The sequence below is a fragment of the Dipodomys spectabilis genome, unplaced genomic scaffold, assembly GCF_019054845.1.
Source record: "Dipodomys spectabilis isolate Male_0828 unplaced genomic scaffold, ASM1905484v1 ptg000370l, whole genome shotgun sequence".
NCBI classification, from domain to species: Eukaryota; Metazoa; Chordata; class Mammalia; order Rodentia; family Heteromyidae; genus Dipodomys; species Dipodomys spectabilis.
Genome location: NW_024871047.1, coordinates 627 through 144,805, shown reverse-complemented (window position 1 = coordinate 144,805; position 144,179 = coordinate 627). Strand labels below are relative to the sequence as shown.

The window sequence follows — 144,179 nt, the reverse complement described above, 5'->3', positions numbered from 1 at the left end:
GATAAGAGTCTCATGGACATTCCTGTCCTGGCTGGCTTTGAACTGCAATCCTCAGATCTCAGCATCCTGACTAGGTAGGATTGCAAATGTGAGCTACTGGCACTGGGCTAGAATTTGTGTTTTTGACCAAGGGCTGGAAAACATTTTTTCTGAAAAGAGCTAGGTTAGGCCTAGGTTTGTAAGCCTCCGCAATACTCGTATTGGAAGCTTGCTTGTGTGTTGTAAAGTGTATTGAAACATCCTTGACTCTGAAAAAATTTTCCTCTGTAATTGCTCTTCTGGAGGAAAGTTACCCCTGGTGGAGAATGACTAGTTACAGGCTTTGCAGTCCAGCAGTGCTGAGGGTGTGTGTGTGTGTAGGTTTTGTTGGTCATGGCTCTTGAACCAGCAGTGCTGTTTTAACAGAAAAACAGCCAGAGACTACATATACACTAATGACTAGTGTTCTTTCCTGATAAGTTTTGTTTGTGGAAATTTAAATTTGTAAAATACAAATTTTTATTCTTTCTAACAATGTTGGCGAAGAATTTAGAAATAAAAAAGCCAGAAGTAGAGCTGTAGCTCAATTGGTAGAGCATCAGTCTTGAACAAAAAAAACCTAAGCTCAGAGCTTTAGACCCTGAGTTCAAACCCTAGTACTCATACACGCACACATACACACACACACACACACACACACACACACACACACACACACACAAATTGCTGAGGGCATTCTGTTATGGTTGGAGGTGATAAAGATGAAGGTAGCATATATCCACACATACATACACGTATACAGATATGTATATGTATATAGTAGATATATGTGTATGGGTATATGTTTGTGCATATATGCCTATCTGGGCAACTATATTTTAACCACAAGTAGATTTTTTATTTTGCAGGTTTTTTTAGCAAGTCACTAAAAAATGAAAAAAAGTTAATAAATGTTACCTTACGAAAAAAAAGAATTTAGAAATAGATAAACGATTGTTAGCTTGTGGAGTATATAAAAATAGTCCAAGAGCCTGTTTTCCAACTACTGTTTGTTTTTTTCTAATGTTTTAATGATATATATTAAATCACTATAACCAAATAATATTATATGACAATTAATTTTCATAAATTCAGTATCTCTATTATACTTACAAAGTGCATCTCAATTTCAACTTTAACCCACATTTTTTTTTTTTTAATCCGGTCATGGGGCCTGAACTCTGGGCCTTAGCGCTGTCCCTCAGCTCTTTAGCTCAAGGTTAGCACTCTACCACTTGAGCCACAGCACCACTTCCGGCTTTTTTTTTTTTTCTGCTTATGTGGTGCTGAGGAATTGAGCCCAGGGCCTCATGCATGCAAGGCAAGCACTCTGCCACTGAGCCATCTTCCCAGCCCCTTAAACCCACATTTTAAGGGCACAATAAGCATATGGTTAGTGGCCACTGTATTGGACCATGACACTATGGAATGTTTGTAGGGAGTTTTTGTTCTGTTTCTTTTTTTCTTTTTTTTTGTCATGAGGCTTGATCTCTGGGCTCTTCAGCTCAAGGTGAATACTCTACCACTTGAGGCACAGAGCCATTTCTGGTCCTCTGGTTGTTAAATGGAGATTAAATTCTCAAGGACTTACCTGTCTGGGCTGGCTTTGAACTGCTATCCTCAAATCTCAACCTCCTGAATAGATAGGATTACAGGCTATGCCACAGACACCTGGCTGGGATGTTTGATTTTAAGTATTAGGCAGATTGAGCCGGGCACTGGTGGCTCATGCCTGTAATCCTAGCTACTCAGGAGACTGAGATCTGAAGACCATGGTTTGAAGCCAAAGGAAAGTCTCTGAGACTCTTATCTCCAATTAATCACCAGAAAACTGGAAGTGGTGCTGTGGCTCAAAGTGGTAGAGCATTAGCCTTGAGTAAAATAGGGCTCAGGGACACCATCTAGATCCTGAGTTCAAGCCCCATGACTGACAAAAATAAATAAATAAGGGTTGGGAAGGTGGCTCAGTGGTAGAGTGCTTGCTTGCCTCACATGCATGAGGCCCTGGGTTTGATTCTTCAGCACCACATAAGCAGAAAAAGCAAGAAGTGGGCACTGTGGCTCAAGTGGTAGAGCGTTAGCCTTGAGCTGAACAGTTGAGGGACAGTGCCCAGGCCCAGAGTTCAGGCCCCACAAACAACAAAATGAATGAATGAAAAAAATATCTTAGGCAGGTTGAGGATGTAGCTCCATGGTTAAAGCATTAGACCTATCCTGAGTGAAGCCCTGTTTGTTTGTTTTTTTTTTTTTTTGGGTCTGGTCGTGGGGCCTGAACTCTGGGCCTGAGCGCTGTCCCTCAGCTCTTCAGCTCAAGGCTAGCGCTCTACCACTTGAGCCACAGCACCACTTCCGGCTTTTTTCTTTTTGCTTATGTGGTGCTGGGAATCGAACCCAGGGCCTCAGGCATGCAAGGCAAGCACTCTTACCACTGAGCTACCTTCCCAGCCCAACTAATTTTTTTGGGGGGGTGGGTCCGGTCATGGGGCCTGAACTCTTGGCCTGGGCGCTGTCCCTCAGCTCTTCAGCTCAAGGTTAGTGCTCTACCACTTTGAGCCACAGCGCCACTTCCGGCTTTTTTCTTTTTGCTTATGTGGTGCTGGGGAATCGAACGCAGGGCCTCAGGCATGCAAGGCAAGCGCTGTACCACTGAGCCACCTTCCCAGCCCCTCAGCACTAATTTTTTAAAAAATAATAAAACTAGGCACTGCCTTTTAGGAGATGTTAGTCAATGAGAACTTGAAGGTCACTTTCTCTTTCTGTGTTAGTCTAAATGGGGCTTGAACTCAGGGCTTGGGCACTGTCTCTGAGCACTTTTGCTCAAAGATAGCACTCTACACCACTTTGAGTTACAGCACCACCTCCAGTTCTCTGGCGATTAGAGATAAGAGTCTCATGGAATATCCTACCTGGGCTGGCTTTGAACCACGAACCTCAAATCTCAGACCCCTGAGTAACTAGAATTGCAGGAGTGAGCTACCAGTGCCTGACCAGTTTCTCTTAGAAGGTAGAGACCTTTAACTATTATTTGGTGGCCCAAGTCTACCAAATAATAATCAACAGAAAGAATGGTTGAAGTTTCTGTGTGGGAAAGAATGTAATGACCATGACCATTTTCATCGGATTTGCAGTGCAAATTTTTCATTTGGCTTTGCAACTTCTTTCTTACTATCTTGATGAGTTCTGGGTTTAATAAAATAATGAGCTCTTTTGTTTAACTAAGTTTCTGAAAATACAAATCAATAGACTTGTTTCCATATCCTGTTCTTGGCATGCCTGAAGGGGAAGGGTTTTTTTTTTTTTCCTTAATATATATTTTGTTGTAAAGATTCTTTACAGAGGGGTTACAGTTATATGAGCAAGGTAATGAGTCCATTTTCATTTGTTTTTTGTTTGTTTGTTTGTTTTTTGGGGGGGGACTGGTCGTGGGGCCTGAACTCTGGGCCTGGGTACTGTCCCTCAGCTCTTCAGCTCAAGGCTAGTGCTCTACCACTTGAGCCACAGTGCCACTTCCGGCTTTTTTCTTTCTTTTTTTTTCTTTTTTATGTGTCCGGTCGTGGGGCCTGAACTCTGGGTCTGGGCGCTGTCCCTCAGCTCTTCAGCTCAAGGCTAGCACTCTACCACTTGAGCCACAGTGCCATTTCCGGCTTTTTTCTTTTTGCTTATGCAGTGCTGAAGAATCGAACCCAGGGCCTCAGGCATGCAAGGCAAGCGCTCTACCACTGAGCCACCTTCCCAGCCCCCCCCCCCCCCCCCCCGGCTTTTTTCTTTTTGCTTATGTGGTGCTGAGGAATCGAACCCAGGGCCTCATGCATGCAAAGCAAGCGCTCTACCACTGAACCACCTTCCTAGCCCAATGAGTCCATTTTCTATTGAGCATTGTTACCCCCTCCCTTATTTTTCCCCTACCATCCCTTTTCTCCCCACCTCCCCAGCTCATCCCTCCCCCCCTGCAAAGTTGTAAAGTTCATTTTGAACATTGTGTCTTGTACATCTTATTGTTACAATGGGCCATCCTGTATCCTTATTTCAGCATTTTGTTATTTCCTTTCCCTGCCCCAAATTAGAAAAATGTATATACAAGATGCAGGACACCAGAATCAAATACAGTGACAACAGGGGTTGTACCATGTGGGAAGAACATACAAAGAAACAAACAAAAAAAAAACATATTACATTATAAGTACATTAAAAAGAACAAAAAAAAGATAAAATCTCTTGTGTTCCTATCTTGGGGTTCATTTCACTTAGCATCAGGTTAAGGGGTTGTTGTTATTTGGGATTTTTTTGTTGTTGTGGGGTTTTTTTTGTTTTGTTTTGTTGTTGTTTTTGGTGGTGGTGGTGGTGGTGTATGTGTACTGGGGCTTAAATTCGGCCTGCTTAGCTTTTTCTACTCAAGGCTAGGGCTCTACCACTTGAACCACACCTCTGCTTCTGGCTTTTTTGTGGTTAATTGGAGATGAAGCTCAAATTTTCCTGCTTTCTGGCTTTGAGCCACAAGCCTCAGATCTCAGTCTGATAATAGGCATGAGCCACCAATGCCCAGGAAGGATCTATTTTTTTTTTTTCTGTTCAAACAACAGCTATGTATTGTGTGTCAGTATAGTCCATCTATTGAAGTCTGCATGGAATTAATAAATGTCTAAAAAATTTCCTTTAAAGTAGTAAATATTTGAAAAAATCCTTTTTTTGGGGGGGGGCTCTGGTTGTGGGGCCTGAACTCTGGGCGTGGGTGCTGTCCCTCAGCTCTTCAGCTCAAGGCTAGCACTCTACCACTTGAGCCACAGCGCCACTTCCGGCTTTTTTTTCTTTTTTGCTTATGTGGTGCTGAGGAATCGAACCAAGGGCCTCTGGCATGCAAGGCAAGCGCTCTACCACTGAGCTACCTTCCCAGCCCAGTAGTAAATATTTGAGAACATACATTTAATATCTTACAGTATTACATGTAAATCCACATAGTAATAAATTATTTCATAGTAAAGTGGTCAGTGTTCATAGCAATTAATAAAAACTCAGTCTTTGCTTTGCAGTTTGAGAATGCATGAAATTTCAGTTACCGTGGTTTAGTTAATACAAAGCTCCTAACACCATGGCTCAAATTTTAGTTATCATGGTTAGATTGTGATTTGTTGTTGTTGTTGAGTGTGGGGCTTGAACTCAGTGCTTGGCGCTGTACCTGAGCTCTTTTGCTCCAGGCTAGTGCTCCACCACTTTGAGCCACAGTGCCATTTTCAGGGTTTTTTTGTTTGTTTGTTTTTGTTTTTGTCGGTAGTGGGGCTTCTACTGTAGGCTTGGGCGCTGTCCCTGAGCTCTTCAGCTCAAGGTGAGGCTCTACCACTTGAGCCACAGCACCACTTCCCATTTTCTGGTGTTTAATTGGTTATGAGAGTTTCACGGGTGTTCCTGCCTGAGCTGGTTTTGAACCATGATCCTTAGATCTCAGCCTCCAGAGTAGCTAGGATTACAGGCGTGAGCCACTGACACTCTACTAACTTCCAGTTTTTTAGTGATTAATTGGAGATAAAAGCCTCAAGGACTCACACCTGTAATCCTAACTATTCAGGAGTCTGAGATCTAAGGATCTCAGTTCAAAGCCAGCCTAGGCAGGAAAGTCCATGAGACTTATATCTCCAATAAACCACTCAGAAAACGAGAAGTGGCGCTGTGGCTCTAGTGGTAGACTGCTAGCCTTGAGCTGAAGAGCTCAGGGACAGCGCCCAGACCCAGAGTTCAAGCCCCACGACCCATCAAGGAAAAAAAAAAAAAAAAGAGCCTCATGGACTTTTCTGCCTGGGCTGGTTTTGAAACGCTATCCTCAGATCTCAGCCTCCTTAGTAGCTAGGGTTGTGAGTGTGAGTCACTGGGTCTTCCCCCCCATTGTGAGATTAAAGTATACATTTTACTGTGAAGTCTTCAGGACATACATTTTTATGTAAATGATTTGCATAATGATCCTGACTGCTTGCATCACTCTTTTCTGTTGCTGATAGGTCATTATTTCTACATTAGGCACCTGTGTAGATAGCATGTCCTGTGTTTGTGTTACTTTGTTGTCCAGTGACAAAAATGCATAATGAAGATTACAATTGACCACTTATTACAAGTAATAAATACTGTAAATGAAAATCGAAGCTAAATGGAGTTAAGAGAAGGAAAAACTGATGGTGGGAATGTTGACACTGACCCTGGCTGTACAAGTTGTAGATAGGAAATCCTAAGAACTTAGTTAAGGCAGACATTGAAATAAATGATGGCTTGTTTATGATGACCAACCAGTTTTGGACTGTAACTGGCACTGTCATTCAGGTGTTAAATCCAGAAAAACTACAATAGGTCCGTATGTTGACTTTTAATTCTCCAAGTTAACTATGACTATAATTGCTGATTTTAATATTTGCTATCACTGCAAATGGTAAAATGGGCTGCAAGTGGGAAGTCTTAACTTCATATTCCTCAACCAAATTTTCCACTGAAGACACTGGCTCTAACAATGTTTACCATTTCCTACTTCCTGTTTTTCACAGATATGCAGTTCATGGTGATATGCCTTTAACCTATGCATGGTTCCCATTTAATTCTGCCACCAGTTTGGCATTCAAATTATTCTCAGCCTGCATAACATACATTCTGAAGCACAGTGACAGCACAATGGAAAGAGATGAAATAAAATAATCTAACGTGTGTGTGTGTGTGTGTGTGTGTGTGTGTGTGTGTTTGAGGTTTTTGTTTTTTGTTTTTCGTTTTTTTATTTTGTTTTTTTTTTTTTTTTTTTGTAGGCTGTGGGGCTTGAACTCAGGGTCTGGGCGCTCTCCCTGAGTTCTTTAGCTCAAGGCTAGCACTCTACCACTTGAGCCATGCACTATTTCTGGGTTTTGAGTGGTAAATTGGAGATAAGAGTCTCACTGAGACTTTTCTGCCTGGTCTGGCTTCGAATTGCGATCCTCAGATCTCAGCCTCCTGAGTAGCTAGGATTATAGGTGTGAGCCACCAGCAACTGGCTTCTAGCCTCTGTTTCAGATCCATTATGTTCATTATGAAGTCTTGTTAGTGGTATGTAGATTTGCTATGAGAAGTACATGAAGTATCGCTAGTTCTTTTTTTCCAAAAATGTTAAATGATAACTAAAGTGAACACTTATTTACTTAGCTATCCCTTCTTGCTAACCTGGTACTAGGCTTTTCCTTTTTCATCAGCTCCTTTCTCTTCCCCCAGTGTTGGCACTGAAGGAATTGAGTCCTTTTTTTTTAAATGTCGGTCTCTGAGTTTGATCTCTTGAGCCGTAACTCCATTTCCAGTATTTTGGTGGTTAATTGGAAATGAGTCTTTAGGACTTTCTTATCTGGCCTGGCTTTGAACTGCAATTCTCAGATCTCAACCCGCTGAGTAGCTAGGATTACAGGCATGATCCACCAGCACTAGGCTGGCACATTCTTTTCTCTCTGGTCTGTTGGTAAGAACACACCTTATTTTATTTGAGCAGTTACTCCACCACAGGTTTATTCAGTAGGTAGAGATTTGTAACTAGAAACTACTTGCAATCCAAACTTTCTTACATGAACTTACCTCTTCTTTATAAAAGAAACTATAAGGACAGATGCTGAGGAAAGTACTGGTATAGAAATCAGGCTCATGAATTGTTCAGGGACAGCTCCCAGGCCTAGAGCTCAAGCCCCACGACTGACAAAAAAAAAAAAAAGAGAGAGAGAGAGAGAGAGAGATCTTTCAAGCGATTGTTTCTAACGTATTTATAAGATTATGTCTTTGTTGCCTTGTATGTCCCTCCCCCATGGTATAACCCCTGCTTTCACTATATATGATGTTGGTATATGTGGAAGGTAAAGGAAAAAACAAATTGTTAAAACAGGGATACAGGAGGACCCATTACAACAATGAGATGTACAAGTCGTTATGTCGAAAAACGAACTTTACAACTTTGGTGGGGGAGGGGGAGGATGGGAAGGGATGGAAAGGGGAAACAAAGCAGGAGGCTACAATGCTTGATAAGAAATGTACTCACTATCTTGCCCATGTAATTGTGACCCCTCTGTAGAGTATTTTCACAATAAAAAAAAAGGAAAAAGAAAAAAAAAATCAGGCTCAGCTACTTTTAGCCTGGGCCATTGAGCAAGTCATTTCCTGTGGGCTTCCCAGGCATCTCAGCTTTACTATGTGCATTTTTATGCACTTTTCTAATGGAAATTATGCAGCTGACACTGTGCTACACCAACAGTCAGAGGAATTTAACTGGAGTGACAAAAACCACATAATGCTGACAGATTTATCTATGTAGCAACAGTAGCTTTTCATTCTTTCTTTAGAATCTTTCTTTTCTTGATCTCTCTCTCTTTCCTTATTTCATCTTTCTTTAGAATCTTTTTTTCTTGCTCTCTCTCTCTCTCTCTCTCTCTCTCTCTCTCTCTCTCTCTCTCTATTTCATTTTGTCAGTCATGGGGCTTGAACTCTGGGCCTGGGTGCTGTCCTGAGATTTTTCACTCAAGACTAGCACTCCACTACTTTGAGCCACAGCACCACTTTGGGTTTCTGGTAGTTAAAGAGGAGTTTCATGGTCTTTTCTACCCAGGCTGGCTTCAAACTGTGATTCTCAGATCTCAACCTCCTGAGTAGCTAGGATTTCAGGTGTGAGCCACCAGCACCCAGCAAATAGTATCCCTTTTTAACCTCCAGCAGCTATATTGTCAAAGATCTCTTGGAATTGGGGTGAAGGAGGACCACATAGTTCATTGCTACCTCAGCCCATTTTGAGTCTTCCATTTTTATAATGTGGTTGGGCTTCCTGGATAATTTTTTTTTATTGGTAATCATTTATTAGTAATAATACCTGCAGGGAAGAGGCACGGGGTGGGGAGCATGTTTCTTTGAAAAATATTAGAGTCCACTCAAAAGAACATCCTTAACAACCTACTCTATCTACCCTTTGGTGTTGAACACGTACGTTTCTTTTAAAGAGAGCGAGGGGGGGGGGCTGGTTCTTTTTCCATTTTACCTACAAAGTCTATTTTAAGACCTTTCTGCCTTAACTACTAAGCTCCCAAAGTGACAAGTCCTCTCTAAGTAGTTAACCACTAGCAATGCTGCTCAAATCGAACTGTTTTTCCCTTCACTTTTTTTTTTTCTTGTTTGTTGTGGGGCTTGAACTCAGGGCCTGGACACTGTCTCAGAGCTTTTGTGCTAAAGGATAATGCTCTGCCGCTTCCTCCTCACCCCCCCCCCCCCCAACTGTCCTGGGGTTTGAACTCAGGCTCTGGGCACTATCCCTGAACCTCTTTGTGGTCAAGGCTAGCTCTCTACGATTTGAGCCACAGTGCCACGTCTTGCTTTTTCTGAGAAGTTAATAGGAGATAATAGTGTCACAGACTTTCTTGCCTGGGCTAGCTTCGAACCACAATTCTCAGATCTCAGCATCCTTAGTAGTTAAGATTACAGGCATGAGCCCTAGCGCCTGGCTTGCTCTACCACTTTGATCCACAGTGACACTTCCAGTTTTTCTGGTGGTTAATTGGAGATAAGAGTCTCATGGCTTTTCCTACCTAGGCTGACTTTGAACGACAATCTTCAGATCTCAGCCTCCTGAGTAGCTAAGATTACAGGCGTGAGCTACAATGCCGGCTTCCCCCTCTACTTTGTATTGCCCTCTCTTTTCCTTCTTATCAGTTCAATATGGTGGTTTGCTATACTTTGAATGCATCTCTATTTGAACTTGCGACATTCTAAGTGCTCAACAAGCATACATACCTAGGCAATCAAAACCTCCAGTCAGACCCTTTATGACACAGGAAGAATAACTTTAGGAAGGATTCTCTTCACTTATGCCCATTGCTCTACATGGATTTTGGGTCTCACATACTCAAGACTTGCAGGGGAGTGGAAGTAAACAGTAAAGGCTACCTATCTAGGAGCACCCTAGCTCAGAGGCAAAGCCTCTGGATATTGTCAATTTTATCACCTCAGACATTTCTCACTTATGATGAGATTTCCCTGGAACATGTATGCCAGGAGTTCTTCAGGTATCAGTTTTAAAAGTATGTGTATTTGATCATTACCTGGCCCATCGCTGCTTCAGGCATTTCTCTGGGAGCAAGTTTTCCTTCAAAGCAGTGGGAACTCATTTTCTGTAAAACACTGCTGGTTTGTAGGTCTATAATGTCAGCAATCTAATCTTTGGGTATGTAATCATTCAGAATTCTAGAAACACCAAAGATTCCTGCTCAAGGACTGGGGTTGTTAACTTCTTTATTTGCTTACTCTGTTTGTCCCTCAGGCAAGCTTCCCCATTCCCACAGCCTTCTTGTTTACTAAGGTTTATTCTTAACTTTTACATAGTTCCTGATCCAAAGTAATATGCTGCTTTATCACATTGTTTTGGTTGGACTGTGTTTTTAGGATCTTTACCATAGCAACTAAAACTAGAAGAAATCAAACCTCACTCCCAGATCATCTCTCCAAGCAGACAATCAGGGTGACTTAAGTATTTAATGGAGAAAGAGAGGGAGGGAGGCAGGGAAGGGAAGGGAAGGGAGAAAGAGAAGGAAGGAGGAAGGGAGGGAAGAAAAAAGGAAGGAAGGAAGGAAGGGAGAAAAAGGGTAGGGGAAGGGGGAGGGGGAAAGGAAGGGAGAAAAAAAAGAAGGGGAAAAAATCCTAAGGTAGATAGTGCCAAGGAATACACCGGATTAGAACTCACCACATAGAAATGCAAACTTTCCAAAACAGAACATTTTATTTAACAAAGTCCCCAATTTGCCTCACTAGTGACATGCAAATGCCTCTTTCTGTGCGGTGATCATCATGGCAGAATAAGGCTTTTCAGTTTTTAAGGCACCCAAAATCCAACCGAGTCTGCATTCCACAGGTGGTCCTATCAATTCTGTCAGTTCACACTGGTCTTCCAGTCCTTTTAGCATTTTGGCAGATTCCTTTTTGTGGTAGATGAGGAAAGATGAAGTTATTTCCTTTAAAAGCAGATTTTGTTTTCTTGGGAGCAAAGCAAATGCTGATAGAATGTTCTGGAATTCTTGTTTAAACAGTAGTGGCAGCCATGGCAGAAACTGCGAAAGGAAGGCTTTTAGTAACTTTCTCCTTTCCACTTTCCAGTACAACATCTCCCACCCCTACCTGATTAAAGGAGTGTTACTGAGTCCAGCCAAACATTATTAATACTTCAGCTGGAGCCTACTTAAAAATACATGTCACTCCAAATCCTCTTCAACCTCATACCTTCCACCAGTTACATTTTTCCATTAAAAAAAAAAACATTTCCTCCATTTATGGAGATCATTAGTGGCTTACCAAACAAACTTGTTCAGATACGTGAATTATAATAAATGAGATCTTCTATTGTCACGAATTGACTCAGCTTTATCATAGAGAGGTCACACTGGTTCAGTTAAATTCCATTCCTGCCTAACCCAAGGTTTAGTGGATAGCCATTCAGATAAATACTTTTTCCTCGAAAACTAACGAATCATTACCACATCTCGACCATGATTGATTATTGGAACTGCATTAAATTTAAAAAAGCAATTCCAAATTAGGCCTGCAGCCATTAATTTTGTTAAAACCAGGGGAGCCAAGGGAATCCCAGCCTTAGAGAGGTTTAACCTTTTCCTTCACTCTCCTCCTGGCCCACCCTCTGTGAGTGAATAAAAATGGAAAAGGTCAAAGCCCTCACCCCTGTATTTAGAAGGCATTTTGCTCGGGGGTTTTATTTTGGTGTTTCAATTTTGGTGCGTTTTTTTCCTCTAGTTTTTGCCAATTATTTCCAATTTTATTAGGCTTAAATTTAAGCAAGCATGGTAAAGAAAAATGTGGTGTTATGTCCTCTACTACCATTTCTTGAGTAGATTTTAATAGACCATTTCTAAGGTATAAATTGAGCTGCTATTCCAAGCGAAATCATGTCTCCCTCTCTGCCTTACGCTGTACTGCCTGCGGATTGTTTCTACAAGAGATCTCATCACTGTATACACGTGAGTCTGTAAAGGGTAAAGTTTTGTCAATGTATTTCAGAAAACAGTTGTGGCTCAAGTATAGGTGGTTTTCCACAACTCAGGCTGATGAGACTGGGGTTTGGGAATTCATTGGCTGTCATCCTTCCTGCCCATGGATAAATTAAGGCAAGGGCTAGGAAAAATGAAGCGTCAATTATTCAGTTCCAATAACTTAAGGAATAAGTTTGCTTTAAAGCCAGCTCTGCTCATTGTAGTGGCCAGAATGGTAGAAGATGAGTTAGGATTTAAACTGTATAATGTTATTTGGGACTAAGTTATGCTCTAACCACAAAAGAGATATAAAGGAAGGTTTCAGAAGCTTTCTGGGAATGTATGCATTTTTTCCCCTGCCACTGGGGTCCACTGAAGACCTAAGGATCTTCTATCCAATAGGTTCCTAAATATACTTATAAAATGGATGAGGAAATTAATGAATAGTAAACCTTCCTGTATTGTAGTGTCTGAGCCAATTAATAAGCAAATGTCTTTCAAGCAAATGGTTTGACCTAAGATACTTATGTTTATTGCTTTTTCATTTTACCTCCAAATTTGATTGTCTTTTGGAACAGATCCATTTAACATTTAGATCACCAGCAATATTTACATAAATGAATAATGAGAAAGTTCTCTCTTATTCTTACTCTACCAAGCATGTCAAAGAGAAGGTGCTGTTTAATTGCTCCTTCTTGGTGTCTGTCATATGACAGCTGTTGTTAAGTGTTTTCAACTAAAGAGAGAACTGTAGACTCAATATATTCTTGTGTTTCTGCCATAATCTAAGATAAAGTGCTTTTGGGATTAGGTCTTTTAAATTTATTCCTTTTCATCAGTACTTAAGAAAAATACTTTATTCAGATTTAATACATTTTTACAAAATACAGCACATATGTAAAATGGTTTCTTAATGTTCAAATGCCTTCTGGTCTAAGTAGGTAATCAGTTTTTTCTTGATTCTCCTCTGAAACCATTTAACTATTAGAAAATCATTATGTTTCATGAGTGAATCAAAGGACAAACTTTTGAGTCCTTCAAGATTTCCAGTGGCTCTCATTGTAGGCCAATGAACAACTGAACTCTGGCGCATTGTGAATAATGAAAATGTCTCCATTTTTGGTTGAATGAATCTTGCCTTTTTCCTCAGCTTTATAAATGTCCAAGGCAAGCCAATAGGTCCTCTGAGCCAGACCTACTTAAATAATTCATCAAGCACTAATATCTCATAATGAAAGTCAAGTATATTTACTCCAATAATTAAATCAAAGATGTTTTACAAGCCTACAGTAGTGGTGCATGTTGAAATCCTAGCACTCAGGAAGCTGAGGCAGAGGATTATGAATTCAAGGCCAGCCTGGGATTCCTAACATACTCTAAAAAATGAAATAGATCTAAAAGATGTGGTCAATAATATTGTCTTCTACACTAGGTCCATATAATGGCTCTTACCTTTAGTACCTAGTATGGCACTCTTCACATAAAAGATGCCTTGTTAAGAGTTGAATATTAAGTGTCCTCCACAGGCTCCTGTGTAGAGGGCTTAGACGCCAGCTATTTTGAGAGGTGCTGGAAACTTTAGTTGCTGGGGCCCAACTGGAGGAATTAAGTAATCTGGAGTATATCCTTGGGTGCCTCTTGGGCTCTTCCTATCTCTGCTTCTTAGCCACCATGAGGTGAGTACTTTTGCTCTAGTATGTTAGTATGCTCTGACAAGGCTGCCTCCTAGTGGCCTAGAAACTTTAGAGCCACTGCAAGTTTTTATTTGGTGATAATGGGGATTGAATTTAGGGCCTCTCGAAATAACAAACCTGGGCCCATTGTTTTTACTCCTTTACTGACTCTTAAACCAGGCTTAAGATGGTTCTCAATCACCCCCATCATCTGGATTCAACAGTTAAGCTCGATGGAAAAAACACACCTTGCTTTTCTATCTTCACATCTTGCTTTTCTTTATTCTTTTGAACTTCTATGTCTTTAATTAAGCAAGGGTTCTTCTACACAGGAGGCTCTAGTTAGCCAGCCTTTAGCACATTGTCTTAGACAAATCTATTTTCTCCTTGTCTTAGAAGTGGCAAAGTGGGCTGGATCTTACACTTCTTACTTCGTTTTCTCCTATAAGCACTTTGTAATAAGAAGTAATTTTTCTCTCCCATAGTATATATTACTAGCCTTCATTGCCGGTATTCACTGCTCAAGCCAACAGACAGTTCCCATGTGGGTAGAACTGTAGGCTTTAACCAATCCATACTCAGGTCTCTGTTGAAGGTACAATAGTAATGATAATAGTAATAATGATAATGCATTTTTATATCCCCAGGTAGTTATCTCTGGGGTAAAGAGTAAATAAACATCATTCATTCCACAGTTACTTATGTATGTAGGACAGTTTAAATTATAAATTCATTTTTATATAATATGTTCTGCTACAAATGACATTTTGTATCGCAGTGCCTAGCAAAGACACCGGCACCTGACAAATGGCTACCACCCACTCTGATGCTTATCAGACATTGAATGCCTCACATATTAAGAGTTTCAACAGTTAACGATCTTTAATGGTTTTTATTTTATTTTCATAGTGTACTAAGTGTGAAAAGACTTCATAAACCTTACACTTAGTATCAAATGAGAAAATCAGTAGTTACTTTTAGAGTGCTTTAGAATTCACAAAAGGCTAATTTGTCTTTTCTAAGCTGGGGCCACACAAAGCGGTGTGCTTTTAATGTGCCCAGATGAGTGGGTTCACGTGTAAGGCAATCAGAATTGAATCATTCATCAATAAGTATTTAGTTTCTCAGTTGGTATAACTTTTCAAAAAGATGAGGTCTCATTATGTTGCCCAGGTTGGTATCAAAATTTTGAGGCTCAAGTGTTGGTCCTGCTTTAGCCTCCCAAGTGCTGGGACAGCAGGCATTTACTTCAACACTCAGCTTGTATGCTCTCCTTCTCATTGTGGGTCAAGGAGCCAATGAGAAGTTCGAGACAATGACTACTGGCAGCTTTACTTATTACAGCTAGTAATTTACGGTTTGGAGAACATACTCTCCTTTATTTCTCTTGCTCAGTTACCTGGGCAAGTGTTTTACTGAGATTACTTGAACTTGAACTTCGCCAGTAATGCTTTAACTTTAGTAAGTAAGCATTATCTCATTCCTTATATCTAAATATAGAGCATAAACTTTCTCATTATATGGCAGCATTTTTCTTGGATTTCTATGTACCAAAATGATACCTGGTATGTAAGAGGTGGTTAATATTCATCCATCAACAGATCCTTAATGTCTGCATGGTGCTTTCTTTAGTTTACAAAGCACTTTACTATGTGCTATTTTCTGAGTTTTTGGTTCTTTGAGAAACTTTTTTTGGGGGGATGGGGGCAGGCAGACTGGGTTTGAATTCAGGGTCTTGTACTTTCTAGGTATGTGTGTGTTCTACCATTTATTTGAGCCATGCTCCCAGATCTTTTTTGAGTTATCAGATTAGATCTCATGGTTTTTGCTCAGGGCTGGCCTCAGACCACAATCCTAACTCTGCTTTTACATACAGGCATGACCATCATATCTCTGGCTTGTTAGTTGAGATGAGGTCTCATTAACTTTTTGAAGGCTCACAACTGAAGCCTTCTCAATCTCCATTTCCCCTAGACAGTAAGACGATAGGCATAGGCCATGAAAAAAAATTTTATTTAAATCCTTTTGGTATCTCTTAATATCTAGCATATTACCTGGCACATTATCAGTAATCATAATAGCTTAATATCTTGTATTTGTGTTTTTTTGTACTTTAAAAGCAGCTTTGATGTTTCTTTTCTGCAACCTGGAATACTGTATTTTTATTCTAAACCATCAGAGCAGTAGAAATATACAAATTTCTCTTATGGAGCCCTCATTATAGTATTATATATTTTGTGACAAAGCACTTTGTTATTTGTGCTTCTTTTTTAAAAGTTTTCATAGCAAAGGGTTGGAGGTGTGTCTCAATGCATGTTTTATTGAATTTATCCACTATTATTACTTCATTAATGTAATCAATACATTAATGCTTTTTAAATCTGCAGTGTATCACAAAACCATATGTAATGGGTAATAAGTACTGATCATCAGCATGTAAGTTCACAAGGTTTCTTGTGCTTTATGGTTTACAAAGCACATTCATTTGTTTCTCTTCATGTCACTTGAGTAGGATCACAAAATTACTTTTCTTCATAGCACTTGAATAAGATCACAAAGAAACAGTATATGCTTAGTGCTCAGCTCAGGGACAAACCCAGAGAACAGAATTCATATTATTCAAACATGTTCTCTGGCATTTTATATCAGAGTTTGGTAACTATGGGCATCAGGACAGATCCACAAGTTAAAAATATTTTCACCTTTTTAAAAGGTTAAAAAATGCGCAACAGAGACCATATGGCCTACAAAGTGTACAGTATTTTGGATCTGATTCCATACTTACACAGTGCTTCCCAAAGTACATTGCACAAGGTACTCTGCATGGCTAATTATAATGCAACTGAGCATACTTTATTTTCATCTCTTGTGATTTCATCCATACTACCTACCAATCATTTAAATCAACTTCCCTCATAAAGAGGGGGAAATGAAGGAAAAGATTACATCTCTTTATTAATGAGTCCCAAGTTCTCTCATCTTTAAGCCGAGAGGTGGGTGTTAAACCCAGCAGTAAGTGGTGCAATCCACCAGATTATTTGACCACTACTATGAGCAGGGAGATCAGAGATGACTCTTGTCATCAAATCCAATCACTCTTTTGGTAACCATTACCAGAAATTCCCAACCCCAGAAATCCTGCTCACCTAGGCTCAAAGAAGGAAGGCCATGCTGCCTAGTGCTTCTCAGAGGCTGCCACATCAGTCTATGTCTCATCTAATTTTTCTCATTGGCCAGGTGCATCTCTTCACATTCTCTCCAGAGCCTGGCACTTTTTTTTTGTCCCAACAGCCAAATGCCTTTGTCTTCTCATCAGCCTAGGGCCTCTGAGGTAGGGAATCTAGGGAATACAGATTTGTATGGAGGCTTGCTCCTGGGGGAATAACAAAAGCATTGGTTTTTGGTTGGTTTTTGGTGACTCACTCAAGTGGAGCAGATGTCAGGAAAAATGGAAATTTACAGACACTGAAACTTTAATGAATGGCTAAAAACTGTGATTCAAAATGGGTTCAAGATCAGCCTGTGCATAGTTATTGTCAGTCTAAAGATAATATGCACTTACATAAGGTAAACAGCAACATAAAAAAGTATGTATCAAATGAGAATAAGAGAACTAGAAGGGGAGAACTGATAACGTCCTAGAGTGGGAAGAGTTGGAGTTTAGGGTTCTCATCTTGAGATTGCCCTGTCTTGGCGTTTATATCCTTTGAGTTCAGGTCTCTAGCTTCTAGCCTTTAGGCTTGAGATGTTTCTTTGAGGTCATCTGTCCAGGTAGGGAAGCTTGAGACCTGGGTCATATTTGTGTCTCTTTCCTTCTATCATTGGGGTCTTCTATGTTCAAGCTACAACCTTGGGTTTTTCTCAAGTCTTGGGCCTGTGTCATAAGTCTCAGTCCTTACACTTTCCATGTCAGTCCCACATAGAAACAGCCTCTATCCTGAGCCTTCTGGCTTCTGTCAAACTTAAGTGTTTCATTCAACTCAGGCAGGCCTTCTTTATATCTTGGCTCTTTGAGGCCTCTGTTGGCCTCAGGTCTCAAGCCTCCCTCTATTTTGAGATAGGGGTATTTCATCCTAATACACTCAAGTCTCAAGTCTTCTGTCTTCTTTTAAGCCTTCAACCTTCTGCCCATCAAAGGTCATCAGTTGATTTCTAGTCGCGAGGTGTTGTGGTCCTGGAGCATCTCACAGGGCGGCCTGGCATGATGAACAACTCTCCAGTGCTTACTTTGGCTGCTGATAGTCTGGACCTATTGGGAAGGGGTTAGGAAACCCCATGTATGTCACACATGACATGCACACACATACACAGAGACGGCCACTTAGTCAAAGAAATATCCAAGAGAGGATTACATGAAATAGAAAGGGAGACACACATTCACCAAGAGACTGAAATACTCAAAGGTAAGCAGAAAAGAAAAACAAGAAAGAAAGAAACATAAGCAAACAAAGAGTAATACTGAAACGAAGTCACAAATAGCAGACAATAAGATAGACAAAGGAGGAATAAAGAGAATGGACTGAGAAGCAGAAAGGGTATGTATAGATAAGAAATGTGAGCTGAGGAGCAGAAAAGCTTGAAGGAAGCCAGAGTTAGAAGGTGAAATGTTAACCAACAAGAAGGAAAAGGGGAGTGAGCAATCAAACATCTTTAGAGAGGAAGGAAAAGAGGGACAATGAGACATCACAAAGAAGAAAAAGAGAGACACACAGACTTTACAAAGAGGAACAAGGAAGAGACAAGCAGGCTGTATCACAATGAAGGAAAAGGAGGGACAAACAATCAGACTTTACAAAGACAAAGAGGAAAAGACACAATCAGACTGTATCACAAAGAAGGAAAAGGAGGGACGATTAGACTTCAGAAAGAGAAAGAGGAAAAGAAACAATCAGACTATTACAAAGAAGGAAAAGGAGGGATAAACAATCAGATTTTACAAATAGGAAAAGGAAAAGAGACTGACATTACAAAGAGAAAAAGAAATGAGGGCAGGCACAATAAGCAAAGAGAAAGCAAGCACACAGGAGATACGAAAGAGAAGCCAGAAAGAGAAGAACCAAGAGGAGTGGTAACAAATGACAAAAGTAACATACATGTAAGACAAAGTACATCACACTTAGGAACAAAAGCAGAAAAGGCACAGGTCAGAAAGAGGCACATATAGACATAAAGACATTAGCAAGAGAATATGGAAATGGGTATGACATTCTTTAAAGATTAAAAGACCACTCAAGCAAGAAACAGACAGAGAATTACATGGGGGGGGGGGGCAGGAAGCAACAGGATTGACTATCGCAGGAGGAAAATCGCAAGGAACAAAATACAGTGAGAGACCTGAGACAGAGGCACAAAAAGACCAAAAAGAAAAGTGCCATTAGTAACTGCAATGAGTGACTATGTACCAATACTACTTCTTACACAACTATCAATAGTATAATAGCAATAATTAGGACCAGCAGTACAGTTGCTCCTCTGCTTATATATATATGTTTAGCTAAGAAATGTTCTTTTTATGCAGAACCAGAGCTTACGCACTCTGCCAACCACCAGAAATGGCGAGTGGCTTGGTTTACCTTTTACTGAGCATGTGCCAGACACTACACTAAGCACTTTCCATTCATTTCATTTATGCCTCATCGATAAACAAGTCTAATTAGAGGCTCTAGATTGCCAGAGGTCCAATAGCTAATGAGTAGCAGAAAGGATTTAAACCTTGTGCTACAAATATTTAGGAGGAACTCCATGACTAGGTTGTCCCAGTGGGATGAATATTTTAACAAAGGGCCTTTCGAAAGCCCTGATTTTTTTTTTTTCTCTTTAGAAAACTGGATTTTCACACCCTTCACAATTTTGATGGCTATTTTAGGGTCTGGGTTTCTTCTTATACTTTGTTGTTCTTTTTTGATAGTACTAGAGCTTAAATTCCAAACCTTGAACTACTACTACCTAAGCCCTCAACCCAGGCACTTTTGCTTTTATTTTTTATTTATTTATATATTTTTGCCAGTCCTGGGGATTGAACTCAGGGCCGGAGTATTGTCCCTGAGCTTCTTTTGCTCAAGGCTAGCACTCTATCACTTGAGCCACAGTGCCACTTGCAGCTTTTTCTGTTTGGATGATACTGAGGAATCAAATCCAGGGCTTTTATTTTTTTCAGGCAGTCTCAAATTTTTGCTTGGCCTAACCTGGACTTTGGTGCTTCTAGTAAAACATTCCATGTAAGTGGAATGTCATGATAGGTTATAGTGGCATGGCAGATATATGTTCTACCATATTCAGCTTTTTTGCTGAGATGAGGTCTAACTTTTTGCTTGAACTCGCCCAGATCCTTACTCTTCCTGATCTCTTCCTTTGGAGTTACTGGGTTTACAGGTGCGAGCTACTGCACTAATACATTTTAGCCACACATATATTCTTTCACAATGGGAAATGAGGAAGGCTCACTCCTTCAGCAGAAAGCCAAAACTATCATTTAGGCTTCTCAGTATTTAAGCTTCTACAGAATAAGATAAGTAGAGGCTCAGCCCCTGTGTAATACAACTGGTAAACAGACTGCCATGTCTTTTATTTGGTAATATGAGCACCTGGTCATTTTCCCATCTTACATTTAGACCACTACACTCCATCTAACACCAATTCCAACAAACAAAGCCTCACAGGATTGAAACCTAAACAACTTACTCCATTCTGTTATTTTAAAATGGTAGTATGCCAGGCATGTTGACGTTCAGATAGGCAAGCCAGTGTCCTGTCGTGTTCACAGTTTTTGATCATGCTGAAGATTCCACTTTCTGTACTGCCTTTGAGAAGAATAATGATTCAGCAGCAGATGGAGCTAAGAAAAATGAAAGAAACCACGTAAAATGCCATCAAAGAAGTATGAAATACTGTGTTATCATGGAAGATTTAAATAAGGTGTAAAAACTTTGCACAGGGCATGAAGTTTTTAGGCTCAGAGATCAAATAAATACAGTTTCCTTGCTTAGCAGCACAGGAAAATAGCATTAATGAGTCACTGAAGGGGCTTTCACCTGTCCTAGCCTTAGACTTGCAGCTAAAGACTGGAATTGTTTTTAAAATGCCAGTCCACTAGGGGGCGTTCTAAATGAATAACTGACATCATAAAAACAAACCTACAGATAAAAGAGTTTAAAGACCACAACAACCAAGTTAGTGTTCCTTAAGTATCTTGGCTCAGGACTGCCAAAATACAGGCAGAGTTAATATTTCCAAATCCCTAATGTTGCTCTTCGAGATAAAGAAGGGGACCTTTTGGGAGGTAGTCGTTTACCAATAGAAAAATCTACAAGGGATACTGGCTCTAGGTGAGTCTTAACAAGTTGTTAGTCATTTTATCCCAAAACCCATGGGTCTTTCTAATCAGTGAAAACATTTTAAGGATTCCTATCATGAAAGCATCTCATGGTGAATACCAAACTCTTCATGAAGAATACAGGACAAGGCCTATACAATTAGGATTTGGTGTACTGAATGCTGTTGGTTTCCCAGCCCTCACTTACCCATCTTTTATTGGGGGTGGGGGGGATGGGGGGGTGGCCAGTCATGGGGCTTGAACTCAGGGCCTGGATGCTGTCTCTGAGCTCTTTTGCTCAAGCCTAACATTTGACCACTTTGAGCCACAGTGCCACTTCTGGTTGTTTGAGTGGTTCATTGGAGATGAGTCTTATGGGGACTTTTCTGCCTGGGCTGGCTTTGAACCTCGATCCTCAGATCTCAGCCTCCTAAATAGGTAGGACTATAGGCGTGAGCCACAGGTGCCCAGCTTGACTTACCCATCTTGATGTGTGTATCTGTGAATCTTCATCTTCCTATTTGGACCCAGGAACGTACATTAGTAAAACCTGTTGACCTAGTATTGTTGCTGAGTGATAATGAGCTTTTCCCTTGGAGGATCCTCATGCCCCATCTCCACCTAGCGATCCTCAAAGGGAAGAGGTCACTAACACTGCAAAGCAACGAAGTTTTTCTAGGGAACATCTGGAAAGGAGACAGAAAAAAAAAAAAGATTAAAAAAAATCAGTATACTGATGAAGTCTGTCACAATGAGTAACTAATGTTTGAGTTCAATCAAATATTCTCTTTTCTTTGTGTGAATAGAGGGATGGACACTTAAGAGACACTATAGAGAGATGTATATTCTGGCTGTCAGCATAGCCCTGTGAGAATTCTATGTATTTCAGCTCTATTTCTTCTCATCCCCAAAAACAATGTAGAACTGAATAATTACTAGAATTCCCAGACTATGCTTGTAGTCTTTCTTTTTTTCTTTTTCTTTTTGAAGTGATTCTGTATTCACATTTAAGACAATTCTTAACTTTTGAAGAAACAGACGTCTATAATTGCTACATGGAGGAATGTTAAGGGAACATATAACCTGAGCTTTTGCAGTGTTTATGTTTTATAGACTAACAGATGGAGAATCTGAAGATTCAAGGGTCCACTTTAGAATAGGAATTTTGGCTACAAGTTCAAGCAGAAAATCTGTAGAGAATAAAAAGTCTCAATCTGATCCTTCCTTCCTTCCTTCCTTCCTTCCTTCCTTCCTTCTTTCCTTTTCCTTCTTTCTTTCTTTCTCTCCTTTCTTTCTTGTCACGGGGCTTGAACTAAGAGCCTGGGTACTGTCCCTGAGCTTAGGGCTTAAGGCTACCTCAATCTCAGCCTCCTGAGTAGCTAGGATTGACTACAGGAGTGAGCCACCAGCACCCAGTTGATGTTTCTGGCTTTCTTTTTAAAAAAATAATTAACTTTATTGTTATTATAGAGGTGATGTACAGAGGGATTGCAATTACCTGAGTCAGGTAATGAGTACATTTCCTTTCATACAGTGTCTTCCCTTCCCTCACTCTTCTAGTCCCTCCCTCCTGTCTGCACCCATGAGTTGTATAGTTCACTTTCATCTAGTGAACTCCACTGCCACACTTTTTCACCCTTTCCCCTCAAGTTCTGTATTGTAGCTTTTTTTTTTAAATCAGTTTTTAGAACTGAGAAATCTACATTAATCACACTACCTGTCTGGCTCCTAGGTTTGCCGCATTCCCTCTTTTAATTTGTATTGCCACAGTACGTAGAACAGTTTTGGCTGTATGCACATGGTGTACTTTTTGGACAACTTGTGGAATAGAACCACCACCCAAACTAGAATATCTAGAGAAAGCCTAAAATGTTTACTAGTTCAAGACAGTAACAACTGTAGAGCGGGGGGCGTGGGGGGGGAGAAAAAACAAGTTGGAAAAGACCCCAGAATCCTGGAAATAGCTTACTTAGATCTGGGCATTTCCTCTTTTGTCTTTACAAGAACTTTTATTGTTTTTCAAATTTAGGAGGGCCAGAGTCTGGAATGAATTTGGCTGTACATGAACATGCTGCATCCTGCGGCTCAAATGGTCCTATTCATAAGCAAATCCTGAGAACTTAAAGCCAGTTGGCTCTTGGAAGGCGGGAACCATCTCAAGGCCTGTAAAGCAGAAAGCAACTATCTCACTAGCTAACTGGCTGTAGATGAGGAAGGAAGTAAATTTGTTATTTTCCTTTATGAAATGAGGACCCAGTATGCTTGGCCTTAGACCTTACTGGAAACTAGTGTTGAGGGATAAAAATGAAATAGGCCAAATGCATTGTAGAAGGTTAAAGATTGATGAGTATATGCAAGAGGAAAATTGTGGAGCAGTTGATAAAAGCTGGCTCATATTCTGCTTTTAGTTAAAAACAACAGCAATAAAAAGGTGGGCACACTTAAAAATAACCAATGCCTCATTGAGTAGGAAGTGTGGCTGAAAAGAAATGACCTGCAGAAAACGAAAGCCCTTGAAGACAAAGATGGAAGTCTCACAAAGGTAAGTTCTCCAAACTACTTTTTTTTTTTCCAGGCAAACTCTGCACTGAGACAGGTTGGAGCTAGGCGGAGTTGCTGTGGAACCTGTAAACAGGTGCTGGAATTTCTCAAATCTGTGTCCTGGAAATGTCTTTGAGAAGAAATACAGGACTCAGTATGTTACTAAAAACCTAGGAAGTATAACTGAAGCAGTAGACATAGGTATTCCTTTTCTATTTTCTAGCCTGCTTGGTTTTACCAGATGACAAAGCACTGAAGTAGGCAAGGGAAGAAAAAAGAACTCCATTAACCAATGGGTCTGACTAGATTTGTAGCTAAAAGGTCATGTTGTTGCTAAAAATATTTGGATACAAAATAGCAGAGCTATTACTAGTACCTAAAGGTGCCATTGTATTGATTGTTTTTAAGAATGGGCTCTGCTTTGACTACAGGGTTAGAGTTCAGTGAAGTAGATCTAAGCCAAATGTGCAGTTTTTTAAAGCATATGTTAGGGACCAGGTCTAGTAAATCGAGGCTCTTAAAAGAGCACGTTTCCAGATTCCTCATTATGGATATTATAAGGATCTTTATGTTAATATCTTAAATTCTCAGGGGTAAACAGAAGATGAATTACTCAACTCTAATCCTTAGATAAGATGCTTAGTAAAGCCAAACTATTTTATGGCATTTCACTAAGAAAAATCTCTGTATTTATACTAGGTATTTATTTCTTTATTTATAAGCTTCAAAATCTCTTGGCAACATTCTTTCCCCTAACTTAGTTAACCTAAGAGCAGGTACTTTACAACCAAAGACAGGATTCCAGTTAGAACAAGGCAGTTCTTACACAAGTATAGTATTTCCTCTGCTCTTTCCTGATGGCCATGAGAGTAAACAAATGTATCTAATTTGCAAATTAAGAGATCCAAGCTCAAAGTTATTTATATGCCATCTACAGTATCTAAAAAGAAATAGTCTGTTCACATTAACTGTAAACCCTTGAGAGTGGGTTGAAACTGTTATTGCTTTTTAAAATAGTAACACCATGACTTGTAATTCACAAGGCAACACTTGCTCATTTTCTACAATTAACTCAAGTGTGCTTGTATTAGCTCTCAATAACCAACTATCTCAGAGATGAAATCATATCATTTCTACCTATCATTTCTATCTCATTTCAGTGTATCCTAGCATAGGGCTCAGTACACATACTAATTCTGAAATTCGGCTGCTTAACAGACATATGTCCATAAATTGCAGGTGTATTGTGAAGAGTCAGAGATTAAGCCATTTGACTTTTCTATGGGTGACATGTAAAATCAAGTTGAATAAGACAAAGGTGACTTAATAGCAACAAAGTAGTACTTACGGTATTCTAAAAAGCCAGAGAGTCTTAGAACTTTCTGAGGATTCTTCTTATAGCTTCTTACAGCTGGACCTGGAGCTGGGTGGATGTTTTTATATCCTTCTCAGAAGAGGAGTATTATTGTTCAGTGGTGACAAACTGCAGTTGTGATGGCTGAATCATTTGTTTCAGCAGTTTCCTATTAAATTCTCAGTGGCCATGAAACACCCTGAACACTTCAGGCTGATGGTTCTTTAGTTACTTCCAATTATGAACAAAAAGCACCTTAGCATTATGGACTCTCATTTTATAATAATGGACTAGTACTCCAAGTAAAGCATAACTAGTTTTCCTAGAAGTAAATCACAACAATGCCCAAACAAACACTAGTTTTCCAATACTAGTACAGCCAAAGAGACTGAGCTTATTAGTCCACTTGAGCACCTTTGGAAATACTGAAGTAAGCAAGAGTCACAGTGTTCTATCCACAGATCTACCACCTCAGTAAAATGAGACACTGGTCATCAGATATATGATCAGATAATTGCACCAGATAAATGCATCTGATACCTAGTATAAATACATTGTTTGGCATCAATAAATTAATGACCAGATGATCAGCCCATTTTGTAATCCAAATGCCAAGTGAACAGCAGCTTTTCTGGTTGCATCCTGGCAATTGGCACTGTATGATAGCAATATACAAAAGAGAAGAGTTGAGGTTTTTAACCAGGCAAATCAGCTCCGGAAGGAAGCAAATAAACCAAGTACGAACCTTCCTCCCCTGGGAGACGATTTTCAGTTGATACTGTGTAAAGGAAGCCCTAAATAAAGGGGCTCCCTGAGCTTGACTTGCCTTAAATATTTTGCTCACTAAAGCAGTATTAAAGTTGGGCAGGTGCAGCAGCATCTGCAGTAATGTGGCAGTAATTGAAACTGGGATAATTAATAGATGTAGGAAGGACGAAGGCTTATCTACCTAGTTCCAGCCTGCTGCTTTGATGGTCAGCACTGCACAAACTCAACGTGGCAGGGAGATTTGGGGCTGGGGCTGAAATGTCGGACAGTATTGTGTCCATTAAGGACACTGTGGAGCTTGGGGTACTTGGCATTAGTCAGAAGTAATGCAAAGGGAAGTGGAGGGGTTGTGTCTACCAGATGGGACCAAGGAAAGGACAACTGAAGCATTCCAGCTGTACAAAGCAATGAAGCTTAGGATTGTTAAGTTTTTAAGGCCATGGGAAAGGGCCTTGCCCAGCAAAGGGGCAGGGCAAAGGAAATGAGAGCACAATCCTGGATTGTGAGCCTTCATAGTTGGTCAGAAGGGTTCAGGGGTCAGAGGGGCAGGAAGAGGACTTTGTGGAAAGCATGAGAGCATGACAACTCAGGGATTTTAGGCACCAAAGCAATGCAGAAAGACTAGAAATACAGGGCATTGTTTGATGCAGAAGTCCATGGAACACTGTAGTGTTATATTTTATATGGGAAGCTTGCTTAACAAGATCTAGGAGGATAAAAGACCATTGATGATTGTCATTGTGCTTATTAGCAGTCAGTCCCAAGGTAAGTTTTAAGGGACAAATAAAAGCCATTTATAATTACCACTGAACAGTCTCAGGAGAGGCTGTAGGGAGGTCAGCAGCACCTGCAGTAGTGCAGAGAAGTGCGTGGACGACACATTATCTCTGGCATGCCTTCATTGCAAATATTCACATTACAATCCAGGGGGCTTTAGTTAGACAAAGAGAGTACAGGGGTCCTGTTGAATGTCCAGTAGTCTTGATAACTGGCATTGCTTTGCATTAATTGTCCAAGAGCTGAGGTTATACATAGAGCTCCTCAGCAGCAATCACTAAGTACTGGTAGGAACATAAGGTCTTTTTCTACCAGATGGATCCAAAGATAAGCATAATTATGTATATTAATATTCATTTACAAGAGAGGCTCATATATAGTTAACATGCCTTCAATGTGCAGGGAGTGTGAGGAGATGAACTCCTCTAACTAAAGTGGGAATGGGCAGTTGCATTGGTGCATATTGAAATCTGAAAGGAGCACTGGGGTTTTGATTTAAGATGTACTTAGAGAATTGTATTTGGGCAGGTGAACTTTCCAAGTGAAAGCAGCAAGTACTTTCTGCTACTTCTAAGATCCTTTTCTAGTGCACAAAGTAGGAGCAAATGCAATTGTACACATGAACAGTCTAAAAGAAGAAGGCCTTTGTTGATCGAAAGGGAAGGTGATGGGGTATGACCAAGAAAATTTCAATTATATATATATTAATGGTCTACTAACAGGAGTCTTGGGAGAAAACAGTTCCCCTGCCATAGCACAAAAGAGCTACAAGGCTCTTTAAGTTAATAGGGCAGTGGACCACTGAAGTTACACATATTACTTGTCCACATGTAAAGATTTTAAGCACTGGGTACCACTTATGGAAAGGCAGAGGAAGTCAAAGGTGGGATGTCCTTGACTGGGACACAACAACCCACACAAATACAATTGTGCATATTGACAGGCCAAGAAAAGGGGACTTACAGGTCAGCAACCTTAATTAAACAGGATGACCTATGTCCCAGTCATGTCTATTAACATCCAAGGAATACAGTTGTGGTCAATTAAACCACATACTTGACACTTAAAGTAGTGAACACTCCCTCCTGTAAATTATTATTTTGTCCAGGAATAAGAAGCCAATGAAGACTTTAGCTGTCCTTGTACTGTAATGGGGTCTGAGAGTAAGATCTTATTCAAATGAAATGAACCATGTAGCTATGTACATTAATACTCAAGGTGCATGATTTTGCTTATTACAATTGTGCATCTTCACTGTTCAAATATAAAGGCCTTCTGGACAGTGCATTCCCTGCTGAAAGGGAAAGGCAGGAGGGTGGGAGATGACTTCCTCTTCCAGTGCATAGAAACATAGACCAATACAATCAGATATATCAGCTGGCCTCAAAATGGAGCCTTTAAGGCATGAAGTATAATTATTGTTATACTTCAAAGGCAGTGTGAAATGGATCTCCATGTAGTTGATATTATGTATCAACACTTTGAGTAAAGGCCCGTAAGTGAACAGCACCTCTTTCAGTAAAAGCAAAAAGGGTATAAACAGAGACAACTCAACCTTGAAAGAATCATTAATAATTGCCATTATGGTTATGTACAGTTCAGTCTCAAGAAAAGGCCTTCATGATAGTCTTCTCTGTTTTAATATAGAGAAGAGTCTTGATCTAACAGGCACAGCTGTGGATTCTGACAATGTGTACAACACTTACAAGTTTAAGGATCTTCAGTAGTGGGCGCCTCCGACTGCAATATATTGTGACTCGAGTCTTTACTGGCGCCTACTAGTGGCGTAAAAATTAAGTATGCACATGAACAGAGACAGTGCAGGCCACAGTGATGCATACAAGTAATCCCGAAACTGAGAGGCTGAGACAAAAGAATCATAAGTTTGAGGCCAGCCTGGGCCACACAGTAAAACTATGCCTCCAAAAACCCCAGAGAGTGAATCTCAGGTTGGTAAGAGCCTCAGCAGTAGTGCAAATGGTGAAAGGAAACAAGACCTTACTTTAACATGTGGAGGCATAGACTGCTATTAATTATATTCAGTGAAGTGGTATGAAACCACGCCTTTGCTGTTATACAAGGGTATTTATGATTCAGCAGAAAGATTTCATGTGGGTAGTGCACCTTCACATTCAGAAGTCAAGATCTTAGCTTATTGGAAGGGACCATTAGCAACTGGAAATATACATATTTAAGAGTTCCAGTTTGGGCCAGGCCTGGTGACACGCATGCCTGTAATCTCAGGAAGGGCGATCATGAATTTCAGGCCAGGCTGAGTTATCCTGTCTTCAAAAACTAAGAGGATATCACTCAGTAGTATAGGGCTTGCCTGGCCTGTCCAAGGCCCTGAGTTCAAGCAACTGCAGAACCCATTTGAGGTTGTTTTCATGTAAAAAGGTAAATATTACTTTAGGGGAGAACTATGAACTTTGGAATTTTCCATATATAATGTTCCAATATATAAAATGTAGGTAATTAATATAAAATCTTGCACAAGAGACTTGATTAGTCAATTACTATCATTCACAATTAACTAGGTGGAGGTTATCCACTGTAGACTACAAGAGAAATGACAAAGGTCAGGGTTTGATTTTTTTTTTAACCCAGTGCTCAGTTACAGTAAGAAATACAGCCAATGCACATTAATAGGACATGACAACCAGGAGTGCTAGCATGTCTCTCCTCCGAAGAGCAAGGCAGGAGGGAGTTGGGAGGCAAGAGGGTTGTGAGTTCCAGGCCAGCCTTAGTTGCTTAATAGAGACTGTGTCTCAAAATACCAAGAGCTAGAGATATAGCTCAGTGATGGTACTTAGCATGCATATACTAGGCTCTAGGTTGGATCCCCAGCACGGCAAATAAATCAGAATAAGATCTGGTTTTCTGCTCATCAGATATAATTATGGACACCATTAATTCAAGAGAAGCAGTCCCCAGCACAGTAATGAAAATAGGGTATCTTCCCCCTTAGCAGGCAAGGCTAGGACAACTGGGACTGAGCATATAAACTGTATGTTAAGACTTTGAAGTCCCCCTACTGAGTGCAAATAGGGTTTGGACTGAGGTCTAATCCAAAGGGTAGATTATGGATAATTAGAATATAACTCGGCAAAGAGTTTCAGGTGGTCAACCACTGTATGTAAAAAAGACCACCGACACCAGAATATTGGAGCTGGGACTACTGCAACAATGACAGAATAATGGCTTTTCCTTCTTTAGGGTAGTAACATTTAATATAAGGTGCAAGAATTCTTTGTTTTAACCTGGGAAAATCGTGACTTAGGCAGTCATCTTGGTGGGCATAGACTCAGTCTAACCAGATGAGCAATGGGCATCTTATTTTGAGCACCAAATCAATGAAGATTGGTGCAACTCTAGGGACAAGCTGTGCTTGGGCTGGGGCAGGGGCAGGGGCTGGGGCCAGCTGTTCTGGGGCAGGGGCGTGGGGCTGGGGCTGGGGCTGGGGCTGGGGCTGGGGCTGGGGCTGGGGCCGGGGCCGGGGCCGGGGCTGGGGCCGGGGCCGGGGCCGGGGCCGGGGCCGGGGCTGGGGCCCGGGATGGGGCCTAGGCCGGGGCCGGGGCCGGGGCCGGGGATGGGGCCTAGGCCGGGGCCGGGGCCGGGGCCGGGGCTGGGGCTGGGGTCGGGGTCGGGGTCGGGGTCGGGGCTGGGGCTGGGGCTGGGGCTGGGGCTGCGGCCGGGGCTGGGGCTGCGGCCGGGGCCGGGGCCGGGGCTGGGGCCGGGGCCGGGGCTGGGGCTGGGGCTGGGGCCGGGGCCGGGGCCGGGGCCGGGGCTGGGGCCGGGGCTGGGGTCTGGATCAAGGACTGAGAGATCGCTGTGAGCCAGACTTAGAGCTGGGTGTTAAGAAGGCAGGAAACCATAGAAAAGTGAAATATGGTCATTAATACTCTTATAAAGCACATTAGAACACAGCAGTTAAAAGGTTTCCTGCATGATAAATAGCTCTTTAGTCAAGTAGTATAGTGCAGCATCAAGAATAAGAACCACATAAGGCCTGGAGACTAGTGAAGACCTTCAAACATTCTATTTTTCCCCATTTGGTCATAAGGTGAAATTTTATTTAAATAATCCTTTCTGTGCTATAAGCCAATTAAGCCAGGTTCAAAGAAAATAATCAGAATGGGCCGAGAGGTGGGTCTCAGTGGTAGAGCACCTACCTAAACAAGCACAAGGCCCTGAGTTCAATCAAGCCCAGAACCACAAAATAAAACACTCAGAAAAAAAGATTAAATCACAAGTAATTAGCATATATTGTCCACATAAAGCTCTTAAGTACATTTCTGTAACAGTCATTTAAGTCTGAAATTCAAATAGCAAAACTACATCATCAGACTTAAGACTGATAACGAAAAAGGACAATATATAAATCTCAATCCAACCCCAGGCTTGGCCATAGGGTACATGTTCCTGTAGGGAACCGTAGAGGTTACTTTTCTGCACCTCTTAGCCAGCGATTATCTGCTAGCTATTATGGTTCTGATCACACTCACCAGCAAGTACACACCAGGCCTGCAATAATGCTAGAAGTAACAAACTGCAGGTTAGACCAAAGACCAGGAAATAAAAGACTATCCTTGGGCCACAGCACCAGTACAGAGGAATGGGGTGAGGTTCAGCGTCCACAAGCAGATAGCCAGCATGCCAAGATCATGCTGGACAAATATGAAGGGAGGTAGAGGGAAAATAAATGTCTTTCAGATGACTTTGACCTTGGATACCATCCACAGGGAGAGACTATAATGTGGCCTCTCTCCTTTTTTCGTTTTTGAGATAGGATCTCGTTGTGAGGCCAAGTTGGCCTCAAACTTAACGATCCTTCAGCCTCAGCCTCCCAGGTATTAGGATTGCAGGCGTGCCTCACAGCTTCTGACTGGCTGAGTAAGGTGGAATTACCTCAGAGGTGATAGGCTGGCTCACCCAAGTCCTCAATGGATACTGTGTCATCAGTCTTAATTCTACCATCTGATCCAACTCTTAAGTGCCCACTTCTGACAGAAGTCAAGTGGCAAGCAAAAAATATCAACTCTCTTTCCCTCAGATTCGAGGGGCACAAAACGGAAGTGCCCGCCATCTTTAACAATGCAGCGTTCGCAAAGCCCGCCAAGGTTGGACCAGGCACCAGGCCTCAAGTCCTTCACGTGACTAGCCGCCATATTAGCCCCTGACCAAGGGGCTACATTGTCTCCTCAAGAAATGAGACAAACATATGGAAAAAAAGAAACAATTTCTATTTATAAGATAGCAAGAACTTCTACTGCCATATTGTAGTGTCAGTAAGACCTTCTCACAGCTAGATTACATGTTAGATACATGTTAGAACAAAACTGTAACTTTCCCGCCTTCTGGACACTGCAGTGACGGGATCCGCCATCTTATGAAGCTAAACTGCACAGGCAGCTAAGTTGAGCCACGCTGCAAAATGCATTTCCATGTGCTTCCCAGACGGTCAGACTGTGCCTGCCATACTTTTCACACCCCCACCTCCAGATCCTGAACATTCTTGTCTCTGCTTACCCTGATCCACACCCAGATTTGCAGAAAAGTCAAAACCAGCTCAGTCAGAAGCTTTGGCTCCTCAGGCCCTGTACTCTGATGGCCTTGTCCTGTCTCACTGTCCATTTGGGGGCCGTAATTTCCACTTAGCAACACTTGCCCTCGGCCAAGTTAGACAGCAAAGATAAGATGGCGCTCGCTTTTTCTCCACACCCTGTAACGCCCACCGAGCTAAACTGTGAAGTCATTTTTCTGTTAACAGCCCGGAGGTTAACTCACACTCCACCAAAACGATCAGCAGCAAGAAAGGTGCAGGGACTCCAGCGAACCGAGGAACTCACAAAACCTACATGTCCAGCCAGCCATACAAACTCCTGATGGTCAGTGGCAAAACACCAAAGCAGGTATCCGCGGCCCCGATGGGCTATGAAAAGCGGGGGGGAAAGGAAGACGGGGGGGGGGGGGGGGTGTGAAGCAAGCAGGTATCCGCGGCCCCGATGGACCAGAAAAAGAAAAGAAAAAGGAGGAGAAAAAAAAAATGAAAAAGCAGGTATCCGATGCCCCGATGGGCCAAAAACTAATTTAAAAACGAAAACAAAACAAAACAAAAAACCCCAGGTATCCGTTGCCCCGATGGGCTTAATTGGGAAAGAAAAAAAAAAATAAAAGCAGGTATCCGCAGCCCGGATGGGCAAACTAAGCCCTCCAAAATGCAAAAACCATGTTACCCACAGGCCCGTCAGATAGAAGAGGGGAGGGGGGGCAAGAAAAATGAACAAAGAAAAAAACCACCCAAACACGTATCCACAGCCCCGATGGGCACAATAGAGAAATAAAGGAAAGAAAACTAAAGCATATTAAAGAGTTGTCAAGCCCAAAAAACCGATTCCAAAGACAAAGTTTCTTTGGGAAAAAAATGACAAATTGCCATGTCCCATGACCTAGGGGGAAAAAAAGTATGGAGGACGATTCGAGAGCATCACCAGAAAAAATGCGCAAATTATAAAATATCTTTATGGAATTTGGACGGCGTTTGGTAAAAGACACCATAACGAGTGGCGTGGAATTGCAAAAAATGGCCCCGAAGGAACCATGTCGTGACGAGAAACCTCACGATCACGCGAACCCAGCCAATATGGCTGCAGAAAACCGTGGCTGCGCTTTTAAAGTGAGAAGGAGCTGAAGGCGGAGAGAACAGAAGAGGAGTGGCCAGAAAGATTGACTGTGTAACCTCTTATTGGAGGTTTTTCTGTACATGCGTGTGCCCAGTCACGAGAAAAAAAAAATGGACATTGAAAAACCGGTAGCAAACATGAAACCAAACCAAAACACGAAAAGATACTTCCATTGTTTGTTATGCTAATGATTATTCTGTGGGTTTAAAGTGTAACCCACAAAGTTGAGAAAGAGCTAGAGTCTCTTTTCTACACCAACATGCTATCTCGCATGTTCATAAACACTGACAAGTGTCTATGAGTGAATTGACAAGCAAGACAAGATGGATGGAGAGGGAGACATTTTATAAAATGGCTATCTGGTCTATAAATAATGACAGAAGGACCGATGGTGATCTGTTTGGATTGCTTAATCTCAGTCCTTGATCTTTTCTATTTTCATACAACGTTTTCATTTTGCGACTTCCAAAATTGGACCAGTCATCATAACAGTATGCTAGGGAGCTGGAAACTGAAAAAACTTATATAAAAATCCAAAGCTTAGTTAAGCAGCAATGCTCACTTGTTTTGACAGCTTGCCCCAGGAGCCTGACAGGTCGTTGGAAAGCAATTAACTGGACAAAGTATTTTAGATTGTTTACCTTAGAAACAAAGACAAGTTCCTCCTAAGGGTAAGAAACATTAAGTATTGAAAAGACATACATATTTTATCCACCTGCTGTCTAAACTTCAAAGGGTGAGTAATTAACATTTCAAACACTGTTTGAACTGATTCTTTCAGAACTCAGATGAATAACAAAAGCACGTAGATTGTCTCCCTCCTTTTTGTGTGAAACTTCTGAGTACTCATTTGTTCAACATTGTGATTCTGTTCCCATGATTAGGGGATTGCAAGTTAGAGACCTACTTGAGCTACTTTGAGAAACTGTCTAAAACTAAAATGAAACAAAAAAAAAACCCTATAGATAGCAGCTAGATGTAACCGCCAGAGGGCAGTGTGAAACTGCCAAAGGCTTGTAGAGGAGACCACGCAAGGAAAGGAGTCAAACTAGGAGATTGCAAGGCAAAAAGTATTCATTCTGAAAGTATCAGAGGAAAATTCCTTATTTTCCTTTCATTTAAAAACGCTTGCCTCAAGACTGTGTGATTAAAAAAATATATTATTCCAGACTAAATCAGTAGATTTTTAATGGGAACACTTCAAATGAGTACAAGCAGATGAACAGACCAGGAATATTAGGAGAAAATAAAGGATGTCCCAAAGAACATCTTGTTACAAATAAGGTCTGTCTGCAGTACAACAAAGAGATGATTAGTCTTCTCTATGACCCTATAAAAACAAATATTTCTCTGAGCACTGGTGGCTCATGCTTGTAATCCTAGCTGAGATATGAGCCCAGACAGGAAAGATCCAGCTTACTCAGGAAAGTCTGGTAAGACTCTTATCTCCAATTCATCATCAAAAAATTGGAAGTGGAGCTGTGACTCAAAGTGGTAAAGCCCTAGCCTTGAGCAAAAGAGCTCAGGGACAGTGCCCAGGGCCCAGAGTTCAAGCTCTATGACTGACTGACTGGCATAAATCAACAAATAAACAAACACAAATATTTCTCAATATTCTGTGCCGACTAAAGACTACTTCCAGAACAACTGACAATCACTTAAGGTACGTAAAACAATAGTAGATTTTGTGGGTATGATACAGAAAGAATCATCAAGTAGAAAAGTTGAGCCACACATTCTCTCTTCTAAGTCTCAATTTCTGTTGAAATGTATTAGAATATTTGGGGAATTTACATACTCACCATTTATGGCGTCCTTCAATGTAAATCCGTCCTTCAATGTAAAACGATGTTGGAGGAAGTTTTCGAGTTTATCAGAACAGAACATGAGCTTTATATGCTTCAAAGCTCAATAAGTGTACAATTAACAGGTTGACAGTTCATTGTATATATACTGTACCTCAAATTTTAAATACTGTCAAAAAGCACTTTGGGGAAAATGGTGGATTAAAAATTGCCTCCGTGTTTGCATGATTCCATGAATAAGAAGAGTTAGAGTAACAAAAAATGTTTTCTGGACTCCCCCCACTCAACCACTCCCAAAAATCTTGGAAATAAAATAATGGAGTTTCTGGGGCAAGATATCAGAATACAAATTTCTTCCTTGTGACTATATGAATAAGAAGGCAATAAGACAATCAGAAGATACAGACGCAGAGCATCAGAAATCAGATGACCGGACAGCAAAAAAGCAGCATACAGTTGCCAAAGAGAAAAGAAGGCAAAGGTCTTCTGCTACAACCTTGTGTCACCAGGTAGAAGGGAGAATGAAGCCGCAACCACTAGGTAAGTCACACAACCCTGGTGACAGCAAACCAGCAATCCTAGCTGCAGCAGAAAAGTCACAGTTCTCAAAATCACTAAATACACCCTGAAGGTGTACTGTAACACTGACTCTGGCTCATTGGGGGAAAAACAGCACCAAATTGTTCCGTGTGTCTTGGCGAGCTACAGCTACACGCCGCCGTACGCTTATTGTTCCGGATTGAGCTACATGGAGGAATTGTTATCTGGGTAGCATACTGATCCCAGAAGCAGTTGGGGTGAAAGGGAAGTCCTGATTCAGACCCATTGAGAAGTTTCAGCAACAGGAAATAACAGCTGTGAAAGGTGCCATGGCCAGTAGTCACCACCTTCTATGGTGAAGGATTAGCCCCCATAGCCTGTGCATTCCTGTAGAGTTAAGAGATGAAAGCCTGGGGCCAACAAATTGCTCAGTCTGTGGAGCTGCCCCTTCTGCCCCATGTGGTACGCTGCAGGACAGATCTGAAAGCTTTCAGCCCAGGTGTGGGGCATCACCGGAACTCTGCACCCTCCTCCCTCTTCAAAAGTTGTTTACTGCTAGGCCAGGTTTGAAAGGGCTAAGAGGCCCCCCCATTCCTCCATTGCAACCCCCTCTAGTGCATATCTCAGTATTTTGTTGCTTTCCCCAATTACCCTTCACAGCATTCAGCTTAGATGTTTACTATTCCTGGATGTACGAACAAGAGACTTCTGCAGCAAGGCCCAGGCTGCAAAGCCTACTAAGGCTAGTAACAGCTCTCTATGTGCAACAAAGGAAGCCTTTGAAGAAAATGTAGCCTGGTCACTGACTGCAACCATAGAATTAACTAGCCTGCCCTTCTCAGCACACGTACAGAAACTACCAAAGTGCTCTTATACTGGTTTGTTTCTGAGTAAAAAAGAGTTGCACACTCAAGAGAAGGCCTCAAAAGCATATGAAAAAGAAGGCAATATCAACTCCCCCCAGAGTTCTTAATTCTTTAATAACTGATTCAAAAGATGTTGAAATGTTTGAAATAACAAATGATTTAAATGTCTGGCTTTAAAATGATCGCTGACCCCAAAGAAGAGTCAAGTAAATGGGTAAAATGTACCTCTGTAATCAATTCATGTTGTGAATGAGAAATTCATCAACCTGAAAAAGACATTCAGCAATGCGGTAAGAAATAATGAAAAAGAACCAAACAAAAGCTTGGGAAATGAAAAATTCAATAAGTTGGGTACTGGTGGCTCATGCCCATAATCATAGCTACTCAGAAGGCTGACATCTCAGGATTGCTGTTCGAAGCCAGCTGGGGCAGGAAAGTCCATGAGATTCTTATCTCCAATTAACCATCAGGAAACCAGAGGTTGCGCTGTGGCTCAAGTGGTAGAGCACTCGCCTTGAGCTGAAGATCTGAGGGACAGCACCCAGGCCCAGAATTCAAGCCCCACAACTGACCCAAAAAAAAAAAAAATTCAATAAAATCTTTCAAAAAGCCAGTGGGCTGCTGCGCACTGGTGACTAACAGCTGTAATCTTAGCTACTAAGGAGTCTGAGTGTGAGGATCCTTGTTAAAAGCCCCAAAAGACAGTAAAGTCTTTGAGACTCTTATCTCCAATTAACAACTAAAAAGCCAGAAGTGGAGCTGTGGCTTAAGTGGTATAGCACCAGCCTTGAATGAAGAAACTAAGGGACAGTACCCAGGCCCCAACTTCAGTTCCAATACCGATGTTCACTCATATACACACATTCTCTAATGGATAAAGGCAGTTTACTGAGACAGCATCATGAAGGAGCTAAAATATGCAGAAGAATGCAGTAGATCATGCAGAAGAACATTAGGAGTTGAATCCAAGCTTGCGAAATTTTAACTGTTAAACAGCAATAAAGGGGCTGGGAAGGTGGCTCAGTGGTAGAGCGCTTGCCTTGCATGCCTGAGACCCTGGGTTCAATTCCTCAGCACCACATAAACAAAAAGAAAAAAGCCAGAAGTGGCGCTGTGGCTCAACTGGTAGAGCGCTAGCCTTTAGCTGAAGAGCTGAGGGACAGCACCCAGGCCCAGAGTTCAGGCCCCACGACTGGACCCAAAAAAACAAAAAACAAAAAAAACAGCAATAAAGAAAATGATAAAACAACAAGCAAAAACTCATGACCATGCACTTCAAGCAATGGGAAACAAACCAATTTCCAATGGTTCATGCTTGTAATCCTATTCAAGAAGCTAGTATCTGAAGATGGTTCTAAGCCAACCCTGGCCGAAAAGTCCCAGACATTTATCTTCAACAAACCATCAAAAGTCAGAGGTGGAGCTGTAGGTCAAGTGGTAAAAGTGCTAATATTGAACAGAAAAGCTCAGGCACAGTACACAGGCCAGGATTTCAATCCCTAGGACTGGCACAAAAGTAAAAGAAAAACGAACAAAATTGACACCAAACTTATGAATTCTTGGTGTAGATGAAGAAGCAAAGGTATAAACTTGAAGCATAAAAAAATTGTTCAGGGTTGGGGAGGTGATAGAGTGCTTGCCTTGCATCATGAGGCCCTGGGTTCAATTCCTGAGCACCACACAAGCAGAAAAAACCGGAAGTGGCACTGGCTCAAGTGGTAGAGTGTTACCCTGAGGGATAAGCCGGGCGCCTGTGGCTCAAGCTTGTAATCCCAGCTACTCAGGAGGCTGAGATCTGAGGATCACGGTTCAAAGCCAGCCCAGGCAGGAAAGTCCATGAGACTCATCTCCAATAAACCACTAAAAAACGAGAAGTGGCACTGTGGCTCAAGTGGTAGAACGTTTGCCTTGAGCTGAAGAGTGCAGGGACAGTGCCCAAGCCCAGAGTTCAAGCCCCATGACCGACCAAAAAAAGAGGTGAGGGATAGTGCCCAGACCCAGAGGTCAAGCCCCAAAACTGACCAAAAAAAAAAAAATCTATTCAACCAACCAAGTATGGTGACACATTCCTGTAGTAACAACAGTCAGGAGACTAGTTCAGGAGAATGATTACTTCAAGACACTACCTCAATAAGGAAAGGAAATATGCTCAGGAAATTCATACACTTTCCAAATTCTACCAGAAGCGTTTAAACACCAAAAACACATGAATAGAATAAAAACCTCTCCTATGTCATGAAAAAGTGCCAAAAGTATAAGATGGAATACTGATGGTCAAAAGAGATAAGCACAAAGTCAAACATACTGAGTACTAGAGCCTCTTGTTTGTAGTCCTAACTACTCAAGAAGCTTAGATCTGAGTATGGAAGTCCGTCTGGACAGGCAAATCCAAGAAGATTAAATGCAATTAACCAGCAAAAACCAGAAGTGGATTTCAAATGGTAGAGCCAAAAAGCAATGCAAAAGTCCAAGGTCTTGAATGCATGCATTAAAAGAAGAAATAAAAAGTCAAAGTCAGCTCACACCTGTAATCCTAGCTACAAGTCCATGAGACTCTTGTTTCCAGTTTACCACCATAAAACTGGAAGTAGCACTGTGGCTCAAAGTAGTAAAGAACTAGCCTTGAGCTGAAGTGCTCAGGGACAGTGCTCAGGCCAAGTTCAAGCCCCATGATGGAAGGAAGGAATGAAGGAACGAAGGAAACAAAGAAGAAAGTCATCAGAATAACAACAGAAATCCTAAGGTCGAGAACACGGATGTTGGTTCACTAAATTTCATAAAATGCAAGTACTACTGGACACAAAAAGTGCTAGATATGGGCTGGGAAGGTGGCTTAGTGGTAGAGCGCTTGCCTTGCATGCATGAGGCCCTTCGTTCGATTCCTCAGCACCACATGAGCAGAAAAAGCCGGAAGTGGGGCTGAGGCTCAAGTGGTAGAGTTCTAGTCTACAGCTGAAGAGCTGAGGGACATTGCCCAGGCCCGAGTTTAGGCCTCATGACCGACAAAAAAACAAAACAACAACAACAAAAAAAAACCTGCTAGATAAAATAATAAAGAATGACCTCAGTATCAAACAGTAACTAATAGATCATTAATTAAAATTCAATGAAGAAACTTGCTGAACTATTCCACAGATCATATAAACTCACAGACATGTACAGAAAAATTTCATCCAACAGTTTCACAACAGACATTCTCTCTTCACCCATGAAATCCAAAATCGATCTCATTTTAGACCATAAAACAAATCTTAACAAATAAAAAATACTGAAGCAATCACTGGCATCTTAGTAGATCCTGATGGAATATAACTAGAAGTCAACAACAAAAGAATTATACTTCTGAATGATCAAGTGATTGAAGAAATCATACAGGGGATAATTTTTTTTTCAATTAACCAGCAAAAATTTGCAATTTGAACTCTTGTTCAAGTGGTAGAGTGCCAGCCTTGAGCAGAAAAGCCAAGGGACAGTGCCCAGTCACTAAGTTCAAGCCCTAGTTTCAGTCATGACATGCTCATGCAAGCACGCATGCACAAACACACGCAGATTTTCAAAGCAGGGTACCAGTGGCTTACAGTTGTCTTAGCTATTCAGAAAGCTGAGAACTGAGGATTGCTGTTAGAAGCCAGCTCTGGAAGAAATGCCTGAGACTTTGGTCTCCAGATAACCAGCAAAAAACTGGAAGTGTGGCCCAAGAGGTAGAACTCCACTGAGTGATAATGCTAAAGGATATTGCTCCTGAATTAAAGCCCTAGTACCAACACCCACTCTCTCTCTCTCTCTCTGTGTCTCTCTCTCACACACACACACCCCTCACTTGAGACTGAGTGAAGGCAATTCTAAGAGAAATTTATACCCATCTACATTAAACTCCAAAGAAGCTAGACATGATGGGACGTGCCTGTAATCCTAGCTACTCAAGAGGCTGGAGCAAGAGGTTTGTAAGTTGAGATCTAATCTTGACAAAAATGAGACACCTTGTCTCAAATCAATCAATCAATCCCAGAAGGCTGATGATACTGACAGTCTTCAGTTTGAGGGAGGAAATGGCAGGATGGGGGCATGAAGGCAGTTATCAATGGCTTAAACCTGTAATCCCAACTACTAAGCAGCCTAAAATCTGGAAGATGTCAGTTCTAGGCCAGCTAGCCTGAGTAGAAAAGTCCACTATATTCTATTTCTAAAGTAAACAGTAAAAAGCAGGCCTGGAGACATGGCTCAAGTTTAGAGGCCCTGAGTCCACATAACAATGTCAAGGTCTTAAAAATACAAGAACAAGCCAAATGCAAACTCAATAGAAGGAAAGAATGATAAACGGGCAAAAATTTGTGAACTGGAGAGGAAAAAATATCTCCAGTAAGCCACTCAGGAAAATGTAAGTGGTGCTGTGGCTCAAGAAGTAGAGCGCTAGCCTTGAGCTGAAGAGCTGAGGGACCGTGCCCAAGCCCAGAGTTCAGGCACCGGTGGCTCATGCCTGTAATCTTAGCTAGGAGACAGATGTGCGGATTGAGGTTCAAAGCCAGCCCGGGAAGGAAAATCCATGAGACTTATGTCCAATTTACCACCAGAAAACGGGAAGTGGCGGTGTGGCTCAAAGTGGTAGAGCACTAATTAAACGCAGATAAATAATCCAAACCAAATAGGCTATTCATGTTACCGAAAACAATCTACAGATTCAACATATCAATGACATTTTACACAGAAATATGAAAATCAATCCCAAAATTCATGTAGATGCATAGAAGATCCTGAATACTCAAAGCAATCTTGAGCCAAAAGAGGTTTCACAAAACTTCAGATGATACAGCAGAGCCATCGTAACTAAAAGAACAGGTTACTTGTGTATGCCCTAGCGTGTGTGCGTGCATGTGCGTGCGCGCGTACACACACACACACAAGGGCTGGGAAGGTGGCTCAGTGGTTAGAGCGCTTGCCTTGCATGCGTGAGGCCCTGGGTTCGATTCCTCAGCACCACATAAGCAAAAAGAAAAAAGCCAGAAGTGGAGCTATGGCTCAAGTGGTAGAGCACTAGCCTTGAGCTGAAGAGCTGAGGGACAGCGCCCAGGCCCAGAGTTCAGGACCCACTACCGGACCCCAAAACACACACACACACACACACCAACATATTGAAATGTGAAATAGAACACAGACTCAAGGAATGAACTCATGCTTCATGCCAGTGACTCACACCTATAATCATAGCTACTCAGAATCAGATTTGAGGGTCACAGTTCAAAGCTATATCAGGCAGTAAAGTCTAAGACTGTTATCTCCAATAAATTACAGAAAAAGCTTCAAGTGCAGCTGTGGCTGGCGTACAGTGCTACCCTTGAGCAAAAGAAGCTCACTACACAGAAGCCCTTTGAATTGCAGTTGTACAAAATGATTTTCCTGAGCAGGCAAGAATATCAATTGACATGTGTTTTCATCAAATTAAAAACCTCCCCGGCAAAGGAAACTTACCAGAATGAAGTAATTGTGTATAGACAGTGGGAGTTTTGTCCAACTACTCTTCTGAGACTGTATTCATATCCAGAATATATAAAGAACTCAAAATTCCAGTAGAAATTATAAAATCAGTGAGTCAATAGACTAAACAGTTCTCAAACTAAGAAATACAAGTAACCAATAAACACATGAAAAGCTTTACCATCAAATGAATGGAAATCAAAATTATATTAAGATTCCATTCTGCTGGACGCCTGTGGCTCATGCTTGTAATCCCAGCTATTCAGGAAACAAATCTGGGGATGGCAATTCAAAGCCAGCCTGGACAGGAAAGTCTTTGAGACTCTTACTTCCAATTAACAACAAAGAAGCCAGAAGTGGAGTAGCCTTAAGCACTAGCCATAAGCACAAACGCTCAGGGACAATGCCCAGGCCCTGAGTCCAAGCCCAGGAATGGTGCGTGCGCACACGCTCACACACGCACTGAAAATGGCAAGTAAAAGAAGTTATGTGAATTTTCAGAAATGACAAGCCTATAAGTCTTATCTATTCATCTTAGTTTGTGAACATAAAGATCATTGTCCTAGCCTGTGCCCATTTTGAGTTTTCAATGGAATGCTTTTGTAATGTATGCTAAATGTGACTATGACAGTGAAGTCCTAAGTGTTCTACTTATTGGAATTTCTTATCCTTTTTTTTCTTTTTCTTTTTGCCACTCGCAGAGCTTGAACCCCTAGGCCTGAGTGCTGTCCCTGATCTTTTGTGCTTAAGGTTAGTTCTCTACCACTTGAAGCTCCACTTCAGGTTTTTTGTGATTAATTGGTGATAAGCCGCTCATGGACTTTCCTGGCTTTGAATCGAAGTACTCAGATTTCAGCCTCCTGAGTAGGTAGTATTACAGGTGTTAGCCACATGTGCCCAGCTGCTTATGTGTGTTTTATAGCCAAGTAGGAAAAACAGCCTGCATGCCTGCCTGCCTGCCTTCCAAATTTAATCCCTTCACGGCTCTTCCCTTCCCCCCTCTCCTCCCTGCCTTCCCTTGTCCCCTCCCTCCTTTCCTCCCTCTCTCTTCATTCTCTTTCTTTCTCTCTCTTCTTTCCTCCTTTCCTTCCTTCCTCCCTCCCTCCCCCCTCCCTTTCTCTCTCTCTCTTTCTTTCTTTCTCTCTTTCTTTTTTTCTTTCTTTCTTTCTCCTGTTCTGGGGCTTGAACTCAGGCCATGGGCCCTGTGCCTGAGCATTGCCCCAAGACTAGTGAGCTACAGCTCCACTTATGGGTTTTTCTGTCGTTCATCGGAGATAAGAATCTCTCAGACTTTCCTGCCCAGGTTGGTTTCAAACCACAATCCTCAGATTTCACCCTCCTGAGTAGCTAAGGTTAAGGACATGAGCCACTGGTGTCTGGCTTGGAACAATTACTTATGAAAAAAGAAAAATGCAATGGAGCTAGTACATCTTGAACACATATTTTCGGCATTCAATGAAACTCTACCTCTGGTTCCCTCTCTCTCCTCTTTCTTCTCCCTGCCTTCCTGTGGTTCCCCTCCCCCCTCCCTTTCTTTTGTCTCTGGCTGGCTGGCCTGTCTGTTTTTCTTTTCTTTCCTCCTTTTTTCCTTTTTGGAAGTACTAGGAATTGAATGGTTTCAAAGCCTTGTGCTTGGTAGTGCTAGGCTACCATTTGAGCCAGTCCTCCCAGAACCTTTTTGCACTAGTTATTCTCTAGATCATGTTGGTTATATTTGTCTGGCCATAGCCGTATTCCCCCAATCTCCCAAGAAACTAGGAATACAGAACTGAACCATCAGGTCTGGTTGTCTTTGGTCTTTTCTGGGGACAGTTTTCTCAGTTTGAAATTGAGGCAAGTAGTTCATCATTATGTAATTGATATATTCTATTGCCATTCAAAACTCAGGTATATACTCAATAGAAATTGAGACATGAATAGTTGGAAGTGAGGGTACAAAGTTTGCACCATTTTTGTGAATTAATAAGAGCTTTTGAAACTGAACATATGACCATATAAGATGAGCTGGGAAGGTGGCTCAGTGGTAGAGCACTTGCCTTCATGAAGCCCTGGGTTCGATTCCTCAGCACCACATAAGCAGAAAAACCTAGAAGTGGCCCTGTGGCTCAAATTGAGCTGAAGAGCTGAGGGACAGCAAGCACTGTACAGTAAATCATGTTCCAAGAGCCCTTTGTTTTTTGAGACAGTCTTACTGTTTTTAAAGTGGACTTGATCTTCTAATCCTCCTGTCTCCAACTGCTTGCAGTACTGACTTGTACCACCATGCCTGGCCAAGCAGCTTGTTCTAAGCCCCGTTTTGCTGTTGAGTCATTCAGTGACTCACTAGACCCAAATACTCCCTCTCTCTGGGTTGTTCTCCCATCTTTTCAATTAGTAACATACATCCTCACAGAACATCACAAGCCAGGATACCATAAAGACACTTGCACATCCATGTTCATTGCTGCCCTATTGTAGATATAGCTCAGATGCCCCACAGTAGATGTGTGGATTAAAAAAAAAAAATGTGGTGCTGGGCTATGAAGTTGGCTCAGTGGTAGAGTGCTTGCCTTGCATGCACGAGGCCCTCGGTTCGATTCCTCAGCACCACATAAACTGAAATGGCCAGAAGTTCTTTTTTTTTTTTTTTGCCGGTCATGGGTCCTAAACTCTGGGCCTGGGCACTGTCTTCAGCTCAAGGCCAGTGCTCTACCACTTGAGCCACAGTACCACTTCCAGCCTTTTCTGCTTATGTGGTGTTGAGAAATCAAACCCAGGGCCTCATGCATGCAAGGCAAGCACTCTACCACTGACCTACCTTCCCATCCCCTGGCCAGAAGTTCCTGACCGTGTGTGTGTGTGTGTGTGTGTGTGTGTGTGTGTGTGTGTGTGTGTGTGTGTGTGTGCGTGTGCGTGTGTGCGTGTGTGCGCGCGCGTGCAGGGAAGCTAGGAGGAGGGAAACGAGAAGACATACAACAGAGGGGTCCACCAACTGTACTGGACATTGATGAAAATGAACTAAGCAACTCAAGCCAGGGATGGGAAGGAGAGAATGAGAGGGAAAGAGGGAACAGCTTCTCTAAACAAAAGAAATGTACATATAACCCGATGTGGAAGAAATAGTTGTATTGTCAAAGCTCATAGAATTCACAAACTTTATAGACCATGATAATGACAATTTGCCTTGTGAAGGTTAAAATGCGTTTGTGACTTTAAGTATCACTATCTCACAATACTGTGAAATTTATGTAATCACTTAATCTCAATTAACGTATTTTAAAAATGTGGTGCCATGGGGCTGGGAACGTGGCTTAGGGGTAGAGTGCTTGCCTAGCATTCATGAAACGCTGTGTATGATTCCTTAGTACCATATAAACAAAAAAATCTGGAAGTGGCATTGAGCCTCTAGTGGTAGAATGCTATCCTTGAGCAAAAGAAGCTCAGGGACAGTGCCCAGGCTCTGAGTTAAAGCCCAAGGACTGGCAAAAGAAAAAGAAAAAAAAAAATGCCTATACAGTGGAATTTTGCACAGTCATTAGGAAGAATATAATATTATGTCATTTGCAGGAAGATGAATGGACCTAAAACAACTCGTGAAATGAGGTAAGCAGAGCTCAGAACAATGGCACATATTCTCATGTGAAAGCTAGGTCTAAAATACAGAGACATAATAAATTATGCTCTTAGGAGAGGAACACAAAATCATAAAACCTATGTGTAGTTGATCATACAGAATAATATTTCTGGAAATGAAAACCAGGTTTTTTTCCTTAAAAAAAAAAAAGAAAAAGAAGAACATCCTAACCACAGAAATACAGCTTACTCAAATACGGCTTTACTCAAAAAGAATTTGGTTCTAGTCTTTTAACACCTACCTAGCTGCTGGAACTTTGGGCAAATTGGGTTACTTATTTGGGCCTGGGCTTTTTTTTTTTTCCTTAAGGGACAATCAGCCCTTAGCTGATCATCTAATGTGATAACACAAGCACAAGCTAGCCTTTTTTTACACATAGATTATGGTTTTATTTTGTTATATATTTTGCTATTCATTTTTTTTTTACAAATTATTGTGATTAAGTGATTACATAATTTCACAAATTTCACAGTATTGTGGGATAGTGATGTTTAGTTAAAGTCACAAACACATTCTAACTTTCATGGGGCAAATTGTCTATCGTCTATAGAGTTTATGAGTTCTATGAGCTTTGACAATACAGTTATTTCTTCCAAATAGAGTGATATGTACATTTCTTTCCTTTTGTTTAGAGTAAGTTGTTCCCTCTTTCCCTCTCATTCCCTCCCTCCCATCGCTGCCATTGAGTTGCCTAGTTCATTTTGATCACTGTCCAGTGCAGCTGATGGGTCCTACTGTTGTATATTTTTCCCTGATTCTCTCTAGTTCTGTGTCCTCCTACTTTCCCTCCGGTGTGCACATATATACCATATATGTGATCAGCAGCATGGGGTTATTTAGTAGTGATTCAGCCAGATTCACGTTTTGGATTTAACATCCACTTATCAGGGAGACCATGTGCCATTTGTCTCTTTGCTCTTGGCTTACCTCACTCAACATGATTTCTTCTAGTTCCATCTATTTCCCTGAAAATGCCATTATTTTGTCCTTTCTAATGGCTGCATAATATTCCATTGTGTATAGATACCACAATTTTTGGATCCATTCATCTGTGGGGGTGCATCTGGGTTGTTTCCATATGCTGGTTATTGTGAACAGTGCTGCAGTAAACACGGAGGTCTATGTGTCCTTGTATCCTGGTCATAGGGGAGGTCAATATTTAGCTTTCTGAGGATCCTCCAGACTGCTTTCCAAAGGGGCTGTATAAGTGTACATTCCCACCAGGAGTGTAATAGGGTTCTTCTTTCTCTGCATCCCCTCCAGCATTTGTCACTGGTTGACTTTAGGATGTGGGCCGTTCTGACTGGGGTAAGGAGGTATCTCAGGGTTGCATTTCCTTTACAACCAGTGATGATGAACATTTCCTCATGTGTTTCTTTGCCATTTTTGCTTTTTTTTGGGGGGGGGGGGTGTCCAGTCGTGGGCCCTGAACTCTAGACCTGGGCGCTGTCTCTCAGCTCATCAGCTCAAGGCTAGCGCCCTACCACTTGAGCCACAGTGCCACTTCCAGCTTTTTTCTTTTTTGCTTATGTGGTGCTGAGGAATCAAACCCAGGGCCTCAGGCATGCAAGGTAAGCGCTCTACCACTGAGCCACCTTCCCAGCGCCTTCTTTGCCATCTTTATCTCTTCTTCTGAGAAGTCTCTCTTTATAGTCCCTTGCCCATTTAGTAATTGGTTTGTTAGGTTTGGGAGGGATTAATTTCTTGAGTTCCCTGTATATACAGGATATTAACCCCATTGTCTGATATATTGCTGGTAAATATTTTTTCCCAGTTAGTTGGTTGTCTTTCTAGCTTGGTTGCTATGACTTTAACAAGCTAGCTTTGTTAAATACTTTTGAGGTGAAGTTGAAGAAGCTAGAAATCTGAAATCGGGAAGAATCAAGAGGCTGGAAGGCAAAAAGAAATTTGAGAGAGAAAAATAAAACCAAGATAAGCAAGGAAAAGAGGAAGACCGCTGGTTCATCCAAGTGGATATAGGCTGCAAGAGCAATTGCCATCAGTTAGGAAATCGCTTCAGGAGGGGTCGCTGGACCTGTGGGTCTAGTTGCTGGTGGAGCTATTTGGTTACAGCTTGCTGCTGGGCCCAGATCTATTTGGATGTGACACAGACTCCAGTCTTTTACAATCCTAGCCTGTGTTAGTGTAGCATCTGAGATGGCGGTGACGTTCCACAGCCGTCTGTTTACCAGCAATGGCAAGGCTAAAGAAAGTCCAGAAACTTGCTAGTTGTGAGTTGCTAGTTGCTAGTTTGTGAGTTGTGGTTAGCGCTGAACCCCATGTCAGGTGGAAAAGTAGCCAACAGACAAGGCCACCCACGTCAGGATGCTGTTTCTGTCTGTGGGAAGAAAAACCTGAAAACCTGCCTGCCTTCCCAACCAATGTGTTCAGAATATGAAATTATTATATTCTCTCTCCTTTGGTCATGTGATCACCACCGGTGAAGGCTAGAAGGCTGCTAACAAACTAGGTCCTTTAGAGAAATTCTGGCTGGATGATTCTCATGATTTTTTTCTTGTCTAGTGCTTTTTTTTTTTTTTTAAATAAAAAGTGTCCTGCTCCAAAATGCAACCTATCATTTCCCCAGAGCTCTCAGGAAAAGACTAAAAGATTCCTTGTTTCCTTGTCTCTGCCTTTTTTAGTATACTGTTTCATTCAAAATGCTTCCTTAATGACTTGGTATTCCCCATTAATGCATGGGTTATTGAAGACTGATATGTTCATTATGGTCTAGATTAAACTCCCCCACACACCATGCCTCTTATACATACACTAAATGAAGACTCTGGAGCTATGTAATATCATTTGGATTTGGCCTTGAAGCATGTCAGACTGGGTATGTGCATATAGAGAACATTTAGGAGAGCTGTCATATTTTGTGGATTGCTAAATTGATTATTCCCTAATAACCAACAAAGCTGGGTTTTGTTGCCTTTCTAATTTCTGTTAGTTTCTCTTTTTCCTTTGAATAATTCTAAGTATTTCCTTTTAATGTTATTTTAAGTTTTTATTACCTCTCTTTTCTGTAGCCACAGAGATTACAATATCTATATTTAACAGTCAGCTTATACGTTTTACCACTTAAAGCATTTATGTAAATTCTTCATGCTCCCCAACTACTCTATCTGACTGGGGTGTGTGGGGGGAGGGAGGGCTTGAGGGCCTCCCACATTCACTTGGCTTTTTTATTCACAATGAAAAGGAACTTCCATTTTGTCCCCACAGTGACTTTAAAAAATAAGAAAAAGGGAGGGGGGGGGTTGCCTATCCAGGTACCAGCATCTCAAACCTGTAACCATAGCTACTCAGGAGAGTGCGGTTCAAAGCCCAGCCTAGGCAGAAAAGCCCAAGAGACTATATCTCCAAAATAACCAACAAAAGGCTGGGTGGAGGGATGTTCAATGGTAGAGCGTAAGCTAAGTAAACAAGCTGATATGCAAGAGTGTGAAACCCTGAGTTCAAATCCCCCTTCCCCAATATCTATACCTGTCTGTCTTGCTATTGCCATCTATAGATAGATAGCTATATAGCTGTAGATATGGATAGATACCTAAGTGTTTTATGTTTGTGTTTTAATTTTTAGTTTCAGGAATCATATTTTAAGAGAAGAAAAACAGCTTTTTATATTTGCTCAGCCAAAAAATGTGATTAATGCACCCAAATACCAATTTTGTTCTTCCTTCATCACCCAACCCCCAACCTCCCTCGCAGTACAGGAATTTGAATTCTAGACCTTTTGTTTGCAAAATGAGTGTTCAGCCTCCTGAACATTCCTTTAACCCCTTTCGTTTTGAGATAGGATCTCAGTTTCTGTCTGGACTGTAATCTAATTATTTATGCTTCCATGAACCTGCAGTGACAGGCACATAGCACTGCATGCAGCTATTGGGCATCTAAGAAAGTATCTCTCAAATGTTTTTGCCCTAAACTGCTTGTCCCCTTCTCAGTCTTCCTATTAGCATGGATTTCAGGTGTGAGCCATCAGCACCCAGCTTGTATTTTGAGATGAGGTGTTACCAAGTTTTATTTTTCCTAGGTTGTCCTTGAACATTAATCTTGCCATTTCTGCCTCCCATCATTACAGGTGTCAATCCTCATGCCTGCCCTCTTTCTTTGTTTCTTAATGATCCCAGCTCCCCTTGGATACAATATTCCTTCAAAGTAAGTAATTCCATTATGTCAGAAATTTAGATTTTTACTGGTCTATATTTAGGCATTGAGCTTACTTACTGTTATTTCCTAAACTTTGTTATAGTTCTTTGTTAAATCGTAAGCCTAGGTATTAAGGATTCCATTGTAGGTCTATAAAGTAAGATTTCATATGTAAATGAAGAGGCTTTTACTTATTCCTTTCCATTATCATTATCCTTTATTTTCCTCTTACTTACTTATTAGAATTCCCTTTTAATACCCTGTTGAATAGAAGTGGTAAGGACAGATAGTCTGGCCTTAGGGTGGTTTTTCAGGAGAAAATATTTAGTCTTTCACTAGTATGTATGAATTTAGCTATAGGGTTTTATGGTTGTTTTATAGAATTCCTTTGTTAGATTAAGATATTTTTCATTCTCAGTTACACTGGACTTTTAAAGTCTTGAGTGAGATTTAAACTTAGTCAAATGTTATTTCTAGTCCTTTTGAATGATATTGTTACTTTTGCTGCTGATCACATAGATGGTATTATATGTGCACACCAGAGGGAAACCAGAAGGACGACACAGAACTAGAGGGAATCAGGGGAAAACATACAACAGAAGAACCCATCAGCTGCACTGGACATTGATCAAAATGAACTAAGTGATGGGAGGGAGTGAACGAGTGGGAAAGAGGAAACAGCTGACACGATGCAAAACAAAAGGAATGTACATATCACCCTATGTGGAAGAAATAACTGTATTGCAAAGCTCATATAACTCATAAATGTTATAGACCACGATAGACAATTTGCCCCATGAAAGTTAGAATGTTTGTGACTTTAACTAAGCATCACTATCCCACAATACTGTAAAAATTGGGAAATTATGTAATCACTTAATCACAATAAAGTATTTGAAAGATGATATTGTTTCTTTAATGTATTGACTACATTGAATTAATTTCAGTTATGAAACAGGTCTAGCTTTCTGGAATAAACCCTTACTTGGTTATAATATATATGCCCATACTTATATATTTTTGGAGTACATTTATAAAACATTTCTTAAGAATTTGTTGTCCTGGGTCTGAACACTGTCCCTGAGTTCTTCAGCTCAAGGGTAGCACTCTACCATTTGAGCCACAACACCACTTCCAGTTTTCTGGTGGTTAATTGGAGATAAAGAGTCTCACTGACTTTCTTGCCCAGGCTGGCTTTGAACCGTGATCCTCAGATCTCAACCTCCTGAGTAGCTGGAATTACAGGTGTGAGCCACCAGCGTCTGCCAAGGATTGTTTTTATGAAGAAAATGACTTTATAGTTTTCTTAGTGAAATTTCTTTCTGAGGCTCAGTGTGGCTTCACTAAAGTGAATTTTTCATAATAATTGTTACAGAATCCATCTTATTTAAACCACAGATGTTGCATTACCAATTTTTTAAAGTTTGTTTATTAAGTAGTTGTTTAATGCAGTTACAATTATAAAAGTCAGGTTATGAATACAATGCATCTTGGTCAATGTTACCCTTTCCTTTGTTCTTTCCCATCTTTCTCCGTCCCATCCTTACCCTCAAGTTTACACAGTTCAATTTTTACCTGATTCATATTGACTACAATGACTGTATTTGCTCACCTTCCCATTCATGTGCCTAAAAAAGCATGTTTTTGCTTTCTGCTATTCATTTTGATAGACAATTCATTAGTTGTTCAGAGTAGTTACATTGGGTTTCTCCCTTAACTGTGGCATCCTTTAGTTGTCTCTGAGCTTGGCTTACTTCACTTAATGTCATTTTTTTCGTAGGTCTATTCTTTTCCCTGCAAATGACATTGTTTCTGATGAATGAGTCGAATTCCATTGTGCAAATGTAGCATTTTCTGCATGCACTCTATTATCTATTATCCACTCTATTGTAGAATGTCTGCGCTGGTCCCTTAACTTGGCTACAGCGAGTAGTGTAGCAGTGGACATGGATGTACAAGTGTCTACACTGTGTTATGACTTGTAATATTCTGGATAGATGCCTGAAAGCGGTATGGCTAGATCATAGGGGAGGTTCTTTAGGTTTTTTGAAGTATCTTCAAACTGCTGTACTAGTTTATCTTCCCACCCACCTTGCCAACACCAGCATGTTATTGCTCTTTTCTATTTGCTGGCCAATTTTTACTAGGTTATTTTGGCAGTGAGTGGTTTTTTGAGTTACTTGTATAGTCTGGATATTAAGTCCTTGTCAGATGCATACTTGGTAAAGGTCTAATCTAAATCTATAGGCTGTATTTTTAGTTTAGAAATTGTGTTTGATGTGCAGAAACTTTTGAGTTTGATGCAATCCCATTGTCAGGATTCTGCTCACTGAGCCACTGGAATGAAGATCCAGTGATTCTTTCACATACAGATGTACAACTTTTGCAACATCAGTACCCTAACCAGTAACATATATTTGGGGTTCCTTTGTCAATACCAGATGGCTCTATGTATCTGGGTTTATTTTGGGGCTTTCCAGTCTATCCTATTAGTCTTTTTCTTTTTTCCCCTGTCATGGGCCTGAATTCTGGCCCTGTCCCTCAGCTCTTCAGCTCAAGGTTAGTGCCCTACTACTTGAGCCACAGCACCACTTCAGGCTTTTTCTGCTTATGTGGGGCTGAGGAATCGAACCCAGGGCCTCATGCATGTGTGGCAAGCACTCTACCACTGAGCCACCTTCCCAGCCCCTATCCTATTAGTCTTTGGACCTATTTTCATTCTTGTGCCACTGTTTTTGTTATTAAACTTGTGGAGTAAACTTTGAGATCAGGAAAGCTCAGATTTGCTTGGATTTTAAGAGTCATTTGTAGATCCATTTGAATTTTTTGATTTCTTTTTTCTATTTTTGTGAAGAGTGACATTGCATTGATTTGTATATGGCTTTTAACAATATGATCATCTTCACATTATTAATCCTGTCATTCTAGGAACATGTGAAATCTTTTCCACATCCTGCTATCTTCTTCAGTTTCATTCTTCATTGAATGGTGTTAATACTTTCAACCACATCAATGTCCTTTGCAAAAATTATACCTATTACCAATTACTGCAAAATTACTGTTACTACCTAGTTAAACATCATATGTTCAACCTAGAGCTTGTTAGGGGAACAAGAAAGAGTCTTGATAAATTTTAATTTGCTGAAATATACATTCTCTGACCACAGCGAATTGAGGTTTACAACAGAAATCAGTATAATAAAGTCATCTAGGAAAGTCAGCAAGCATTTGGCAATTGAATAACAATCCTAAATAATCCATGCATTATGGGGAATTCCAACAGTAATTAAGGAAGCATTTTGAATGAAAGAGTATACTGGAAAAGTGTAAATTATAGTTTAAACTGTGTGTTGGGGGTAAGAGTTAAATACCACTAAACAAAGGCCCTTCCTTAGGAAGCTAAAGAAAAGCACACTGGAAGTAGAAATAGCAATCAGTGATATACAAGTCAGATCCACAGGAAAAGCCCTAGTTTATTTAATAAAGAAAATGATACTGTGATGTGTTACAATAGTAAGGGAATAAAGTAAATGCTGTCAGCATTATATGCAGAAGCTGTCTGATCTTGAATTCGCTTTTTAAAAGTGCCTTCAAATGACCTATTTGTGTTTGGCTTTCAAGAATCAGTAACATTTTCTCAATGAATATTTTAAGCAAGAGAAATAGTAAGAAAAAAACATGTTTGTAGGAAATGCAAATTACACCAGAAACAATGGCTTATTTTCTGGAAAACAACAAATGCTAGAAAATAGAGGAGCCCAGGAACCTTATTCACTGCAAAATGAGAATGTAAATTAGTTATGCCACTAGAAGTGAAGATTGGGTATCTCTCAACAAAGTAAAACTTAAAGTACCTATTATACCTACTGCTTAGGCACATAGTTGAGAAAATGTAAATAAAAATGTATCACAACTGTGCTTATAGCAGCAACATTTATAATAAAATGAACCTGAGTGTTCAAACTGATGATTAAGTAAAGAAAAAGATGCATAATCACAATGGAATATTATTAACCAGTAGACAGGAAAATACATGGAACTGGAAAAGGCAAACAATGTGAGTTTTCAGTCATATATGAAATCCAGACATAATTAAAAGATATGTTATGTCAATGTGGAATGATTGGGGGAAGAAGTGAAAATAGCAGTGAGTACATATTTCATTACTTCACAATGGGCAAATTTTGGGTTGATCAAGCCTCCAGCTTTATCAGTTAAACCAGAACTATACTTCTGAAATGAGATTCATGAACTTTCCTACTGAGGTGCCTTAGAACACCATACTTAGGTAACTAGTATTACAGGTGTTACACTCCAGCGTCAGGTTATAAATGAAGATGCTATGGAATTTTCAGCACTATTACCGTCTTCCAAGTCCATGTTTTGTTCTTTATGGCCCATTGTGAGTGTGTGTATAGAGGTCTGACTTCATTCAAAGATTTTTCACTCAAGGCTAGTGCTGTAGCATGCACCACAGCTCCATTTCTGAGCTTTTGGTGATTAATGGTGATGAGTCTCTTGTGCGTTTCTACTCAGGATGTATTCAACCAGTGACCTTCTGATGTCAGCCTCCTGTGTACCTAAGATTTCAGGTATGATCAACCAGCTCTAGGTTCTTTGGTATTTTTATGCTATCAAGTTCTAGATATGGTTCAAAAGATATTGCATGAAGTTTAATTTGTCTTAGGAATTGCAGTTGTGAGCTTTTATTTTGAATTTTTTTGTATATGCTATAAATTTGTTTGCATGCAGGTTCCCCAATATTTACTGGAATATCCTTTCTAGATTGTGTATTAACGTCAACCTTTCAGGATTAATTGAAAGTATGCACTTGTTTCTGGGTTCCCTATTGTATCCCATTATTCTCCATAGCTGCTTTTATCACAGTTCTGTACTATTTCTATCTGTATAGAATACAGATAAAATACAATTTGCAATCAGGTTTTTCGGTTTTTGGTTGTTTTTTTTTTTTTAATTGTCAATTGTGGGGGCTGAACTCTGGGCCTGGGCATTGTCCCTCAGCTCTTCAACTCAAGGCTCGGACTCTACCAGTTGAGCCACAGCACCACTTCCCGCTTTTTTTTCCCCCTGTTTGTGTGGTATTGGCAGATTGAACCCAGAGCTTCTCATATATATATATCTCCAAATGGGATTTTTTAATATATTAATGTACATAGATATGTACATTATATGTATACATTATATGTATACTGAAATCAGACGATAAAACACACCCACTGGAAGCTGTTGAATAAGAGGGGCTTCCAGAACCATAATCTGACTTAGGTATTGTGCATGCATGTGTAAAACATGATGAAACTGAAAGACGCATTAGAATACCCCAAAAGACTAACAGTGCCCTGGTGCTGGTGGCTCATGACTATAAGCTAGCTACTCAGGAAGCTAAAATCTGAGGATCCCCGTTTGAAGCCAGTCTAAGCAGAAAAGTTTGTGAGATTCATCTCCAGTTAATTATCAAAAGAAGCTAAAAGTGGCACTGTGGCTTAATTGGTAGAGCAATAACCTTGATTTAAAAAGCCTAGGAACAACTCCCAGGCACTGAACTCAAGCTCCAGGAACAGTTTACAAAAAAAAAAAAGACAGGAATTCTTAACAGTTCCTATCCAGGGTGGGTTTTTAGTAAGATACAGTAGGTATCGTCAAACAAAATTGTAACAATGATACTTGCTGAGATTTGTCTGTAGACAAGGAAAGGGGAATGTGAATTCTTGTAGATATGTGGGATCTCTGAGGGCAGCTGGGCCAGAAATTTGCATGAGACTGTCTCTTACAGGGGAAAATCTGGGGTTCAGGTATGGCTCCTCTGGTAGAGCAACAGTCTTGACAAGGCAAGCCCTGAGTTCAAGCCTTGATAGGGGCAGCTTGTGCGCACATTCTGTGCACAAATGCATGAATGCATGCATGCTTACACACACACACACACACACACACACACACACACACAGATGGTTATACAAGTCAGGTCACTCAGAGAAATCAGAAAGAGACACCTTGCCACATCACCTGTGGCAATCTTTTATTTTATTTTATTTTATTGTAGTGGTCCTGGATCTGAAACTCTAGGCCTGCATGTTGTCTGCTGGCACTCTCTCACTTGAGTTACACAATTCCACTTTCGGCTTTTTTTCTGGTTGAGGAAGAGAGGAAACTTGGGGACTTTCCTGTTTTGGCTGGCTTTGAACCTTGCTCCTCAGCCTCTTGAGTAGCTAGGAACGCAGGTGTGAGCTACTGGCAACTGGCAGTAGAATCAATCCTGTACTCCTTACCTTGACATTTAAAAGTAAAGTTTATGTTAATCTGCCTTGAGATTTCTCTTGTAGGTTCCATTTGAAGTTTTGCCAATCCTGGTACTAAATTCTTTGTGTAGTTGTCTTCAAGGAGTATGTTAAACTGAAACAACCTGATGGGACTCTCCATGAGGCTTGTTTTGGAAACAAAACTACTTTGGAGGGGGAAAAAGATAAATTTCCTTAGGTGTGTTGTAAAGTTGTCCCAAAGTAAAGCAGCAAAGCTTGTGTATGGAAACATAGGACCCAAGTTATATTTCATATAGTTTCACCAAGAATCTGTAGTTTTGTTAGCCTTTAAGTTTTGCTAGTCTCATGAGAAATGTAAAGGACTGGATTATTTTTTCCTATCTGAAGACAATTTTATTTTTCAGCTAGGTTGCTTTTTTTGTTTTGTTTTTTGTCAGTCCTGGGACTTCAACTTGGGCACCTGGGTGCTGTCTCAGAGCTTTTTTACTCAACTCTAACACTTTATAGCTTTGAGACACAGCACCACTTCTGGTTTTCTGGTGGTTAATTAGACGTATGAGTCTCATGGATGTTCATGCCTAGGATGGCTTTGAACCATGATCCTCAGATCTCAGCCTCCTGAATAGCTAGGCGTGAGCAACCCATGCCCGGCAGCTCAGTTACTTTTATTGAGATTTTGATGTTTTTGCTAGCCCTGGGGCTTGAACTCAGGGCCTGGGCACTGCCCTGAGCCTGTCTGTGCTCAAAGCTTATGCTCTACCACTTGAGCCACAATGCACTTCTGGTTTTTTCTGTTTAAGTGGTACTGAGGAATTGAACCCAGGGCTTCATGCCCCGATGATGTTATTTTCAATAATACCAACTTAACTTTTTTTTTCTTCTTTTTGTGTTATTACTGAGGCTTCAACTGACCTTTCCAAACACTCAGGGCTCTACCACTTGAGCCACACCTCTACTTCCACTCCTGACTGGTTAATTGGAGATAAGAATTCTTCAGCCGGGCACCTGATTCACACCTGTAATCCTAGCTACTCAGGAGGCTGAGATCCTAGGATCACGGTTCAAAGCTAGCCGGGGCAGGAAACTCCATGAGAATCTTATCTCCAATAAACCACTACAAAACCGGAAGTGGCGCTGTGGCTCAAGTGGTAGAGCGCTTGCCGACCAAAAAAAAAAAAAGAGAAAGAATTCTGAGTTCAGCCAGGCACTGTAATCCTAGCTATTTAGGAGGCTGAAATTTGAGGATCACAGTTCAAAGCCAGCCTGGGCAGGAAAGTCCTTGAGACTCTTATCTCCAATAAACCACTAGAATACCGGTGGCTCAAGTGGTAGATAGCTCGCTGTGAGCTGAAGAGCTGAGGGATAGCGCCCAAGCCCAGAGTTCAAGCCCCAGAACTGGCACCAAAATAAAATAAAATAAGAGTTTAGACCATGTCCTTTTTGTTTCCATGCCTTCTTTGGATTACTTAAGTGACTCCGGTTCCTATCCACCATTTCTAAAGGCGGCATTTTGTTCTTTGTTGTGGATAAATACTATTTTTTTTTTTTTTTTTGGTCGGTTGTGGGGCTTGAACTCTTGGCTTGGGCGCTGTCCCTGTGCTCTTCAGCCCAAGGCGAACACTCTACTGCTTGAGCCACTTCTGGTTTTCTAGTGCTTTATTGGAGATAAGAGTCTCATGGACTTTCCTGCCCGGGCTGGCTTTGAACCACAATCCTCAGATCTCAGCCTGCTGAGTAGCTAGGATTACAGGTGTGTGCCACCAGTGCCTGGCCAATAAATACTATTTCACTGTGCCTTTCCTTATATCATCAATTGAAGGATGCTCCAGTTGTTTCCTGATTTTTTGCTCTCACCATTGGGAACAGTGTTGCAATAAACAACAAAATACAGATACTGACTTTGATTGCAGGATAATGTGGTAGGTGATTTATATTTTAAGGCTCCTCATGTTTCCAATATACTAATCCATTCAATATCCTTATTCCATTTCCATATCCTTATATGTTCCACAATAGTAGTTACATTCCCAGCAGCATGTACAAGGATGTTCTCTTCCCAACACTCTTGCTAGCACTTCCTTATGTTCTGTGTTGTTAGGACAGCCAATCTTTTTGCAGTGAGGTGATACCTCTTAGTGGCTTTGATTTATATTTCCATGATGTGTTAGTGACGTTGAAATTTTTTTTTTTTTTTGGTCCAGTCGTGGGGCCTGAACTCTGGGCCTGGGTGCTGTCCCTCAGCTCTTCAGCTCAAGGCTAGCGCTCTACCACTTGAGCCACAGTGCCACTTCCGGCTTTTTTCTTTTTGCTTATGTGGTGCTGAGGAATCGAACCCAGGGCCTCGAGCATGCAAGGCAAGCGCTCTACCACTGAGCCACCTTCCCAGCCCTGTTGAACATTTTTTATTGTGCTCCTTGGCCATTTGTGTAACTCTTTCTGAGAACATCTATTTATGTCTGTTATCTTTCCTTTTTTGTTGCTTCCTTTTTCTTTTTCTTTCTTTCTTTTTTTCCTTTTTTTGATTTTGCTGGAGGTCCTGGAGCTTGACTCGGGGGACTAACCTCTTTTGCTCAAGGCTAGCATTCTACCACTTTGATCCACAGCTCCATCCTGACACAATTGGAGATAAGAGGCTCATGGGTTTTCCTGCCTTGGCTGGCTTTGAACCACAGTCTTCAGATTGCTGCCTCCTGAGTAGCTAGAATTACAGGAATGAACCACCACTGCCCAGCTTTCCTCTTTCCCTATCTTTTTTTTGATACTGGTCCTGGGGCTTGAACTCAAAGCCTGGGCACTGCTCCTTAGTTCTTTTTGCTCAAGGCTACTACTCATCCACTTGAGTCACAGCTCCACTTCCGGCTTTTTGTTTGTTAATTGAAGATGAGAGTCTTATGGACTTTATTGGCCATATAGCCCAGGGTAGTTTCAAACGGTGATCCTCAGATATTAACCTTCTGAGTACGTAGGCATGAGCCATCGTTGCCTGGCTCATGCCAGTCTTCTTGGTGGGGATATGGTCTTTCCAATATGCAGTTACAGGCATGAGCCATTATATATACTGTACATTTCAGTGAATTATTTGTTTTGTCTATACCTTACTTGTTATCTTGACTTTTTAGGGTAGTGTGTTTACTAGATATCATAAATGTACATTGTACATGCATGAAGTTATATTATTACTATAGTCAATTTTTTATTTATTTTTATTTTTTGTCAGTCGTGGGTCTTGAACTCTGGGCCTGGGTGCTGTCCCTGAGCTCTTCAGCTCAAGGCAAGCACACTACCAGTGGAGCCACAGAGCCACTTCCAGTTTTCTGGTGGTTAATGGAGATAAGAATCTCACAAACGTTCTGCCTGAGCGAGATCCTCAGATCTCAGCCTCCTGAGTAGCTAGGATTACAGGTGTGAGACACCGGTGCCTGGCTAGTTTTATTTTTCTTCATGTAGCTGTCCAAGTTCCCTATGATCAATAGAGTTGTGATCTGTTTAGAAATGGTTCCTTTTTTTAATTCGTATTTTTTTGTGCTGGTTCTGGGGCTTGAACTCAGGGCCTGGGTACTAGGCTTAGCGTTTTCACTCAAGGTGAACAAATGCTCTGCTGCTTAAGCCACAGATCAGCTTCTGGCAATATCTACCTCTCTTATTTATCCATCTATCTATTTACTTATTTTTGGGTGAGCCCTGGGAGTTGAACTCAGGGCCTGGGTACTATCCCTGAGATTTTATTCTCAAGGTTACGCTCTACCACTTAGGCCACATTCCATTTCTGGCTTTTTGGTGCTTAACTGGAGATGAGTCTCATGGACTTTCCTACCCTAGTTGTCTTTGAACCCTGATCCTCAGATCTCAACCTCCTGAGTAGCTGGGATTACAGGCGTGAGCCCCAGCATCTGGTATAATTGGTATTTATTGTTGTTAGTACAGTACAGTCTGAATTCAGGGTCCTCACTTTGCTAGGCTTGCTTGTTACACTGGTGTTCTAATATTTGAGCCATACCTTCAGCCTGGCTTTTTGCTGATTATTTTGGAGACTTGTGCTGAGCTGGCTTTGAATCTCAATCCATGGAAACTCAGCCTCCCGAGTTGCCAGGATTATAAGCTTGAGCCACCAGTTGTTCTTAGTGGATTTGTACCATACTACAGTTTTGTAGTAGAATCTGAGGTCGTGTATAATGCCTATCTCATTGTTCTTTTTTTTCTTTTTTGGTCGGTCGTGGGGCTTGAACTCTGGGCTTGGGCGCTGTCCCTGCGCTCTTCAGCTCAAGGCAAGTGCTCTACCTCTTGAGCCACAGCGCCACTTCCGGTTTTCTGGTGGTTTATTGGAGATAAGAGTCTCATGGACTTTCCTGCCCAGGCTGGCTTTGAACCTCGATCCTCAGATCTCAGTCTCCTGAGTATCTAGGATTGCAGGCATGAGCCACCGGTGCCCGGCTTCATTGTTCTTTTTGATCAACTTTTCTTTGTTTGGGGGGGAAAGGGTGTTGTTCTTTATTCTTCCTATTTTGAAGTGGCTCCATATCCTTGATTTATGTTCAAACACATGATCAACTTAGGCAGTATTTCAGAATTAGTTATTCCTATTCCTGAAAAATGTTTAGAACAAAACAGTAGGGGGCTGGGAAGGTGGCTCAGTGGTAGAGAGCTTGCCTTGCATGCCCGAGGCCCTGGGTTTGATTCCTCAGCACCACATAAGCAAAAAGAAAAAAGCCGGAAGTGGCACTGTGGCTCAAGTGGTAGAGCACTAGCCTTGAGCTGAAGAGCTGAGGGACAGGGCCCAGGCCCAGAGTTCAGGCCCCACAACCGGACCCCCCCCCCCCCAAAAAAAAGAACAAAGCAGTAAATAAGCCAGGGGCTGGTGGCTCACGCCTGTAATCCTAGCTACTCAGGAGGCTGAGATCTGAGGATTGCTGTTCAAAGCCAGCTCGGGCTAACAAGTCAGTGAGATTCTAATTAACCACCAGAAAACTAGAAGTGGCACTGTGGCTCAAAGTGGTAGAGCACTAGACTTGAGCAAAAAGGCTCAGGGACAATGCTCAGGCCAAGTTCAAGCAACTGACAAAAAAAAACAAAAACAAAAAATAAAGGGTCTGGGAATGTTGCTTAGTGCTAGAGTGCTTGCCTAGCATGCCTGAAGCCCTAGGTTCAATTCCTCACTACCACGTATACAGAAAAAGCCAGAAGGGGCACTGTGGCTCAAGTGATAAAGTGCTAGCCTTGAACAAAAGAAGCTCAGGGACAGTGCCCAGGCCCTGAGTTCAAGCTCTAGGACTGGCAAAAATAATAAATAAATAAATGCATACATACATAAATAAGTAAATACATAAAGTGAATGAAAGTGATTACAATGGAAACATGGGTTTTTCTCTTCATCTGAGAATTTAAAAGGAAATATCTAAAGGATGTCTACCATTTGCTTTCGTAGTTTAGTAGGGTTCAAATTTCTTAGAAATAAGAAGTCAAGCCGGGCACCAATGGCTCACACCTATAATCCTAGCTATTAAGGAGGCTGAGACCTGAGGATCACTGTTCAAAGCCAGCCCGGGCAGGAAAGTCCCTGAGACTATTATTTTCAACTAACCACCAGAAAACCGGAAGTGGAACTGTGGTTCAAGTGCTAGAGCGCTAACCTTGAGCTGAAAAGCGGAGAAACAGTGTCCAGGCCCAGAGTTCAAGCCCCACAACTGACAAAAATAAATAAACAAACAAACAAGTAAAATAAAACTAATGGTGGCTAGGAAGGTGGCTTAGTCGTAGAGTGCTTGCCTAGCATGCATGAAGCTTCGGTTTCAATTCCTCAGCACCACATAAACAGAAAAAGCCAGAAATTGTGCTGTGGCTCAAATGGTAGAGTGCTAGCCTTGAACAAAAGAAGCTCAAGGACAGTGCCCTGAGTTCAAGCCTCAGGATTGGCCAAAAATAAATAAATAAAACTAAGATCAATAAATAATTTATCATCTTTATCATCAAGAATCACAGCCATGGGGCTGTGGGAAGGTGGCTCAGTGGGGAAGGTGGCTCAGCGATAGAGTGCATGCCTTGCAAGCATGAGGCCCTGGGTTCGATTCCTCAGCACCACATAAGCAGAAAAAGCTGGAAGTGGTGCTGTGGCTGAGGGACAGTTCCCAGGTCCAGACTTTAGGCCCCATGACCACCAACGAAAAAAGAATCACAGCCACACATCAGTGTCTCAGGCCTATAACCCTAGCTACTTAGGAAGAAGCTGAGATCTGAGGATAACTGTCTGAAGCCAGTCGTGGAAGAAAATCCTGGGAGAATCTGCAATTAACTTACAAAAAACCAGAAGTGGAGTTATGGTTCAAGTGTTAGAATGCTAGCCATGGGCAAAGAAGCTCAGGGTTAACACCTAGGCTTTTTTTTTTTTTTTTGCCTGTCATGGGGCCTGCACTCTGGGTCTGGGCACTGTCCCTCAGCTCTTCAGCTCAAGGCTAGTGCTCTACCACTGGAGCCACAGTGCCACTTCCGGCTTTTTCTGTTTATGTGGTGCTGAGGAATCGAACCCAGGGCCTCATGCTTGCAAGGCATGCACTCTACCGCTGAGCTACCTTCCCAGCCCAACACCTAGGCTTTGAGTTCAGCCCTAGGACTAGTCCCCTCCCCCAAAGGACAACCTGTGTGGTCATTGATATTACTTTTACTATGTGGACAATGGAATTCTTTTTTTCTTTTCTTTTCTTTTTTTTTTTTTTTGAGCTGGTTATGGGGCTTGAACTCTGGGCCTGGGCACTGTCCCTCCACTCTGCAGCTCAAGACTAGTGCTCTACCACGTTAGCCACAGCGCCACTTCCAGTTTTCTTGTTTATTGGAGATGAGTCTCATGGACTTTTCCTGTCAGAGCTGGTGTTAAATCATGATCCTCAGATCTCAGCCTCCTTAAGTAACTAGGATTATATGTGAACCACCAGTGCCCAGCTATTCCTTTCTTTTTATTAAAAAAAAAAAAAAAAGCCAGGTGCTGTGGCTCACATTTGTAATCCTAGCCACTCAGGAGGCTGAGATCTGAGGATCGTGGTTCAAAGCCAGCCAGGGCAGGAAAGTCCATGAGATTCTTATCTCTAATTAGCCACTCAGAAACCAGAAATGGAGCTATGACTCAAAGGGGTAGAGTGCTAGCCTTGAGTTCAAGCCCCATGACTGACCACACACACACACACACACACACACAAGAAAAAGTGTTTATGCCTCAAACTTCTAATCTTAGCTAGTGAGGAGGATGGCAGTTCTAAACTAGCATGGACAGGAAAGGCAGTAAGATTCTTACCTCCAGTTAACCTCTAAAAAAGACAGAAATAGGCTGGGTATGTGACTTAGTGGTAGAGTGTTTACTTAGCATGCATGAAGCCCTGAGTTCGATTCCTCATCATCACATAAACAGAAAAAGACACAAATGGCACTGTGGCTCTAGTGGTAGATTGCTTGAGCAAAAGAAGCTCAGAGACATGGTTGGGAATGTGGTTTAGTGGTAGAGTGCTTGACTAACATGCATGAAGCCTCGGGTTCGATTCCTTAGTACCACAAAAACAGAAAAAGCTGGAAATGGCACTGTAGCTCAAGTGGTAGAGTGCTGGCCTTGAGCTGAAGGGACAGTGCCCAGGCCCAGAGTTCAAGCCCCAGAACTGGAAAATTAAAAAAAAAATTAATAAGGGCACTAGCCTTGAGAGAAAAAGCTCAGGCACAGACTGAGTTCAAGCCACAGAACTAGCTCAGAAAAAAACTTCATCTGTGTGGTCAGTTGATATTACTTTTACTGTAAGTCCAATCACCATCTTTTTTTTTTTTGGTCAGTCATGAGGCCTGAACTCTGGGCCTGGGTGCTGTCCCTCACCTCTTCAGCTCAAGGCTAATACTCTACCACTTGAGCCACAGTGCCACTTCCAGTTTTTTCAGCTTATGTGGTACTGAGGAATCGAACCCAGGGCATCATGCATGCAAGGCAAGCACTCTACCACTGAGCCACCTTCCCAGCCCTTGTTTAGTTATATAAGCCAGGGCCAGTGGCTCACTCTCCTAGCTTACTCAGGAGGCTGAGATCTGAGGATAGTAGTTTGAAGCCAGCTTGGGCAGGTAACTAACTCCATGAGACTCTTATCTCCAATAAACTCCAAAAACCTGTAAGTGGATCTGTGGCTCAAATGGTAGAGTGCTATGTTTTGTTTTGTTTGGGGTCCGGTCGTGGGGCCTGAACTCTGGGCCTGGGCGCTGTCCCTCAGCTCTTCAGCTCAAGGCTAGCGCTCTACCACTTGGCTAGCGCTCTACCACTTGAGCCACAGCGCCACTTCCAGCTTTTTTTTTTTCTTATGTGGTGCTGAGGAATAGAACCCAGGGCCTCATGCATGCAAGGCAAGCGCTCTACCACTGAGCCACCTTCCCAGCCCCGTAGAGTGCTATGTTTAAGCAAAAAGAAGCTTGGAGATAGCACCAAGGCCAGCACAAAAATAAAAAGGCATATAGCTTTCCTAGTCACCACTGCAAACTTGTGATGAAATCATTGTTTAGGATGGTGGACTGGGGTATGAACTCAGGGCCATTACCACTACTAAGCCAAATTTTATTATGTCACACCCTCTCTTGTGACAATAGAATTGTAAAAGGCCTAACATACAAATGTAAAGTTGAAATCGTAGTTCTGTATATCCTCAAATAACACTACTGTTAACAGCACATAATTTAATCACCAAGAATTATAGCCTAGTCCAGCACCAGTTCAAGCTTGTTAGCCTAGCTACTTAAGAGGCTGATATCTGAGAATCGCAGTTTCAAGCCAACAGGCAGAAAGTCCCTAAGGCTCAATCTCTGAGAAGTACAGGTTGGAAACATGGCTCAGGTGGTAGAGCATCAGCCAATGAGTGAAAACAAGCATTGGGTATCGAGTTTTGAGTCCCCCTGTCAGCCCAAGACAAAAGACTGAGTCCTGATGGCTAAAGCTTATAATCCTAATTGCTCAGGAGGCTGAGATCGGAGGACTGAAGTTTGAAATCAGCATGGGCAAGAAAGTCTGTGGGACTCTAAGCTGGAAACGAAGCTATGGCTCAAGTGGTAGAGTGCTAACCTTGAACAAAAAAGCTCAGGGACAGCACCTAGACTCTCAGTTCAAGCCCCAGGACAGGCACACAAACAAACAAAAGCCAGGTGTTTCTGGTTTGTGCCTATAATTCTAGCTACTCGGAAGGCTGAGATCTGAGGCCCATAGTTTGAAGTCAGCCTGGGCAGAATAGCCAATAAAACTATTTTTTTGGGGGGAGGGTGTTGTGAGGTTTGAACTCAGGTCCTGGGTGCTGTCTCTGAGATTTTTTGCTCAAGGCTAGTACTTTACCACATTGAGCCACAGCACCACTGTTGGTTTTCTGGTAGTTAATTGGAGATAAGAGTCTCAGACTATTACCCAGGTTGGCTTCAAACTGTGATCCTCAGATCTCAGACTCCCGAGTAGCTAGGATTACAGGCGTGAGCCACCAGCAAAATTACTTTTACATGTTTTTTGTTTTCATGTTACCAAAGAATCAAACCTAGCACCTTGTGCATTCTAAGCATGCACTTTACCACTAAGCTACATTTCCAGCCCAATGAGACTTTTTAATATCTCCAATTAACAACAACATTAACAGCCAGTAATGGAACTGTGGCTCAAGTGGTAGCTTTGAGCAAAAAATCTCAGGCACAGCTACCTAGGCGCTCAGTTCAGCACCTGGTATGCATTAATCAGTAAGTCCAGTAATACCAATGCTGAGAAAGTAGGACCTTGCTAGGCAGGTGCTCTACTGTTTTACCACAACTCTAGCCCCTTGTGTGCTAGTTAATTTTAAGTTTAGGCTTTGCTCCCTTTGTCCAGAGCCAGAACCTTAGCTTTTGGTCTCAGCTGGGATGACTGTTGTGCTCTTCCACACTCAGCTTCGCTCCCTGGCAAGAGGTCTCTCTGACTTCACTGGTTGGTTCTATCAGCCATCTTGCCAATCTAAGCTTCCCAAGTAGCTAGGATGATAGGTGTAAGCCAGCAGTGCCCGAAACAATCGTTTTAATTAAACCTTTCATTACTTCACATGTGAAAAATGTCAAGATGGCCAGGTACCAGTGCTGAGGATGGCCATTGAAAGCCAGTCCCAGCAAGAAAGTCTGTGAGACTTATCTCCAATTAACTATTAAAAATAGCTGTAATTAACTATCAAAAAAAGCTTAAGTGGTAGAATGCTAGCCTTGAACAAAAAAACTCAGGGACAACACTCTGGTCCTCAGTTCAAGCCCCAGGACCTTCACCAAAAAAAATAAGTAAAAAGCCAGGGGCTGGTGGCTCATGCTTGTAATCCTAGCTACTCAGGAGACAGAGCTGAAGATCATGGTTCAAAGCCAGCCCATGCAGGAAAGCCTATGAGATTCTTTTTATTTTTTTGCCTATGAGATTCTTATATCTTCAATTAACCAAGAAAAGCTGGTAGTAGATCTGTGGCTCAAGTGGTAGAGCCCTAGCCTTGAGCCCCAAAATTCAGGAACAGCACTCACCTCAGGTCCTGAGTCCTCCTCCCTGCAAAACACAAACACAAAAGCGTGAAGTGGAGCTGTGGCTTGAGCACACAGAAGTTTAAGGACAAGGCCCAGGCTTGAGGGCTGGCACAAACATTAAAATAAATAAATAAATAAACAAACAAATAAAATATGTCACCATTTATGTCTTCTTGAAAGGGAAAGAGGTTAGAAGTTTGGCAGGCAGTTTGCAAAGTACAAGAAAACATGGATGGAACTGGGTGCCGGTGACTCATGAGGCTGAAATCTGAGGATTGCAGTTCTGAGCCAGCCTGAGCAGGAAAGTCTGTGAGATTCATCTCTAATTGACCACCATAAAGCCAGAAGTGTAACTGAGGGTCAAAGGTTAGAGCAATAGCCTTTAACAAAAATGCTCAGTCAGGTGCTGGTAGCTCTTAGCTACTCAGATCTCAGTTTGAAATTAGCCCAGGCAGGAAATCCATGAGATTCTTACCTCCACTTAACAAGCAGAAAACCAGAAATGGTACTGTGGCTCAAAGTGGAGGGTGCTAGCCTTGAGCAAAAGAGCTCAAGGACAGACCCAGGCCCTGAGTTCAAGCCCCACAACCAAAACAACTCCCCCTCCCCAAATCCCAGGGAGGATATCACCTTGGCCCCTGAGTTCAGGCCCCAGGAGCAGCATACACACACACACAAAATCACAGCCTAGCAATTGTATGTACCCGTATGTCCAGTAATACCAGGATGCCTTAGGGAAGTAAAGGAAGGCTGATCAACCACACAGGATACTCACCTTTCATGCTGCTGAGGACAGGCCTTGTAGCCAGAGCACAGGCCAGACAAATGTGATCTTTGGGCAGGAGGAGAGGCAGAAGGGCAAAGAACAGAAATGTGAAGAGCACAGACAGACAAGTCTTTGCAAGTCCTGGCCGGGACTGACACAAGACTGCTTTTCTGTCCCGTTGTGTTTTTCACTCCCTTGGCCTGTCTAAAACTGCTAGAGGAGAGATCTAGTATCAGGAAGGGAACCTAGCTGCAGTCTTCTGGTGCTTAAAATTACCTTAGTCAATTGTGTGTGGGGTGTGTGTGTGTGTGTGTGTGTGTGTGTGTGTGTGTGTGTGTACCCCTAACAGAAAGCATGGGGGTGGAAAAAGTATGGAGTGCAGAAGGAACCCCTGCACTTCTTTCCCTCATTCTCCATCAACCAAGTCCACATTTGGAAGAACACAACCCAGGCTGCAGAAAGTGGAGGATGGATTTTCATGTAGTGCTGCATGGCAGCCCTCGTGGTTTAATTTGCAAAGACCCCAAGGAAAACAGGGTACTCAGGGCCTAGGCCCTGTCCCAGAGCTTTTTCCGCACAAGGCTAGTGCTCTACCACTCTGCAGCCACGGTGTCATTTGAGAATCCACTTGCCTCTCTGCCTACAGGTGCTGGGCGTTGCAGGCCATGCATCTTTCGCTGTGATGAACACACTAGTCATCCATTTGGTTCCATGACTTCTAACCCGGAGTCTTCGGGGGATGGCCTGAAGCATCAGGCCTTCACTTATCCCTCAGGAGTAGGGCAGGTAGGCCAAGTTCCCAAGGCTTCAGTGGGTGCTGGGCTGTCATGATCCTCTCCTGGTTTCATCTTGCCTTCTCCCTCTTACCTGCTCTCCATGGCTGGGCCATTCCTCACCCTCAACCCTCTCAAGTGCTCTGCTCAGCTCATACTCACCATATTTGCCCTGCCTACTGCTCTGCTTTAGTAAAAGCAACTCTCTCATGACAGCCTGCCATCACCTCTTTGGTTCCCAGAAAAGAACCACAATTGCTGCCCCCCAAACCTATCCCATTCCAGAAGCTGCCACTTTGCTGGAATGTCCATTTCAAGCAACAGGTGTGGCAAAGGCAGTCACATGGAAGTGACAGGCTGGATAGGTGACTAGGGAGTGGTGACATACCCTGTACCCTGCAGGAAACCCTTTTACTGTCCTGGTATTGATATGATAATATGAGTGGCATGGAATTCATAGCTCCCTTTAATATCTCTTTTAACCTGCACCACTTTCCCTGTGTATGTGCTCCAATTCATTTCATGAAAGATGTAACAGTTGCGTTAAAAGCTGTAGGGTTGGTGTTGTAGACAGCTTGCACTTCTGGTTAAAATGTATTCTTAAGTACATTGAGATTGCTTTCGTGATTTCCATTTCAGAGTTTGAGGCTAATATGAGGGCTTGATTTTAACATGCCTTTGGCTGGTCTAGGTTGACTTAACTGTCACCATTCACCTTTTACTTCTGGGATACGTTCATCTTTCTTGAAGTTTAGATGTTAACTCTGCTATCTATTGCAATACATTTTCTAGACCTCCCTCTGGGCCCAATCTGAATATTTGCTCTATTTAAAGCTGTAAGCTGTGTATACATTCATCTCCATTCCATTTTCCTTTTTTTTCCCACTAACTTTTATTTGAAAATGGCCTGACGGGTGGTAACAGTAGGAAAAAACTGGAGAGAGCCAGGGAAGGGGTGACATTGTCCAGAAAGAAACGTGTTCTTTATCTGACTTATACAACTGTAGCCCCGCTGTACATCACTTTTTTTGTTGTTGGTGGTGGTCGTGGGGCTTGAATTCTGGGCCTGAGTACTGTCCCTCACCTCTTCAGCTCAAGGCAAGCGCTCTACCACTTGAGCTACAGCGCCACTTCCGGTTTTTCTGAGTGTTTATTGGAGATAAGAGTTTCACAGACTTTCCTGCCCGGGCTGGCTTTGAACCTCGAACCTCAGATCTCAGCCTCCTGAGTAGCTAGGATTACAGGCATGAGCCACCGGTGCCCGCCTGTACATCACCTTCATACTAACAATTTAAAAAGAAAATTTTAAAAGAAAATGGCCTATCTTTGGTCTCAGCAATTCTTTTCTTCTGATTCCTTTGATCACATTTTACTGTTTTGCTTAGTTTTCAAGGATTGCTGCATAATTTTAAATTGCTTCTTTCTCTCATTGGCAGTACTGAATCATTTCTCTAGGTGTTCTCATTGTTCATTCAGTTTCCTTAAAACATCTGTTTTACCTTCGCCCTCTGAGAGTTCTGCAGTATTGATTGTTACTACCAGGTCTGTCTGGTGGCCTATTGTGGTCTCCCACTGATGGCAGGCTTCCCCAAAGGTTCCTCATGCTTGATAGACACTGAACATGGCTGTTTTTTTTGTGTATTCATTGGTCAGCATTTATTCCAGCCTTCTTAATGTGGCTTTGATTATTAACAGTTTTCTCAGAAATTCTGAGTAGGGTGCTTACTTTCTCCGGGCCTATAATCAGTTATTCGATTTCACCACAAAATGATGGTCTAATTACAGACTTTGCTGTGGGTTGCTTTTACTCTCTTGTCACTGTGGTAACACTAAGAGTGTGATCCAAAGGGGGTAGGTTTGTACCACATGTTCATGTGTTATACAGTATGAACAGAACAGGAGCTGAAAATGGACACGCATCTCATCAAGAATGTCTGGACTGGCTTTGAACCGTGATCCTTGAATCTTAGCCTCCTGAGTGGCTCGTGGCTCCTGAGTGCCCAGCTCATCAAACTCTTATCTCCAATAAGCCACCAGAAAAACCAGAAGTGGTGCTGTGGCTCAAGTGGTAGAGCACTAGCCTTGAACTGAAGAGCTCAGGGACAGTGCCCACGCCCAGAGTTCAAGCCCCAAGACCGAGAAAAGAAAGAAAGAGAGAGAGAAAGAAAGGAAGGAAGGAAGGAAGGAAGGAAGGAAGGGAAAGAAAGAAAGAAAGGTAAACTGGGCACGAGTGGCTCATGCCTGTAATCCTAGCTACTCAGGAGGCTGAGATCTGAGGATCATTCAAAGCCAGACTGGGCAGGAAAATTCGGGAAACTCATCTCCAATTAACCACCAGAAAACTGGAAGTGGCGTTGTGGCTCAAGTGGTAGAGCGCTTGCCTTGAGCTGAAGAGCTGAGGGACATTGCTCAGGCCGAGTTCAAGCCCCACGAACCACACACACACACAAACCTAAAGTAACCAGGCTTCCAGGCTTGGTTGGTATACTCCTATGGTCCCAGCTCTTTGGTGGAGGAAGAGAAAGTAGAGGAGTTCAAGGCCAGGTTGGGCAAAGTCAAGTGAGACAAAGTAAATTAGACCTTGCCAGAAAATCATGCAGATATCCAGGTACAAAGAACAAAGAAAAGGTTTATTGCCAATAAAGGGACTGGAAAGACCCCTTCCCACAGGAGAGGAGTGAGAAGCGCCGGCTATTGTCTAAGGTGACCTATATAACCTACTGAGGTTTAGGAGGGGCTAGAAGGGGTTAGGAGGCAGAGACCCTGGTGTGGATGTGAGGGCCAGGGGTTTCATCATGGTAGACTAGGCTCTGGCTGCTGCCTTAGTAGATAAGGGGCCCTGCAGCTGCCCAGACCTGAAGGGCACTCTAAAGGGCTCGTGCTGCCTTATATGATGGTAGCTGCCCCAGAGGAGTGCCATCTCAAGGCAAAGGGGGGTTGGAGGCTAATTGTTTACTGCCTTTACTAAATGGGCCTAGTGATGCCTAGGAAGGGAGCATGCCAAGCTGTGGAAGGGGGAAGGAGCATGCTAAGCTATCGGAAAGGAGCTCATTGGACTAACCTTTTCTCAAAAGCAAAGTCAAAATAAAGGTACAAAGGAGTCAGTCAAATTACATAGTATAAGCACCAGGACATCAATCATTGGTACCACAAATTAAAATAAGCCAAGTAAGTCTAAATAATAGGTTAAAAGAGGGGTAGGAAGAAAAAAAAAATCCTCCTGTCCAAGATGCTTCTACTGGGTCCTGTAATAACTGGAATCCATCAGTATGGGGGAGGGGAAGCACTCCCTGATCCTAGCAAACAGAATGGTGCTTTCAGCAGGACTATATCATTGACTTAAGAAATTTCTCTTCTTAGCCGGTTGGGGTGCTGGTGGCTCATGTAGCTACTCAGGAGGCTGAGATCTGAGGACTGCAATTAGAAGCCAGCAGGAAAATCCCTTTGAGACTCTTACCTCCAATTAACCGCTCCAAAAAAGCCAGAAGTGGCATTATGACTCAAGTGGTAGAGCACTAGCCTTGAGCAGAAGAAGCTCAGGGACAGTGCCAAGGCCCAGAGTTCAAGCCCTAGGATGTGGGGATGAGAAATTCCACTAGACCTAGGTCTTGTGGGTCTTGCCTGTAATCCTAGCTACTCTGGAGGCTGAGATCTGAGGACTCTGTTCAAAGCCAGCCATGAGACTCTTTATCTCCAGTACTCAGAAAAAGCCAGAAGTGGTGGTGCTGTGGCTCAAGTGGTGGAGCATTAGCCTTGAGCAAATAGAGACTCAGGGACAGGGAGGGCCTGAGTTCAAGCCTCAGGACTGGCAAAACAAGAAAGAAAAAGACAATAAATTTCTCTTCTTTTCGAACCAGGAACTTCTGTTGGACTCATTGAGTGTCCATGCTTGGAGACACGACAGATTTGCAGCCAGAGTAGAGACCCTGTCTGTGCAGTTCTAGGAGCAGTAAATGGCCAAGCCAAGCCCAGTCCCCCAGAGCATCAGAGTGAGGTACGGAAACAGGGCAGTGAGTTTCAGTGTTCCTTGGGCCTCAGGCTTTGATCTCTCTTGTGTGCTCCCACCCACTGCCTCCAAAGAGAGGCCTCTCTTCTAGCTCACAAGCCCCTAAACCCCTTTGCCTTCCTCAACTCAGGCTCCCCACCGCCTTCTCTGCCTGCCTGAATCACATCCTCCCTCTCACACTTTGTGATTGTTGCTTGCTTTCAGGTCCCCAGAGCACCTCATCCTCAAATAATAAACCCTGTCTGAAGATAGCACCTGGCTACAGCACTCTGAGAAATGGGGGTCTGGGAGGGGAGGAGAATGACTGCCAGGATCGAGAACTTGGTGTCACACTAGTCACCTCTCTACATGTAAGGTTTGCAGGAACCTTGGGGTCCCTCAGAGCCAGCACTGCCATCAAGATGGTATGGTATATAAAATGTATACTACGTTTCTATAATGGTAGATTTCATGCACGTGGCAAAAATGTCAAAATGACCAATCTTTAGACATTTTTCATTTTCTAATTTTTTATTCTTTCCTATCTTCTGCAGTGTTGAAACAAATCAGCATATACACATTTTTCTGCTGAGGCTAGCAGGCAGATGCTCTCCAGAGGAATAAAGATTGATGAAACTTCACCAGTAGTTCACTGAGCTTCACTTTCTTCAAACTTGATCTCAAATGTCTAAATTCTGTGCTGCAATTTAATAGAAGAGATAGTCATCTTAAGATCAGTGATTAAAAAAGAACTTTACAATCAGTGACAAGAGGATATTGAAAGAATAAATCAGACTTCCTGAAACATTTGATGCTATATATCTGTCTACTTTGTGATCCTCAGATGTATGTGCCCTGTACACCCTCTCTCAGGACTTGGAAATTCCAAGTGGAGCCATCGACAGCTACTAAAACCTTGTATTATTATTATTGTTGTTGTTGTTGTTAGCTAGGTACCAGTGGCTCACAGCTGTCATCCTAGCAACTCAGGAGGCTGAGATCTAAGGACTACAGTTTGAAGCCAGCCTGGGTAGAAAAGTTCATGAGACTCATCTCCAATTAGCCATCCAAAAAGCCAGAAGTGGAACTGTGGTTTAAATGGTAGAGTGCAAAAAAAGCAAAAAAGCTCAGGCACAGTGTTAAAATGTGAAATCAGAGATAGAACACACCCTGAGTTCAAGCCCCAGGACTGGCACAAAAATAAACCTCACTGTTTGTGCTCGTCCTTTTCCAAGATTTCATTCTTCACACTACAGCACTTCTAAGTTCACATTTTCTGTCATCCTCTACTTTCTGCCTGCTTTCTTTCCCCTCATAGTCCAATTAGGCTCGGAGCATCTCTTTGAACCTTGATCTTGTAAGCATTATGCACACCTTTGGTCCCCAGATCTTACATAGATTGGATGTAAACTCAAGCTTAAGTGTACATATATGATATTTTTTCTAATTCTGTTGACAGGTCTGTCTCTTTTTACTGATAGTAGTGTTTCAACTCAAGTTTTCCCCTTTCTGGGCTTGTTGCTCCAGCTAGAGCCCTACTGTTCTGCCCCCAGGCCTGCTTTGTGATATTTTTGTCCCTTAGCTTTTTGCTCAAGGTTGGCACCCAACCTATTTAGCTCCATTTCATTTTTGTGTTTTTGTTTTTCTGCTTAATTGTAGGTAATAGTCTCACAGATTTCTTTGCCCAGGTTGGCTGTGAACCTTGATCTCAGCCTCCTCAGAAGCTAGGATTGTTGGTGCCTTGTACTTTTCATTGTAATATGGCCAGTTTGCCACTTAATTGTTGTCAAGGTCTCTATTTATAGTGAAACTTTGTTCTCCTTAACAGCTACATTTTGTGGTTAACTAAAAATACCCGATCATTAAGCTAGTGGCTTTAGTAGCTGCCAAAATGAAGTAATTATGCAAAGGGACCTAACACTTCGGAACCTCTCTCTTTGCAATTCCTGAAGCAGTTCAACTCAAATGTATATTTAGGTAATCCTCTTACTACCTTCTACTCCTTTAACCCTTTTCAAATTGGATTCCTGGGGCTGCCTTTCAGGAGACCAAAAAAAGTGAAAATCCCTCTCTTGTAGGAGTATTTACACATAAATGGCATTCAGACAAAAGCACTTAATCCCTAAGTAGCTATTGTTTGAGTTACTAGCTCCTAGTGAAGCTGGAGTTGCTGCTAGAATGTGAGGTTATCCCTCATTTTATAGCAGAAACAATTCTACGAAAATTACTTGTGTAATTATTTAATTGCTATTGTTTATATACCAAGTAGTTGATATAATGCATGTATGAATTCTATGCATGTCATTAATTCTAGGCATGCAGGCAAGAAGAGAAGGGATGCATACATAGAACTTGTCCAGAACTGTCTAGTGCAGGGTTTTTTTTTTTTTTTGTTGCTTTTTTGTTTTGTATTTTTGTTGGTCATGGGGCCTGAACTCTGCTGGGCACTGTCCCTCAGCTCTTCAGCTGAAGGCTAATGCTCTACCACTTTAGCCATAGCACTTTTTTTTTTGGGGGGGGGGGGGGGTCCAGTCGTGGGACCTGAACTCTGGGCCTGGGCGCTGTCTCTCAGCTCTTCAGCTCAAGGCTAGCGCTCTACCACTTGAGCCACTGTTCAACTTCTGGCTTTTTGGTAGTTAACTGTAGCTAAGAGTCTTTTAGACTTTTTTTGCCTCGGCTGGCCTGGAATGGCAACCCTCAGATCTCAGCCTTCTGAGTAGCTAGGATTACAGGTATGAACCACCAAGTCCAGCTGGACTCTTAATGAATGTTCAGCTCCATGTTCCTAAACTTGGTGTATCTTTTAAAGTCATTGTTTGCCATAATACTGTACTGAACAGGCCCCAACCAGTTCCCTACAAGAGGAGTGACTTGGAAGTTGGCACTCTTCCAGTGGGACTACTAGTCACACTGAGAATATAGTCCACCCCCACCCTGTGTCTCCCTTCCTGCCACTTCCAAGAGGCTGTCTGGAGAAGCTGTGGCTTTCTAAGGGTTAACAGATTACTAAAAGGAGAAGCTCACAATGACTACCCATTAACTTGGTATGGTATAGCAATAGCTGTACTTTTCAGACTTTTCAGTCTGACAAGATGACTGGCCCAATCACTGGGGAGATAAGGGCCCTTTGTTGGTACTGCCATCGTCTATTCCTGTTACTGCCTTCTCTAGAGTCTGTAGCTACTCATCTGCCACTCAATCCCACCCCTCTTCCATTAATCATTACCCCCAAAAAAGGCAAAGCTGGGCTCCAGTGTGGCTCACCCTGTAATCCCAGCTGTTAAAGAGGCTGAGATCTGAGGAATTGCAGTTCAAACACAGCCCTGGGTTTGAAGAAAGACCATGAGACTCTTTTTTTTTTTTTTTTTTGGGGGGGGGGGGGGGGAAGAGGAGGTCCAGTGGTGGGGCCTAAACCCTGGGCCTGGGCGCTGTCCCTCAGTTCTTCAGCTCAAGGCTAGTGCTCTACCACTTGAGCCACAGCGCCACTTCCGGCTTTTTTCTTTTTGCTTATGTGGTGCTGAGGAATCGAACCCAGGGCCTCATGCATGCAAGGCAAGCGCTCTGCCACTGAGCCACCTTCCCAGCCCCAGATTTTTTTTTGGGGGGGGGGGGGTCCGGTCGTGGGGCCTGAACTCTGGGCCTGGGTGCTGCCCCTCAGCTCTTCAGCTCAAGGTTAGCGCTCTACCACATGAGCCATAAGTGCCACTTCCGGCCTTTTCTGCTTATGTGGTGCTGAGGAATCGAACCCAGGGCCTCATGCATGCAAGACAAGCACTCTACCACTGAGCCAACTGAAGAGCTGAGGGACAGCACCCAGGCCAAGAGTTCAAGCCCCAGGACCAACCAAAAAAAATAGGCTTAACTACACTTAAATAAGGCTCAAATTCTAGTTATAGTTGGGTATTCTTCAACATTTAAACCTAATGCTGGCTTACTCTAATAATAGAGAAGTTACTAAATATACTATAGAGATAATGGGCTTGCTTTTCTGTAATTGTAGGAAGGAACCACAAATAAGATAGATGCCATGCCTTACAACTGAGGCCATGGGCACCCCCAGAAATATGGTTAGGCGCCCATCCTGAGATGGAAAAGTGAAACATTTTTGCTGTCTAGCAATACAAGGCATTCTAGACAGTTTGTTTTTTTCAAAGGGTGGGCAGAGGAATTGGAAACATAGCTCAGTTGGTAGAGCACCAGCCACTCAGCATAGTGAAAGGTAGGGAGTTCAGCATTAGGTAGGGAGTTCAAGTCCTAGTCCCCTGTCCCCGTCCTCCTCAAAAAAGAAGAAATGAAAAGTATGTGAGGTTAGGAATGTGGCATAGTGATAGAGTGCTTGGCCTAGCATACATGAAGTCCTGGGATCGATTCCTCAGTACCACATAAACAGAAAAGACCAGAAGTGGCGTTGTGGCACAAGTGGTAGGGCGCTAGCCTTAAGCAAAAGAAGCTTAGGGACAGTGCCCAGGTTCTGAGTTCAAGCCCCAGGACTGGCAAAAAAAAAAAAGCAGGGACTGACATCCAAACTGTAAGGACAGGGGGGATGGGAAGGGGGCATCCCTGTAGGAGGCTACTACAGGTGGCTCCCAGGGCAAATAGCAGGAGAGCCAGGACTTTGAACTTTTAAGTACTAAGCAAACATGAGGCCTAAGAAGCACCTGTGGAGTCCTAGATTGTATAGTAATTTATTAACAAGACAGTAAATTAAAAACAGACTGAAGGCTGAGGGTGTAACTCAGTATGAGAGCACCAGATTACCAAGGGTGAGATGCCTTGGTTTGATTCCCGGTACCACCACCCACAGAACAAAAAACTGAAAGACACAGGGCTGGAAATGTGACCCACTTGGTGATGTGCCTGCCCAGCATGCCCTGGGATCCATCTCCAGCACCCATGGGGGAATAGAAAAAAATGTAGTTGTGCTTATGTGTAAGTAATATATAGAATTGTGATCAATTTCTGTTGCTTAGCAACATGCCTGGTAGTCTTGCCAATCTACAAACCCAGACTCCTTCCCCCTTCCCACACTACACTGGTTTAGATCCAATTATCACAATTCCACAGGCTAGCACGATCCACAGGAGGTATCCATGGTGATTCTCACTATCCCCCTGTAGTCTTGTATCAGAAAGGTTGGCGGATTTTTTTTGTGCTCCCTGCATCATTTCCCAATTCATTACTGTGCCTTCCAACTGCCTTCTTTGTACTTCAGAACTCTCCAAGCCTGCCCCCATTATCTAATCTCAAAGTTTCTTCTGTATGTTAATAGTAGCTTTCCAATTCCCAACACCAGATCTCTCCTAAAGGTTATTGAAGTACTATCAGGGAAGCCAGACAAGATTCACCCTGTGGCAAAATCTCTCCAGCTAAGAAGAAAACAAGTTATCTGCTTTGAAAATACAATGAAGGATAAGTATAGGGTAGATATTCAAAAGATTACAGGAGTTAGGCCTGCCTTGCAACCCCAACCTTAGCAAGGAAATTTTCAAGAATCTCATTTGGTCTGGCTCAGGTAACTCATAACTATAACCCTAACTCCTCAAAAGGTGGAGATCTGAGAATTGTGGTTTGAAGCCATCCTGGGCAGGAAGGTTTGTGAGACTTTTATCTCTAATTAACCAGCAAAACCATAAGTGGAGCTGTGGCTCAAGTGGTAGAGTACCAGCCTTGAGCAAAAAAGCTGAGCATGAATTCATGGCCCCGAGTTCAAACCCCAGTATAGGCACCAACAAGGAGGAAGGGAAAGGAGCTAGGCACCTGTGGCTCACTCCTGTAATTCTAGCTACTCAGGAGGCTTAGATCTAAGGATCACAGTTCCAAGCCAACCCAGGCAGAAAAGTCCTCGAGACTCTTAGCTACAATAAACTACTCAGAAAAAGTGGAAAGTGGAGCTGTGGCTTAAGTGGTAGAGTGCTATCCTTGAGCACAAACAGGCTCAGGGACAGTGCCCAAACCCTGAGTTCAAGCCCCACGACTGTGCCTCCCCACCCCCCACCAAAAAAAAAAAAAAAAGGGAGAGAAGGGGAAAGAAAAAAGAATCTTGTCTGACTCAGTGTTCTTTCTTTTTTTTTTCTTTGTCAATGGAGGGCTTGGGCCTGGGCGAGTCCCTCAGCTCTTCAGCTCAATGCTAGCAATCTACCACTTGAGCCACAGTACCCCTTCCAACTTATTCTGCTTATATGGTGCTGAGGAATCGAACCCAGGGCCTCATGCATGTGAGGCAAGCACTCTACCACTGAGCCAACGTCCCAGCCCCTTGATTTATTCTTCCTTTTCCTGAAGGATCCTCCATGTTAACTCATCCTGAAGAATTAATTCCCCAAATCCAACACCCTTCCTTTCTCATTCTTTATTCAAACTAATAGTGTTTCTGCTGCTATAAAATTCTCAAAGATTAGCTGAGCACCCTTCTCTCATACCTTTAATCCTAGGTATTCCGGAGGCTGAGATCTGAAGATCCTGTTTCAAAGTCAGCTTGGGTAGGAAAGCCTGTCAGATTCTTACCTCCAGTTAATTACAGAAAGCTAGAAGTTGGAGGTGTGGTTCAAGTGATAGAGCTCTACCAAGTTATAATTGAGCACATCTCTTGGCTGATATTAAACAGATTCCTTATGACACAAATAAGTATATGCATTTGAATTTCAAATTGGGTAAAATTATGGAAATTTGTCTTAATTTGGCTGTCTATGACTTTTTTTTTTTTTTGGGTCGGTCATGGGGCTTGAACTCTGGGCTTGGGTGCTGTCCCTCAGCTCTTCAGCTTAAGGCTAACGCTCTACCACTTGAGCCACAGTGCCACTTCCAGCCTTTTCTGCTTATGTGGTGCTGAGGAATTGAACCCAGGGCCTCATGCATGCAAGGCAAGCACTTTACCACTGAGCCACCTTCCCAGCCCCTGAGAAAGGACTTTTATTTATTTATTTATTTTATTTTATTTTTTTTTGGTCTGGTTGTGGGACCTGAACTCTGGGCCTGGGCGCTGTCCTTCAGCTCAAGGTGAGGGCTCTACTGCTTGAGCCACAGCATCACTTCCGGTTTTCGTGGTTTATTGGAGATAAGAGTGTCATGGACTTTCCTGCCTGGGCTGGCTTTGAACTATGATCCTCAGATCTCAGCCTCCTGAGTAGCTAGGATTACAGGCATGAGCCACCAGTGCCCGGCTTATCTATGACTTATATAGCAACACAATTCATAATTTTACTTTTTTCTTCCCCTCCCTCATGGTTCTGAAGATGGGCCCCAGGAACTTGCATATGCTGGGCAGGCATACCGTACCACCATTGGGCCACATCTCTAGCCCAGTTGCTTTTATCATATAATTCTTTGGTTCTTGTTGTAGTTGGGGATCTAACAGGGGTGCTGTGCTTTCTAACTGAGCTATACCCTTAGCCCTCAGCTTGTTTGCATTCAGTGTCCTGTGAATAAATTAGTAAGTTTTCCTAGGCTTGGTATTTATTGAGTATTTAAAAGTTCAAAATCTTGCCTCACTTGATGTTTACATTTGTAGTGAGCAGAAGTAGCAGTGTTTCCCTTTTTTTTCCAGCCTTGTATCTTAATGAAGCTGTTGTTTACTGTTTCTGGCTGTGGAAAAAAAGGGGGGGGGGGGGGACAAAGGGCCTGGTGGTTCCAGCAGTAGCTATAATCAAGAATGGCTATAATCGGGCTGGGAAGGTGGCTCAGTGGTAGAGCGCTTGCCTTGCATGCAAGAGGCCCTGGGTTCGATTCCTCAGCACCACATAAGCAAAAAGCCGGAAGTGGCGCTATGGCTCAAGTGGTAGAGCGCTAGCCTTGAGCTGAAGAGCTGAGGGACAGCGCCCAGGCCCAAGTTCAGGCCCCATGACTGGACCCAAAAAAAAAAACAAAAACCAAAAGAATGGCTATAATCAAGAACTGTAATAAAAACAAGATGCTGGAGGGGAGGTGGCCAGAAGGGAACCCTACTGCATTATTGGTGGGAGTGTAAACTTGTTCAACCACTTCGGAAAGCAGTATGGAGGTTCCTCAAAAGACTCCACATAGAGCTTCCCTATGACCCAGCAATTCCACTTTTGGGCATTTACCCAAACAATCACAAACAAGGCTATACTAAAGCTACCAGCACAATTATGTTTATTGCAGCATTATTTACCATAGCTAAGGTATGGAACCAACCCAGATGCTCCTCAGTAGATGAATGGATCAAAACAATCGAATTTTATGCCTCCATCAAAAAGAATGACACTGCCCCATTTGTTAGGAAATGGAAAGAATTAGAAAAATTATATCAAGGGAAGTAAGCCAGGCCCAAAGAAACATAGGCCCCATGGCTTCCCTTATTTGCAATAACTAATATAAGTCTAGGACAAGCAGAAAAGGTCAAAAGCTATGTATATATGACCATATAAGATGTTAAGTGACATGAACCCTAAGATAGGGACACAAGTGGTATTTTCTTTCTTGCTATTTTTTTTCCGTATTTAAAATGTACTATGTGATTTTTTTTTTGTTTCTCTTGTATATTCTTTCCCCACGGTATAATCCCTGTTTTCACTGTATTTGATGTTGGTGCCCTGCATCTTGTATATACATTTTTCTAATTTGGGGATGGAAAGGGAAATAACAAAATCCTGAAATAAGGATTCAGATTGACCCATTGTAACAATGAAATGAATAAGACACTATGCTGAAAATGAACTTTACAACTTGGGGGTTCGGGGGTAAGGGAGGAGTTGGGGAGGTAGGGAGGGAAGGGATGGTAGGGGAAAAATGAAGGTGGAGGAAACAATGCTTGGTAGGAAATGTACTCACTACCATACTCACGTACAGTTTTTTTTTTTTTTTTGGTCAGTCGTGGGGCCTGAACTCGGGGCCTGGGCGCTATCCCTTAGCTCTTTAGCTCAAGGCTAGTGCTACCACTTGAGCCACAGCACCACTTCCGGCTTTTTTCTTTTTGTTTATGTGGTGCCGAGGAATCAAACCCAGGGCCTCATGCATGCAAGGCAAGCACTCTACCACTGAGCCACCTCCCCAGCCCACGTACAGTATTTTTACAATAAAAAACATTTTTAAAAAAGTTGGTGCTGTACCACTTGAGCCACACATCTTTTATCTTTTGGCTGGTTAACTGAAGATAAGAATCTCATAGGATAATGTGCTAGGGCTAGCTTTGAACCATGGTCCTCAGATCTCAGTTTTCTAGATAGCTAGAATTACAGAAGCGTGCCTTTTCTATTTGTTTCATAACATTTTCAAAGAGATCAGGCTCTTTAGAATCAAATAATGCATGCTAACTAAGTTAAAATGTTTGTTGTGTGAAGGCGACAAAGTTCTCTTAAGAGTAGTGGTGCCACTTTAAAGGTTTTTGATCCAGAGAGCACAGAGACAAAGCCCAGCACTCAGAACCTGCACGGAGACCCCTCCCCCACCCCTCGGCCAGAGGCCCATCTCACAGCATCAACACAGGCAGAGACAGAGGAGAAACAAGCAAAGCCACCATTGCCTGGCCCAGCCCACAAGCATCTCAGCTGAACTCTTGATTGCAGCAGTGACCTACATCACACAAAACCAACAACTAGCTCCTGGACTACAGGACCCACTAAAACTGAGAACCTTTCGAGAGCTCCAACAGCCTATGGAGCACATGCAGCTGGCCAGGCTAGATCAAGAGCACCCCTGGAAGGGAGATTAAATACCCCCAAGCCAGGAACAGCACCCCTGGGTCACAACAGCAAACAGTGGAAGACACTTGAACTGTACTCCAGGCTGCATAACTCAGGTGGGATACACAGCAGCACAGGTCCAACCGGCATGCCCCAGGCTGGGGACCAGGAGCCAGGACCAGGCCTGGGGATCCCATGCCTGAGCAAGACAACCAACTTCTCCCGATTGAAGTCAGAAACTGAGCATATGTCTCAGCAGAGGGGGGAAAACAGGGAACTGCACCCCCTGGGAATCACACCCATGACAGCAAAAGACCTGGGTGTCCAGGGCAAGAGAACCAGAAGCTCAATCCCCACCAGAACCTGACCCATATATCTCAGGCTGGGAATTGGACAACTCAGGCTGCCAGCACCTGATAGTCAGGAGCTCAGGTTGGTACCGTGGCTCAGAGGTAGAGTGCTTGCCTTGTGTGCATGAGGCCCTGGATCTGATTCCTCAGCACCACATAAGCAGAAAGGGCCAGAAGTGGCACTGTGGCTCAAATGGTAGGGCGCCAGACTTGAGCTGAAAAGCTGAGGAACAATGTGCCCAGGCCCAGAGTTCAGGCCCACAACCGGCCAAAAAAAAACCAAAAAACAAACAAAAAACCAATCAGAAGCCCATAGCAGACTCCAGCAACTGGGAGAGCACATCTAGCACATTCAATCTCGCCAAGAGCACCTGCAGGAGTAAACAGGAGCAGTCTAGGCCACTCAGTCCTTTTAAAGGCGGGAACTGCTAATGATCTACAGCAGAGAGCTGAGAGCCCTACGTGAGTCAGACCAGCAGCTGGAGGTCGGCCCCAACAGAACCGAGACCAGGTACAGACTCTCCGCCACCCCAGAAACAGCAACCAAGCAAAGACAGACACCTATTGACCAAAACAAAATTTCAGATTAGTCTCCAATAATCCCTGAATCCCCATGCAAAAATCACAGAGAAAAATTACAAGGTTTGTCAACATTCAGGATAGCAAGCTACCCCAAAAGCAAGCAGCCACACAGGGGAGAGCCTCAGTGGGAGCAAAGCAGAAATGAAGACAAAAGCTATATCCAAGAGATGCTGGAGGCAATGACTCAAGATTAAAGCCAGAAATAGACCAGAAATTTAAAGAACACAGGGATGAACATCGAAAGAGATGCAGGATCTCAAACAGAAGGTGGACACAAAAATAGAGACAGGGCTGGGAAGGTGGCTCAGTGGTAGAGTGCTTGCCTTGCATGACTGAGGCCCTGGGTTTGATTCCTCAGCACCACATAAGCAAAAAGAAAAAAACTGGAAGTGGCGCTGTGACTCAAGTGGTAGAGCGCTAGCCTTGAGTTGAAGAGCTGAGGGACAGCGCCCAGGCCCAGAGTTCAGGCCCCATGACCGGACCCAAAAAAAAAAAAAAAAAGAGAGACAGTACACACCTCACTAAGGGATGAGATTAGTACTTTGAGAACCAACATCAAATCCATAAATGAGTCCATTTCCTCCATGCAAACCACAATGGAAGTCACAGTTAATGGTATTTAGAGTGTCAGATACAGAAGACAGAATACATCAACTGGACCAAAAAGTCACAGATATGGAAAAATCACTCAAATTATGCCAAATGGAAGTCCAAGAGCAAGTGGATAGTGCCAAGAATTTTTTTTTTTTTTTTTGGTCGGCCATGGGGCTTGAACTCTGGGCCTGGGCGCTGTCTTTCAGCTCTTCAGCTCAAGGTGAGCGCTCTACCACTTGAGCTACAGCGCCACTTCCAGTGCCAAGAAATTTAATCTTCGTATAACTGGAGTGGACAAAGCCTAGGAATATCAAAGCAAGGGAATGCAACACATACTCAACAATATTATCAATGGAAATCTCCCCCATCTTAAAAAAAGAACATCTTACCTACATAACAGAAGCATATAGAACACCTAACAAGCAGGATCCCAGGAGAAACACTTCTAGGCACATTATAGTAAAAATGATAGATCTATAAAGCAACTGAACATATATTTTAAAAGATGCATCTGGGGGAAAGTGAAGGAAGGAGTGACATTGTTTAAAAGAGAAATGTATGAACCACCTGAATTGCGGAATGATAACCCCTCTGCACAACACTGTAGTCACAATAATAAAATTATATTTAAAAAAGAAAAAAAAAAGATAGATCTGAATAATAAGGAAACAATCTTGCATGCAGCAAAAATGAAGGAGCGATATTACAATGGGAAAAAAATTAGAATCACTGCAGATCTCTCCACACAATCACTGAATGCAAGAAAGGCCTGGGAAAATACCATCCAAGCCCTGAGAACCAATAACTGCCAGCCCCGACTGATATACCCAGCAAAGCTAACACTCACAATTGATAGAGAATTGAAAAATTTTAATAGTACAGAAAAGCTAAATGAATTCACAAACAATAAGCCAGCATTACAAAGAATACTAAGAGGGGGAACACAACCTGAAGAAAGCAACCAGGAACGGGGACCCGCAGCAGACAGGCATTAATAAAAGTCTAACTGAGCAAGCACAGGAGGAAAGGAAAGAAGAAAAACTTAGGAAAATGGAATCACAGGGACCACAATACATCTCTCTATAATATCCTTAAATATTAACGGACTTAATTCACCAATCCAAAGAAAAAGAACTGCAGATTGGATCAGAAAACAGGATACATCCATCTGTTGCCTTCAGGAGGCCCACCTCTCAGCCAAACATACAAACAAACTCAGAGTGAAAGGTTGAAAAGGATCCACCAATCAAATTCCCCCAGTAAGAAAGCAGGAGTAGCTATCCTGATATCTGATAAAATAAACTTTTCATTAATATCAATACAAAAAGACAAGGAAGAATACTACATATTAATACAGGGAACAATCCAAGAGGAGGATATTATCATTATCAACTTATACTCCCCAAACATTGGAGTACCCAAATATGTTAAGCAAATACTCTCAAACTTACAGAATAAAATAGATCCGAATATGATAACACTAAGAGACTTTAACACTCCACTCTCACCAAAGGACAGGTTTACCAACCAGAGGATTGGCAAAGAAGCTACCAAATTAAGTGAGGCCATACTTCAAGCAGAACTAACTAACATCTACCGAGTATTTCACCCTAAAACAACACAGTACACATACTTCTCAGCAGCTCATGGAACTTTCTCCAAAAGTGACCATATCATAGTTCATGCAAAGAACTTAAGCAAATACAAGAGGATTGACATAATCCTCTGTATCCTATCGGACCACAGTGGAATCTAGTTCTCAATAACAAAGCATACCACAGAAATAACTAAAATACATGGAAATTGAACAGCACACTTCTAAGCAACACCTGGGTAACAGAAGAAATTAGAGAAGAAATTAAAAAGTGATTACAATTCAATGCAAATGAAGACACATCACAAAGAAACTTGTGGGACACAGCAAAAGCAGTCCTGAGGGGCAAGTTTATTGCCCTCAGGGCCCACATCAAGAAAATAAAGACAGACCAAGTAAATAATCTCATGCTGCAATTAAAACAGCTAGAAAAACATGAAAAAAAAATGGAACCTAAAGTTACTAGACAGAGCCAGATAAACAAATTAAGAGCGGGAATTAGAGAATAGGAAAATTATAAATAAATTAATAAAACAAAAACCTGGTTCTTTGAAAAAATAAATAAAATTGATAGACCTTGGCAACATTAATTAAGAAGAGAACTATCTTCAAAAGTTATACTCTCTAAAGAAAGAAAACCTAGCCGGGCCATGGTGGCTCACACCTGTAATCCTAGCGCTGGCTTTGAGCTGAAGAGTGCAGGGACAGCGCCCAAAGCCAGAGTTCAAGCCCCACGACCGACAAAAAATAAATAAATAAATAAATAAAAATAAAGAAAGAAAACCTAGCAGAAATGGATGCATTTTTAGAGAAATACAAGTTGCCCAAACTGAGCAAAGAAGTAAATCAATTAAATAAGCCAATACCTTACAACAAGATACAAGAAACAATAAGAAGGCTTCCAACAAGAAAAACCCAGGACCAGATGGATTCACAACAGAATTCTATAAGACCTTTAAAGAAGAACTAATACCCATATTCTTCAAGCTCTTCAGAGAAGCAGAGAAGGAGGAAGCTATCCCAAATCCATTCTACGATGCCAATATCACACTCATCCCCAAACCAGGCAAAGACCCAACCAAAAAAAGAAAACTATACAACAATCTTCTTGATGAACACAGATGCAAAGATCCTTAACAAAATTCTAGCTAACACAATCCAGAAACACATAAAAAAAATCATACACTACAACCAGATAGGCTTCATCCCAGAGATGCAGGGATGTTTCAACATACGTAAATCAATAAATGTAATCCAACACATCAACAGAGCCAAGGTCAAGAATCACATGATTATCCCCACTGATGCAATACAACATTCATTTATGTTAAAAGCTCTGGAGAAAATAGCAATAGAAGGAACATCCCTTAAAACAATAAAAACCATATATGACCGACAAATAGTCAACATTATACTTAATGGGGAAAAAACTACAACCAATTCTCCTAAAATCAGGAACAAGGCAAAGAAGCCCACTGTCTCCACTCCTCTTCAATATAGTCCTGGACCCCTTAGCCTGGGCAATAAGGTAAGAAAAAGACATTAAAAGGGATCCGCATAGGGAAAGAAGAAGTTAAACTATCCTTTTTTGCAGATGACATGATACTATACCTTCATGATCCCAAAAAATCCATCCCCAAACTCTTAGAAATCATAAATCACTTTGGCAAAGTGAGACTTCTATAATGAAGAAATAAAAATGGCAAAGAAACACATGAGGAAATGTTCATCATCCCCGGTGGTGAAGGAAATGCAAATAAAGACAACCCTGAGATACCACCTTACCCCAGTCAGAATGTCCCACATCCACAAATCAGCCAACGACAAATGCTGGAGGGGATGTGGAGAAAGAGGAACCCTATTACACTGCTGGTGGGAATGTCCACTTATACAACCACTTTGGAAAGCAGTCTGGAGGATCCTTAGAAAGCTAAAGATTGACCTCCCTTACGACCCAGTCATACCACTTCTAGGCATCTATCCTGAACAACAGGAACCAATATACAAGGACACGTGCACCTCCATGTTTATTGCAGCACTGTTCACAATAGCTAGGTATGGAAACAACCCAGATGCCCCACCACAGATGAATGGATCCAAAAATTGTGGTATCTATACACAATGGAATATTATGCCGCCATTAGAAATGACAAAATAATGGCATTTACAGAGAAATGGATGGAGCTAGAAGGAATCATGTTGAGCGAGGTAAGCCAAGAGCAAAGAGACAAACGGTACATGGTCTCCCTGATAAGTGGATGTTAAATCCAAAATGTTAGGTGATATGACAAAATTAACAGGACTTAAGAAACAAAGAACTTCTGCTCATCTGGTCGAACCACTACTAAATATCCCCATGCTGCTGATCACATGTATGGTGTATATGTGTACACCGTTATATGTTATAGACTGTGATAGACAATTTGCTCCAGGAAAGTTAGAATGAACTTGTGACTTTAAATGAGCATCATTATTCCACAATACTGTGAAATTCGGGAAATTATGTAATTACTTAATCACAATCAAAAAAAAAAAAACCTTGGGGAAGGCAGGGAGGGAAGGGATGGTGGGGGGAAAACAATGGAGGGGGTAACAATGTTCAATAGGAAGTATACTCATTACCTCACTCATGTAACTGTAACCCTCTGTATAGTATCTTTACAAAAAAAAAAAAGTTAGAATGTGTTTATGACTTTAACTAAGCATCACTATCCCACAATACTGTGAAATATGGGAAATTATGTAATCACTTAATCAAAATAAAGAATTTGAAAAAAAAAAAGGTTTTTGAAAAAATTTCCACTTCCTATAGTCACTTCCTGTGGTCGCTATAATGTATGATCCTAAACAGCAGTTAGAGCAGCATACTTGATTCATTCGAGTTCTAGAGTTCAGAAGTCTCAGATCCTACTCACTAGAAAATTCATCAAAATGTGCATAGGACACTGGAGAAGAGGCTTATGTTATACAACAATTTGTACAAGTGTATTAAGAATAATTTTTAAAAAGTAATTAAAAACACTCTTTGTATGTGTGTATGTGTGTGCACACATGCACACGCGTGCCAGTACTGGGGCTTGAACTCAGGCCCTTGCTCTGTGCTTAAGCTTTATTGCTCAAGGCTAGTACTCTAACACTTGAGCCACAGCTGCACTTCCAAATTTGTGCTTAATTAGAGATAAGAGTTTCATTGACTTTGTTGCCAAGGCTAGCTTCAAACCATAATCCTCAGATCTTAGCCTCCTGAGCAGCTAGGAGTACAAGTGTGAGCCAGCCACTGGCTAGAAAAAAGTCTTTTAGTAACAGTAATAACAATATACCCAGTCCAATCTAGCCTTGCCCATGTTCCCTTCAGTTGCTATCTTCAGTTAAGAGGCTAGTGGTCTACTGGGGATTCACCTCTGGCTCCTTTAGGTATTGAGACTCCCTCACTCTGAGAACATGAACCTTCAAGTTAAATTGTCTAACCAGCAGACATAAGCTGATACTGCCAATGACTTTGACTTACATAGGGTTATAGGTAACGCTTCTTTTTCATAGTTTTTTTTCCGTGCTAGAACTGGAGCTCAAAGCCAGGGCCTGGACATTGTCCTGAGCTTTATTGTTCCAGTCTAGCATTCTACCACTTGAGCCACAGCTCCACTTCCGGCTTTTTTTTTTTTGGGGGGGGGGGGGGGGTTGGGGACACTTAAATAGAGGTAAGACTCTCATGGACTTTCCTGCCCAGGCTGGCTTCTAACCTCAATACCCAGAAATCAGCCTCTGAGTAGCTAGGATTACAGGCGTGAGCTACCAGCACCCTGGCTCCTCTCATAGCTTTGATATGAACCTCATGTAGTAAGAGTTTCCCCTATTCTAAATCTCTTCTATGAAAGGATCTTTTACAATTTCTCTCCCAAACAGTTCTTCCTTGTGGTTTGGATATTTATTTATCCCATCATGCTTTAGGAAATGAGAAGAAATAAGTGTAAGGATTGGTCTTGCATCAGTTGTATTATTTCTTTTATGTAAGATATGGTATCAGGGGATGTCTGAAGCCATTCTGCACACTACTGCTACTCTACTTGGGCTCATTTGCTCCATTTGTTTATGTGTGCGTACCTGTGTGCTAGTACTGACTGGGCCTTGAACTCACTTGGTGCCAAATATATGCCTCAGGAAGAAGTTATAGCTTTCACCAGTGGAATATCTTATGTCACTGTAAATCAAATGCTTATAGGGTGGTCTGTGTTCCACCACTGCTGACCCAGGACCTTTTTTTTTTTTTTTTTCCAATCAGTCCTTGGGCTTGAACTCAGGGCCTGGGCACTAAGTGAGCTTCTTTCTTTGCTCAAGACTAGCACTCTACCACTTGAGCCACAATACCACTTCCGGCTTTTTCTGTTGATGTGGTACTGAGGAATTAAACCCAGGGCTTCATGCATACTAGGCAAGCACTCTACCAGTAAGCCACATTTCCAGCCCCTCCCCCTTCCCCTCCCCCCCCCCCCCACCCGCCCCAGGACCTTTTGACTGTTGGGAGGCCCAAAAGAGCAAGCATATTACCATATTTTAGAGATTTTGTCATTGTGCAACAGGAAGCTCTATAAGAATAGTTCATTAACACATAACCAGAAAAACATTAGGGTAACGTATGCAATTAAAAACAACTACCTGTGGTCTGGGGTGCATCTCCAGAGACTGATTGCATTGTTGAATGATGTTTTGTGAAACTGAGATCAAACAACTGTAGTCATACTTCCTGCTTCATTTCTTTATAATTTTCTCATGAAGTCTCCTGATTCCTATGAAGTGAGAATAAAGCAGCCCCTGCAGAAAGGGGATGGGTTATTTAAAGACCTGATCACTTTAACAGTGATTCTCTTACTTTGGTTAAATGACTAATTTGAAGAACGTAACATTAGCCTCAGATTCTGTCCTAATAAACTGTGCTCAAGAGAATAACCATGGGCTGGGAAGGTGGCTCAGTGGTAGAGCGCTTGCCTTGCATGCCTGAGGCCCTGGGTTCGATTCCTCAGCACCACACAAGCAAAAAGAAAAAAGCCGGAAGTGGCGCTGTGGCTCAAGTGGTAGAGCGCTAGCCTTGAGCTGAAGAGCTGAGGGACAGCGCCCAGGCCCAGAGTTCAGGCCCCACGACCGGACCCCCCAAAACAAAACAAAACAAAAAACGAACAAACAAAAAAGAGAATAATCATAACCCTAGTACTTAGGAGGTAAGAAGGCACAAGGACTGAGTTCAAGACCAGCCTGGGCTACATAGCAAGATCTTGTCTCAAAAAGTAATCTAAGGATCACTTTTCCACGCCAGTCCAGGCAGGAAAGTCCATGAAACTCTGATCTCCAATTAACCAGACACACACACACACACACACACGCACGCACGCACGCACGCACGCACGCACGCACGCACGCACGCATGCCAGAAGTGGAGTTGTGGCTCACTCTACTAGAGTGCCAGAAACAGTGCCCAAGCCCTGAGTTAAAGACACACATTCAAAAAACAAAACAAAAACAAAAAACAACAAAAAAAGGGTTTGTGACATTAGAGGTCTCACTCTTCTATGCTTTCTCTCCCACGTCCTGAGGATTATCTCTTTCATTCCTAGCTCTTTTTACCAATAGTCAAGAAAAATTCTACAATTATGAGCCACGAAGTTGGCTGTATCCTGACCCTAGACTGGCATTTAAATAATGATTTTGTTATACATCTACTCATAAGTTCATATTAGATATTTTGTCTACTTCATCCTAAAGCCTGAATTAGATAATAGTACTTTGTTGGCCACCCAAGATCCTCAGATCTCAGTCTTCTGAATAGCTAGGATTACTGGCATGAGCTACTAGTGCCTAGCTTTTTCCTGAGTTCTTAATCTACTTTCAAATTTGTTTCTAGCTTGATAATTACATACCATAAGCTCTCCTCTTAATTGTCCCTCTGGAGCCGTTAGGCCTGGATATTCCTTAATGACTTCATATCCATCTTATAGATTTTCAGTTCCAGCAGCTCTATCTCCATAATTCTATGCCTGTTCATTTTCTTTTCCATTAACCATCCATGAAATTACAATTTTTTTTGTTTTTGTTTTTTTTAGAGTTTGAGTTATGGGACTTGAACTCTAGGCCTGAGCGCTGTCTCTGAGCCTCTTTGTGTGTGCTCAAGGCTAGCACTCTACCACTTGAGCTACAGTACCACTTCTGGCTTTTTCTGAATAGTTTATTGGAGATAAGAGTCTCACCGGCTTTCCTGCATGGGCTAGCTTCCAATTGCAATCCTCAGATCTCAGTCTCCTGCGTAGCTAGGGTTACAGGCATGAGCTACTGGTGACCAGATGCACTTACATATCTTCACCACATTTGCCAAGTTATATTCCTTACTCACATCCCCTTTTCTATGCTCATTTAAGGCTAATCCTGAGCCTATGTCCTACCAAGACATAGGTTTCATCCTCCAACTCCCACATGCATCACCCCAAATTTTATTCTATCTAATACCATCTCATTTCTACATCTACAATGACTTCCTTCTCATTTTCTCCTGCTTTATGGTCTGCAAACATTCTCAATTTTCTCTCTTATTAAAAGGCTGATTATATGACTCACTGTAGGGCCCTGAATGAGGGGATTTAACATGCATTCTGATAGTCATATCAACTAACAGGCTTCTCATGGAACAATAATGATTAAGCACATTCGATTTTAAAAAAGGAATTATAAGCCTGGTAAGCAGTAAACAGGAAAAAGTATAAGCCTACCTATCAGTGCAGATGAGGGAATAAGTAAAGCAATGTTGAAAAATGTTAAATTGTGAATACCAACCCCAGGAGCAAACCACAGAATGTAGGGATGAGGCCTGGGCTCAGACAATGATGGCTCTGGTCCAACCTAGGGAGCAACTGGCAGCAATAACAGTAGCAGCAGCAGCAGAAGCAGCTATGAAATATCTGCAAGTAGCCGCGAGTAAAATGTAGGCCTAAGCAAAATGCAATATTTTACAGAAAACATCAGCAATATAACATATACGGGAGACTGGGGTGGCCACTCCCTCCTATCCCATCCTCAATAACATTACTTTATCAGTTATAATCCCTTTTTTCTGATTGGTCGTGGGGCTTGAACTCTGGGCCTGGGCACTGTCCCTGAGCTCTTCAGCTTGAGGCTAGTGCTCTACTATTGAGCCACAGTGTCACTTTTGGTTTTCTGGTGGTTAATTGGAGATAAGAGTCTCATGGACTTTCCTGCTCAGGCTGGCTTTGAAGCGTGATCCTTAGATCTCAACCTCCTACTTAGCCAGGATTACAGGAGCGAGCCACCAGCACCTGGCTATAATCTTTTTGTTCACAGTCACAAGGCCTGGCTTCGGAATTTTTTGGAAAACACAATCAAAGCAGGCATTATCAATCAACTGGAGATGGTAGTTGGATGATAGTTGGATGGTTAGTTGAAGGAATTAGCTATCATGGCACTACACACAAAGTCATCTGTACAAGAATTAGAAGACAGGAGTAAACTTCAGAAGTAACCATTTTGAGGAGAACTTGACTGTTGTAGGCCACCTGGTACGGACAAGCTGGGCCCATAGAGGTCACAGAGCAGGCACCCAATGAATGTCTGTTGATAATTCATTTTTTCATTCAACAAACATTTAATGAGGCCTACAATGTGCACCAGATTAGGCATTGCGAATACAAAGATGAATAAGGCACTGTCCTGCCCTTAAGGAATTTAGTCTGCTTGATGAGAGCCATAGACTCGGACAGTGATAATACAACCTGCTAAGTGCTAGGACACTTAGCAGGTTGTATTATATCCATCCGAGATGGATTTCTTCAAAGGAGCACCACTTCAAGTTGCTGCTGGATCCGTGAAGTTCTCCCAGGCACCACAGCCTGCTGTTGATTTCTGTCACGCGGTGAATGTCCCAAAGAACTAACAATAACAGCTGTAGTTGACACAGTACCTACGAAACACTTTACAAATATCTTCCTGGAAACCCTGAAAATTAATCAGTATATGATGAGATTCAGGTTTAGTGTGGTTCAGTAACATGTTAGATAACATAGCTCAAAAGCTTTCATGACAAACACAAACTAAAGGAATTCATGAACACTAAACAAAGGAAACAAAAGGGAAGCATACAATCTGAAGAGAACAAACAAAGTCAAGGAAACACAGCATTGAATAAAAATCACTAAGAAACTAGTTTAGTAAACACATGAAGAGGAAAGAAGCACACTATAGGAAAACAACAAAATGTCAAGCAACATGACATTTCTCTGTAGTAATGTTAAACATCAATGGACTCAACTCCCCTACCAAAGGAAAAAAGCAGCAGAATGGATCACAAAACAAAATCCAACCATTTGTTGTCTCCTAGATAACATAACTAGTAAGCAGGAAGAATTTAAGTTTCAAATCCAATTCTGACTAATTCCCAAACGTTTTGTTTGAAGTTTTTAATATAATCTTTTTCCTGGTATAATAACTTTTTAACAGCTTTCTATCTGGAACAAAGAACAAAGTCAATACATTATTGATTATAAACTAGAGGCTTCCTCTGGTTTCTTATACTATCTAGGAAAGACAAAAGGGTTTTTTGTTTTTTTTTTGGGGGGGGGGGGGGGCTTTGAACTCAGAACCAGGGCACTGTGCCTGAGCTTCTTTTGCTCAAGGCTAGCACTTTACCACATGAGCCACAGCACCACTTGTGGCTTTTTCTGTGTATGTGTTACTGAGGAATCGAACCCAGCCAGGGCTTCATGCATGCTAGGCAAGCACTCTACCACTAAGTCACATTCCCAGCCCCAGGGGAAAAAAATTAAGTGATTTCATACTAGTGTTCTTTTTAACAGTCAGTTTAACTTTCTTTTTTTTTCTTTTTGACAGTCTTGGGCCTTGAATTCAGGGCCTGGGCTCTGTCTCTGAGCCTCACTATGCTCAAGGTTAGAGCTCTACCATGTGAGCCACATAGCACCACTTTCGGCTTTTTCTGTTTATGTGGTACTGTGTTTCATGCATGCTAGGCAAGAACTCTACCTACCACTAAGCCACATTCCCAGCCCCGATTTTCTCAATCTTAATATCACCAGTGACCATTCAAAATATTAAGTATTTGGCAGGGCACCGGTGGCTCAATCCTATAAACCTAGCTACTCAGGAGGCTGAGATCTGAAGATCTTGGTTTGAAGCCAGCTCAGATAGAAAAGTTCCCTTGAGACTCTTATCTCCAATTATCCACTCAAAAACCAGAAGTGGCACTGTGGCTCAAGGTGGTAGAGTGCTAGCCTTGAGCACAAACAGGCTCAGGTACAAAGCCCAGGCCCTGGAATACCAGGCCTGTTCTAATTAATTGACATAGAAAATCTCATTAAATCCTTCACATTTCAAACCACCACCCTATCATTAAAAGCCAGTATTTCCTAGTTTATATAAGAGGAAACGAAGTCCAAGATTTTTGTGCTCAAGACCACATGGGCATGAGACCAAGTGTAGGCATAGACTAACATGCCAGTTTTGCTAACTGTTCTTCCTGATAAAACCCTTCAAGATGGCAGATTGCATAAGGCCCTCTAAATCACTCTGTTCTACTTAAATATAATCATTCTTATCATAGAAACCCATTCTCTGAGTCCCAAAGATCAACACTGTGAGCCTTAGGTGAAAAATTGTGCATACGTTGCTTTTGTCTTTGTTTTTCTTGGTTGTTGTTTTGGAATCAGGTCTAACAATATGACCCCAAAGTCCTCAAATTCATGATTCTTTTACTTCAGCCTTCCAAGTGCTGGGACTATAGGCCCACATCACAACACCTGGCTTTATGTTGCTTTAAAAAAAAACAAAAAACAAAAGCTGGGCAGCCGCAGCTCATGCCTGTAATCCTAGCTACTCAGGTGCTGAAATCTAAGAACCACTATTCAAAGACAACCTGGGCAGAACTATCTCCAATTAACCACCAAAAAAGCTGGAACTGGAGCTGTGGCTTAAGTGGTAGAGCACTATTCCTGAGCAACAAAGCTCAGAGTAGCACTTGGGTCTTGAGTTTAAGCTCCAGGACAGGTACCCGCAAAAAAAAAAAAAAAGGAAAAAAAAATAAAATAAATAAGGAAAAAGAAATAAATCCTTGATATGTTTAGATTTATAGTTAGTGTACATAATATTTGCAAGCAAATGAACAAGTACTTTTAGTCCCTAAGTAAAATAAACCATTGTACCATTAACAACTAAGGTTAGTTCTTCTTGAATAAAATTTAGATATAAAACCTTTATTTTTGTATTTGAAAAAAAACAAAACACAAGAAACATACTTGAGAACCACGTGACAGTGAAAGCAGACATATTAATTGATGGGGAAGGCTAGGACAACTATTATTGCAATGTGTTCCTGATAATCATTTCCTATGTGGCTGTGTCTAAAAAATACTACACAATCTGTGCAGCCAAACAAGAAACAAAAGGTTCTGACAGTAATATCCACCTGAACTACATGTGGACTTTTCAACAAGGCCAGGGGGGGAGAATAAGGGGGGTAAAAGTTTGTCAAAGTCAAAAAGGTTTTCTTTTTTCTTTTGGGTCTGGTTGTGGGGCCTGAACTCTGGCCCTGAGCTCTGTCCTCAGCTCTTCAGCTCAAGGCTAGCGCTCTACCACTTGAGCCATAGCGCCACTTTCGGCTTTTTTCTTTTTGCTTATGTGGTGCTGAAGAATTGAACCCAGGACCTCAGGCATGCAAGGCAAGCGCTCTACCACTGAGCCATCTTCCCAGCCCCAGGTTTTCTTTTTTTGGTCAGTTGTGGGGCTTGAACTCTGGGCCTGGGCACTGTCCCTCAGCTCTTCAGCTCAAGGTTAGTGCTCTACCACTTGAGCCACAGCCCCACTTCCAGCTTTTTAAAAAATTTATGTTGTACTGAGGACTCAGACCTAGGGCCTCATGCATGTGAGGCAAGCACTCTACCACTGAGCCACCTTCCCAGCCCCAGAAAGTTTTCATTTTCCCCCCCTCTTTACCACCATAATTTTCCAGTAAGTTCTATTTTATCTGTTTTTATAACTGCTTCTTTAAAAAGTTTTCGCCCTTTGTATATTTTTAGTCTGTACTTCTCATCTCAGTCACTACAGCATCCTTCTAAATCATCTTTTTTTTTGGGGGGTCCGGTTGTGGGGCCTGAACTCTGGGCCTGGGCGCTGTCCCTCAGCTCTTCAGCTCAAGGCTAGCGCTCTACCACTTGAGTCACAGCACCACTTCCAGCTTTTTTCTTTTTGCTTATGTGGTGCTGAGGAATCGAACCCAGGGCTCAGGCTTGCAAGGCAAGCGCTCTACCACTGAGCCACCTTCCCAGCCCCTATCATCTTTCTATCCAGACTTTAGACCTTCCAAAATTTATACCATACTACTGCCAGGAGTGATCAGCAAAAGCATCCCTTTCTGGAAACATTCAGAATATAATCTAAACTCCACTGCAGAGAGTATGAAGACTTATTCCTAGCTACATTTCAGGCCTTATTTCACAAGAAACTTGTGAGACCTTGCAACAAAGTAAAGGCTGGGAATGTGGCTTAGTGGTAGAGTGCTTGCCTAGCATGCATGAAAAGCCCTGGGTTCGACTCCTCAGTACCACATAAACAAAAAACGCCAAAAGTAGAGCTGTGGCTCAAGTGGTAAAGTGCTAGCCTTGAGCAAAAGAAGCTCAGGGATAGTGTCTAGTCCCTGAGTTCAAGTCCTGGGACTGGCGAAAAAAAAAAAATGGTGCCAAATGACAAAGCAATTATATTCTCAGGTAAGATGAGTACAGAGTCTATGCTTTAATAGCACCATGCCATTACTCTGAAGGATAAACAAAAAAGTTTAATACAAGTCACCCAGATCCTAACTACTCAGGGGGCTGAGATTTGCAAATCACAGTTAAAAGCTAGCCTGGGCAGTTAAGTCTATGATGCTCTTACCTCCAAATAACCACCAAATAGCTGGAAGTGGAGGTGTGGCTGAACTGGTAGTGCACCAGCCTGAATTGAAAAGCTATGGGACAACATCCAATCCCTGAGTTAACACTAGTACAAGCATCCCCCTTTAAAAAAAGAAGAAAGGAAAAAAAAATATATATATATATATCACCCAGAAGATATCACTAGTAAGATATACTAATATAACAATATGGACTAACGATGAAAACATGGTAATCAAAAGAAGTGAGATATACAAGTTACAATGTAGGGCTGGGAGGGTGGCTCAGTGGTAGAATACTTGCCTTGCATGCTATAAGGCCCTGGGTTCGATTCCTCAGCACCACATAAGCAGAAAAAGCTGTAAGTGTCGCTGTGGTCAAGTGGTAGAGTGCTAGCCTTGAGCACTGAGAGGCTCAAGGAGAGTACCTAGGCTCTGAGTTCAAGCTCCAGGACCGGAAAAAAAAAATTATGCTGGAGCCAGGCACTGGTGGCTCATGCCTGTAATCCTAGCTATTCAGGAGGCTGAGATCTGAGGATCGCAGTTCAAAGCCAGCCCGGGGAAGGAAAGTCCGTGTGAAGCTTATCTCCAATTCACCTCCAGAAACTCGGAAGTGGGCGTTGTGGCTCAAGCGGTAGAGCCTCTTTGAACTGAAGAGCTCAGGGACAGTGCCCAGGTGTAGAGTTCAAGCCCCACGACTGACCAAAAAAAAAAAAGTCATTGCTAGAGCACAGGGAGCTCTATGCTCCAGGTAGAGAGAGGCCTGGGATAGAATGAGGGTAAAAGGCTAGATGAGAGATGGCAAGGAGGCAGGTGGAGGAGACCCAGTTAATTTCTGGCACCTCTCTCCCGGGTTTTTATGCATTAAAATGAGGTTAGTTTGAACATATTCACACACACACACACACACACACACACACACACACACACACACACATACACATGCACAAAACTTTTAAGGTGTGCTTAGGTTTTTTTTTTTTTTTTTTTTTAACTGGCCCTACGTTTAGAAGCACATGGTCAGTGCAAGAAAAACAGGCAAGGGGGGGCTGGGAAGGTGGCTCAGTGGTAGAGTGCTTGCTTTGCATGCCTGAGGCCCTGTGTTCGATTCCCCAGCACCACATAAGCAAAAAGAAAAAAGCCGGAAGTGGCGCTGTGGCTCCAGTGGTAGAGCGCTAGCCTTGAGCTGAAGAGCTGAGGGACAGCGCCCAGGCCCAGAGTTCAGGCCCTACAACCGGACCCAAAAAAAAAAAATTAAAAAAAACAGGCAAGGGGCTGGGAAGGTGGCTCAGTGGTAGAGTGCTTGCTTTGCATGCCTGAGGCCCTGGGTTTGATTCCTCAGCACCACATAAGCAGAGGAGAAAAAAAAAAAAAGCTGGCAGTGGCGCTGTGGCTCAAGTGGTAGAGTGCTAGCCTTGAGCTGAAGAGCTGAGGGACAGCACCCAGGCCCAGAGTTCAGGCCCCACAACCGGACCCAAAAAAAAAAAAAAAAAAAAAAGGAAAAGAAAAGAAAAGAAAAACAGGCAATAGCAAACAAAATACAAATCCAAACTTAAGACACAAAACTTTTGCTAATAATATTGTGAAGGACTTGCCTCTGCCTCTCCCCTCTCAGCCCAATCCTTTTATGTACCTAAAGAGGGAATATGAAGGACTGGGCCAACAGGGGAGAGGCAAGCCCTTCAATCATAGTCCAGTCACAATGATTAATAGCATTGTCAAGGAAGTGGGGCTGTGGCTCAAGCGGTAGAGAGCTCACCCTGAACTGAAGACAGCAGGGACAGCACCCAGGCCCAGAGTTCAAGCCCCATGACCGACAAAAACAAAACAAAAAAAAAATAGCATTGTCAAATTAAATGTTCTGACTCCAAAGAATTTTCTCTCATCATAAAACTGAGATTCTATTAATTTTAATACAGAAATAGCCAAGGCAAAACCAAAAACACTTATCAGAACCAACCTGCAAAAAACACAGGGCATGATGACCTAAGTAGACTATTCTTTGAGAATCAAATTTTCAAATATGAATATAAAGTTCATTTCCAATACACTGTCTTGTAGGTATCATTGTTGCAATGGATCATCCTGTATCCTTGTTTCAGCATTTTGTTATTTCCCTTCCCCTCCCCAAATTAGACAAATGTATATACAAGATGCAAGGTACCAAAATCAAGTACAGTGACAACAGGGGATATACCATAGGGGAAGAACATACAAAGGAAACAAAAAAAAAAATCACATAGTACTTATAATTTTTTTTGGGGGGTGGGGGGTTGCGGAGGAGGAGGGTGAAGAGATAGTGGGAGAATAACAAGGGAGGGAGTAACAATGCTTGACAAGAAATATACTCATTGCCTTACTCATGTAACTGTACCCCTTCTTTTTTTGTGCCCTTTCTTTACAGCATGTTTATAATAATTTTTTTTTAAAAAATGAGTAGAGCTGGGTGCCAGTAGCTCACACTTGTAATCCTAGCTACTCAGGAGGCTGAGATCTGAGGATCGTGTTTTGAAGCCAGTCTGGGCAGGAAACTCATGAGACTCTCCGGTAAACTACTCAGAAAAAGCTGAAGTAGGGCTATGGCTCAAGTGGTAGAGCTGGAGCCTTGAACAAAGAGAAGGGTAGGAAAAGCTTATGGCAAATTACATCCAATTATATCCAAATTACTCCAAAGTTATTAATGAAAAACTGTCAAGGTAGCTGTCCTACCAATGGGGAGAGATTCAATTTGTTTGACCTTATCCAATGACATCATAGAATGCTTGGAATTAGTAAACCTGTGAGGTAACTTTACCTTCACCTAGGAACTGACGAAATACAACCCAGTGTTTCAGGTGAAGGTTCAGAACAGCAGTTAACTGAGATAAAAAAAAACAAAGCCCAAATAATTATTTCCTACTTGTAGAAAATTACCCATGAATTTACTAAGGAGTGAAGTGTATAGCTTCCAAAGAACTGGAAGTTGGAGAGCTATGTACAGACAAAAAAGAAAGAAAAGAAAAGCAGAGCTTTGTCAGTTAATTAGTGATAAGTCCTCATAAATTAATGTTAAAATCGGAAATGTTTTATTTCCTCCACCAGGCAAAATAGCAGAGAATTCATTAGAAAGCACCTAGGCATTTCTGGGTAGATTCCTTTAGTTCAACGTAGGAAAACACCAATGAAAAAAACTAACCTTGGGCTGGGAAGGTAGCTCAGTGGTTGAGTGCTTGCCTTGCATGCATGAGGACCTGGGTTCGATTCCTCAGCACCACATAAGCAGAAAAGAACAGAAGTGGCGCTGTGGCTCAAGTGGTAGAGCACTAGCCTTGAGATGAAGAGCTCAGGGACAACACCCAGGCCCAAAGTTCAGCCCCATGACGGACAAAAAAAAAAACAACAAAAAAAACTAACCTTAAGCTTCCAACAATGGAAAGATTTTCCACAGTGCAACATGAGGCTCCTTTGTACTGAGGCAGCTAAGTAAGAAATGTATCCAGAAATCCCACCCACAAAAGACACAAAAAAAGTATTTCCCCCATTGTGGCAAGCAAGCATGCAGTCTCTGAGTCCCTCCTGTATAAAACAGAATGCTTGGAAGTGCTGCTGTGGCTCAAATGATAAAGCACTAGTCTTGAGCAAAAATAGCTCAGGAACAGTTCCCAGACCCTGAGTTCAAGCCCAATGACCAGAAAAAAATAAAATAAATTACATTTGACTTAAAGGCTGGGAATGTGGCTGAGTGGTAAGAGTGCTTGTCTACCATGCATAAAGGCCCTGAGTTCAATTCCTCAGTACCATATAAACAAAATAAATAAAAAGTCTTAAAAATAGTTAAAAAAATTTTTTTTAATCTTTAAAAAAAAAGAATACTTTTCACTTACTAGCATTGTTGAGCTGCGGTCTGAATATAAAGATTGTGAAGCCAATTTTGTTTATTTACCTATGCCTGCATAGCTATTTTCTGAGACAGGGTTTCAAGGGGTAGGTCAGGCTGTCCTTAAATTCCTGAGCCTTCTGACTCAACCTCCCACACCAAAGTACTAGAATTACAGATATTTGCCAATATGCCTGATAGTTCTTTTTTTATTAAAACATAAAAGAAACTGAGGCTGGGAAGGTGGCTCCGTGGTAGAGTGCTTACCTTGCATGCATGAGGCACTGGGTTCCATTCCTCAGCACCACATAAGCAGAAGAAGCCAGAAATGGCGCTGTGGCTCAAGTGGTAGAGCACTAAAGAGCAGAGGGACAGCATCCAGGCCCAGAATTCAGGCCGCACAACTGACAAAAAATAAAGTAAAATAAAAAATAAAAGAAACCAAACCATTATTTTCTTGACTTCTTTTTAATACTATGTGGTAATGTTCAGTTAAATCAAATGAATGCTAGTTAAGTCTTCAGGGCCCTGAAACTATGAAAAGAAGTGCCTCATCCTGTTAAAGGCCAGGTAACTAAGTGCAGGGTTTGGAATATAAAGTATACCACATCTAACAATGATCAAAGATCTTTTTGGGTTTTTTTGTTTGTTTTTGTTTTTTAGTGTCAGTACTGGGACTTGAATTCAAAGCCTGGTGCTATCTCTTAAGATTTTCCTTCAAGACTGGCACTCTACCATTAGAGCCCTACACTTCTGGCTTTTTGGTGATTAATTGAAGATATGAAAAAAAATATCTCACAGACTTTCCTGCCTAGGCTGGCTTTAAACTTTGAACTTCAGATAGCAGCCTCTTGAATAGTTAGAATTATAGAAGTGAGCCACTGGCACTTGGCAAAACTCACTTTTTTTTTTTTTGGTCAGCTGTGGGGCCTAAACTCAGGTCCTGGGCACTGTCCCTGAGCTTTTATGCTCAGGCTAGTGCTTTCCCACTTTGAGCCACAGCTCCACTTCTGGCTTTATAGTGTTTACTTGGCAATGAGTCTCATGGACTTTCCTACCTGGGCTGGCTTTGTGCAGTGATCCTCAGATCTCAGTCTTCTGAGTAGCTAGGATTACAGACATGAGCCACCAGCATCCAGCTGGAATTTCATAAAGCTTTTATTTCGCAATCCTAGCCAAGACTTCCTGACTGCACAACTACACTAAGTTTAAAAGCAGTATACAAAGTCCAGAAGATGAACATAGAGGACAATGGGGGGAGAGGGGGAAGCCAAACATACCCTTCCTAGTTTTCATACCAAGGATGACACATTTGAAAATTTTCAGTACATATAGGAGACCACAGGCCTAGCTCTCAGGGTGTATTGTTCCTTGAGGAACTAATTTGGGTGCTAGTTATATTGTGAAGGCATTTCAACTTTTAAAGACTGGCTTCCTTTAATAGATGAATTTAATTCCAAAATCAATGAAACTCCTCAGAAAACTAACTTTTCTAGCCGGGCGCTGGTGGCTCATACCTGTAATCCTAGCTACTCAGCAGGCTGAGATCTGAGGATCGCAGTTCAAAGCTAGCCCGGGCAGGAAAGTCCCTGAAACTCTTATCTCCAATAAACCACCAGAAAAACGGAAGTGGCTCTGTAGCTCAAATGGTAGAGCCTTAGCCTGAGCTGAAGAGCTAAGGGACAGCATTCAGGCCCAGAGTTCAAGCCCCACGACCGACAAAAACAAAAACAGAAAGCTAACTTTTCTTAATTATATCGGTACGTGTAAAGGACAGAAAATAAGAAGGGTTTAAAAAAAAAAGAGGATCATGATTGCAGCAAGCCAGGCCAGACCAGACCAGACCAGGACAGGCAAAAAGGGGGGCCTGCCATCCCACCAAATAAAGTACATATATTGTAATGTACATTGTGATCTAATCTATGAGAGATACAGGTATGAAGATCAAACTCTAAGGCTAACTTGGGCAAAAGAAAAAAAGGGTGGCTAGAGGCATGGTTCAAGCACTCTAAGCACAAGGTTCTTAGTTCAATCTCCAGTATCCCCAAAAAGTGCTGAAACTGTTGAGTCTTTTGTTGACATCTTTTAATGTCTGCAGTTATCTTCGTTTAAATGTCCTATATTTACCACATGGTTCTTTGGGGCATATGAAATTAAATAGAAATCTTTAGGATCATACTTCATTATCTAACTTGAGCCTCTCTCTCATCAATCCCAAAGTTGAACAATAGTAAGTACTTAGGACAGGTCACAGGCTGGCCATGGACACTATAGAACAAAACATGAGCATTGCAAATGAACTGCTATATAAAGATGAGGGTCTATGGACTTCATTTTCAGCACACCTGAGTGAGTTAGACACAAAACAGGGAAGCTGAAAGTTTCCCTCATAGTCACCTCTAATAACCACAGTGTGGGGAGAGGGGGAGATGGGAAGGGATGGGAAGGGGAAACAAAGGAGGAGGCAACAATGCTTGATAAGAAATGTACTTGTTAGCTCGCCCATGTAATTGTAACTCCTCTGTACCGTATTTTCACAATAAAAAAAAAAAAATAACCACAGTGACCACAGAGGAGTAGGTATTTTTTAAAAACTTTAACCAAGCCAGGAGCTGGTGACTAATGCCTTTAATCCTACCTACTCACGAGGCTGAGATCTGAGGATTAGTTAGAAAAGGCTAGGACAGGAAAGTCTGAGAGACTTTTTTTTTTGGGGGGGGGGGGGAAGAACTGGTCCTTGGGTTTGAACTCACAGCCTGGGCCCTGTCTCTGAGCTTCTTTGTGTTCTACCACTTGAGCTACAGCTCTACTTCTGACTTTTTCTGAGTAGTTTATTAGGGATGAGTCTTGCAGACTTTCCTGCCCAAGCTAGCTTTGAACCATGATCCTCAAATCTCAGCCTCCTGACTAGCTAGCATTACAGGCATGAGCCACTACTGTCTGGCTGTCTTAAAGACTCCTATCTCTTAACCTTGTAACCTTGAGCAAAAAAGCTCAAGGACAGCTTCCAGACCCAGGACCATCTCACACACACACACACACACACACACACACACACACACACACACACACACACACACACACACACACACACACACACACACACACACACACACACACACACACACACACACACACACACCAAAAAAACTGTAACCAGCAATTGGAGGTATGGCTCCATTGATAGAACACCAGCCAATAAGCAAAAGTGTCAGGTACCAAGTACAAGTCCCAGTCTCAGACCTTAAAAAAAAAAAAACCCTGGTGGGCACCAGTGGCTAACACCTATAATCCTAGCTACTCAGAAGGCTGAGATCAGAGGATCCAGGTTCAAAGCCAGCCTAAGCAGGAAGGTCAGTGAGACTCTTATCTTCAAGCAATCACAGAAAAAATCGGAAGTGGCACTGTTCTTCAAGTGGTAGAGCCCTTTCCTTGAACAAAAGAATAGACGGATAGAGTCCAGGCCCAGAGTTCAAACTGCAAGACTGGCAAAAAAATAAATAAAAAATAAGTAAGTAAAAAAGAGAGCTTCGTGGCTTACAAAAAACCTATCTCCTGATTTTATTGTGTGCTTGAACTCTGGGCCTGTGCGCTGTCCCTCAGTTCTTCAGCTCAAGGTGAGTGCTCTACCACTTGAGCCATGGCACTACTTCTGGTTTTGTGGTGGTTCACTGGAGTCTCTTGAACTTTCCTGCCTATATTGGCTTTGAACTGAAATCCTCGGATTTCAGCCTCCTAAGTAGCTAGGATTATAGAGGCATGGGCCACTGACCTCTGGCTCACCCTTGATTGTTTTTAATAAATATAAAAAGCTCTAGACTCAGTTGAAGCAGGAAGCAACTAATAAAGCAGTTAAGTGTCCCTCCATTTAAATGCTATTTACAAGGTTTGGGGCACCTAAGTGGGGCTAGCTACCTAAAACTGCCCCTTCCTGGAAGTCTTTGCTGAGTAAATGGGTAGAGACAGTAAGATAAGAAGCTTATCTGAGAAAAGGAAGCCCTAGGGATCATCAAATTAAGCTACCAAAAGTCTAATACTGAGGAATAAAGTTTGTGGTAAGAAAGAAAAATGGTGCTTGTCCCAAAAAGAACTTTTTTTTTTTTTTGCTAGTCCTGGGGCTTGAACTCAGGGCCTGGGCTCTGTCCTTGAGGCTCTTTGTGCAAGGCTAGTGCTCTACACCACATGAGCCACTGCACCACTTCCAGCTGTGGTACTGAGGAATCAAACCCAGGGCTTCATGCATGATGGGCAAGCACTCTACCACTAAGCCACCTTCCCAGCCCCTAAATTTTTTCATTGTAAAGGTGATATACAGAGGGGTTACAGTACTTAGGTCAGGTAATGAGTATATTTTTGAACAGCGTCACACTCTCCCTCATTTTCTCCCAGTTTTTTTTTTTTCCTCTCGACTTCCGCCCCTAAGTTGTAGTTCATTTTTAACAGTGTCTAGTGAGTATCACTGCTGAATTGTCTTACAGTTTCTGTGCTTTCCCTTCCCCATTCCCCCTACCCCCCCCACCCCGCCAAATCAGTTATCCTTACATACAAGACAAGGGGTATAGTGACAAAAGGAAAAAAAAAAAACAGAAGAAGAAGAAAAAAAAGGACCACAAGCTATAATTTTAAAAAAAAAAAACTTGTTTCCATTTCTTGCTGTTCATTTTGATAAACATCATTTTATATGCTCATGTGCTATTGAGATCTTGTAATCCTCTCCTAAGAACTGAACTTTAAAAGGACAAATGGGAGTATCGGGGGAGGGGTGTTAGAAGCCAAAGGCCAACCAAGAGAGTCAAAGGGTAACTACCCCACCACCACCAGCAGAACAAAGAACAGCCCTTAGTCCATAACAAAGTTAGGCATTTAAAGTTAGCAAAGATAAGGCTTTTAGGAAGCTGTTGTCACAGACCAATTTGAATTTTTTATTGATGGCCTGGTAGTAAATATTTTTAGGCCTTTGAAGATGCTCTACTCTGTTAATATGGTAATAAAAGCAACCAAACAACACAGGAATGAATAGATGTAGCAAACTTCCAATAAAACTTTATTCATGAATGCTGAAATTTTGTCACTTTCTTGTTATGAAACAGTCTTTTGACTCTTAAAATATTAAAAAAGGGGGCTGGGAAGATGGTAAAGTGCTTGCCTTGCATACATGAGGCCCTTGGTTCGATTCCTCAGCACCACATAAGCAGAAAAAGCCGGAACTATGCTCAAGTGGTAGAGCGCTATCCTTGAGCTGAAGAGCTGAGGGACAGTACCCAGGCCCAGAGTTTAGGTCCCACAATTGGCAAAACAAAATAAAACAAAAAAAACCTCACAAATTAACAATATTCGTTGCCCACAGACCACACAAAAACATGTGATGGGCTAGATTTGGGCCAGTTTGTTGAACCTTGATGAAAAAACTTAAAGGCTACAAAGACAATCTTACATTGCTTTCTTTTGAAGGCTGTGTCTACTTAATGGAATATTTACAAACGTATTTAAAAAAATCCTTTTGCCTGGGCCTTACAGGTAACTGAAATCAGGGTGAAACAATATGCCTGCCTTCATTTTGAAGCTATCCTTTCAGTCCTTTCGGCACGTATGCATGTTAAACATTCAAGGAATGCTTTTGGATAAACTGGGGCTATCTAACCTAAGGCATCCCCCTCCCAGGCTGAAGACACAAAGATAAAGAATTTTTTTACTCTGTCTTTTGCAACATCCTGTTCTAAATACCAGGAAAGGCGCCAGAAAGTCTCCATTCCTAGCCCCAAACCTGCAGGGATAAAGGGAAGAGCAGTGCCTCCAGGACAGATTACTCATTGATGAGATCAACCCCCACCCCTACCGCCCCCAGAGCAGGAGTAGTCATCAGGCAAGTGATGACTTCACCAGAGCCACCTGGCAGAACTGCAATTGAGATAAAGATCCAATAGAGCACAGTTCAGCCAAAATTGCTTAATCTCCCAAGATGCTCACCCCTGCCCTCATTCCTACTCTGTTTCAAACCTAAAGCCCCCAAGGATTTCACCTCAGTTCTTAATGTCATCTTCCCAAAATGACCGTTTTAATTAAAATCCTGTCCTGCCTTTCCACCATTACTATTATTTGCCCTCTGATCTAAGACTTCAGTTAAATTCTCACTATCTTAACCATTTCATGCGTATAGTTCAGTAGTATCAAATGTTTTCACACTGTTATACGACTCCACTCCAGACATTTTTTTCATTTTGTAAAATGGAAGCTACAGATCCAGTAAACACCCCCATTTTCCCTTCCACCACTCCAATCCCTGGCAAACAAGTCTGTTTTCCATTTCAGTGGTTTGGTGGTCATATAACTTTTGAAGCTACCCTTATACCACCATTTCTGGGTTTAAGTGATATATACAAAGAATTCTATACTTGACTTTTTGTTGTTGGTGGTGGTGATGGTCATTGGGACCTGAACTCTGAGCCTGGGCGCTGTTCCTCAGCTCTTCAGCTCAAGGCTTTTTTTTCTGCTCATGTGGCGATGAGGAATCGAACCCAGGGCCTCATGCATGCAAGGCAAGCACTTTACCACTGAGCCACCTTCCCAGCCCTATACTTAACAATTGTAACAAGGAAGGAACTTTTCTATGAGATGCTGCCTATGAAATAAGTGGCATGCCGGGCACCAGTGGGTCATGCCTGTCTTAGCTATTCAGGAGGTTGAGATCTGAGGATCAAAGTTCAAAGCCGGAAGTGGCGCTGTGGCTTAAGTGGTAGAGGCTAGCCTTGAGCTGAAGAGCTGAGGGACAGTGCCCAGGCCCAGAGTTCAGGCCCCACGACTGGACGCAAAAAAAAAAAAAAAAAAGTTCAAAGCCAGCCCGGGCAGAAGTCCATAAGATTCCTATCTCCAATTATCCACCGGAAAACCAGAAGTAGTGCTGTGGCTCAAGTGGTAGAGTGCTTTCCTTATGGTAAAGAGCTCAGGGATGGGGCTGGGAAGGTGGCTCAGTGGTAGAGTGCTTGCCTTGCATGCCTGAGGCCCTGGGGTTCGATTCCTCAGCACCACATAAGCAAAAAGAAAAAAGCTGGAAGTGGCGCTGTGGCTCAAGTGGTAGAGCACTAGCCTTGAGCTGAAGAGCTGAGGGACAGCGCCCAGGCCCAGAGTTCAGGCCCCACGACCAGACCCCCCCCCCCCAAAAAAAAAGAGCTCAGGGACAGTGCCCAGGCCCAGGTCCAGAGTTCAAGCCCCACAACTGACAAACAACAACAATAAACTGGTAGCATGATGAAGGCTAGGCATCCCAGACTCCTCCATTTTGTATATGCCCTGAGCCATTCTCTCCTGTAGTCAATTGGCAGCCATCTTGAAAGGCAGGAAGGGATAGACAGGACACAATCACCTTAAAAAACTAAACATAGAACACAACCCTGTGATCCAGCCACACAACTCTTAGGCATCTAAGACATAGAAATACCTAGCCTTCCCCTGTCCCCAGTTTTACAGCAGAGGCCACCTGGAATTTTATGATAAGAGTCATCAGGAGAACATATACCACCCCTAGAGCAAATTGTTGAATTGTGACATCCTACTTTACAACCTACCTAGGTCATGAACCCCGTCACTTTTGTTTAAATTAAGAGATGTGCCACCATCTAGCCCCATTTAGTACCTATTAGCTGGTTAGTACCTATTAGCTCCCTGGTGTAAGAACTGAAAGGCAACTGACCAATCCCAACTCAAGTCTTTACTGGGGGAAAGACCTGCGGGGCTGCTCCAAGCTAGGCACTGGTGGCTTATGCCTGTAATCCTAGCTACTTAGAAGGCTGAGATCTGAAGATGTCCTTCCATGCCAGCCCAGGCAGGGAAGTCCATGAGACTTTTATCTCCAATTAACCACAAAAAGCCAGAAGTGGAACTATGAGTCAAGTGGTAGAGTGCCCTTCAGGCACAGTGTAAAATTTGAAAACAGAGTTCAAGCCCCAGTACTGGCACCAAAACAAAAGCTTAGGGATAGACCCCAGACCCTAAGTTTAAGCCCCAGGACTAGCAAAATAAAAGAAAAATAATAACAAATGTTAAAAAAAAAAAATTGAGGCTGGCTGGGAATGTGGCTGAGTGGTAGAGTGCTTGCCTAGCATGCATGAAGCCCAGGGTTCCATTCCTCAAAACCACGTACACCCAAAAGGTCAGAAGTGGCATTGTGGCTCAAGAGGTAAAGTGAGCAAAAGAAGCTCAGGGACAGTGCCCAGGCTCTGAGGTCAGGACTGGAAGAAAAAAAAAATTGAAGCCAAGAAATAAAAATTTGGTAAATTAAATAAGGAACTACACTCAGAGGTTACACTAACAATTTTTTTTTTTTTTTTGGGGGGGGGGGGGGGTTGGTCATGGGGCTTGAACTCTAGGCCAGGGCCCTGTTCCTCAGCTCTTCAGCTCAAGGTGAGTGCTCTACCACTTGAGCCACAGTGCCACTGGCACCCGGCTCTCCACTAGCAAATGTAAATGCTAAATTACAAGTCCAGGAGATATAAAAGGGGCTAGCCATCTAAAACTTTCTCCTTTGAAAGTTAAAAAAAAAAAAAAAAAAACCCAGCAGCTCTCTGTAAATGGTTAGAAACAGCAGGTTGGGAAGCTTATCTGAGGAAAAAACCTCTGAAGTCCACCTATTGTGTCTGTATACTCACATTTTAAAAGAATAAGCAACAGGGATCTTAGACACCCAGAACCATTGTCTAATGGGTGGTGTTTGCTGGAAATAAGACTTGTGTTTTCCCCCACAAAGAACAAAGTCAGCACATAACAGCAGGGGAGGGGGGGGTGTTACTCTTTATCTCTTGCATAGAAAACAGGAAATATTTCCCTTCTCTATCCATTAACCTGGTATACTAAAACAAACCCTAGCTTAAACTTTCAGCTCCAGATACTCTACTTTGGGAAACATCCGGTGATATTGCACCACTAACTGAGACATAAGCAGAAAAAGCCAGCATTGTGACATTGTGGCTCAAGTGGTAGAGTGCTAGCCTTGAGCAGGAAGGAAGGAAGGAAGGAAGGAAGGAAGGAAAGAAGGAAGGAAGGAAGGAGAAAGAAAGAAAGAAAGAAAGAGAGAGAAAGAGAGAAAGAAAGAAAGAGAGAGAGAAAGAACTGGGTGCCAGTGGCTCACGCCTGTACTCCTAGCTACTCAGGAAGCTGAGATCTGAGGATCACGGTTCAAAGCCAGCCCAGGCAGGAAAGTCCATGAGACTCTTTATCTCCAATTAACCACCAGAAAACTGAAAGTGGCACCGTGGCTCAAGTGGTAGAGCCCTTGCCTTAGGCTGAAAAGCTCAGGGACAGTGCCCATACCCAGAGTTCAAGCCCTGTGATCGACCCTCTCCCCCCCACAAAAAAGTTTACGAAACAGTTTCCTACCCTTTGCTAGAAGAGGGAGAGTATTTTCCTGGTTTTTTGTTTGTTTTGTTTTTTGGGTCTGGTCGTGGCATCTGAACTCTGGGCCTGGGCACTGTCCCTCAGCTCTTCAGCTCAAGGCTAGCACTCTACCACTTGAGCCACAGCTCCACTTCCGGCTTTTTTTTCTTTTTGCTTATGTGGTGCTGAGGAATCGGACCTAGGGCCTCATGCATGCAAGGTAAGCACTCTACCACTGAGCCACCTTCCCAGCCCCTGTTTTTCTTATCTATAGTCTATCTTAATCTGTTCTTCATCAACCTATTCATTCTACTTTATCCAACTCCATTCAAAACCTGGAGGCCTAGTTCTAAACATTGTCAAAGGGAAACCAAGCCCCAAGCTGAGTATTGCTAAGATAACTCCATGTTTTGGTAAGAGCCAAATTTACCAAAAAGGAGAAGCTATGACATTCTAAGTATTGTTCCCCTGAAGAATTTGAAATAAAACAGAAGCCTCTCACATCATTTGTGGAAAGCCAGAAATCCTAGGCCCACATTGACACTAGGCAACAATTTAGCAATAGGTAAATAGTAAAAGCCTTTCCTCTGGATGGATCATACAGGTTCTACTGGACCACAGACCTGACTGTCCCCATTGCCCATGCAGAAATACTAGTTTTCACTTATCATCACATTTATACTCTCCTGTACATTGCAGAGTAGATAATTTTCTTTTTTTAATGAATGTCTTTATCAAAGGTAGATAAACAAGAGAAGTAAAGCAAGAAGGAAAAAATAAAAATAGCTTTTGAAGAAAAAGAACATGAATACCAGAACCATCTCACACATTTACCCCATCTGCATCCTGCAAGTATTTGCAATTCCTGAAACAAAGGGTGAAGAAGTCAGCAGTTGTGAATGGCTATATCAGAAGCTCTAAGAAACTAGCAAAGTAAAAGCCAACAGGGACTCAATATAATCCTCCTATTAATAACAGAATACAAGAATAAAGGTCTATGAACCCCTGTTTGTATATAAGTAATTAAACTTCAATAGGACAGGCCTACAGTAGTAAATCTGTGCTCTTAGGAATTCGAATTTGGTCTATTAAAAGTAATTCCACGGGGCTGGGAAGGTGGCTCAGTGGTAGAGCTCTTGCCTTGCATGCCTGAGGCCCTGGGTTCGATTCCTCAGCACCACATAAGCAAAAAGAAAAAAGGCGGAAGTGGCGCTGTGGCTCAAGTGGTAGAGCGCTAGCCTTGAGCTGAAGAGCTGAAGGACAGCGCCCAGGCCCAGAGTTCAGGCCCCACGACCGGACTCCCCCAAAAAATAGCCTATACACACTAGCATGTTGAATCAAAGCAGAATATACATCCATTAAGCCAGGTATGGTGGCTGCCTATGTAACTCTAAATACTCAGGAGGTTGAGACAGCAATACCTTGATTCCCAGGCCAGCTCTCGCTATATTTAACAAGATTCTATACCAAAAAAAAAGATTAAAAAAAAAAAAACCACAAACTTTTAACAATAAGAAGGTGACCCTGAAAGACTTGGTAGCTCTTGCAACAAGCAATTTTAAAGATAAACACACACACACACACACACAGAATGAAATGAACAATGTCAATGCCACCTACATTCAAATGCTTTCTAAAGAAAACTTGAAGCTGGGGACTGGTGGCTCACACCCGTAATCCTAGCTACTGAGGAGGCGGAGAGATCTGAGGATCACTGTTCAAAGCCAGACCAGGCAGGAAAGTCCATTAAGACTCGAATTATGTCCAATTAACCACCAGAAAAACGGGCACTATGGCTCAGGTGGTAGCCTTGAGCTACAGAGCTCAGGGACAGCACCCAGGACAGGAGCTCAAGCCCCACAACTGACAAAGCAAAACAAAAACAAACAACAACAACAACAAACTGGCATCCGTGACTCACACCTACAATCCTAGCTACTTAGGAGGCTGAGATCTGAGTATTGCAGTTCAAAGACAGTCCGGGCAGGAAAGTCCCTGAGACTCTGAGACTCCAATTATCTCCAATAAACCACTCAGACAACTGGAAGGGGCACTGTGGCACAAGTGGTAGAGCTCTCGCCTATATCTTAAGAGCTGAGGGAAAGCACCCAGGCCCAGAGTTCAAGCCCCATGACAGACTTAAAAAAAAAAAAATAAGGAAAAAGAGAAAGAGAGGGAAAGACAGAAAGAAAGAAAGAGAAAGAGAAAAAGAAGTAAAGAAAGAAAAGTTGGAGCTAGCTGATGGCTCGCTCATGCCTGTAATCTTAGCAACTCAGGAGTCTGAGATCTGAGGATTGGGGTTGAAAGCCCAGCCTGGGTAGAAAAGTCCCTGTGGCACATCTCTAATTCACCACTCAAAAACCAGAAGTGGAGCTGTGGCTCAAAGTGCTAGAGCACTAGCCTTGAGCAAAAAGAGCTCAGGGGCAGAGCCCAGGCCAGGGGTTCAAGTCCCACAACCAACAAAAATAAAAACAAAAAAGAAAGAAAAAGAAAAGTTGAAGTCAGATGCTAGTGGCTCACCCCTATAATCCTAGCTGCTCAGGAGGCTAAGATCTGAATATCAAGGTTCAAAGTCAGCCCAGGCAGTAAAGTCTGAGTGACTTTTTATATCCAATTAACCACCGGAAAAGATGGAGGTGGAGTTCTGGCTCAGGTGGCAGAGTGCTAGCCTTGAGCAAAAAAGCTCAGGGATAGCACACCGGCCCTTATTTTAAGTCCCAAGACTAGCAACAACAAGAACAAGACACAAAAAAAAAAAAAAAAAAAAAAAAAAAAAGAAGGAGGAAAAAAGAGAAAAACCTGTACTTAAATAAATAAGCCTAAGTGGGCTGGGAAGGTGGCTCGGTGGTAGAGTGCTTGCCTTGCATGCATGAGGCCCTGGGTTCAAGTCCTCAGCACCACGTAAACAGACAAAGCTGGAAGTGGAGCTGTGGCTCAAGTGGTAGAGTGCTAGCCTTGAGCAGAAGAGCAGCACTCAGGCCCAGAGTTCAAGCCCCACAAAGGTGGGGGAGGGAGGGGCGAAGCCTGAGTAAGAAAACATTCTTGTGCCAGGTGCCCAGTGGCTCCTGCCTGTAATCCTAGCTACTCAGGAGGCTGAGATCTGAGGATTGTGGTTCAAAGCCAGTCCGGAGAGGCAACAAAATCCGTGAGACTCCTATCTCCAATAAACCACTAGAAAACCGGAAGTGGCGCTATGGCTCAAGCGGTAGAGCGCTGGCCTTGAGCGAGCTGAAGAGTGCAGGGACAACGTCCAGGCCTAGAGTTCAAGCCCCACAACCGACAAAAAAAAAAAAAAAAACCTCTTGTGACCAACTACTCAATAGCCTGAATTGTCATGACAGAAGAGATCATAAGGTGATAAAATTAGATTCAATTAAAAATAGGGTAATAGGGTAAAATGGAGGAACAGAAACTTAAAAGCTGAAATGAATGGACAGAAGATTTAAAAAAAATCACTGATTGTAGGAATCATGAAAGATTTTAAGAGCTAAAAATAGGGAAGCTTAAGCATAAGCAATAGAAGATGCAGAGAGGAAAAACAAGAATATGCAGGATTGGGGCTGGGAAGGTGGCTCAGTGGTAGAGTGCTTGCCTTGCATGCATGAGGCCCTGGGTTCGATTCCTCAGCACCACATAAGCAGAAAAAGCTGAAAGTGGCACTGTGGCTCAAGTGGTAGAGCACTAGCCTTGAGCTGAAGAGCTGAGGGACAGCCCCCAGGCCCAGAGTTCAGGCCCCACGACCAACCAAATAAAATAAAAATAAAATAGTAAGAATTAGCATAAATGAGAAAGCACAGGAAAACATACTTGTCTTTTTATTACAAAAAGCAGGTGGTGCCTGATGGTATTCCCACTGGAGAACTGAGACAGTAAGACTAGTCTGGGCTATAGAGCAAGATTGTCTTTGAAAAAAAAAGGGGATGAGGGTGGGAGTCGGTGTTGGTGGAGAAGGTGCTGGTGGCTTTCACCTGTAATCCTAGCTCCTCAGGAGGATGAGATCTGAGGACTGTGGTTCAAAGCCAGCCTAGGCAGAAAAGTCCATGGTACTTATCTCCAATAAACTTCTCAGACAAAGCCAGAAGTGGCACTGTGACTCAAGTGGTAGAATGCCAGCCTTGAGTGAAAAGCCTAAGGGATGGCTGCTCCCAGGTCTTGAGTTCAAGCCCCAGTACAAACAGACACACACACACACACACACACACACACACACACAAGAAAGAAAGAAAGAATGAAAGAAAGAAAGAAAGAAAGAAAGAAAGAAAGAAAGAAAGAAAGAAGGAAGGAAGGAAGGAAGGAAGGAAGGAAGGAAGGAAGGAAGGAAGGAAGGAAGAAAGGAAGGAAGGAAGGAAGGAAGGAGAAAACAAAAAGAGGAAGAAAAAAATAAAGGAAGGCTGGGAATGTGGCTTAGTGGTAGATCGCTTGCCTAGCATGCATGAAGCCCTGGATTTAATTCCTCAGTACCACATAAACAGAAAAGGCTGGAAGTGATGCTGTGGCTCAAGTGGCAGTTTGTAGCCTTGAGCTGAAGAGCTCAGGGACAGCACCTAGGCCCAGAGTTCAAGCCCCATGAAAAACAGAAAAAAATAAAATAAAAGGAGACCATTTTATTTTTGTTTCTCTAACTGGCAAATTAAAAAGAAAAAGAAAAATATGTGGGGCTGGGAATGTGGCTTAGTGGTAGAGTGCTTGCCTAGCATGCATGTAGCCCTGGGTTCGATTCCTCAGTACCACATAAACAGAAAAGGCCAGAAGTGGTGTTGTGGCTCAAGTGGTAGAGTGCTAGCCTTGAGCAAAGAGAAGCTCAGGGACAGTGCCCAGGCACTGAGTTCAAGCCCTAGGACTGGCAAAAAAAAAAAGCTATACTTGTGCCTGGACTGGCCTCCATGTATGATCCTCCCCATCTCATACTCCTGATTAGCTAAGACTATAACCTTATGCCACTATGCCTGGCATTATATGCCAATTCTGAAATAGAGTTATTAGTGTATATTTAACAGCATGGCACATAATTGAGACTTACTTACTTTAAAATAGTAGGCAAACAAAGTTCATTAATAGCCCTAAGATAAACAATTGACAAAGTGCTATCCTGTCCCCCAAAATTCACTTTTCAACCTAGAAAGAAAATACTAGTAAATGAAATAGAAAACAAAATTGTAAGTAGCAAATTTAGCAACAAAAACACCCCAAGAAGTAGAATACCTTTTTCTAAAAAAAAAATGAGTTGGTTCACTATGAGAAAAACTATTAAATGCAAATAGAACAAAAAGACTAAAGAAAAATGTTTTATTTTCATGGTCAATAATTACTTACCTGACTGAGTGGGATACCATTTCCTTTGTCCAGCTCACATTTCAAGATGTCAGTAGAAAGACTGATTCCTCCAAATCCTGCAGGCCAAATTTAGGGATAGATAGAGAAAATTATCAAAAACGAGGCCCCCTACTACCTTGACTTTGGAACAGTGGTTTTAGCTAAACATTCACTTAAGGGCTTAAGCAAGGTAGAGCACATGCTGGTGGAGAATGCAAACATAGGAGCTCTGAACAAGAAAATAAAACAAAGATAATGACACATCACAGTCATGAAAAAAGATCTATGGTTGGATGCCTGTGGTTCACATCTGTAATCCTAGCAACTCAGGATGCTGAGATCTGAGGATTGCAGATCAAAGCCAGCTTGGGCAGGAAAGTCTGTGAAACTCCTTATATGCATAATCATAAAACAATCATAAGGAAACAAAAGAACAGAAATCTGCTGTGTGTACCACACATCCTGGATAAATGCCAACAATGCCACAACAAAAAGAATTTCAACATTTTTTTGTGCCCATCCTGGGATTTGAACTTAGGGCCTAGGCACTGTCCCTGAACTGTTGTGCTCAAGGCTAGCAATCTACCACTTGAGGCACAGTCTTACTTACAGCTTTTTTGATTAATTGAATTAGTTAATTGAATTTAGTTAATTAAAGAATCTCCTGGGGGGGGCAGGCACAGGTGGCTCATGCCTATAATCCTAGCTAATAAGGAGGCTAAGATCTGAAGATCACGGTTCAAAGCCAGACAGAGAAAGAAAACCCATGAGACTCTTGTTTTGTTTTGTTTTTGCCAGTCCTGGGGCTTGAACTCAGGGCCTGGGCACTATCCCTGAGCTTCTTTTGCTCAAGGTTAGTGCCATACCACTAGAACCACAATACCACTTCCGGCTTTTCTGTTTATGTGGTACTGAGGAATCGAACCCATGCATGCTAGGCAAGCACTCTACCACTAAGCCACATTCCCAGCCCTCCATAGACTCTTATCTCCAATAAACTACCAGAAAACCAGAAGTAGCGCCGTGGCTCAAGTGGTAGAGTGCTAACCTTGGGCTGAAGAGCTGAGGGATAGCACCTAGGCCCAGAGTTAAAGCCCCACAACCTTAAAAAATAAAAAAAATTCATGTTTTTTTTTTTTTTTTTGCCTACACTGGCTTCCAACTGCAAGCCTCATATCAACCTCCTAAACAGCTAGGAATATAGGCATGAGCCTTTGGTGCCTAGTTAAGATCTTAACTTAAAAAAAAAATTTTTTTTGCCAGTCCAGGGAATTGAACTTAAAGCCTAGGCACTGTTCCTGAGGCTCTCTGTGCTCAAGGCTAATAGTATTCTACCACTGGAGTCACAGTGCCACTTCTGGACCTTTTACTTTTAACTGAGAAATGTAATAACAGCTTGAGGACTTATCTAAAGAGGAAACGAATTAGAAACAGATGAGCCTATGACAAAAAAGATGAACAGTGTGACCATGTAAAACAGGAAAGAAGCCTGTAATCCTAGCTACTCAGGAGGTGAGTCAGAGGATCACAGTTCAAAGCCAGCAGCAGAAAAGTCTGTGAGTCTCTTATCTCCAATTAATCTCCAGAAAATAGGAAGTGGAGCTATGGTTCAAAGAGGTAGAGAGAAAGCCTTGAGCACAAAAAAGCTCTGAACAGCACCCAGTCTCTAGAGTTCAAGCCCCAGGAATGGGGGGGAGGTGGGGAAGCTTAGGGACAGAGTCCAGGTCCTGAGTTCAAGCTGCAGGACCAGTTTTTTAAAAAGCTAACAAAGGTTGTAAAGGAAATGCAAATAAAGACAACCCTGAGATACCACCTTACCCCAGTCAGAATGTCCACATCCTAAAGTCAGCCAATGACAAATGCTGGAGGAGATGCAGACAAAGAGAAACCCTATTACACTGCTGATGGGAATGAACACTAATACAACCACTTTGGAAAGCAATCTGGAGGGTCCTCAGAAAGCTAAATATTGACCTCCCTTATGACCCAGTCATACCACTTCTAGGCATCTACCCTGAACAACAGGAACCAATATACAAGGACACGTGCACCTCCATGTTCATTGCAGCACTGTTTACAATAGCCAGGATATGGAAACAACCCAGATGCCCCCACCCCCCATGAATTGATCCAAAAATTGTGGTACCTATACACAATGGAATATTATGCAGCCATTAGAAAGGATAAAATAATGGTATTTGCAGGGAAATGAATGGAACTAGAAAAAATCATGTTGAGTGAGGTAAGCCAAGAGCAAAGAGACAAACAGCACATGGTCTCCCTGATAAGTGGATGTTAAACTCAAAACGTAAGGAGATATGACAAAGTAAACAAGACTTGAGAAACAAAGGACCTCCACTCATATGGCCCAATCATTACTAAATGACCACATGCTGCTGATCACATATATGGTACATATGTGTACATCGGAGGGAAACTAGGAGGGGGACACAGAAACAGAGGGAAACGGGAAAACATACAACAGTGGGACCCATCAGCTGCACTGGACATTGATCAAAACGAACTAAACAACTCAATGGCGGCGATGGGAGGGAAGGACGGAATGAACAGGAAAGAGGGAATAGCTGACACTAAGCAAAAGGAAAGAAATGTACCTGATGTGGAAGAAATAACTTGTCAAAGCTCATAGACCTCATAAACTTTATAGACCACGATAAAGACAATTTGCCCCATGAAAGTTAGAATGTGTTTGTGACTTTAACTAAGCATCACTATCCCACAATACTGTGAAATTTATGTAATCACTTAATCACAATAAAAAATTGCAAAAAAAGAAATGTATTCATATAACTGTAACCCCTCTGTACATCACCTTTATAATAACAATAAAAATAAATAAGAAAAAAAAAGCTAAGAGACAGGTTCTAGATTCTGAGTTCAAACCCCACAAATGACATTTAGTAAAAACAGCAACAACAAGGGCCAAACAGAGCCAGGCACCTGCCTCTAATCCTAGCTACTTAAGAGGCCGAGATCTGAGGATCATGGTTCAAAACCAGCCTGGGCAGCAAAGTCCTTGAAATTCTTATCCCCAGTAAACCACCAGGAAGCCGGAAGTGGCACTGTGGTTCAAGTGGTAGAGCACTAGCCTGGAACTGAAGAACTAAGGGACAGTGCCCAGGCCCAGACTTCAAGCCCTACTACTGACAAAAAAAAAAAAAAAGGAAAAGAAAAAAGGCCAAACAGCATAGCTTGTGTGTCTCACTCCTATTAATCCTAGGTACTCAGGAGGCTGAGATCCTCAGGAGCAAGGTTCAAAAAGATACCCTGTGTTTGATGCTCAGTACCACAAACAAAAAAAGAATGGTGATTGGGGGTGTAGCTCAGTGGTAATGAATCCTACAAGAGGATAAGCATGTGTGAGGAAAGGGAAAGGAAAAAGCAAAGGGAAAGGAAGACATAGAAGCATAACTCAGTTGGTAAGGTATGTGCTTAGCAGGAATGAGATTCTAGATTCAACTCCAGCACCATAAAAAATAAGAAAGGTCCTGGTGATGGTGGCTCACATCAGTAATTCTAGCTACCCAGGAGGCTGAGATTTGAGGGGGGAAAAAAAGAAAAGAAAATGGGAACATTAGCCAGGTGCCAGTGGCTCACACCTATAATCCTAGCTACTCAGGAGGCTGAGATCTGAGGATCACGGTTCAAAGCCAGCCCAAGCAGGAAAGTCCTTGAAACTCTTATCTCCAATAAACCACCAGAAAACCGGAAGTACCGCTGTGGCTCAAGCGGTAGAGCACTCGCCTTGAGCTGAAGAGCGCAGGGACAGTGCCCAGGCCCAGAGTTCAAGCCCCATGACTGACAAAAAAAAAAAAAAAAACGAAAGAAAGAAAATGGGAGCATGAATTATACTTTTAAGTACCAACTCTACCACTAGTTAGCCAAGTGATAGTGTTAGTCACTTATCTAGCGTTGGAACAAAATAACTGGCACAAACAAGTTAAAAGGAAAAAAGATTTAGGTATCACAGTTTCAGAAGTTTCAGCCCAAGCTGTCTGTCCCTTTTGACCTATGTTAAGCCACAAGGAAGAGCAGAGCAGAGCTGCCTGTATCAGTCACTTTTCCAATAGTGGAATGAAATAACCATTATAAGCAAGTTAAAAGGAGAAAAGAGGGGCTGGGAAGGTGGCTCAGTGGTAGAGCGCTTGCCTTGCATGCATGAGGCCCTGAGTTCGATTCCTCAGCACCACATAAGCAAAAAGAAAAAAGCCGGAAGTGGCGCTGTGGCTCCAGTGGTAGAGTGCTAGCCTTGAGCTGAAGAGCTGAGGGACAGCGCCCAGGCCCAGAGTTCAGGCTCCACGACTGAACCCCCCCCCCCCCAAAAAAAAAAAGGAGAAAAGAAAAATTTCTAAAATTGAAAAAAAAAAAAAAAGAAAGAAAATCAGTGGGTGGTAGCTCACAGCTGTAATCCTAGCTACTCAGGAGGTTGAGGTCTGAGGATCTTGGGCATTTTTTTTTTTCCAGTCTGACACTTTCACTCAGGGCCTAAGCACTGTCCTTGAGCTTTTGTGCTGGAGGCTAGTGCTCTGTACCAATTGAGTCACACTTTGTCTTCCAACTTTTGGGTTAATTAATTAAAGATAAGAGTTTGTAGACTTTGCTACTGGGACTGGTTTTTGAACCTCAATCATCGTAAGATCTCAGCCTCCTGAGTAGCTAGGTTACAGGGGTGAGCTACAAGTCCACAGTTTCTTCTTCTTCTTCCTCCTGCTCCTCCTTCTCTTCTTCTTCTTCTCCTTCTCCTTCCTCTTCCTCCTCCTCCGCCTCCTTTTTCATTTTCATTTTTGGTGGTTAATTGGAGATTAACCCGAGGTGGATTTGAACCGTGATCCTCAGATCTCAGTCCTCTGAGTAGTTACGATTATAGGAATAAGCCACTAGTAGCTGGCTTTTTTTTGTTTCCTTTTGCTTTTGTCGTCCTGGGGCTTGAACTCAGGGCCTGGGCACTGTATCTAGGCTTCTTTTGCTCAAGGCTAACACTCTACAAGTTGAACCAAAGCTCCACTTCAGGCCTTTTCTGTTTATGTGGTACTGAGGAATTGAACCCAGGGCTTCATACTAGGCAAGCACTCTACCACTAAGCCACATTCCCAGCCCTTGAGGATCAATTTTATTAGTATCTCTAAACTTCCTCTACAAAGTCCTATCTCAAAAAGATTCTATCATCTCCCAACAGCATTACAATTGGGAACCAAACCTTTACCACATGGGGCTTTGGGAGACATTTAAGACCTAAAAGAAGCAGGGTATGCCCCTGTAGTAGCAACATAGGGGAGGATGAGGCAAGTTGATCAAATGAGATCAAGAGTTTGAGACCAGCCTGGATAATATAGAAACAACAATCTAGTATCTAGCTTATACAAGGCCCTAGATAGGATCTGAAGCACCACAAAACAAAACAAAAATCCAAACCACAACAGTAAAATGTACTGCTCTGGTAAAGCTATTTATGCATTCTAAGACTCATTTTTAAAATAAGATGAGGGGTTGGGAAGGTGGCTAAGTGGTAGAGTGCTTGCCTTGCATGCACGAGGCCCTGGGTTCGATTCCTCAGCACCACATAAGCAGAAAAAGCCGGATGTGGTGCTGTGGCTCAAATGGTAGAGCGCTAGCCTTGAGCTGAAGAGCTGAGGGACAGCGCCCAGGCCCAGAATTCAGGCCTCATGACCGGCAGAAAAAAATAAATTTAAAAAATAAAAGGGGCTGGGAAGGTCGCTCAGTGGTAGAGCGCTTGTCTTGCATGCATGAGGCCCTGGGTTCAATTCCTCAGCACCACATAAGCAGAAAAAGCCAGAAGTGGGGCTGATGCTCAAGTAGGAGAGTGCTAGCCTTCAGCTGAAGAGCTGAGGGACAGCGCCCAGGCCCAGCTTTCAGTCCCCACAACTGACCAAAAAATAATTAAATAAATAAATAAAATAAAAAATATAATAAGATGGAAACTCTGGTTTTTGGTAAAGATTTAGTGAGAGAGAGCACACAGTGTGAGAACTCATAGTAGATGCTCAATAAAAAGCATCAAATAAATAAGCTAAGCATCTCATATTGCCCTGAGAACAAAAGAAAATAGAAAATGGAAAAATAGTGCCAGGAGCCAGTGGCTCATGCCTATAATCCTAACTACTAAGGAGGCTGATATCTGAGATTCACGATTCAAAGCCAGCCAGGGAAGGAAAGTCAGTGATACTTTTTTTTTTTTTTTTTTTGGGGGGGGGGTCCAGTCATGGGGTCTGAACTCTGGGCCTGGGCGCTGTCTCTCAGCTCTTCAGCTCAAGGCTAGCGCTCTACCACTTGAGCCAAAACGCCACTTCTGGCTTTTTTTTTCTTTTTGCTTATGTGGTGCTGAGGAATCGAACCCAGGGCCTCAGGCATGCAAGGCAAGCGCTCTACCACTGAGCCACCGGAAGTGGTGCTTGTGACTCAAATGGTAGAGCACTTACCTTGAACTGAAGAGCTGAGGGACAGCACACAGGCCCAGAGTTCAAGCCCCATGACCCACAAAAAAAAAAAAAAAAAAAGAAAGAAAGAAAGAAAGAAAGAAAGGAAGAAAAAGAACATTCTAACGTAGCTTTTTCCCAGAAAGGTTAAAACTTCTATAGAAATGACAGAAGAAGCTGGGCAGGAAAGTCTGTGAGACTCTTATCTCCAATTAACCACAAGAAAACCAGAAGTGGTGCTGTGGCTCAAGTGGTAGAGCACTCGCCTTGAACTGAAGGCTCAGGGACAGTGCGAAGGACCAGAGTTCAAGCCCCGTGACTGACAAAAAAAAAAAGAAAAAGAAAAAAAGAGAAAAGAAATGACAGAGGAGTGAAGTACATTAAAATCAGGGTACAGGCTGGGAATGTGGCATAGTGGTAGAGTGCTTGCCTAGCATGCATGAAGCCCTGGGTTCGATTCCTCAGTACTACATAACAGAAAAAGCCAGAAGGGGCACTGTGGCTTAAGTGGTATAGTGCTAGCCCTAAGCAAAAGAAGCTCAGGGACAATGCCAGGCTGAATTCAAGCCCTAGGACTAGCAAAAATAAAATAAAATAAAATAAAGGTACAATTAACATAAGCTACTAAATATGAAATGAAGGGAAATTTTTAAAAAGAAAACATAAGTTACAATTTTCTGGATACTTATGAATGAATAAAGTTTTCGAAGTCATTCGGAAAAGAACAAAGAAATAGGGGAATCTAGCCGGGGGCCAGTGGCTCATGCCTATAAAACTAGCTACTCAGGAGGCTGAGATCTAAGAATCAAAGCCAGCCCGGGCAGCAAAGTCTATGAGACTCTTATCTCCAATAAACCACCAGAAAACCAGAAGTGGCACTGTGGCTCAAGTGGTAGAGCACTAACTAGCCTTGAGCTGAAAAGCTGAGGGACAGCTCCTAAGCCCAGAGTTCAAGCCCCACGACTGACCAAAAAAAAAAAAAAAACGAAAGAAAGAAAGAAATGGAAGAATCATAGAGAATAAATGAGTTAACTACAATGAAACATATAAAATATAGTTCCTTCTGTATGCATAGCCCACTTGGTGAATATACTGTCTTGGTGAATTTAATGTTAGGAAAAAAGAAATTCAGAAGCAAACTGATTCCATTTATTTTTTCTAGATTCAGCTATAAAGGAAAGTTCCACAGTAACAAAATGGGAGAATCGGCGGACACATTACATTTAACCTATGCTAGAAGTTGGCAAACTTTCTATAAAGAGCCAGTTGGTAATATTTTTAGGCCCTAGTCTGTATCAACTACTTAACTACACTGTAGTAAAAAGACAATAAGGAAGACTGTGTTCTAATAAAACCTCACAAAAGAGGCTGGGAAGGTGGCTCAGTGGTAGAGCGCTTGCTTTGCATGCCAGAGGCCCTGAATTTGATTCCTCAGCACCACATAAGAAAAAAGCCGGAAGTGGTGCTGTGGTTCAAGTGGTAGAGCACTAGCCTTGAGCTGAAGAGCTGAGGGACGGCGCCCAGGCCCAGAGTTCAGGCCCCACGACCGGACCAAAAAAAAAAACTCACAAAAATAGGAATTTAGGGGCTGGTAATGTAGCTGAATGGTAGAGCACACACTTAATATGAAGCTTTGAGTTCAATTCACAGCATCAAAACCAAACCAAAACAGAAGCATATGCTACCTACTTTACTTGAGTCACCCTTCCACCCCTCCCCTTCCCCACTTCACTTCTGATTTTCTTTTTGGTTGGTCATGGGGCTTGAACTCGGGGCCTGTGTACTGTCCCTGAGATCTCCTGCTCAAGGCTAGTGCTCTACCACTTTGAGCTACAGTATCACTTCTGGATTTCTGGTGGTTAATTGGTGATAAGAGTTTCATCCCCTTTCCTGTCTAAGCTGGCTCTGAACCATGTTCCTCAGATCTTAGCCTCCTGAGTAGATAGGATTACAGGCATGAGCCACTGGCACCCAGCTCCACTTCTGATTCTCAGCAGTGGTATTCACAGACTGGCTCACCTCCCAACTTATTTCTGAAGAGGATCTATGATAGAGTAGGTTGTAGGCTCTTAAACTACTGCCCTGTCACTTGTGTTCTGGAAATGGCATTTCTAAGAGCCTGCCTGACAGGAGCAAGGGGAGAGCCAGCCGTTCCTCCCCTACTTACCTTATTCACTGTGTTACCTTAATCACTGGGAAGATTCCCCTCCTCTTCTGCTGTGTACTCTCTCACAAAGATCTGACAGATTTGGTGTCTTCACAGAGCCAGAGATAAGGCTGAATGGTAGAGTGCTCATCCACTATCCACAAGGCTGAAAGTTTGATACACAGCACTACATATGCAGAAACAAACAGAAACAACTGAACAAAAACTGCTATCTTCCACCAGGAACTGGTGGCTTACACCTGTAATCCTAACTACTCAGGAGGCTGAGTTCTGAGGATTGCAGTTCAATGCCAACCCTGGCAGGATAGTCCCGTGAGACTCTTATTTCTAATTAACCACCAGAAACCGAAGTGGCGCTGTGGATCAAAATGGTAAGTGCTAGCTTTGAGCAAAAGAGCTCAGGGACAATACAACACGTAGGCCCCAAGTTCAAGCTCCACGATCAACAACAAAAAACTTGACAATTTCCATAATCCAGACTACTGAGGACATCATCTATGACCTTTTCCACACTTAGTATTGAAACATTGGTGGGTATTACAAGAATGAGTAGAGCGGGGCAGAGGGAGGGGTGGCTCAGTGGTAGAGCGCTTGCCTTGCATGCAAGATGCCCTGGATTCGATTCCTCAGTACCACATAAGCAGAAAAAAGCCAGAAGTGGTGCTGTGGCTCAAGTGGTAGAGTGCTAGCCTTGAGCTAAAGAGCTGAGGAACAACGCCCAGGCCCAGAGTTCAGACCCGAGGACTGGAAAAAGTAAGTGACTGGGAAGAAAGAAAAAACGTAAGATGTTGCTTAGTTTAATATCAACATTTTCTGTTTTTTTGTTTTGTTTTGTTTTGCCAGTCCTTGGTCTTGAACTCGGAGGTCTGGGCACTGTGCCTGAGCCTCTCTGTGCTCAAGACTAATGGTCTACCACACCACTTCCGGCTTTTTTATTTATGTGGTACTGAGGAATCAAACCCAGGGCTTCATGCATACTAGGCAAACATTCTACCACTAAGCCAAATTCCCAGCCCTAACGTAATCATTTTTAATATAAAGTTTCACATCGTTTTACCATGTTCACATGGTAAAAGAAAATCTACTAACATGATACATTGTACATTTACTAGTTATTTATTTCTTTGCCCAACTTCAGAAGCATGCAAGTTCCATAATAGCAGGACTTTGTAAGTGTATAGAAAGGGCTCCAGCACTAAGTAGGTGCTTAATAACTATCTGCTGAAAGAAGACTAGTGCCACATGGCAATCATTTTCCCTTTTCCTCTCTACCAGGCTACTGGGGAACCGTGTTGAAAGTATTAACAAAGCTGGACACCGGTGGCTCACGCCTGTAACCCTAGCTACTCAGGAGGCTGAGATCTGAGGATTTCGGCTCAAAGCCAGCCCCGGCAGGAAAGTCCTTGAGACTCTTATCTCCAGAAAACCAGGGGTGGCACTGTGACTCAAGTGGTAGAGCACTAGCCTTGAGCTGAAGAGCTCAGGGACAGCACCCAGACCCAGAGTTCAAGACCCATGACTGACAAAAAAAAAAAGTATGAACAACTTACCAAGGTTTCCGAGCTGCTTTACAAGGACATCCATGGCAACAGTGAATCATCCTGGAGCACTGGTGAACTTTCTGAGTCAGAAGCCTTAGTGAAAAGAGCAAGAAGATCTTAAAAACTTAAATCAATAAAAAGACTTTTTGCTAGGCAGGAATCCACATGTTCTACAAACACCCTAGGTGATTTTATGCATAATAAAATGTTACAGCATGGAAACTTCCATTATCAGAGAAGTACTCAAAAGCTATTGTAAAAAAATAAATTAGCATTAAAAAATCATTCTGAGCTGGGAGCCAGTAGCTCACACCTGCAATCCTGGCTACTCAGGAGGCTGAGGATCAGGGTTCGAAGCCAGCCCAGGCAGAAAAGTCCCTGGGAGACTCTTGCCTCAAAAACCGGAAGTGGGGGGCTGGGAAGGTGGCTCCGTGGTAGGGCGCTTGCCTTGCATGCATGAGGCCCTGGGTTCGATTCCTCAGCACCACATAAGCAAAAAGAAAAAAGCCAGAAGTGGTGTTGTGGCTCAAGTGGTAGAGTGCTAGCCTTGAGCTGAAGAGCTGAGGGACAGCGCCCAGGCCCAGAGTTCAGGCCCCATGACTGGACCCAAAAAAAAACCAGAAGTGGCTCTGTGGCTCAAAATGGTAAAGAGTACTAGGCTGGAGTGAAGTAGCTTAAGGACAGTGCCTAGGCCCTGAGTTTAAGCCCCATGACTGACAAAAAAAAATTAATTCTGGTCTTACATAGTCTCCTTGGACTTGGATAGAATATAGATGAGGCACTGGGTAGAAGACAAAAAGTATTACCTTAGATTCAAATCCATTTGCTACTCCTAAGTAGCTATAATTTTGGGTGCTTTCCACATCTCTCACTTTTACAAAAATGGGAGAATGGGAAAAGGAGGTTAGGTCCTAAAGATCCTAAGGATAAGCCAGATGCTGGTGGCTCATCTCTATAATTTCAGCAACTCAGGAGGTTGAGATCTGAGAATGGAGGCCCAGTACTTGTGGTTCATGCCTGTTCTAACTATTCAGGAGGCTGAGATCTGAGGATTGTGGTTCAAAGCCATCTGGGACAGGAAAGCCATGAGACTCTTATTTCTTCTTTTTTTTGGGGGGGGGGCGGGGGGGGGGGGGGAGTCCGGTCGTGGGGACTGAACTCTAGGCCTGAGCGCTGTCCTTCAGCTCTTAAGCTCAAGGCTAGCATTCTACCACTTGAGGCACAGCGCCACTTCTGGCTTTTTTCTTTTTTCTTTTTTTTTTCGGTCGGTCGTGGGGCTTGAACTCTGGGCCTGGGCGCTGTCCCTCAGCTCTTCAGCTCAAGGCGAGCACTCTACCACTTGAGCTACAGCGCCACTTCCAGTTTTGCGGTGGTTTATTGGAGATAGGAGTCTCATGGTCTCTCCTGCCCGGGCTGGCTTTGAACCGCGATCCTCAGATCTCAGCCTCCTGAGTAGCTAGGATTACAGGCGTGAGCCACCAGCGCCCGGCTTTTCTTTTTGCTTATGTGGTGCTGAGGAATCAATCCCAGGGCCTCAGGCATGCAAGGCAAGCACTCTACCACTGAGCCACCTTCCCAGCCCGAGACTCTTATTTCTAATTAACCACCAGAAAAACCAGAAGTGGTTCAAAGAGGTAGCACACTAGCCTTGAACAAAAAAGCTCCAGGACAGTGCCCAGGACCACAGTTCAAGCCTCATGACCACCACCACCAACAACAAAAAGAACATAATGATGATGCTAATGTGAAATTTGAGGCTGGATAAATGGCTGAAAGTGAAGGAGTACCTCAAGTGGTAGAACACTGGTTATGAACAAAAATCTGAATAAGAACTGGAGGCCTTGCCACTCATGGCCTTTGTCAGAAGCCAGTTCAAGGCCAGCCTGAGCTGCATAATAAAATTCTCTCTTGGCTCAGTCGGTAGAGTGCCAGCCAAAGAGCAAAAGCATTAGATACCAAGTTCAAATCCTAATCTTGGGCCTAAAAAAAAAAAAAAAAGATTCTTTCTCAAAAAAGGGGGGGGGCTGAGGAGGGGGAACGAGGTAGAGGGCTTTGTAAAACTTCTTAAAGATAATAAAAACGTGAGGCCAGGAGCCCACTGGCTCATGCCTATAACCCTAGCTACTCAGGAGGCTGAGATCTGAGGATGGCAGTTCAAAGCCAGTCCCAGCAGGAAAGTCTGTGAGACTCTTATCTCCAATTAACCACCTGAAAATGGGAAGTGGCACTGTGGCTCAAGTGGTAGAGCGTTTGCCTTGAGCTAAAGAGCTTAGGGACAGCGCCCAGGCCCAAAGTTCAAGCCCCAATAAATAAATAAATAAAATAATAACGGGAGGTAGAGGGTGTCACCCAGCAGTAGGGCATTTACCAAGTATGTACAAGGCCCTGGATTCCATCCTAGTACCAACACACACACACACACACACATACATACAGACACACACACACACACACACACACACACACACACACACAAGGTTATCTTGAGTGGAAGCACAAGTGACTAAGTGCAACTACCATATGAGCTGATTTTTTAACAGGCGTGAGCCAAAGTGCCAGGCAGATGACTTTTCTAAACTCCTTTGAGCCTTCCTACCATACCAAACCCAAGTTAACCTCATTTAAAATGGGAGCAAGAATTGTTTCTAGCCAGGTACCAATGGATCTCACCTATAATCCTGGCCGACTTCGACTTCAATATCCCTTTCTCTTAACAGCGGGTAAGGATTGGAATCATGGTTGGAACTATAGAGTATATTCTGAGAAAACACAAAACACTGAGTTAAACCCAAGTACTTCAGGGAAAAAGATCTACTCAATCCTTAGTGAGCTTTTTTTTCTATTTCCGTTTGTGGGGCCTGAACTCGGCCTGGGCGCTGTCCCTCAGCTCTTCAGCTCAAGGCTAGCGCTCTACCACTTGAGCCACAGCACCACTTCTAGCTTTTTTTTTCCTTTTTGCTTATGTAGTGCTGAGGAATCGAACCCAGGGCCTCAGGCATGCAAGGCAAGCGCTCTACCACTGAGCCACCTTCCCAGCCCCTCCTTAGTGAGCTTTTTATGTCCACCAGTCTAAGAACCTCCATTGCATATTCCTGACTTAAACAACCCTCTGAAAGTAAACAAAACCTAATTAACAAACTTACCACTCTCTGATGGCTCACATTGATAGGGAAAAGAACAAAACTCTGGGCTTCAGTTCTCACCAGAAATTATTACTTGCCCTAAGTAAAAAGAAATAACCAGCCGAGCATTAGTAGCTCACCACTGTAATCCTAGCTACTCAAGAGGCTGAGATCTGAGGATCACGGTTCAAAGCCAGCCCAGACAGGAAAGTCCGAGAGACTCTTATCTCCAATAAACCACTACAAAACCAGAAGTGGCACTGTGGCTCAAGCGGTATAGCACTTGCCTTGAGCTGAAGAGCTGAGGGATAGCACCAAAGCCCAGAGTTCAAGCCCCATGACTGATAAAACAAAAAACAAAAACAAAAAAAAAGAGGCTGAGATCTGAGGATTGCAGTTCAAAGCCAGCCTGAACAGGAAAGTCCATGAGACTTTTATCTCCAATTAACCACCAGAAAACCAGAAGTGGCACTGTGGCTCAATGTGGTAGAACACAAGCCTTGAGTAAAAAAGCTCGGAGAAAGCACCCAGCCACTGATCTCAAGACCCATGACGAATACAAAAAATACATACCCATCCCTCACTCACCCTGTCCTTTCCCCTTCTTCCCAAGTCATACATGTGTATATTATAGGTATATGTAAATATTTAAGTATATCTATATAGATATACAAGACACACACACACACACACACACACACACACACACACACACACACAAAACCTAGATTCTGACCATGAGCAAAAACATACCATATGGGGCTGGGAAGGTGGCTCAGTGGTAGAGTGCTTGCCTTGCATGCCTGAGGCCCTGGGTCCAATTCCTCAGCACCACATAAGCAAAAAGAAAAAAGCCAGAAGTGGCGCTATGGCTCAAGTGGTAGAGCGCTAGCCTTGAGCTGAAGAGCTGAGGGACAGCGCCCAAGCCCAGAGTTCAGGCCCATGACCGGACCCAAAAAAAAACAACATATTTTTCTTTCCAGCTATCTCAGTTAACTTGAGCTAATCAATTTCATTCCTTTCATTTTCCTTCAAATGTCATTAAGTCCATTCCTTGAGCAACTAAAGCTGCTACTTACTACTATTACACCAAAATATGCACCCCTGCAAGCGGTTTCTGCCACAAGCAATTGTAATTACTTAATCCCTGAGGGACATAGGTGGGAAAGACCTAATTGGGCAATAAGTAAGGACAAACTCTAATCTGTGAAATGCCTGCATAAGGAGGGAGTGGGGTGTGGGGGAATGTAGTCGTACATTCTTCAAAAATAATCTTTTTCCACCAATCCCTTCCCCCACCTCAACCAGCTTGCCAAAACTAAATTAGTTCAACTTCAATCCCTTCATATTCCCATTTACCCTGTCTTGGTTCAGGAATGCTTTCAATGTTTTTCTGTTTGTTTATTTGGGGTTGGGAGGAGATGCTGGTACTAGGGCTTGAACTCAGGACCTGTCTTTGTCTCAAGTGTTTCACTCAAGGTTGGCACTTGAGCCCCAGTTCCACGTTTGGCTTTTTTGTGGTTAACTAAGAGTAACAGTCTCATGGACTTTCTTGTCTTGGCTGGTTTTGAACTATGATCCTCAGATCTCAGGCTCCTGAATAGCAAGGATTACTGGCATGAGTCACCTGTGCCTAGCTTCTAAGTGTTTTTACATATCCATAAACACATATTTGGTAATATATCTCCAGAAATCAATAGAAAACTTTATTACAACAATGGAGGAGGTAACAATGCTTGATAAGAAATGTACTCATTACCTTGCCCATGTAATTGTAACCCCTCTGTATGGTATTTTCACAATAAAAAAAAAAAGAAAGAAAACTTTATTATTAAGAGAATTATAAAGTTGTACTTGACCTGATCCCTACCTTGAGCTTAAATCACAGGAGGGAGACACAAAGAGGTTCATGATGAACATTCCAGTGGTGCCTAGTTGAAAACATGACTGTTATTAACAAAAACAAACCACCAAAAGACTAATATGACAATTGTCCAAATTAAAGATCCATGTAGCAGAATTCCAAAGTTATACTAAAGCATATCACCTTATTGGCATTATGACTTTGTGGTTTTTCCTTTATCATCTCAAAAATCCAAGTAGAAGTTGCTCAGAAAACCATTTGCTCCCCATACCACAGACTTGAATATTCCAAGCAGTTTAAGACAATGAGCTGGTAAGTTGGTATCTCCATCTGTCCTTCGTCCACCTATTTCTGGTAAATAACTATTATTTGCAGCCATTTTCTTTCAAAACCAAAATGGCTCCTCTCTCTGAGATTCTCGTTTCCTGTTCATTCCAGGTTAGATATGCTTATACAAACTTACTAGGATGATATTCAACCTCAACTTGGAAGATACAGGCAAGGTTCAAAAGAAACCATTTTGTAGCACCATGATGATGAATCAATTGTGGCTCAGTGGTAGAGCACTTGCCTTGCATGCTTGAGGCCCTGGGTTCGATTCCTCAGCACCACATAAGCAAAAAAAGCCAGAAGTGGCGCTGTGGCTCAAGTGGTAGAGCGCTAGCCTTGAACTGAAGAGCTGAGGGACAGTGCCCAGGCCCAGAGTTCAGGCCCCACAACCAGACCAAAAAAAAAAGAATCAAAAGAAACCATTTTGTAGCACCATGATGATGAATCAATCTGATACATACAAGATTTAAACAGATGAGGATGGAAAGATTTTTAGAATCTATCCAACAAAGATGAGAAAGATGAGCTAAGGGATTGGAAGTATGGCTCAGTTGGTAAAGCAGTAACCAATGAGCAAAAGGGTCAGGTGCTGAATGAGTTGGAGTCCCACAAAAGAAGGAAGGAAGAAAGGAAGGAAGGAAGGAAGGAAGAAAGGAAGGGAGGGAGGGAGGGAGGGAGGGAGGAAGGAAGGGAGGTAGAGAGAGAGAGAGAGAAAGAAACAAACAAACAAACAGGGGGGAAGCCAGGTGCTGGTGGCTCACGCCAGTAATCATAGCTCCTCAGGAGGTTGAGATCTAAGGATCACGGTTTGAAGCCAGTGGGGACAAGAAAGTCCCTGACACTCTTTTTTTCATTTGGTCGGCCGTGGGGCTTGAACTCTGGGCCTGGGGGCTCTCCCTCAGCTCTTCAGCTCTTCAGCTCAAAGCTAGTGCTCTATCAATTGAGCCACAGCGCCAGTTCCAGCTTTTTCTGTTTATGTGGTGTGAGACTCGAACCCAGGGCCTCATGCATGCAACACAAGCACTCTACCACTGAGCCACCTTCTCAGCCCCCTCCCCACCCACTCCCACACTTATCTCCAGTTTACCCCCAGAAAAGCAGAAGTGGCACAGTGGCACTGTGGTGCAAAGTGGTAGAGTGTTTGACTTGAGCAGTAAAGCTCAGGGACAGCACCCAGTCCCTGAGTTCAAACCCCACAACCAACAAAAAGACGAAAAATAAAAATAAAATAAAGTGGAAAACATAACGTTTTACAACATGCCTCTTCCAAATTTTCTGTTGAAATTTTTTGGGGAAGAAAATTATTTTTGCCAGGCGCTGGTGGCTATAATTCTAGCTACACAGGAGGCTGAGATCTGAGGATTGCGGTTCAAAGCCGGCCCGGGCAGTCCCAGAGACTCTTATCTCCAATTAACCACCTGAAAACTGGAAGTGGTGCTGTGGCTCAAGTGGTAGAATGTTAGCCTTGAGCTGAAGAGGTGAGGAACAGCACCCAGGCCCAGAGTTCAAGCCTCACAAGTGACAAAAAGAATTGATGCCTCTCCTGGGGCTTGTACTCAAGACCTTGGCACTGTCCTTGAGCACCACCTCTCAAGGCTAGTACTCTACAATGGAGTCACAGTTCCACTTCTGGCTCCTCCCCCACCCACCCACCCCCCCCCCCCAAATCCTGGGGCTTGAACTCAGGGTCTGGCCTGTGCACTGCCCTTGAGTTTCTTTTGTTGAGTGCTAGCACTCTACAAGTTGAGCCACATCACCACTTTCGGCTTTTTCTTTTTTTGGTTGTTGTTGTTTTGTCTTTTTGTTTACTGGTCAGTCATGGGGCTTGAACTCTGGGCCTGGGCGCTGTCCCTCAGCTCTTCAGCTCAAGCCACAGCACCACTTCCCATTTTCTGAGTTGTTTATTGAAGATAAGACTCTTAGCAACTTGCCATGGCTGGCTTTGAATCTCAATCCTCAGATCTCAGCCTCCTGAGTAGGTAGGATTACAGACATGAGCCACTGGCGCCCGGCTTGGCTGTTTTTGTGTATTCATTTATTTTTATTTTTTGTCGGTCATATGGTTTGAAGTCAGGGCCAGGGCACTGCCCCTGAGCTCTTTGTTCCAGGCTAGCACTCTATATCACTTTGAGCCACAGCTCCACTTGTTTTTGTTTTTTAAATGTTGTAATCCTAGTCGGACGCCAGTAGATCATGCTTGTAATCCTACTCAGTAGGCTGAGATCTGAGGATTGCAGTTCAAAGCCAGCCAGGGCAGGAACACCTTTGAGCTGAACAGCTGAGGGACAGCGCCCAGGCCCAGAGTTCAAGCCCTACAACCGACCCACCTACCAATAAATAAATAAATAAATAAATACATGTTGTAATCTGAACTATGCAAGAGGCTGAGATTTGAGGATCATGATTTGAAGTCAGCCTGGGCAGGAAAGTTGTGAGATTCTTTCTTCCCAGTCCCAGTTGTGAGATTCTTAGCTCCACTAAACTACAAAAAAAAAAAAATGGAAGTAGAGCTGTGACTCAAGTGGTAGAGTGCTAGCCCTGTATAAAAGAAACTCAGGATAGCACAGCACCCAGGCAGGTCCTGAGTTCAAGCCCCTGGACTGGGGGGGGGGGGGGGGGGGGGGAAATGTTGCTACTGATATAACCTAGTCCCTTTCCTGCCACTGAGCTATATCCTCAGAACATGGTTATTTTTTATACTTAAGCGTTCTTGCATCTGACTTGGAGTTTTTCTTTTATTTTTTAAAGGGAGGGCAGGAGGGCAGAAGAGATGGTAGGTATAGTGAGGAAAGGGGAAAGAATAAGAGAGAAACTAGGAAAGAGGAGGGAGAACAGAGATTAGAGGGCTAGAAGAGGGGTTGGGAGGTAGGGAATGGAGTGAGGGAGAAGAATATTCAATGAAGGGCTTGGGAGAAGAGGTGAGTGGGAAGTCAAAGGTTTAGTATCCATAGCCAGAAAAATAGAAGTTTACAGGTAAGGATATTGATCCAGTTGTAATTAAACAGCTAAAGGCGATTCAGCTGACTTGATAGCTCCAAATCCAAAACTACACTTTCGCTAAAAAAAATAAAATATTAACAAATATGAGATAGCTAAAACATAATGCATAGTCTGAATAGTAAATTAGGAGCATTTAATAAACATAAACAGATTGCCCGAATCAGAAAATGTGTGGTTTCAGAAAAACAGAAAACACCTCCCCTAAACACACACACACAGTATCTTTGAGAATATCTACTTCACCTACATATTAAATGAGAAATAACACATTTTCGCTGGCTTTTTCAAACTTGGAAGACAGGAGACTGGCCACTGTACAGTTATCTGAGAGACCAACAGCGCCTCACTGGACAGCGGACAGCAGCTGCTCGGGACTGCCTCCCCCAACTCCCTCACAGACAACTGAATCACAACACTGCTGCCACACAGGCTCCGGTTGGGGGTTGGGAGCAGCGTGCCTGAAAGCGTTGGCGGGTTGGAGGCCAGCCAGCGGGGAATTGACTAGGCCTCCAGCAGGACTACATTTCCCAAGGGCCCCCGCGGCTGCTGTCCCGCCCCCCCCCCTACTGGAAGTACAGCCCGGAACTTTCATTCCGACTTTTGGCGCGGGCGGGGGGGGGGGGGGGGGGGGGGGCGGGGAAATGTGAGGTAATGGCATGCACATAGGTTTACACGGATGTTAGGGAAACCTAGCATTTCCGGACCAACCACATGGCAGCCACGTCCGCTACTTGCACGTGTTCGTGGCTGCACCCCAGGACTCCGTATTACGGAGAGGCTTTAAAACTTTTAGTTTCTTTTTTTTGGGGGGGGGGGCGGGGTCCGGTCGTGGGGCCTGAACTCTGTGCCTGGATGCTCTTCAGAGCTGGGTCCCTCAGCTCTTCAGCTCAAGGATAGCTCTCTACCACTGACCACCTTCCCAGCCCCTACTTTCAGTTTCTTAGCTGGTACCAGTGGCTCATGCCTGTAATCCTAGCTACTCAGGAGGCTGACATCTGAGGATCGCGGTTCAAAGCCAGCCCTGGCAGGAAAGTCCGTGAGACTCATCTCCAATTAAACACCAGAAAAACAGAAGTGGAATCATGTAGCTCAAAGTGACTGAGCCATAACTTTGAGCAAAAAGAGCTCAGGGACAGTACCTGGGCAAGCCCCAGGACCAAGAAAAAAACAAAACAAGACACAAACACATACAACCAAACCTTTACAGTTCCAAAAGAATTCGTTTTTTTGTTTTTGTCAGTTGTGGAACTTGAATTCTGGGCCTGGGTCCCTGAGTTCTTCAGCTCAAGGCAAACACTCTACCACTAAAGCCACAGCATCACTTCCGATTTTCTGGTGGTTTATTGGATATGAGTGTCACCGACTTTCCTGCCTGGACTGGGGGCTAACTTTGAACTAGGAACCTCAGATCTCAGCCACCTGAGTAGGTAGGCTTACCGGTATGAGCCACGGGTGCCAGACTTCCAAAAGAACTCTTAAAAGTATATATACCATAAGCCAAGTGAAGGTGGCTCACACCTGTAATCCTAGCTACTCAGGAGGCTGAGATCTGAGGATCGAGGTTCAAAGCCAGCCCGGGCAGAAAAGTCAGTGAGATTCTTATCTCCAATAAACCACTAGAAAACCGGAAGTGGCGCTGTGGCGCAAGCAGTACAGCACTCTCCTTGAGCGGAAGAGCACAAGGACAGCGCCCAAGCAGAGTTCAAGCCCCATGACCGACCAAAGGAAAAAAAAAAAAAAACTAAGGGTACATATACCATATACGAATATGTTAATAGATATTCCCTATCAGATTTAAATAATGAAGCATTATGAATGAGTGAAAGTGTCAGGGTTAACTGCAAGGCTATTTCTCCTCTCCAAATCCCCACCCCCCACCTCTTCTGTCTTCTCTCCTCTCTCATTAACTGCAACTAACCAGTATTATTTTTTTAGAATATTTCCTAGGCAGATGTTACTGGCTTATGCCAGTGATCCTAGCTATTCAGGAGACTGAGTTGAGGATAATGGTTCAAAGCCAGCTCAGGCAGGAAAGCCCATGTGACTTATCTACAATAAATTACTTCAAAAAAAAAAGGGGGGGGGGTAGTCCAGCAGCGTTGGCTCACACCTGTAATCCTAGCTACTCAGCCGCCTGAGATCTGAGGATGGCGGTTCAAAGCCAGGCTAGGCAGGAAAGTCCATGAGACTCTTATCTCCAATAACTACTCGAAAACCGGAATGGCGCTGTGGCTCAAGTGGTAGAGCGCTAGCCAAGAGCTGAGGGACAGCGCCCAGGCCCAGAGTTCAGGCCCACGACTGGACCCAAAAAAAAAAAAAAAAAAAGGAGGATGCTCATCCAGGCCAGCCCAGGCAAAAAAATGAACTATTGGGAAAAATAACCACAATAAAAAGTGTTAGAGAGTTGATTCAATTTGTAGATTGTCTGACTAGTTAATCTTGAGGCCCTGAATTCAAATGCCAATACTTCCCCACCCCCACCCCCAAAATTATAAAATACATCCTTATCACAGTATCGTGAGCCCCAGGGATGTGGCTTAGTGATAGAGTGCTTGTCTAGCATGCATGAAACCATTGGTTCGATTCCTCAGTACCATATAAGCAGAAAAGGCCGGAAGTAGCATCGTGGCTCTTGGTAGAGTGCTAACCTTGTACAGAGTGCAAGCCTTGAACACAGGGAGGCTCAGGGACAGTTCCCAGGCCCTGAGTTCAAGCTCCAGGACTGGCAAAAAACAAAACAAAAAAACAGTATCTTGAGCACATTAAATGACAATTATAGAACTATGCACATTACAATGTTAAACATAAAGGGCAGCAATGACTATACACATACTAACCACAAGGAAAAAATGAGCCCGGGTGCTGGTGGCTCACAGCCTGTAATCCTAGCTACTAAGGAGGCTGAGATGCAAGGATCGTGTTTCAAAGCTAGCCTAAGGCAAGAAAGTGTGAGACTCACATCCATAAACCACTAGAAAGCCCGAAGTGGCACTGTTGCTCAAGTGGTAGAGCTGAAGGGCTGAGGGGAACATATCCAGGCCCAGAGTTCAAAGCCCCACAACCAACAAAAAGAAAAAATACAGAGAATGAAAAGTAGTTAAGCTTATTAACATTAGTTATCTCCTAGGTGATAAAATTAAGGATTCCCCTCACACACATTGGATTGTTATCCATAAAGCTACAATGAGTATTAGTGTAATTTTTTGACTGGGGAAACTCTTCAAAGAATGGAGGAAAATTAACAAGATAGCTTTAACCATAATATGATTTCAAATCTCTACTGGCAAAAAAATTTTAATGGCAAAGCAGGTGCTGGTGGCTCACGCCATGTAATCCTAGCTACTCAGGAGGCTGAGATCTGAGGATCGCAGTTCAAAGCCAGCCCGGGCAGGAAAGACTGTGAGACTCCTATCTCCAATGAACCACCAGAAAACCAGAAGTGGCACTGTAGCTAAAGTGGTAGAGCGCTCGCCTTGAGCTGAAGAGCTGTGGGACAGCGCCCAGGCCCAGAGTTCAAGCCCCACAAACCGACCAAAAAAAAATTTTTAATGGCAAAAAATAACCTGAAGTAGGTATTTATGTAGCAGGTTACAGAAATCTGTCTTTCTTTACAAAACACAATTTCTAATAAATAACAATCTAAATTAAGATATGAACTACCATCACATGAAAACAAGAGAAGTTTGATTTGGATACATTATATGTGTACATAAAAGCATCACATTGAAATCCCTCCTGTACAAGGAACTGGTGCTAAAAAAAAATTCTAAAATAAAAAACCAAAATCATCCTGTTCCTCTAATCTAATAAATCTCACTAAGAACTGAAAATGCTATATTCATGAGTGTATTTTTCAAGAAATTTATAATACTTGATATAACCTTTTAGGAAAGAAATTTGTGAATATATGGAGTATTAAAAATCATTCTTGGGGCTGGGAAGGGTGGCTCAGTGTAGAGTGCTTGCCTTGCATATGCCTGAGCTCTGGGTTCGATTCATCAGCACCACATAAGCAAAAAAGAAAAAAGCCGGAAGTAGCGCTGTGGCTCAAGTGGTAGAGCGCTAGCCTTGAGCTGAAGAGCTGAGGGACAGCACCCAGGCCCAGAGTTCAGGCCCCACAACCGGACCCCCCCCCACCCAAAAAAAAAAAAAATCATTCTTAGTGGGCTGCTGGTGGCTCATGCCTATAATCCTAGCGACTCAGGAGGCTGTGATCTGAAGATGAAGTTTCAAAGCCAACTGGGGGCAGGAAAGTTCATGAGACTCATATCTCCAAAAAAACCCACCAGAAAACCAGAAATGGTGCTGTGGCTCAAAGTGATAGAGCAAGAGCTCAGGGACAGCGCCAAGGCCCTGAGTTCAAGCCCCAAAACTGACAAAAAAAAAAAAAAAGTGAAGGCTAAAATGTGTTTGTAAGTATGACTATGCCATAATACTATTAAATTTATGTAATTAATTTCAATAAAGAAAACAACTTTTGATATAGTAGTGTCTATACTAACCAAATAAAAGAAATATTTTCATCTTTCAGTCTTTTATTACAAGAAAAGGCAATAATCTTTCCTTTACTATAACACATTTGAATCACACACAACCAAAATATTAATAATTGTTTTTTTAAATCTCTGCTGCAGCAAAAACTGGTGTCTTAGATCAGGTAAAAAAATCAGGCAAAGCCGGGCGCTGGTGGCTCACGCCTGTAATCCTAGCTACTCAGGAGGCTGAGATCTGAGGATCGAGGTTCAAAGCCAGCCCGGGCAGGAGAGACCCGTGAGACTCCTATCTCCAATAAAACACCAGAAAACCGGAAGTGGCACTGTAGCTCAAGAGGTAGAGCGCTCGCCTTGAGCTGAAGAGCTGAGGGACAGCGCCCAGGCCCAGAGTTCAAGCCCCACGACCGACAAAAAAAAAAAAAAAAAATCAGGCAAAGAGGCTGGGAAGGTGGCTCAGTGGTAGAGCGCTTGCCTTGCATGCCTGAGGCCCTGGGTTCGATTCCTCAGCACCACATAAGCAAAAAGGAAAAAGCCGGAAGTGGTGCTGTGGCTCAAGGGGTAGAGCGCTAGCCTTGAGCTGAAGAGCTGAGGGACAGCACCCAGGCCCAGAGTTCAGGCCACATGACCGGACCCCCCCCCCCCCCCCCAAAAAAAGGAGGCCAAAAGGAGGGAGTGTACAGCCTGGGCCCAATGGCATTTTAGGTCCTCTGTAAAAAAAAAACAAAAAAAACAGAAAGACTGGTGTAGGACAGCCACCCATCCCAGCTGTCTCCCAATCCACATTTTGCTAATTTAAATTTGCTAACAGTTGTTTTCCCAGTACAAAGCAGTCTTAAAAGCAGTAAAAGGGCTGGGAAGGTGGCTCACTCATAGAGTGCTTGCCTTGCATACATAAGGCCCTGGGTTCGATTCCTCAGCACCACATAAGCAGAAAAAGCCAGAAGTGGCACTGTGGCTCAGGTGGTAGAGCGGTAGCCTCGTGCTAAAGAGATGAAGGGCAGTGCCCAGCGCCTAGAGTTCAGGCCCCACAACCGACCAAAAAAAAAAAAAAAGCAGTAAACAAGTTTCCTTTAAGGCCTTAAGTGAATTGCATGTTTTAAAACAAACATTGGAATCACAAGGAAAGGTTCCCCTAAATGTGCCCCCTCATTTCAGGGGATAAGGGTATATTTAAGAGCACAGGATTCTGGGCCCAGTTTCAATCATGCAACTGGCCACAGAATCCTTGCATGAGTTACTTAATCTGTGTTCCTGAAACTTCTCATTTGCAAAAAACTGAATATTGCTTTTTCCTAAGTTGTGGAGAATACTAAACAAGTTTAGGCACATACAAACACCACGTGGACCAGGAACCAGTGTTCAGCACTAGTGCTACAGACATGAAAGTATAATTACAGTTAAACAGGCCCAAAGATGAAAAAGAACCAGAAAAATATCGTTGATGGGATTGTTGAAAAAGACTTGTCTCCTTACTTTTCAATCATGTGCCCTTTCTACCCGTTATCTATACCTAAGTGTTGACTTATTTGTTTTAGCCATCAATAAATTCTCACACAACACAGCAGCCTGAAAAAGAAAAAGAGAAAAAAAGTAAGCTCTAGTAGATGAAACTGCAGTAAGTATCTACAGAGAGAGAAACAATTTTTTTACACCAAACGAAAGCCCAGGTCACATTTGTATTATTACCATGGTATTTTTCGATCGCCATTTACTCAGATCTTGAGTTAAGCAGTGTATAACAAACACTTGCGAATACAGCTAAATCTTCACTCTTATGTTCTCTAGGAGAAAAATCAAGGTTTTCGGGAAAACACTAGACGCTCTCGCTGCAATCACTGTGTGTGGCCGTCTGCGACATTCAGGTAAGAAAAAGTGTGTTTTAGAGCCAAAAGTGGCAACCCAGATTTAGTGGCTTTCAAATGTGCATTGCCTAAATGTAGCCTGTCTCTACGTGTGACTACAGTATGCGTTACACGCTGACAACTGCCATAATGTTTTGCCGTGGTTTCGCCTCCGTATTTTGTTTTTTAATTTTATTTTATTTGTGAACATACTGTACAGAGGGGTTACAATTACATGGGCAGGATAATGCGTACATTTCTTACCAAGCATTGCAGCCTCCTCCTTTGTTTACCCTTCCCAGCCTCCCCCCCTCCCCCCAATCCCAATCCTTCTCCTTCCCCCCCCTTGCCCCCCCCCCGCCTCCGTATTCTGAAACCCCCACTTTGGAAGCTACTAGGCGACTAAAATGTCGAGATCTCCCCCCCCCCCCCCCCCCGATTTGGCCACAGCGTAGGAAAATTCCAACTAAGGGGGAATTCTTTCACCAACTAGAAAGGTAGATCTGCTACTTTGTTAGCCGCTTTAGTACAAAATGGCGGAAGGCCATTTACCGAGCCCCTCGCCATTTTGCAAACTTAATTATATTACCAAAACGCTGCGCGTCACCCCCAATTCCGTCATTCGGTCTGAAATGTGCGCACGCGCTGCTCCTAGCATCACTGAACCAGCATAAGCAGGCTCAAATACGCAGGCGCAACAACAGCTGCATGCCCCTCCGCCGCGCGCACCTCCCACGCGCACGCGCTTTGCCACCAACGTAACGTTTTCAATGCGCCTGCGTGTTTTTCTCTTTCAACCCGCCTATGCGTGTGCGTGCGTGCTCCGCTCTCGCGCCACTGACGGCCCGCCCCTCACGTCAGGCAGTCTCAAAAAATATTGGAGCGCCACCATCCAAGAGGGTGCTTTTTCATAGTCTCTCAAACGCTGCGCACCGTGTGCACCCTCTTCATTCGTGCCACGACCTCCGTTTCATATTCACACAAGTTACATATGGACATAAAACACATGTCCTGATATTGAGACGCTTTTGCCACAGTTGTGTCCGAATTGTCCAAGAGTCATTCCTAGCCTTCCCCGTGTGGTTAACTAGGGGAGATGGAATATGGAAGAGGGGTTGCAGGTGATAGAACTTAACCCTAAATCTGGATGGAATCCACTCCCAACACCAAGGCACGGAATAGATAGAGTACCCTAGAATTGACCAAATGTATTAAGACCCGCCAACGTGACCAAAAGAAAAGAAGCCCCTATAAAATTCTAGATAAGCCTAAAGCTCAGCCTTCAGGTTTAGATGGTACAAATAAGGAACCCCAATATTCTAAGACAGGGAGAATACCGATGCCTAGGTACCTGAACCCTGCTTAGAGAAAAACGCTGCATCCATGCCATCTTTCTGGAGATCTGAGGTTCGTGCTGGCCTCCCATTTCTCCCTCCCCCGCCCCCCCCCCCCCCCCCCGCCTCATCAAACGGGAGATAGTGCTCAAATTAAGGATTTCCCATTACTAAATTCCCTCCGCCTCCCTCCATTTAAGTTCTAGTCTTTCGTCGTTCCTTTACCTCCTGGCTGAATCCACTGTTGCAGAAATGCCGAGACTGTGGAGAGAGACCCCGCTGCACAGAGCCAGTTGTCTTGGGTAGCGGCAGCAGGCAGTAAAGGCAGGGATCCACATCCAGGAAACATGCCAGAACTCCAGCCGCGGCGCTGAAGCCAGAAAAAAGCCGCAGCCTTTTTCGTAACGTCGCAGTGTTTTGGGCGCATGCGCCACGCTCCCCCCCACCTTTTTTTTTTCGCCCCTTACCCCTCCCCCCCCCCCCCCCCCCCCCCCCCCCCCCGCTCCCGGGCCTTCCCCCTGGCGCGCTGCTTTACAGCTGCTCGGACTTTCTGTGGTCAGTCAACAAAACACCTTCACCTCCTTTCTCTGTGCCCTGCTCCCTAGCAGATCTTGCCTAACTCAGCGCATCCTGTCGCCAGTCCCACTCCCAATCTATGCAGCCAAGTCCAACTATGCTTGTTTCTCCCGTTTTTCTTTTTCTTTTTAATCTTTCTTTCTTCCTTCCTTCCTTCCTTTCTTCCTTCTTGTCTTCTTTTTTTTTTTTTTTGCTGTTTCTTTTTCTTTTCTTTCGCTGGTCCTGAAAGCTTGAACTCAGGGCCTGGACACTGTGCCTGAGCTTTTGTAATCAAGGCTAGCGTTCTGTTATTTGAGCCATAGAACCACTTCCGGCTTTTTTGGTAGTTTATGGGAGTGTAGAGTCTCACAGACTGTCCTGCCTAGACTGGATTCGAACTGTGATCCTCAGAAGCTAGCATTAAACGGATAGGACACCCGTGCCAGCTGCGACCCTTCCAATCCTTAATCTTTCCTATGCAGCTGCAACCCAGATAGACCTCTTTTTTTTTTTTTTTTTTTTTATTTTTGTTTTTCCAGTTCTGGGGCTTGAACTTAGGACCTAGGCTCTGTCCCTGAGCCTCTCTGTGCTGAAGGCGAGCACTCTACTATTTGGGCCACAGCACCACGTTTGGCTTTTTCTGAATAGTTTATTGGAAATAAGAGGTCACACAGACTTTCTTGCCTGGGCTGGCTTTGAATCTCAATCCTCGGATCTCAACCTCTTGTGTAACTGGGCTTGCAGGCAGGAGCCACTGGTGCCTGTCAGGGCTTTTACTCTCTCCTGCTGTGCCTGATATTCCAAGCTTTGAAAAAAAAAAAAAAATTGGGCTGGGAAGGTGGCTCAGTGGTAGAGCTCTTGCCTTGCATGCGCTGGGTTTGATTCCTCAGCACCACATAAGCAGAAAAAGCTGGAAGTGGCACTGTGGCTCAAGTGGTAGAGCGCTAGCGTTGCGCTGAAGAGCTGAGGGACAGCGCCCAGCGCCCAGAGTTCAGGGCCCCACGACCAGACCCCCCCCAAAAAAAAAAAAATTGCCTGGCGCTGGTGCTTCCGCCTGTAATCCTAGCTACTCAGGAGGCCCGACATCTGAGGATCTTGATTCAAAGCTAACCAGCACAGGAAAGTCCATAAGACTTTTATATAAGGGGGGGAGGGGGGTCAGGATGAGCCCAACATATCTGGCTCACTACTTGTAATTCCTAGCTACCCCAGGAGGCTGAGATCTGAGCGATGGCACATCAAAGCCAGCCCAGGCAGGAAAGTCCAGGAGAAAACTTACAAATAATAATAATAAAATGATTAAAGGGGAGCTGGGAATGTGGCTCAGAGGTAGAGTGCTTGTCTAGCATGCATGAAGCCCTGGGTTCGATTCCTCAATACCATAAACAAAAAAGCCATAAATGGCTCTGTGGCTCAAGTAGTAAAGTGCTAGCTTTGAGCTGAAGAGCTCAGGGACAGCACCCAGGCCCAGAGTTCCAAACCCCATGACCGACAAAAAAGAAAAAAAAATTATTAAGGGGTGCTGGGCACCCATGGCTCACGTCTGTAATCTTAGCCACTCAGGAGGCTGAGAGCTGAGGATCACAGTTCAAAGCCAGCCAGTCCATGAGACTCATCTCCAATTAACCACCAGAAAACCGGAAGTGCTCTATGGCTCAAGTGGTAGAGCGCTAGCCTTGAGCTGAAGAGCTGAGGGACAGCACTCAGGACCAAGGTTCAAGACTCACGACCAAAAACAAACAAACAAACAAACAAAAAAATTAAGAGGAAAAACTAAGAATAGATGTAGCTAATTGAGAGCTCTTGCCTACCCTCTGGAGGCTTTGCCAGGATATACTCACAGAATATCCAAAGCAGTTGTCATGTAGAGTTAGACAGAATGCCCTGTTGAAATGGACTCAGAAAAGACCCAGAAACAGGGAGCCCACATACACAAGCACACAAAAAAGGATGATAACAAATATATGGAAGAGGATTCAGTCAGTTTAGGGCACAAAACTGTGCAAACTTTTGTCTTCAGAATCTTCAGAACTCTACTGTTGTCTGGGGTATTAAGAATGCCTTTCGGGTCTGGGAAGGTGGCTCAGTGTAGAGCACTTGCCTTGCATGCATGACGCCCTGGGTTCGATTCCTCAGCACCACATAAGCAGAAAAAGCTGGAAGTGGCACTGTGGCTCAAGTGGTAGGTAGAGCGCTAGCCTTGAGCTGAAGAGCTGAGAGAGACAGTGCCCAGGCCCAGAGTTCAGGCCCCACGACCAGACCCCCCCCCCCCCAAAAAAAAAATGCCTTTCAAGCCAGGTGGGGTGGTTCATGCCTGTACCCAGGAGGCTGGGATCTGGGGATCATGATTTGAAGCCAGCCCAGGCAGGAA

General features: G+C 42.8%; 3 long non-coding RNA genes across 6 annotated transcripts in view; 1 reads left to right on the top strand and 2 right to left on the bottom strand.

Moving 5' to 3' along the window:
- LOC122096362 overlaps window positions 1-50,126 on the top strand; it is a 54,259-nt gene extending 4,133 nt beyond the window's left edge. Inside the window, exons 3-4 of the long non-coding RNA XR_006145289.1 lie at window positions 49,500-49,576; window positions 50,087-50,126. This is a non-coding gene — a long non-coding RNA (uncharacterized LOC122096362). The remainder of the gene's footprint in view (window positions 1-49,499; window positions 49,577-50,086) is intronic.
- LOC122096361 lies at window positions 18,596-30,372 on the bottom strand. Of its 2 annotated transcripts, XR_006145288.1 has the most exons (5): window positions 30,360-30,372; window positions 24,886-29,264; window positions 21,478-21,682; window positions 20,366-20,519; window positions 18,596-19,018 (listed from the first exon to the last, which is right to left on the bottom strand). It is a non-coding gene; the product is annotated as an uncharacterized LOC122096361 (long non-coding RNA). The 2 variants fall into 2 exon arrangements; XR_006145287.1 differs by lacking the exon at window positions 30,360-30,372 and having other exon boundaries at window positions 24,886-29,865.
- Window positions 50,127-72,494: 22,368 nt separating the features above from the next.
- On the bottom strand, window positions 72,495-141,653 carry LOC122096371. Of its 3 annotated transcripts, XR_006145291.1 has the most exons (8): window positions 141,479-141,653; window positions 130,262-130,322; window positions 127,940-128,028; window positions 125,279-125,362; window positions 123,746-123,894; window positions 115,107-115,183; window positions 89,293-89,448; window positions 72,495-72,581 (listed from the first exon to the last, which is right to left on the bottom strand). It is a non-coding gene; the product is annotated as an uncharacterized LOC122096371 (long non-coding RNA). The 3 variants fall into 3 exon arrangements; XR_006145292.1 differs by lacking the exon at window positions 127,940-128,028; XR_006145293.1 differs by lacking the exons at window positions 130,262-130,322; window positions 141,479-141,653 and adding an exon at window positions 128,413-128,492.
- Window positions 141,654-144,179: the final 2,526 nt, after the last annotated feature.